Raw genomic sequence first — 144179 nt, 5'->3', positions numbered from 1 at the left:
CAATTTCTGAAGAACGGAATTCGGGTAGTGAAAGAATACGTTGGTTTACATAAAACTCACAAATTTAACACCTAAACTTGTAAATTGGTAATGAAGTTAGCCCAGGCTTCCAGTTGCCTATTTCCTCCTCTATTAGAAACCATTTCTCTCATTGAAAGGCTTTGATTATATTTGCTGTGCTTGGTTATATGTAAAATCACAGTATAATTTGTGGGTACAAAACTGACTTCAACTATTGAACAATGTATTTGAAAAGAACAAAAGATATCTAAGTGCCTTTAGCTTTTCATATAAACATTCATAGAAAAATGTTGTTCTGACTCCTGGCATGAATAGATAATCTCCCTCTCAAAAATCTACTTACAAAACTGGCCAAATGACCAAAATAAGCTATTGGGGAGCTCTGGATTTTTACCAAAGCCATACCACAAACTGAGAAGTTTTTCTTCATGAGACTACTGAACTTAAGCTAAGAACAGTGAAAAAGTGTGCCCAATAGACTGTGGCTGTTTTGCCCACGGCTGTCCCAAAGTGCCTTGGTTCTGTTGGCATAGTAGTCAACACGAGGTAGGATAGGCCATGAAAACCAGCACCTTCACGGTCACTTGGGAAACATCTCACTTGATCTGGAACATTGCCAGTTCAATTGGCAATCCCGGTGGCGACTAAAGAAAGGCCAGTGGCTCCATCAGCCAGAGAGCCAAGTCCCCCTTGGGGGCAAACAATAGACTAGAAGAGTAGCGTGGGGTTTAGCAGGGTGCTTTAGAAGTTGCAATAGCCATAGGGGTCTAGGGGACTTTATAAGCTGTCCACATATTCCTGATTGATAGGAACAGTGTGCATGCACAGCACAGGCAGAAGTATTAAGACACCCAGATATCCCTGGCAAAAGATAGTTTGTACATGTACGCAGGTGGCATGAACGAGTTCATCAGAAGTAACAGGTAGGGAAGCTTTAAAATGAGCGGACATTTAAAATCTGTCTCCAGAAGCACCTGGGTGGCTCAGTCGGTTAAGCGTCCGACTTCGGCTCAGGTCATGATCTCGCAGTTCGTGAGTTCGGCCCCCACATCGGGCTCTGTGCTGGCAGCTCAGAGCCTAGAGCCTGCTTTTGATTCTGTCTCTCTCTGCCCCTCCCCTGCTTGTGTGCGTTCGCTTGCTCTCTCTCTCTCTCTCTTTCTCTCTCAAAATTAAATAAACATTTACAAATAAATAAATAAAATAAAATCTCTCTCCAGACCACACATAGGTTCAACAGTCGGGGTTAGAAAGTTTATTGGCTATAGGTCCTGGAGTATATCCTTTTACCAATCTTAAGATGAATCTGAAACTATTCAAACACAGCAGCATGGAATAACAGGAATCCAGACTTAAAGATAAAACAACACAAATCAGAGCAGAGAGGTAACTAGGCATGCAATGCAGGCAAGACAGGCTTCCTAAGTATGTCCAGACATGTTACAAAACAAACGAAATGACACAACACTCAGTGGAAAAAGTCAGAATTCAGAGTTGCTCCAGTAAAAATCTAAATGCTCATTAATATGCCAAAAAAATTTAAACATAAAAAAATAAAACAATATACTATGATCAGTACTTAGAAGAAGAAAAAAAAAGTCTGCATATGTTTCTTCTGACCACGGAGATGTGCGACTCAGCCAAGACATCAAGGCAGCTTTTATAAATATGTTTGAAGAGTTACAGAAAATAATATCTAAAGAATTAAAGTAGAACAACAATAATTCAACAAATTGAGAGTCTCAACAAACATAGAAATGATTTAAAATTTAATTGGAAATTCTGCAGTTAAAAAGGCATAATGGTTAAGATAAAGAGTTTAACAGAAAATTTAAGAGGAGAAGAGAAAGAATCCATGAACTTGAAGATAAGGCAAAATGATTTATATGATCTGAAGAACAAGGAGAAAGAAGATTAAATAAAAATGAACGAAACTTCAGAAACCTGTGAGAAAATTGCAAACAGAGGAAAATACGTGAAGTTGAGCCACAGGAGGAAAGGAGAAAAAGGAGGAAAAATACATGAAGAAAGATTAATTCAAACTTTACAAGTATTATAGAAAACTTCAATCTACGGATTTAAGAGGCGAAATAAGTCCCAAATAAAGATATAATATACAGACACATCAATCAAACTGTTGAAAACCAAAGAAAAAGAGAAAAACTTGGTAGCGGCAGGAAATAAATGATCAATCATATACAACATGATTAATGTCGGACATTGGAAATAACAGGCAAAAACCAGTGTTTTATATTCAAATTGATGACAAAAATATTGTCAACCAAGAATTGTATAACTGCTAAAACTCATCTACAAAAATGAAGACAGAGTATATAGACATTCTCAGGGAGAAAGAATCCCAAGGAAATATGTTACTACCAGACCTGACTTATAAGAAATACTAAAATAAATCCTTTAGCCTAAAAGGAAAAAGTGAAATAGCAATTAAAGTTGACAGAAAGAGATTTTAAGATTTCTGGGATGGTAATCCAGAGTGGGTTTATCTAAACTAATCTATAAATATATATTCTCATTTCTTCTATTTACTTATTTAAAATCATAAGATGATATGAAATAAAAATTATTATAGTGTATTTTGGGATTTATTAACATAAAGATATAATATATGTTAGTTATATTATGAAATAACAAAGGAGGAGGGGAATGAGGAAATATAGCAAATTTTCTGTATTTTATCATGAGGAAGCTATTATAGTTGTGAAGTATATTTTAACAAATTAATGCACACAGTGCAATCCCTAGGAGTTAGGAGAGCGAGATTTGACCCACAGATCAGATTTGGCCCATAGTCAGTTTTATATCTAAATTTTTATTGAAAAATAGCCATGCTTTTCCTTAATATATTGGCTGTGCCTACCTTTACACTACAATGGAAGATATGATCAGTTGCAATAAAGAACATATGGTCCACAAAGTCTAAATTATATATTATGTAATCCTTTACAGAAAAAAGTCTTTCAACTCCTACCATAGATGAACACTAAGAAAATGATTCAAAATAAGGTAGTAAAAATATAAACAGATAAACATCAGACTAAAAATGCTTAGCACAAAAGGAGATATTAAAGGGGAACAGAGAAGCTGAAAAGACATGAAATCATCACAAAATAAGTAAAAAATGGTAGGCAAATAGAATATGATATTAACATTAAATATGAATGGACTAAATACCCTATTCAAGAACCAGACTTGTCAGTCCTGATTAAAAATCAAGTTGCAACTATACTTTGTCAATAAGAAACACATCTTCAATTCAAGGACATAAATAGATTGGGAAAGAAAAAATAACAAGCGATACACCATGCGAATAGTAACCATCAGAAAGCTGGACTGGTTTTATTAGCATCAGACAAAATAGGTTTTAAAACAAGAAATTATCTTGTAATCAAGAGAAAACAGTGATGCTCCATAATGATAAATTTGTCATTATACACAAAAACTTAAAAATTATACAATCATATATACTTAACAGAGTCCCAAAATAAGAGGTCTTCAACTATCCTTTCCAAACAATTAATCAAACAAGATTAAAAAAAACAAAAACAAAAACAAAAACAAAAAAAAAACAAAAAACAAAAAACCAAATCTGTAGAAAACTGGGAAACACCAATGAATTTTACCTGGTGGACACTTTAAAACACTCCATCCAACGATTAAAGATGGACATTCTAGTTTTTTGATAATTTTTTTGATAGTGACTTACTTTTGAAAGAGAGAGCGTGTGCCTGCATGTACATGCATGAGCAGGGGAGGGACAGAGAGAGAAGGAAATAGAGGATCTCAAGCAGGGTCTTGCTGACAGCAGAGAGCCCTAATTTTTTTAAAGTCCACATGGAAAATTCTAATGGTAGATTTTATCCAAGTATGCTAAAAAAGACTTATTAAATGTAATAAAGATTAACATCATGTAAAGTATATTCTCTGGCAATAAAAAAAGGAATTAGAGATCCACCACAAGAATAAAATTGGGAAACCATGAATATTTAGAAATTAAGCAAAACAGTTGTGATAATGCATACGTCAAAAGGAAATTACAAATAAAACTTGAAAAATAGTTTTTTTTTCTTGAATGAAAATGAAACAGCATATAGAGTTTACAAAATGCAGCTAAACCATATGTAGAGAAAAAATTATATTTTTAATGCTATATCAAGAAAGAAAAAAAGGTAAAAAGTTTCTAACCTAAGCTTTCATTTAAATAGCTAGGAAAGAACTCAACTAAACTCCAATCAAGCAAACAGAAGGAAATAATAAATTCTAGAGCAGAAATTAACAACAACAAACAAGATAGAAAATCAATGAAACCAATGTTCATTCATTAAAAGGATTTAAAAAAAAAAAAAGGAACGACACATGTAGACTGTCCACAAAAGTAGAAAAGAAAGAGCAAACGTCACTGCTGTTTACTGAAAGCAAAAGGTTTGTCAGGGGCAATGGAAACAAGTGAATGTCAACAAATTAGACAATTTAGATGAAGTAAATGGTATCTAGAAAGACACAAACTATGCAAACTGACTCACTAAAGAAAATCATCTAAGTAGATTATTACTTACTTTAAAATTTTTTTTAAATGTTTTACTTATTTTTGAGAGAGAGAGAGACAGAGCGTGAGCAGGGGAGGGGCAGAGAGAGAGCGAAGCACAGAATCCGAAGCAGGCTCCAGGCTCTGAGCTGTCAGCACAGAGTCCGATGCGGGACGCAAACCCACAGACTGCGAGATCATGACCCAAGCCAAAGTCGGACACTTAACCGACTGAGCCACCCAGGCGTCCCAGTAGATTATTACTTATTATGTTACTTGTTAGTAACTAAAATCTTCCCACCAAGAAAGCCTACCAAATAGCTTCACTCGGAATTCTATCACATATTAAATAATTAACCGTAGCCTTCACAGTCTTTCAGAAAACAGTGGAGAACACTTCTCAACTCTTTCTAGATTCCAGGACACTGTAATAACAAATCAGACAAAAATGTCACAAGAAAAGGATACCGTAGAAAGTCATTCCTCTTGAACACAGACACAAAAGTCCTTAACAAAATATTAAGAAACCAAATTTAACAACTTATTCAAAAACTTACATATCATAACCGAGTCAGAAATGCAAGGTTAATTTGACATCCAAAAATCAATGTATTAAGTGACAGTAACAGAATAAATGATAAAAAACATGTAATCACCTCATAGATGCAAACAAATTTTACAAAATCCAGTTCATGACAAAACAACCTCTACAAACTAGGACTAAAATAGAAATTATACAACTCATGAGGGGCATCTCTGAAAAGCCTAAGATTAATATCATACTTAATATGAAAGAGTCAATGTTTTCTCCTTAAGTTCAGAGCAAGCTAAGACTATCAATTCTCATCACTTATATTCAACATTTTACTTTAGGTCTAACCAATGCAATAAGGCAATGAATGAATGAATGAATGAATGAATGAATAATTGAATGCATGCACCCAGATTGGAAAGGAAGGAATAAAACCATCTTATTTGTAAATAACATGACACCTTATGTAAAAAATATATAATCTACAATAAAACTACAGAACTACAGTAAAACGACAGAATCCACAATAAAACTAATAGAACTAATAAACAAGTTTAGCAAGGTCATAGGTTAAAAAGATCAACATGAATATAAATTGTTTCTATATTAATAACATTAGAAACAAAAATAAAATTTAAAAATGCCATTAGCAATAGCAACCAAAATTATTAAGATATATCTAGAAATAAATTAACCAAACAATTAAAACTTATACACTGAAATCGATAAAGCTTTGCTAACAAATATTAAAGCAGATCAAAATAAACACAGGGATACTCCACAGTCATGGAATCAAACACTGAATGTTGTTAAGAAGGCAATTCTCTGCAAATGTACCTATTTTTTCATTGCAATCTCTTTCAAAAGCCCAGTAGGCATTTACAGTATCATAGAAATTGACAAACTAAGCATAAAACCTACATGGAAATGCAAAGGAGCAAATAGTGAAAATAATTTTTGTAAAAGAAGAACTATTGTGGAAGATGTACCGTACTCAATTTTGAAACTTACAATAATGCTACAAAAGCCAAGGCAGTGTGGTACCATCAAAAGATTTAATATGAATCATCGAAACTGAGAGTTCACCAGTAAATCTTTACATTTATTTTCAAACAATTTTTGACAAACCTGCTATGACAACTCAATGAATGAAAGGAAGTTCCTTCAACAATTGGTAATCTATATATGTATACATATGCATATATGCATGTACATATCCATATGCAGGCACATATATGAATATATGTAAATAGAAATATATAAACATATATAAGCCCTTACCCTCACACCATAAAGTATATTAACTCAAAATTAATAAAAGACCTAAAGGCAAAAGTGAAAATTATAAGACTGTAAGGCTTAAACACACACACACACACACACACACACACACACACACAGAGGAGAAAATCTTTATGACATTAAATTAGGCAAAAATGTATTAGACACACATCAAAACTGATGGTGTTGCAAGTAACAACTGACTCCAAAAGGACATTAGCAACCTTTTCAAGATGATGGACCTGATCTAAAAATTTATTGAAATGATTGCTGCACACCACTATAAATTTACTAAAAATGTGTGAATGGTCCATTACACAGGTGAATTTTATGCTACATAAATCATAACTTAAAGATGTTAAAAATACTAGGGAGTGAAAGTTGAAGAGATATATCTCAGAATGTTCTATGAAATATGCCTAATCATCATGATATGAGTAATCAAGTATTGGAAAATTAAATTGATTTCAATTGATTGTTGTCCTCAAAAAAGAAAAAAAAAGAATATTCATTATTACTCTGAACAAGTTAGGATACAGGGCTTCTGTTTTAGGAATATCCTGTATAATAAAATACGAATTTGTGGAGAGGTAAAATGATCTAAATAAGCTGAGTGCCAGAAAACAGATATCCTGCCCTGGATGATAACTCGAAAACATGCCAATCAGATGAGGGAGGAATAAATAGAGGATGCAACAATGATACTACCCAGAGCTGCCAAATTGAACACAGATTAATTCTTTCCACATCTTTTCTTCTTTGTAGCCAAAATATGTGTTTGGATGTCTCACCGTGCATTTGCAATCTGTCAATCAGCAAAAGCCAGCAGCACATCAGGGAATATACACAGAGGTTAAGCCAGAGGCAGAAAAGATGGTCATTTCATTCTGATAACATTTCTGTACTTCGAAACATGGCGTCAATGCTGAATTTCCAAAGTTCGTGTCACTAATAACTAAATTGCCAAATCCGTATTTTCCCCTTTAAACTGGCGTTAGCTATTGATAATTTTAATTTAAATATACTTATGTATTTGGAGGAAAGTCCAAGAAAAAATGTGGTACTGGAAATCTCCTGAGTCACTACTACTTTCAAATTGTGAATACAGACGACATTGTAAATAACAGAGCTGTATAATTTGTAGTGATTCTCCAAAATTTCTTTTTCTAAGGAACTCAAAATAGTATATCCCAGGAGTACAAGAGTTGAATTACTATAATTTACATAGGAAACCAAGGTGCCTATAATTATCGAATTAAAAATTCAGAGACAGGGGCATCTGGGTGGCTCAGTTGGTTAAGCGTCTGACTTCTGCTCAGGTCAGGATCTCGTGGTTGGTGGGTTCGAGCCCCGTATCAGGCTCTGTGCTGAAAGCTCAGAGCCTGGAACCTGCTTTAGACTTTGTACCTCCCTCTCTCTCTGCCCCTATCCTGTTCGCACTCTCTCTCTCTTTCTCAAAAATAAACATTAAAAAAATTTTCAGAGACAAAGCTGAAAGTCTCAAGTTAGTTGAAACACCCAAGAACCTTAAGGTTTTTATGATACATAATAGAATATGTAGGCCTAAGAATATGTCAACTTTTATTTCCTGATTTGTATTTACCTTTCATAGTTTTTCTTTTTTAATTTTGGTTGCATAGTAATTAATATAATTTTGTGAAGTCCTTTCATAGTCCATCCAAAGCAATTCTTCTAGGAAGGAAACAATTTTATTTCTGACTTTTCTGCTGTATTGCCAGTCATCCATTTTCATAGAATCCAATATTTAACATTAATAACACACTAATGTGTTATTAGTATATGTAACCCAAGCAACCTTCCAACTTTCAATTTAGTTGTTAAAAAGTATGTTACTTAAGAAATAGCATGGCCAAATTACACCATTAAGAAAAAGGGCTTGACTCCAGCTAAAGTCACATGTGGTTTTGCTGGCCCGTGCTCATGGTGCCAGCCTCTTGACCTGCTAGAAACTTCCTAACACTTCATGGGATTAGTGTTTATTGAAAGTAGACAGGCTTCCAGCTGGTGATTTTTATAGACTCAAGAATACCATTCTTCTTCACCAGTGTGGACAAGACAGTCTTGTTTCCTAAAATTCCACTCCAGTCACCTAACCAATATCAAACTAGAATTTAACATTGCATGGTTCTATATCTTCACTCCTTGGGATGTGATCTGATTAAGACAATGTTATGGTTTGAACTGTGTCTATCAAAAAGATATGTTTCAGTCTTAACCCCTAGTTCACATAAACATGACCTTATTTGGAAATAAGGTCTTGCAGTAATAAGTTGATATAAGGTCGTTAGCATGTACTAAATTTGTAACAGCAGCCCTGAAAACCAATATGTATTTTGGTATCAGGAAGTGGGGCGCTGCTCTAACAAACAATGAAAACCTTGGAAGTGATCTTGAAACTGGGTGAAAAGTAGACGATGGAAGAGTTTGGAGACATTTAATAGGAAAAAACCTAGCTTGCCTTGAAAAGACTGTTGGTAGAAATTTAGATGTGATTCTGGTGAGGGCTCAGGAAGAAATAAAAAAAGGAAAAGAACTGGAGAAAGCTTTCTATTTTCTTAGAGACTATATATATCATCATGAACAAGAATACTGATCAAAATCTGAACATTACAGGTGGTTCTGATGATATCTCAGACAGGGATGATGGGCATGTTTTGTAAAATAAAGAAAGACAGTCCTCATTATAAGGTGGCAAGGGCCTTGGCTGACTTACGTTCCACTGTTCTGGGGAAAGCAGAACTCATAAGTGATGAATGTGGACATATGCCTGAGAAGATTTCCAAGCAAAGTTTGAAAGGTGAAGCCTTCTTTCTCCTTGATGCTTATAGGTAATTGTGAGAGAAAAGAGATAAAGTGAGGAAGAAACTACTAAGAAAAAAATAACCAGCATTGATGACTTGGAAAATTCCCAACACAGCCAGATAGCCTCAGTGTCTCCTCGGAGATGGGTGGAAGGCTGTGGGGGCACAAGCATTTTTCTAGAGACTAGTTGTGATATTCTTGGATCCCATCAACCATCTCATCAGAAACCAGGAATAGGTATGCAATTATCTGTGGAAAACTTTCACCTGATGGCTTGACCCTTGTCATCAATTGCACAGTAGATAGACAAGGTTTATGAGAATTTTATACCATCAGAAAAATTTCCAGCCTGGTCTGAAAAAGACAGAGATGGGACAAAGCAAAAGAAGAATGGCTCTGAGGCCCAAACCTCAAAAAAGATTTGAGTCAACATGACCTCCTCAGGTCAAGAGAAAAAACACTGAAATGCAGGTGATTACTCTCAGACCCGGAAATCTAAAATAATTATTCCTGCTAAGTTTTGGACTTGCTTGGTACCCATAACACCTTTAATCCTTCTAATTTCTCTCTTTTAGAATGGAAATGTCTACCCTATGCCTCTCCCACCATTCCATTTTGGAAGCAAGTGAATTGTCTTGTTTTATAGGTTTACTGATGCTAAAATATACTGCCTGGGATAAACTATATCCCAGGCCTCTTTCAAAACTGATTTAGATGATTACAAAATGATATTTGGGAGCTTTTTAGTTGATTAGATACAGGTAAGATTTGAGACCTAGAATTGACACTAATTTGGTTAGTGCTTTTTGGGGTGTTGGGATGGGTAAATGTATTTTGCACATGGGAAAGATATAATGTTTAGAGAGCCAGAGAGTGGACTGCTATGGGTTGAATTCTCTCCCCAGCAAATGTTAAGTTGAAGTTCTAACCCCAACTACCTGTGAATGTTGACCTTATTTGGAAATAGAATCTCACAGTTGCAATCAAATTATGATGTCAATAGGTGTGCCCTAATTCAATATGATTAGTAGCTTTAGAAGATGAAAAAACACCACATGAAGACAGGGAAACTCAGTGGCACACCAAGTAATGATAGATTTAGACACTGCAGTGATGTAGCTGCAAACCGGAGAAGCCCAACGATCCCTGATCCCTGGCCACTGTCAGAAGATGGGCAAAGGCAAGAGAAAATTCTACTCAGTCTCAGCAGGATCATGACCGTGCCGACACCTTGACTTTGGACTTCTAGTCTATAACCCAGTGAGAAAATAAATTCCTGTTGTTTCAATGCACCAATCTGTTGTACTTTTTAACAGCATCCTATGAAACTATACAAGCAGTTAACACACAGAAAGGGAAGATGCCTGGGTTGCTATATTCAGTTTTCTTGTCAAAGAGACTGAGTCTGAAGAAATTATTAACTGTGTGAACCATAATTTAGAATTTTATACCTTTCCTTGGTCTCTTCCCCCATCAGTTGTAAAAATAATGTTATTTATTGAGTGTCTATATGTCTTAGCATTATGTTAAGTAATTTATATATATCCTCATTTAATAATAAAACATTTTTGATGGTAGTTACTATTATTTCCTCATTCACAATGGAAGATCATCAAGGATATATTACTTGACCAAAAGAAAGAAATCCATGTGTGTCTGAATCTACAGCTCAAGCTCTTAACCATGATACTAACCTGCCATTTTCTGTTTAATTTTCTGATATTGGACTTTCAAAAATGTACTCAAAAGTGAAATTATACACATAAAACTAGGGAGCCCACCTTGCTATACTTTTTCATAGTTTAAGTTTCTAGGAATCATATAAATATTAGCAAGGAAATAATATTTTTAAAAATATAAGTATTTTTATTATTAAAATTTTTCTAATGAAGTATTCTCAGATATGTGATAAATATACAGTACATATAGTACTTACAAGTCTCTTTTGTCTTGTAATTCCCAGTGTAGTTAACATACAGTGTTATGTTAGTTTCAAGTGTACAATATAGTAATTCAACAATTTTATACTTTACTCAGTGTTGTTCATCATGACAAGTCTACTAACCCCTTTCACCTACTTCACCCATCCTCCCACCCACCTCTCCTCTGGTAACCATCAGTTTGTCCTCTGTATTTAAGAGAAGTGTCCATTGATAGATGAATGGATAAAGAAGATGAGAAATATACAGAAATATTTTTCAGCAATGATATCATTTTTAATGGAATAGAACAAATACATCAGTTCTTACCATTTTAATATTTTATCACCGACATTTATGTCTACCGGAAGACAGAAAATTTATCAAGTGAAGCTTTACCCTATATATTTCTGAATAATTCCTCTCAGTTTAATTAGTTCCAGGATGTTCTCCTGAATTCAAAGTTAATTATCTCTTAAATGAAGTTTGTGCATATGTGGTGGATAAAAAATAGATATAGGGGCACAGGGGTGGCTCAGTCAGTTAAATATTCAACTCTTGATTTCGGTTCAGGTCATGATCTCACATTTCCTGAGACTGAGCCCCACACTGGGTTCTGTGCTGACAGCATGGAGCCTGCGTGGGATTCTCTCTCTCTCGCCCTCTCTGCACTCTCACTCCACCTTAAAATAAATAAATAAACATTAAAAAAATTTATCTCTAGATTCTTCCACATTGTTCCCTCAGGAGTTGGGATATAGATCCCATCCATCTGAAGCTGGGCAATCTCTGTGACCGCTTTGGATAGTAGAACACAGAGTTAGGTACACTGTACCCATTTCTGTGACCAGGCCTTAAAACATTGGTTGCCTCCACTTCTTAGCTCTTGGAATGCTCTCCCTTGGACTCCTGAAATTTGATGTAAGACAACTGCCCAGCTAAAGAACTATATGCAAAGTCTAGGCTTCATAAAGGGGATGCAAGGGTTTCAAAAAGAGGGTGTAGTTTCTAGCCATTCTTGCCATGGTACCAAGCAGTACCAAGAGTAAAGTCTTTTTGGACTCTGTAGCCCAGCTCAGCCACCAACTGAACACATTGTAATCACAACTGAGAACAGGTGGAGCAACAGAGTTACCCATTTAAGCTCTACCTGAATTCTTGAAGCACACTGTCATTAGATAGGAGAAAATGGTGGTTGTTTTAAAGCATTAGATTTGAAGGGTAATTTTGTTATTTGGCAAGAGACAACCTAAACAGGTTACTCAAATGTATCTTGCAGAATGGAGTCAAAGCATTTTCATTTTTTACTTCTATCCTAAATCTCTAAGATGGAGGCCTTGGTCAGTCTGCTTTAATGAAAATTTGTCTGGTGAGTCTCGCCATATGGTCTCACCAGCAATTTGCAAGTGCATGACTGTGTGTGTTACCTAACTTAATAGTTTTATTCCTAACAGGAAAAAAATACAGATTTGATTTATAGTCACATTTGCTTACAAGAAAGTAGCAACATGTTTTTCGATTTTAGTGCATGATACATTTCCAATCTAGTTTCCAAAACAGAAAAAGTTGACAAAAGAAAAGCTATTTTTCATTTTAAAATGATGGGAGCAATGGCTAAAGAACTATTTAACCTCATCTTGATTTCCAAAAAGTAAAAAGCACAAGGGTTTCCTTCACTTGGGTAACCTCTACAAAGCTCTTTCTCATATTCCTCAGTAGTATATGTTTTGTTTTGCTTGCTAGATTTTATAGAGTGAATTACTTATAATACCTTATTAACTACTGTGATGATTATACTTCTACTATGATGATATCCATTCATTATTTGTTATTTTACCACACGTGTATTGAATATTTTCTGTTTTCGGTATTTCACCGGGGGTACAAATCCCACAGTGATTCCACAAATGGTCACGAGAGAGGAGATGGACAAGTTAGGAACCAGCTGCCTCCAATCTAATGTGTTCCAAGGAGGCACCCGCCCAGGGCCGGGGTGGGAGGGCTGGGGAAGGACAGCCTTGGAGCACATGTGCTGGAGGAAACCGACCACAGATTACCTTTGAAAGGAGAATCTAAAGGAGTCAGAGCAAGGGAATGTGGAAATGACAAATGTTCTCCTCAACCAAACTTTAGTCATGTTCTTAGTAGACCTGAGCCCTCGGCTTACCTAGGCCCAGCCGTGGGCTTCTGTCTCCAACCCTGCAGAGGTCGGTTTTAGCAAGAACCCTACTAAGTCAGTGTGGAGAGGACCCTCACCCTTGAAATCTGTTCATTCTGGATACCTGACCAAATTTCTCCACCCCACCATCCTCCTGGGAGATCTGGTCACTCCAGCCGGCCTTCAACAAGAATCCCGTCAGGCTAATTTAGTAGAAATCCCCCTTTACCTCTAATGTTTCCTCTTAGCAATTTTCTGTCCCCTGGGCTCCACTGCTGCTTGACCATACATCCCACCTGTCCACACTGCATTCAGAACCAGGCCCAGTTCTACAGTGAGGTCTCTTCTCCTAGTGTAGGAGTAGAATCTGTTTTATTAACATTAGGTACTGTCCAGCTCTGGTTTACTTTGACAGTTGTGATGCCCACGGATTGTTTAGAATGAGAGTCATCATCAGACACCCGGACCTGTGGCCCAGGACCCCAAATGTGCACTTTTCAAAAAGCCTGCCTTCACTCTTGGCTGACTGATTCACTGGTGAGCCTCACTCTTGAGCCAAGACTCCGGATGGCAGCCCACTGGAACACAGCAGGATATTCTTAAAATAATCTGATCCTTAAAATTCTTAGAGTAAAATCCGAGCTGTACCGGAGGCCCAGATTAACAGAGGCTAGAATAGCCCAAAATTTCTCTGTGTGTGAGTGGTTCAGAAGTCAGGTTAGAGTCTCCTGTTTCTCTGTTCATAAGTGCAAGGGTGCCATTACTTAAGAACAGGAGCTTCTTGGCTGACACAACGCCCTTCTTAAACCTCTGCCGACTATATGCTCCACCAGCTGTGTGTTCCTTTTCTCGTAAGCACAATTTTACTAAGGATGATACAGAGTATAAGTGGACTCCTTGGGAAACTTAAGATTTCCTGAAACTGGCTTCTCTAAGGTCTCTCCCTTCCCACACATCTCCTTCTTCCTCCTTTATCCACCTCCCTCTTCCCTGCAGTGCCCTTGAATTCTTTGATATGCACCCCACCTTTAACATCCCTCCTGCATCCTTCTGTCCACACGGTCAGTCCTACAGCTGCCTCCAGCCACCTGAACCTGCTCCCCCATCAGGATCTCTCCCCCATGAGGTCTCTCCAGGGACTCGGGGACCCCAGCAGCAACCACTGCACGCTGAAAAGAGGGGAAAAGGCTAATCGGAAGTAGACTGGATATTGCGTCCACTCAGATGGGGCCTGGAGACCACTAGATGTCCTCTCCATGTCTCATGTCCTCTCCATGTCTCACGTAAAAGTGTACACACAGTCCACAGCCACCATAAGGTCACACAGCCAAAGAAAATCTTAAAAGTCTCCTCTAAAAATCTTGGTAAAAAACTTTAGCCCTCACATTGAAGAGGTAACCTCAGCTTGTACCATTTGCCATAAGTTCAGGTAAAATGTATAAAGTGGAGCAAAGATGAGGGTTTATTACTATGTTTGTCTGGCTCATGGCTCACATTCTAGAATAAAAGCTATAAGAGCTTGGTTTGCATCTATCAGTATGTCTATGGGCATCAAATGTGTATACTATGTATACATGATGTATTCTTATCTCCAGATGGTATTACCAAATTTACAAAATGAGTTACAGAGTCTATTCAAACTGGCTTAGATATAGATAGGCACTTATATAAAGTAAACATTCCTTCAATTCCAGAAGTATAGAAACTAACCTGAATGCTTTTCAAGTTCACACAACTTTGGTAAATCTTGGGTAAATAGCATTAGTTTCATAATTTAAGAAAAATAGCTTCATCTTCTGAGTTAGCAATAAGTACTATGTAATCATATATATTTATTCTATTTGGGTTTATTAGTGAGATAAATTTATTTATGATTCTAAACTAGATGTTTATGGCTATAAAAATTATAAATTCAACTTATGAACATAAGTATACTAAAGATGCAGTAAAAAAAACAGGGGCGCCTGGGTGGCGCAGTCAGTTAAGCGTCCGACTTCAGCCAGGTCACGATCTCGCGGTCCGTGAGTTCGAGCCCCGCGTCAGGCTCTGTGCTGACAGCTCAGAGCCTGGAGCCTGTTTCCGATTCTGTGTCTCCCTCTCTCTGCCCCTCCCCCATTCATGCTCTGTCTCTCTCTGTCCCAAAAATAAAAACGTTGAAAAAAAAATTAAAAAAGAAAAAAAGATGCAGTAAAAAAAGAGAATTGCTTAATATCCGTTACCTCATTCATGTCAGGCAGAGTAATAAAACAAAAACCTGTATATTTAACTTTTTAGGTTTTTTGCATTTGTGACACTTTTCTAACATGCATATACTGTAAAAAGAGTTAACTGGGAAATAGCTTGAGATGGTGGCTAAGTTTGTTTGATATTATGTTTGACCAAAAAATAAAAACACAAGCAAAATAACCAGTCTCCAAAATCTTTCCGTAACATGCACCCTTACACATAGACTGAATTACATTAAGAAATATGCATTTAGAACATAGATCATGTCAAAGTAAGATAAACTTCTGCAACACAATAACTGAGCATGGATTTAAGTTTAAGTACTTCTGGCATATCATTGTTCTATGATAAAGAGAAGCTAAACATATTTATGTCTGTTAATAAACATTGGGGTTTTTTCACTACGTTGAAAACTGTACTTGGGGCGCCTGGGTGGCGCAGTCGGTTAAGCGTCCGACTTCAGCCAGGCCATGATCTCACGGTCCGTGAGTTCGAGCCCCGCGTCAGGCTCTGGGCTGATGGCTCATGAGCCTGGAGCCTGTTTCGGATTCTGTGTCTCCCTCTCTCTCTGCCCCTCCCCCGTTCATGCTCTGTCTCTCTCTGTCCCAAAAATAAATAAACGCTGAAAAAAAAATTAAAAAAAAAAGAAAACTGTACTGTGAGGAAGAATAAACCTCTAAAAAAATGCGAGATAGTATAAAATTCACTAGTATGCTACATACAGAATGCTGATATGTCATAGACACTTCAGAATAGTCTGCCTCCTAATGTTCTGTGTCAGATTTACCAACGGTTGGAAACTATAGCCAGTATATTAAGATAAAACTACCAAAAATAATAGGGGAAAGAGTTTTGCATGAAAAGTATTCAAGGAAAGTAGGATGTATTTGAATGATATATTTGCATTAAAGGGAAAAGAGTTATTTTGTCCTAAAGTTAAAGTGACTGGGTATTTCAGAACGAGACAGAGAAAAATAAAGGAAAAAAATACCAACTAAACATAGAAAGTTATAGAAGGTTTGCAGAAAAAAAAAATGTGTGGTGGTCAAGCTCCTTAAGATTTGAATGGATTTATTTAAATTTCTTTTTATGATATTTAATATAAAAGCACACTGGTAAAAAACTAGAATTTAGGTCTTTTCTGTTAAAATGATAAAATTTTCTTGGATTATTGGTCTTCTAAGAGAGTGTAAAACATTTTTACCTTTTGAGTCACCTTCCTAGAACACGAAAATCATTTGTCTTAGCAGGATAATTTTTTTTCATGCCCTTGATTATTTAAAGAAGTGAGACTACTCACTTTTAAAGAGGTAAGGTTTGGGGCGCCTGGGTGGCGCAGTCGGTTGAGCATCCGACTTCAGCCAGGTCATGATCTCGCGGTCCGGGAGTTCAAGCCCCGCGTCAGGCTCTGGGCTGACGGCTCAGAGCCTGGAGCCTGTTTCCGGTTCTGTGTCTCCCTCTCTCTCTGCCCCTCCCCCGTTCATGCTCTGTCTCTCTCTGTCCCAAAAATAAATAAACGTTGAAAAAAAATTTTTTTTAAAATAAAAATAAAAAAATAAAGAGGTAAGGTTTTTTACCCTTTTGACAGTCTTGCCTTCCCCAAATCAAGTCCTAAATGAAATCTTCTTGTTCTCAAACTAACACTGATATCATCCAAAGGGTTTCTTGGTAATATCAGAGGATTTATTCTTTCACCTTGATATATTAAAAATATGGTTTACTTGATATGTTGAATGACATAAGATATAGAGTAAAATAAGATGACTTAACATTTCCTAGGTTGTATTTATACAGATAAATGTTACCAATGTAGGTATTCTAGAAATTGTATGACGTTCAGAGAATGTTGTCAATACCCTTGCTGCTCATGATATGTCTTGGTAAAATGTTACCAGTTATAAATCCAGTTATTATTTAAAATGTCATATGCCATAAAAATAACCACATTATCTTGTCAAATGCACTTTTATCAAATCTTTAACCACGGTAATTTTAAGCCTTTTGTCATTCACAGACAGTTATTACTTTACTTTGACACTTTCCTGAAAGTTTTTGCCATTAGCTACAGGCCAGAATGCTCTGTGGTGACGTTGCCTAAGTTACTCTGATTCTATACCACTGGACTGAGAATTCCCAGAATTCTAGCAGAGAAGCTGATGATGGTTTCATGAAACTGATAACCTAAGATCTAGCAGAACAAGAATTAATTACATAAGGACTCAATGAAGTGATAAAGGATGATTATGGTTTTAGAATATCGATGGTTCTTTCTTGATCTATTTTCTGATCTATTTTCTAAAAAATCCTCCTTCCTCTTTTCTCTTAAGCTACCAATAATTTATAGCAATTTTATAGATTATACCACTATAAACAAAAAGGAAATATTTACATTTCCTCCCTGCTTAATCCTCCAAGATTTGGAAACTCTTATAGGATATTCTTATTTTCATGACAATATACCTATTTGCATTAATTAAATAAGAATTGGTCCTCTTTGCTGCAGGACATAATTTGAAACATTGGTTATATAACCCAGGCTTTGACTAGAAAGTCTATTTGAGAACCATGTGCATAAATCAGTTTTAAGGGACCAGGTGGACTTTCTGAAGCTAATGCTTACAAAGCCCTCTTACAAAAACTAGACTGGTACCTGGTTTATAGGATTCCCAGCCTTGTAGGTTACTGAGGAAGGTCACTTCCTGGCAGGCCCAGGAACCTTGGGGGATTTGGCGGATCTAGAGGAGAGAAGAATTCACTTAAATCAATAGGTATGAAAGGTGAAGTCTGGTGGGGAGTTCTTGCTTGGCTTCCTAGACTCTAGAGACTTCTAAGTCTAGTCTGACATTTCTTTTCAAAATGAAAAATTCCAGCAAAGCAGGATAAGAAAGGCCTGTGTGATGAGTTACCATTCTTGGTACACCTATGTAAATAATCAGGCCAATTCTAAGGAGACCAGATGAGTTTTGTAAACAGAATGAAAAAGAGGGGCAACGGTGGAGGGAAGTTTTATGGAAAGTTTGAATGGAAAAACTATATCGAATCCTCATGAGGTCTCAACTCTTCTAGCTTCCTCCATTATGTGACTACAACTCTCCAAACGAATGCTTCCAATTTTTCTTTCACCTTCCTTTTGTGGTGTCACTGAGAACTAAAACCCAGCTGCTCAGGTTTTTACTGGGACTGTCTACAGATTTCTGTGAGCTGAAGCTGGATGCTTCCAAGCTCTATTCCAATAAGCATGACTAATCCTGATGTATACACCATCACCAGGATATTCAAACTGCAAACCAGGAAATCTGTCCCCTTGTCAGTGCTGTCCACACTCCACCGTCAGAACATACTTCCAACCCAACATCTGTAAGTCTTTTCAGCTGGCTGCTCTCTGGACTCAGAAACTGGGTTTCCAGCCACTAATCTTTTTTTTTTCTTTTATTGCCATAGAAATTCTCCTCTTTAAATGGCCAACTGCTCACAAATATCCTTTGCCACCAAGTCCCAACAGATGGTTCTTCTGGCCCTTACTGAATAAAAGGCAACTGAATCCAAAAATTGACATACTGCTCAAGTGAAAGAAGAACATATCTTCTTTCTTTGCACAGGAGTAACTGCCAAAGATACTCTCCTTGACCAAATTTTGTTCATGTTCTTCTGAGCTCTCTGCTCTAGGAGGTCCACAATTGGGCGTCCATCTCTGTCCTGTGGAGCCCAGTTGTAGCGAGAATTCTAAGTCAGTTGAAAGAAAATCCTCACCCTCAATATCTGATCAAAATACACCTTACCCCTTCAGGTGATGTCTGATCACCCTGGCCTGCCTTCAGCAAGAGTCTCATCAAGGCTGTTGCCGGAATCCCCCTTACCCTTGAAATTTCCTGTCAGTAATTTTCCATTCACTCTAGTCCTTGGCTATAAATCCCCACTTGTCCATGTTCGGAATTCAGCCCAGTTCTATACTGAGATCTCGTTTCCTTTATTGAAATATTCATGACTTTAATCTACTTTTACCACTTTAACTACTGTCCAGCTCTGCCTGCCTCTTTGACAGGGGATGTGCACTAAGCAGAGAAAAGAGCAAGCAGCGAGGAGGAAATAAAGCACAGGAAATCACATCAGGGATTCATTGTGAGGACCGTGGGAAGAAATCAGGTGGAAGGAGAATGCAGCAGAGCTTGCAAAGGAAAAGATTGTCCGATAATGAACTGTATATTGTCACTGGAGAGAAAGAAAAAAAGAAAACACACAGCCAGTCCCACAACCCAGACATAACCACTAATATCATAAAAAGTATTTATTTTCAGTAGAGTTACAATATACATTTTTTTAGTAATGAATAATTTTATATAGTGTTTTTACGATTTTATTTTTTTCATAGGGAAATATACTCTTTATTTCTACTACTTTCTTTTTTCTTTTTTTATATAGTATTTTTAAATTGTATTTTCCCCTGTCAAAAAATATTCTATAGAAAATAACTTTTATAATCACTACATATTATATTTTTAAATTCAGACAATTTTAAAGTTCACGGCAAAACTGAGAGGAAGATACAGAGAATTCACATGTACCCCATGTCCCTATACGTACATAGCTTCCCCTGAATATCAGTATCTCCCACTCAGGTAGCACATTTGTTATAACCAATGAACCAAAGTGACATGTCAGAATCACTCAAAGCCAACAGTCTACACCTTAGTGGATTCTTGGTTTTGTACATTCTATGGGTTTGGACAAAAGTATAATCACAGGTTTGTTTGATTATGGTACCACACATAGTATCTTTATCGTCCTAAAAATGCACCAACTTTTTTCTATCCGTGCCCTTCCCAAAACTACTCGCAACCACTGAGCTTTCTACGGTCTCCATAGTTTTGCCTTTTCCAGAATGTCCTATGGTTGGAATTACACAATGTGTAGCTGTTTCAGATTGACTTCTTTCACTTAGTCATACGCATTTAAAGTTCCTCCATATATTTTTATAGCTTCATGGCTCATTTCTTTTCAGCCGTGAATAATATTTCATCGTCTGGATGTGCAGCAGTTTGTCCGTTCACCTACTGACGGACACCCGGGTTGCTTCCAAGTTTGGGCAATTATAAATAAAGCTGCTTGAGATATTGTGGTTTGTAGGAAGAATACATATAAATACAAAATATATTTCGCATCCACGTTTCCTGGCTCACAGCTCCCAAAACCCTTGGAATTTCCTAAGTGCTGAGAGTAAAGAAGGTGTATTTTGTTATGTTAATGAGGTAACTTTGGAAAGCACCTGTGGTGAGGACTCATTGCCCTTGAAATGAATCATGTGATTAGAAGGTTAGAACTTTAAGTCCTCTCCCCACCCCAACCTCCACTGAGGGGAGAAGAGGCTGATGTTCAATCAATCCCCAGTGGCCAATGATTTAATCAACTTGACTATGCAAGGAAGCCTCCATAAAAACCCAAAAAGGATTGAGTTCCTAGTGTGTCAATGACTTTTTTTAGCTACAACACCAAATGTACATTCCATAAAGAAATTGGGTTGTTTGCTTTCTTATTACTGAAGTTTTAAGAATTCTTTGTACAGTTTGGCTTATAGTTCTTTAAGAGATGAGTCTTCTGCAAATATTTCCTCCCATTCTGTAGCTTGTCTTCTCATTTTCTTGATACTGGCTTCCATAGAATTTTTAAATTTTAATGAAGTCTACCCTATCAATTAATTCTTTCACGGAGTGTACATTTGGTGTTGTATCTAAAAAGTCACTGACTTCTAGATGTTTATCCCATGTTCTCTTCTAGAATTTTATGGTTTGGGATTTTACATTTATGTGTGTGATCCATTTTGATTTAATTTTTGTGCACTTATGCAAGGTTCTGTGACTTTTCTTTTTTAGCCTATTCCTGGGATGAATTACATTAATTAATTTTTAAATATTCAACCAGATGTATATACCAGGGATAAATTTCACTTGGTTGCAGTGTATAATTCTTCTGAGACATTGTTGGATTCTATTTGCTAATATTTAGTTAGGGTTTGGCATCTATGTTCATGAGAGATATTGATCTGCAGTTTTCTTGTTACATCTTTGCACGGTCTTGGTATTAGGATAACACTGGCCTCATAAAATGAATTAGTAAGTATTTCCTCTGTTTCTATCCACTGAAAAATATCACAGAGAATTAACATAATTCCTTTCTTAAATGTTTGGTAGAATTCACTAGTGAACTCATCAGGGCCTGGTGCTTTCTGTTTTGGAAGGTAACTAATTATTGGTTCAATCTCTTTAATAGATATAGGCCTGTTCATACTGTCTCTTTCTTTCCATGTCATTGAACTTTTACTGGTGTGCTGGTAAATACTGAGGCAAATGTTTGACTAGTAGCATTCTGAAAAAGAGAAGCTGTGATCTGTAGCATGTGAAAGTTTTTCTTATGTAAATATTCTCACGTTGACCAATTCCAAGCTACCAACACGATGTCAGTAAATGTAGCTTTAGGAAGAAATGCACAGAACACGTTCTTGTGATCTGGCATAAGTTTGCTCAAGTACATCACTGAGTTTATTTTAAATACTATAGCTAAGAGTGCCTGGGTGGCTCAGTCAGTTAAGCATCCAGGTCTTGATTTCAGCTCAGGTCATGATCTCATGGTTCAGGAGTTCAAGCCCTGCTTCGGGCTCGGTGCTGGCAGAGCAGATTCTGCTTGGGATTACCTCTTTCTCTGCCCCTCCCCTGCTCACTCTCTCTCTCTCTCTCTCTTTCTCAAAATAAATAAATAAACATCAAAAAAAAAAGTTCAATAGTATAGCTAGGCAAAACTTTATTTCATCTTTTCTGTTACTGGATATTTAGTTACGTCTTATATATTTCCCTTTGTATATAAACTATGTCACTCCAGGAAAATACTGGATAAAATTTACATAGAAAATTGATAGTTGTTGACAGTCTGGAAATAAACAGACCAATTTTAAATCATCGGTAAGATAACATTTTTGCTTCTCCTTCTATTTTGTCAAGAACTGCATTGGATAGATTATACATGGTCATTTTATAAAACCTACCATTTCCATGCACTTTTTTATCAATAATGTTTTAAGTAACAGTAATTGGGAGTGGATTTAGGAAAGACACATGGGGAGATGATGCAACAAAGCAGGAGCAAAGAGTAGCTAACATCCACTGGGCAAGAACAAAACAATCAACCAGTCATTCAACAGAAGCACACCCACGTAACCAATGTTGATTGAGCGTGTGCTATGTATTAGAGATTGTTTAAAGCAGTACTGATGCAGTAGTGAGCTAACAGAAAAAAAAAATCCTTACTATACATGAGCATCCATTCTGGTAGGGGAGATAGGTAATGAATAAGATCAATGAGTCGTGTATAGTATGTCACAAAGTGCTCAGCGTTCCTGGAAGAAATAACTAGAGGAGACTGGGAATTGTCCCATGTGGCAGAGGTCTGGCTGCCGCGTTAGATCAGGGAGTGAAGGGTAGCAAAAAGTACCACCTGAAAATATGCTTCTCTGGTACCGAGTGTTTTGAGCCAATTATGTCAAGAGAAAGTAGGCTCCGGAGAAGCTCTAAAACAGAGTAGAAGTTAGGCTTTTGGAAGGAAGTTTACATTCGAAATAGGATCTGTATTAGGAAGAAACCTATTGTCACAGAGAGCTGTTTCATCTGAGGGACTCATCTGCAAGGCATGGCAACTTTCATTTACCAGAAATTTCCTCTTCTCACCTTCCCAGGTATTGCCTTCCCCCCTTTGAAGCCCAAGACCCGTATTGGTTCCTGTAGCTCAGGATGGTATACAAGCCTCAATCCCTGGATGCCTTTTGAGTCCTGAATCTTTGAGGGAGCTCGAGTGGGTACATACGCAATTAAAATCGTTCTTCTCTTCTCCTGTTATTCCGTCTTTTAGTACAGAGAGGTTTTGGCCAAGAACCAAGAACGCTAGAGGGGAAATTACTTTTCCTTCCCTACAGAGTTCAGGCCATGCTCAGTAAGAGTTTGGAGTGCTTAAAAAATCACCACAAGTATCCCTTGGCCTTTCTCATGCCAAACATCTTGGAAACATTTGGAAGGGATTGTTTACTCACTGAAGTGACTACTGTAGTCTGACTTCACAACACTGATGTAGAGAAAAAAGTTACAAGTCAGGTGACAAGAAAATCTACAATTAGAGGTGATATGACATGTAGATAATCTGCCTGAAGATACTTGCAGATAAATGTAAGAACAAAATTTCTAGAACCCCTCCCTAACAAAGCCACTAATCCCACTGAGCTTGTAATTAGAAGTGCTTCACACCTATTACTTGGGAAGAACGGAAATATTGCTACCTAGACAATCTGTTAAGGACCAAGACTGGTAGCTCTCATCCCTTCACCTGTTTTACGTCTTTCAGCAAACTTTTGTACTTTTCTTCATGTGGATGCCTTGGATTCATTTTAGAAGTTTTTCTGTGTTTTTCATCGGATTTTGGTTGTGTCTGAGAAGTTTGGGTGTGCGTGGACATGATGTGTACGAATATGAAACTCTGGGTGGGATCTTTGGGGAACATTTAAATTTGTCTAAAAGATTCCTGCCATCATTCATGCAGCAACTACTGACTGAGAACCTGCTGGGTGACAAACCCCTTCAAGCCCTGTGCCTAAGTCCTAGAGACAGAGGACCAGGACCAGGGCCACGTACACTGCATCATCAGAGGTCTCCTGGGATAAGACTGTGAGCAAGCAAAGCATTAGGAAAGGAGCACCTCCAAATGTGCGTTCTGAAGACATCAGGACAAAGACATCAAAATCATAGTGTGCTTTCTCGATCTTTGAGAACAGGAGAAAGATTAAAAAAAGAGAGAGAGAGAAGGTTGGTGAACTGCAGATTTTCCTCCAGTGAAGATAATGCATGAATTATGATTAAGGCAATATATTTGGGAAAGTCAAAAAAAACAAATTACAAATTGTTAAAGGGAAGACCAAAAAAGTTTAATGAATTTTAACAACGGGAAGGGTAGTTCGAGAAACCGATTAATTTCACACTGAGCCAAGTAAACAAGCCCATTTGAAATAAAATTCCACATCAGAAATGGAAAGACCTGAGAGAACCATATGGCCTGCAATTGTATTTCGACTAATCTTATTTTCCTAATGGCTTAAAGGTAAATTTAAAGTTAAATTAGGTTCAGAATGCAATTGGAAGTTAAATGTTGTGTGAATTAATAGTTCAATTTTTAAAGTAATAGCATTAGTTTGGATTTTGAAATAAACTGGGGAAAAACCACATGTGTGCAAAATAAGCTTTTCAACTTTGTAAAACCTCATTAAAATTGCTTGCACCAAAACATAACAAGCAAACTAATGGAAGGGGGAAAGCAACAATACGAAGCCCTTTGACATCTTCCAGTAGGAGGCACATTTAGAACAAAATGAAAGATGAATGTGGTTAACGGCAGAATGGCTTTTTACGTCTTTTTAAAAAATAGTAAGAAATAATCAATGAAAGAGTAAGCAATGGTTAACGATATTTATCGTATATATTTACCGTTTTAACCAAATTCATTCTTCTGGTTTTTTTCCGGTGCTGTTTTCCACAGAAGAGTACATTTTCTTTACTACATTTTTCCTTTTCCATTCAAAGATTTTCCCATTAATTGGTCCATAGGGGGCTAGATACCACTAGTGACTAGATAGTTAACAGGTACACAGTACAAAGTCAACGTACAATTGGGATTATCTGTCATGATACACAAAGGCCTGATAGTAAAGCACTTTCATTGTATCCTTGACTACTTTAAGTTTTGAAGCTAGAGCCCCTTCTACTTATCCTTCACTACTGATTTAGAATATAAGGAATAGAATTATGGACTCTTAAATTCTTACTGTAAAGCCCTGTACTACTTCGTGACTGAAAATATTTTCATTGTGATAGCATACAAATGAGCTGAAAAGTGTAGGGGGACAAATGGAAAGGAATTGAATCATTATTTTCAAGTTGTCATTGTATTATTATTATAAGTATCGTTATTACCTTTGTTTCTCAAAAAATGTCTACTGACTTAAAAAATATCCAATTATACATACATACATATGTATGCATACATATAAACATATATATTTACACATATAAAAGTATACATACATATAAATATATATATTTATAATTCAATTAATATAATATATATAATAGTCCAAATGAACTCCTTCTTTTGAAAGTACTTCCCATATTGATTAAAAAACTCTCTCTCTCTCAAAAATAAATGAGCATTTTAAAAAATAAAAAATAAAATATCATGATCAAATGAAATAGTTAACCCTGCATTTTAGCACGTAATTTTCCTTTTTTTTTTCTTTTAATGCTTTTTTTAAAAAAAAAAAAAGACTTTATTTTTAAGTAATCTCTACACCCAACATGGGGCTCAAACTTATAACCCTGAGATCAGGAATCACATGCTCCACCAACTGAGGCAGCCAAGCATCCCTGGCATGTAATTTTCAAATGAACGAATTGGACTATCTTGCATATCTAATAAAATGTGATAACTTAAAATATTTTTAGATATTGTATTTTCTGTAATTAAAAAATATCTTCTTTCACTAATAATGCCAGGAGGAATTTGATGTTAAGCATCATGCTTTTAATCTTATTTTTGTTTAAGATATTAGAAGAATAAAAACAATAATGATTTTACATTAAAAAGAATCTAGAGGCAAACAAATGAGCAATTAAAAAGATTAATAAATAAACGAAAAAATAAAATGGCAATTTAGCTTGAAGTCCAATTTAATGAAACTGAGTTGCTAGTACTTTCTGTGGTTATGACTTACCAAAATAACAGGTTCTAATTACATATCATCTTTAAGAAAAATATGTGACTCAGTCATTTCTTTTTGCAGCATCTTATAGGACATTATGATATCCTTTTTAAAAGTTAGTCTTGGGAAATATAGACATATTCAAAAATCATTACGGAATGTTTGACCATAAGATAAATACATGTTGTGCATTTTGCTGCATGTAACCTGGTAGTTTAATTATACATAAGCTGGAATGGATAAATATGATTTTTTTTAAAAATGCTTTAATGTTTATTTATTTTTGGGAGAGAGACAGACAGAGCATGAGCTGGGGAGAGGCAGAGAGAGAGGGAGACACAGAATCCAAAAGCAAGCTCCAGGCTCCGAGCTGTCAGCGCAGAGCCCGATGTGGGGCTCAAACTCACGAACTGTGAGATCATGACCTGAGCCAAAGTCAGACACTTAACCAACTGAGCCACCCAGGCACCCCTGATCATGATATTTTAATAAATATTTGTAGGAGAATAACCTAAATTTTAAATCTTATGGAACTTTTGCAAATACATTTAATTACCCAAATCACTTTATATTTCTCCTTAAATCTGCCTGTTTTACAAACACTTGTTGAAGAATTACTATGTGCTAAGCACTGTCCTAGGCACTTAATATTGCAAAGAGATTCATATTGTAACATTATGGTAGAAAGGATAATAAATAACAAGTTACTGCCTCAAATTTACGATAGTTATGAAGACAACAGAACACCAATATGGACAAGCATGTGTAGAGACAGACAGTAGTTTAGATATGGTGGTCCAAGTAAGCTTCGTGAGAAGGTCATAAACTAAGTGAAATCAGAATAATTTTAAGGAAGCAGTATGTAAAGATCCAATCAGAGTCTTGCAGACAGAAGAGACAGCAATGGATGGCCCTGAAATAGGAATGAGCTGGAAGTGTTCGAGGGCCAGAGAGACATGAACCAAGGAAGAGTGGAGTGGCCACAGAGAAACACTGCAAGATAAAGCTAGAGGAGTGGGCGAGCCCAAATCGTGCGTGGCCATCCAGCCCGCAAGGGAAGTATGCAGTGAGAGGGTGTTGTGGGTGAGAGCATACTTCTGGATATGAAAAGATCACTTTTTCTCTAACTCGCAGGTGATGGACTGTGCTGTGGCAAAAGTGATAACGGCAATAAGTGCAAGCAGGAAATTCAGGGGAGGGATGCCGATGCCCATGCGGGGGACGACAGTGGTTTGAACTAGGTGGGAGACATGAGGTAAGGAGATGGGTTTACTATTTGTAGGGACAGAAGGCAGAACTTCCTGATGGGGAGAAGAACGGGAAAAAGGGAAAGGTACATGCATTTTGATGGCTAAGTTCAGGGCCTAAGGAACTAGGTTGATGCCATATCCAGGGATGGGAATCAAGGATTCTTAGTCATGTTATACTTGGTAATGCTAAGAAACCATTAAGAATAGCTGGCACTTATTGACTGTTCAATTTGTGTAAAGCACCATCTAAGTTGCTTTATACATAGTATCATATCATATCTTCATCATAACCCTATGTTTAAGTATTTTACAAATGAGAAAAGACAGACATAGAAAGGTTACCCAGAGTTATACAGCTAGTAAGCTGAACCCAAGTGGTCTGACTCAAGTTTGCCCCGTGATATAACACACAGACTCAGTGAGGGAAGTTGTTACACTTGGAGGTCGCCAGCACCCAAAACAACCTTGGCATATACTTCCAACATTTTAAAACTATAGTGAATTTCATTCTTAAAACTTGAAAGTGAGATTGCCTCTGTTAGTATTTTTTAAAGTTTTTATTTAAATTCCAGTTAGTGAACATACAGTGTAATATTAGTTTCAGGTGTACAATATGGTGATTCAACACTGCCATACATCGCCCAGTGCTCATCACAGCAAGTGTCCTCCTGAATCCCCATCACCTGTTCCACCCATCCCCCCCCCCCACCCATCCTCCTGTCATTAAGAAGTCAAAATCAAAGGAAAGGAAGCAATGCTTTCCAGAAGTAAAGGGTTATGCAATGTGATCTTATATAAACTATTTCACATACAAAGAACATGTCAACCAGAAGGGGGTCGGTCACAGATGTGGAGGGCAAGTGGAGAGACATCAGTTAGCACGGACAGTGCCTTCCAGGGGACATCAGTCAATACCTTTAGTTTCAGGGGCCACTGGCAAGACAGTTGAGCATCCTGATCCTACTGTTCCTATTTTGTGGACTGGTGCTTTTTAACACCTGAATCATCGAATTCGCTTCCCTGTTTTCTTCTCTTTATGAGTTCTCATTATTATTTGTCTGCTGATATGAGACACGTGACAGTGAATTCTCAGTGTAAACATACGAATGTATGGCTCTGCACACATGAGTATTCGGGATTCTTTGGAAATTCTCAGTATTTTTATTTTCTGCTTTAATACACCCATCTTCCAAGTTTGATCACCATGGGCAACCTCTAAAAAGGGTGAACACTTTCATTTTACTAATAAAATCGGTAGTCTGAGATTATAGGTTAGAGGCTCCAACTCCAGACTATGGCATATTTACCACACTAATGGTGCTTCACCTCGATGCTTCTTGAAAGACAACCTGGCAATCTTTTCCCTGGAGAAGGAAAAATCACCGTGATGTCGCAAGAGGCTTAATACCAGTGCATGTATCTAAAGCACCTTGTAAATTTACTTACCTTGACAAGAGAATTGAATCTAAGTCGACAGCCATTAGACCGTTACCATGTCCTTGGTTAAGAACTCTTCATACAACTTATCTCAGATTTCCTTACGTTGGACTGAATTCATCATACAATTTGTACAATGAGGGAAATATGTTACATATATTATATATTATATGCAAACAAAGTAATACACAGAATGAATAAAATGTGTAAACTTCATTCATATTTATGATTTGTAATTTATGGATGAGACCAATGTTTGTGAGCAAATCATCTTTCAAAGTTCTCAGAATTTCAAGAAAAACCAAATCTTAGTGGAGATGAATCACATTTTGCTGACGACAAGAAATTCACTTCAAATTCAAAGACACAGATAGGTTGAAAGTAAGAAACTAGAAAAAAAGATTTAACATGCAAACATTAATAAAATAAAGCAGGTGTGGCAACATTAGTATTCAGAACAAAATAAACTTATGCTAGAGGCACAAAGAGACATTATATAATGGCAAAAGGAATGATCCGATAGTAAGACATAACAATCTTAAATGTGTATGCGCAAAGCAACAGTACACAAAATGTATGAAGCAAATATTCACAAAGTTGGAAGAAAAAGTAAACACATCCACTATAGAGTCAGAGATTCTAACAATACTCTCAGCACCCGACAAAACTGTAAAACAGCAAACTAGCAAAGATACAAATGCGAACAACATAATCAACCAACCACATCTAATTAGTATCTATAACATACCCTAACCAATAATAGCAGAAAGCACTTTTTTTTTTAACTGAATTAAACATTCACCAAGAAGGACCGTGTCCAGAACCATAAAACAAACCTCAACAAATTTAAAAGAATTACAATTCTCTGATAATAAAGGAATCAAACTAAAAATCAATAATAAGAAAGAAAAAAAATTTCTAAAAACTTGAAAATTAAAGATCACAATGTAAAATAATGCATGGAGGTAAAGGAAGTTTTAAAATGACATCAATTTGAATTATATAAAAATGAATTCATGGGAAAGGTCAACATATTGAAGTATGTATGATGCAGCAAAAGCAGTCATGAGAAGCCACCAAAAGCTTACATTACAGAAGTAAAAAGATCTTTAAAAAAAAAAAGTTTATTTATTTGAGAGAGAGAGAGAGATTGAGAAAGAGAATCTGAAGCAGGCTTCAGACTCTGAGCTGTCAGCACAGAGCCCGATGTGGGACTCGAACCAACAAACCATGAGATCATGACCTGAGCTGAAGTTGGATGCTTAACTGACTGAGCTACCCAGACACCCCAGAAGTGAGAAGATCTTAACTCAATAATCATTGTTCCTTCTTTCAAAACTGGGAGGAAAACAAAACAAAACAAAACACAACAAAAAAAACACAAAATCAAGCAGAAGTAATTAAATAATGGGGATAAGAGCAGAAAAAAAGGAAATTTAAAATAAATAAACAATAAAGAGAAATTTAAAAATAATAATAGGGGGACCAGGGTAGCTTAGTCACTACATAAACTGAACTCATAATTTGAATTCCCCCTCATAAAATCTTTAGTTCCAAATGTTTTCACTTTTGATTCTACCACTTAAAGAATCAACAACAATTTTACACAGTCGCTTCCATAAAATACAAGAGAGTACTCCCTAACTCATTTTATTAAGCCAGTATTAAACAGATAGCAAAATCAGACAATGACTAAATAAAGAGAAACCCTATTTTCAAATATTTCCCTTGAACTTAGATACAAAAGGCATCAACCAAATAAGAGTCAATTGAATCAAACAATATATAAAAAGAATTGCACACTGTGATTAAGTGGGATTTATTCCTGGTATGAAAAGCGAATTTAACATACAAAATTCAGTAATTGCATCTACCATATCTATAGGACAGAAAAAAAAAAGAAAAAGAAAAAGAAAGGAAAAATCATATGACCATATTAATTGACACAAAAAACATTTGACAAATCTTAACCCACATTCATGACTCCAAGCAATCTAGAAACAGGACATACTTCAAGTAGAGAAAGAACATTACAGAAATTTCCATACAATGCTGAGTACATACAATGCTGAGAGACCTAATGTCTTCCCTCTGAGATGAACAAGCAAGAATGGCTCTTCTCACCATGTTTATTCAACACAGTGTTGAAAGTTCTAAGTTCAAACATCTGCAGTAAGGGGGAAGAGAGGGAGCATACAAAAGAAAGACCCCCTCCTTCACACCATCTAAAAATCTTTAACTCAAAATGAATCAAAAACCTAAAAATGAGTTTGGATAATAAGGAAATAGTTACTTACAAAAAACAAAAAAAAGCACACAAGCCCCAAAAGTTAAAGTAAACTGGCCGTCATCAAAATTAAAAACGTTTTACTTCAAAGGACACCATCAAGAAATTGAAAAGACAGTGCACAGGATGAGAAAACATTTTTGCATATCATGTATCTGATAAGGCACTTATACCTAGGATATATAAAGAATAATTAGTACTCAAAGACAAATGGTCCAATTTTTTTAATGTGCAAATGATCTCAATAGATATTTCTCCCAAGAATATATACAAATGGCCAGTAAGTACATGAAAAGATGTTCAGCATCATTAACCATCAGGGATATACAAATCAAAACCACAAGTTACCACATCATATTCACTAGGACGACAGCAGTCAACAAGACAGAAAACAAATTCTGATGAGGAAGTGCACAAATCGGAACACTCACACACTTCTGGTGAGAATGTAAGAAGTTACAACTGCTTTGGAAAACATCTGGCAGTTCTTCAAATGGTTAAATACCAGAGTTACCATATTATCCAACAATTCCCACTCCAAATATTTCCAAGATAAATGAAAACATATCCACATAAAAACCTGAACACAAATATTCATAACAACATTATATATAATAACCAAAAAATGCATATAATCCCAATGTCTACCAAATGATGAATGTATAAATAAAGTGTATACCCATAAGATGGAATATTATTCAACAACGTTAAAACCTGATATACTCTCCAACATGGATGAACATGGAAAATTTCAGACAAATGGGTGTGGTTTGTGAATTATATCTCAATAAAGCTATTAAAATAAAAACTAAAACTAAGCTGAACTATATAGGCAACTTTCATATAATCCAGGAACTGCAATCTTGAAATTTATCCTAGTGAAATAAAAACTTCTGTTCATACAAAAAAATTAAATGCATGTTCATAGCGGCTTTATTGGTAAAAGCCAAAAGTTAGAAACAATCTATCTGTCCTTCAACAGATGAATGGTGAATGGTCTATGGTGAATGGTTACACAAACTATGATAACTCCATACCAGGGACTACTACTCAGAAATAAAAAGGAAGAAACTACTGATATGCATTACAACTTATATGAATCTCAAGAGAATGATACTGAAAGAAGTCAATCCTAGAAGGCTGCACACCATAAATTCCATTTGTACAACATTCTTGGAATGACAAAGTTACAAAAATGGAGAACAATTTGTTGCTTGCCAGAATTAGGGGTTGGAGAGAGGTTGGGATGATTATCAAAGCACAACAACAAGAATCCTTGTAGTGATGAAACTTTGTATCGTGACTCAGGTGATATAAACAAGAATCTATACTTGTGATAAAATTGGGCAGCACAAGTCACACACACACACACACACACACACACACACACACGAACATAAGTAAAACTCCAAGTATCTGCGAAAGATCAGTTTATTGTATCATGTTGACACACTGGTTATTTTATTATACTGTCATTTGAAACGTTACCATTGGGGAAAAATGGGTAAAGGATACACAAGATCATTTATATCATTTCTTTCAACTGCAGGTCAGTCTAAAACAATCTCAAAATAAAAAGGTTAACTAAGAAATTTGAGGTAGCCAGAGAAAGGACAAGGGACTGTGTGTGAAGCCACAGGTTTTCTAGACTCTGACCTAGCCCTTATTTAGCTGTGATACCTCAAAAATTCACTTTGTCATTTTAAGCTTCAGTTTCCTTATAAGAAAAGGAAGGATTTAGATAAGGTGTATTTTTCCAGGCCATATAATTATAATTATTTTATACAGCAAAGCATTTGACAAGCCCCACTATCCCACACTGCTATGATTAACACCACCACTGATGGAGATTTTCACATAAAAAAAAAAAAACTGTGTGTCTCTGCCTTTATTAATTCCATAAATATCTACATATGCTAGAAAAAGCATAGTGTGTTCTGAAAATATCATTCATCAGGAAGAAGTTAAGCTGATGGAAGAGGAGCAGAGGACCCTAAGCTTGCTTAGTCCCTCCAACACAGCCAGATAAGTATCAAATCATTCTGAACACCCCAGAAATTGATCTCAGGGCTGAGAGAACAAAACGGCAACTCTACAAGTAGAGAAACGACCACACAACCACCTGTGGAACTTAGAAACTGCAGAGAATTGATTTGGGGGAGATAAGAAAGGTAGGTGCTGCAGAAGGGACGGGGCTCTACTAAGGAGAGAGACTATTGTTACAATTTATTATAAGCAGCAGAGCTTAAACCCTGAGGTTTTAGAAGACCACCATTGCCAGGGTCATGCCTGGCTGGCTTAGCGGTGCTCCTGTGGGCAAGGAGGGCAGAGACACAGGAGCAGACAGTGTGGTGTGAGGATACCCTGGGTCACATGGGGAAAAACTGTTCCCCTGCTTGGAGTGCATTTGGGAGTGGCAGCAAGGACTCTACAAGGACAGGAGAATGGGTGGCACCAACGTGGTGTACTGTTCCTAGGTGTACGAAGAGGGATGCTGGCTGAGAGCAGCAAAACTTGGTGCTGGCTTTCCGCCGCACTTTGCCGTAGACTCTAAACCACTGCCCGGTTGTGCATCCACTTTCCTGGGATGGACTGGCAAGTGGAAAAAGGATGGCGAGACCCTTGCCCAAAGGACCAGCATCGGCCGTGCTGCACAAGTCCATAAAATTAGAGTTCAGAAACCCAATCATGCACCTGAGATAAAACACAGGAGCACTGTGCCACCTGGCAGGCAGAAAGCTTGGACACATTTAGGGTGAAGGCAAGGATCTGATGGAAGTCAGGGACACGAGAGGGATGATCATGTGCTCTTCTGTGAGGACTTCCAAAACAGTGGCAGGCCCAAGCAATCCGCTCCCGGGACAAGAAAACAGAGCCACTCATTTTGCCCCTTACCCGTCAGCACAGGCAGACCTCAGCCAGCTCAACAGCAACACCAACTGGAGACCAGAGACACTTGCACCAAGCCCCACGCCCCCTGAGCTCTACCCGCGCAAATCTGCCTGAGAATCACCGCTCACGTGCACCACGTCCACTGATCATACGGTACTGCAAAGCTTCAGCTCTAGGGGAAATAGGATCTCGATTCATTTTTATTTTTATTTTATATTTATTTTATTTTAATTTTTTTTAGTTTTATTTATATACTTTTTTTATTTTAATTTTTTGGAAGTTACATCTTTTAACAAGCAGACCAAAACACACCTAGAAGCTAGCTTTTTTTTTTCTGGAAAAAAATATGTCAAGACAGAGGAATTAACCTCAAAAGAAAGAACAGGAAGTAGAAGTAATGGCCAGGGATTTAATCAATACAGATGTAAGTAAGATGTGTGAACTAAAATTTAAAAAAACTATTATAAGGATACTGGCTGCCCTCGATAAAAGCATAGAAGACACTAGAGAATCCCTTACTGAAGAGGTAAAAGAACTAAAATCTAGTCCAGCAAAATTTAAAAAATGCTATAACCAAAATGCAAAACCACATGGATCCCATGATAAAAATGTTGGATGAAGCAGAGAAATAAATCAGTGAGGTAGAAGATAAAATCATGGAAAATAATGAAGCTGAAAAGAAAAGGGAAAGAAAACTATTGAATCACAAATGTAGACTTAGCAACTCAGGATTCCTTAAAGTGTAATAACATTCATATCATAGGAGTCCTAGAAGAGGAAGAGAGAGAAAAGGGGGTAGAGGGTTTATTTGAGCAAATTATAGCTGAAAAGTTCTCTAGTCTGGGGAAGCACACAGACATCAAAATCCAAGAAGCACAGAGAACTCTCATTTAATTCAACAAATTCAGCCATACACAAGACATATCATAGTCAAATTCACAAAATACACAGACAAGGAAGGAATCCTGAAAGGAATAAAGGAAAAAAGTAACCTGAAAGGGAAGACAGATCAGCTTTGCAGCATATCTGTCCACACAAAGTTGGCAGACCAGAAGGGAATAGCATGATATATTCAACATACTGAAGTGGGAAAAATAGGCAGCCAAGAATATTCATCCAGCCAGGCTATCATTCAAAATAGGAGAGATAAAGAATTTCCCAGGCAAGAAAAACTAACAGAGTTTGTGACCACTAAACCAGCCCTGCAAGAAATATCAAAGGGGACTCTTTGAAGGGGTTAAAAGTCCAAATGCAACAAAGACTAGAAAGAAACAGAGAACATCCCCAGGAACACCAACTCTATCGGTAACACAATTGCACTAAATTGATATCTTTCAATAATCACTCTGAATGTAAATGGACTAAATGCTCCAATAAAAGGACATAGGGTAACAGAATAGATCGGGGGGGGGGGGGGAAGACCCATCTATATGCTGCCTACAAGAGACTCATTTTGGACTGTAGATTGAAAGTGAGGGGATGGAGAATCACCTACCATGCCAATGATGTGAAAAGAAAGACAGAGTAGCATACTTATATCAGACAAATTAGATTTTAAAAGAAAGGTTATAAAAGGATGTCATGTCCTAAAAAAAGGACATGACATCATAATTAAGGAGTTTATCCATTAAGAATATCTAACAATTGTAAATATTTATGCCCTCAATGTGGTACACCCAAATATATAAATCAATCAATAACAAACATAAAGAAGCTCGTTGATAATAATATAATAATAATAGGGGATTTTAATACCCTATTTACGACAATGGACAGATCACCAAGCAGAAAATCAATAGGGAAACAGTGGCTGGACCAGATGCACTTAAATATATTCAGAACACTGTATCCTAAAGCAGCAGAATATACATTTTTTCTGAGTACACATGGAACATTCTCCAGAATAGATCACATACTGGGTCACAAATCAGCCCTCAACAAGTACAAAAATACTGAGATCATACCATGCATATTTTCAGACCACGATGCTATAAAACTTGAAGTCAACTTCAAGCAAAAAATTTGGAAAGACCACAAATACATGAAGTCTAAAGAATGAATAGGCTAACAAGGAAATTAAAGAAGACATTTTTAAAGTTCATGAAAGTCAACAAAAATGAAAATATGACAGTCCAAAACCTTTGGGCTGCAGCAAAGGCAGTTCTAAGACAGAAGTATATTGCAATACTAGCTTACCACAAAAAGCAAAAAGTGTCTCAAAAATACAACCTTAACTTACACCTAAAAGAGTTAGAAAATGAACAGCAAATAAAGTCTAAAGCCAGTGGAAGGAAGGAATAATAACGTTAGAGCAGAAATAAATGGTAGAGGGGTGCCTGGGTGGCTCAGTTGGTCTGACTTCAGCTCAGGTCATGAGCTTACAGTTTGAGTTCGAGCCCTGCACCAGGCTCTGTGCTGATGGATTGGATCCTGGAGTCTGCTTCGGGTTCTGTCTTCCTCTCTCTCTCCTCCACTCATGCTCTATCTTTCTGCCTCTCAAAAATAAACAAACATTAAAAAAAATTTTTTTAAAGAAATAAATGATGCAAAAAAACCACCACCACCACCACACCACCACCACCACAACCACAACCACAACAACAAAACCCAGCAGACTAGATCAATGAAACTAAGAGCTGGTTCTTTTTAAGAAATAAAATTTATAAAACCCTACTCAGACTTATCAAAAAGAAAAAAGAAAAGACCCAAAGAGATAAAAGCATGAATGAAAGTGGAGAGATTACAAACAACACTACAGAAATACAAACAATTATAAAAGGATATTATGAAAAATTATATGCCAAAAAAGTGGGCAAACTGGAAAAATGGACAAATTCCTAGAAACTCACAAACTACCAAAACTGAAACAGGAAGAAATAGAAAATATTAACAGACCCCTAACCAGGAAAAAAAAACAAAAACAAAACTGAATCAGTAATCAAGTCTCCCAACAAACAAAAGTCCAGGGCCAGATGCTTCCCAGGGGAATTCTATCAGACACTTAAGTAAGTGTTAATACCTATTCTTCTCAAATTGTTCCAAAAAATAGAAATGGAAGGAAAACTTCAAAACTCCTTCTACAAGATCAGTATTACCTTGATTCCAAAACCAGACAAAGACACCATTAAAAAGGAGAATTGCAGGCCATTGAACATGGATGCAAAAATTTTCAATAAGATATGAGCAAATCTAATTCAATAGTACATTAAAAGAATTACTCACCATGATCAGGTAGGATTTATTCCTGGGATGCAGGGCTCATTAAATATTTGCAAATCGATCAACATGATACACCACGTTAATAAAATGGTAAGAGCCAAAATATCCTCTCAACAGATACAGAAAAAGCATTCGATAAAATACAGCATACATTCTTGATAAAAAACCCTCAAGAAAGTAGGGATAGATAGAACATACCTCAACATTATACAGGCCATATACAAAAGACCCACAGCTAACATTCGCAATGGGAAAAACCTGAGAGTGTTCCTGTGGTCAGGAACAAGACAGGGATGTCCACTCTCACAATTACTAATTAACATAGTACTGGAAGTCTTACCCTCAGCAATCATACAACAAAAATAAATAAGAGGCATCCAAATTGACAAGGAAGAAATCAAACTTTCACTATTCACAGATGACATGATACTCTATGTAGAAAACCCAAAAGACTCCACAAGAAAAATTGCTAGAATCAATATATGAATTCAGCAAAGTCACAGGATATAAAATCAATTTACAGAAATCTGTTGCATTTCTATACACCAATAATGAAACAGCAGAAAGAGAAATCAAGGAATTGATCCCATTTACAATTGCGCTAAAAACCATAAGATACGTAGGAAAAAAACTAACCAGAGAGGTAAAAGATCTTTATGCTGGAAACTATAGAATGCTTATAAAATAAATTGAAAAAGACACAGAGAAATGGAAAAACTTCCCACACTCATTTATTGAAAGAACAAACATTGTTAAAAGGTCTATTATACCCAAAGCAATCTACACATTTAATGCAATGTCTATCAAATACCAACAGCATTTTCACAGGGCTAGAACACACAATCTTAAAATTTGTGGAATTTATGGAACCACAAAATACCCCAAATAACCAGAGCAGTTATGAAAAAGAAACACAAAGGCAGAGCCATCACTATTCCAGTCTTCAATCTATATTATAAAGCTGTAGTGATCAAGACAGTATGGTACTAACACAAAAACAGACACACAGATCTATGGAACAGAATAGAAAACCCAGAAATGGACCCATAACTATATGGCCAACTAATCTTTGACAAAGCAGGAAAGAATACCCAATAGAAAAAAAGACAGTCTCTTCAACAAGTGGTGCTGGGAAAACTGGACAGCAATCTGCAGGAGAATGAACCCACTTTCTTACACCATTACAAAGATAAACTCAAAATGGATGAAAGACCTAAATGTGACACAGGAAACCATCAAAATTCTGGAGGAGAACACAGGCAGCAATTTATTTGACCTCAGATGTAGCAATTTCATACTAGACACATTGCTGGAGGCAAGGGAGACATAAGCAAAAATAAACCACTGTGACTACGTCAAGATAAAAGCTTCTACACAGTAATGAAAACAATCAACAAAAATCAACAAAACTAAAAGGCAGCCTATGAAATGGGAGAAAATATTTGCAAATAACATATCTGACGAAGGGTAAGTATCCAAAATCTACAAAGAACTTCTGACGCTCAACACCTAAAAAACAAACAATTCAATTTAAAAGTGGGCAGAAGAAATGAATAGATATTTTTTCTGAAAAAGACATCCAGACAGCTAACAGACACATGAAAAGATGCTCAACATCACCCATCATCAGGGATATACAAATCGAAACCATGATGAGATACCATCACCTGTCAGAAGGGCTAAAATTAAAAACACAAAAAACAACAGGTTTGGGCAAGGATGAGGAGAAAGGGAACCGTCTTGCACTATTGGTTAGGAATACAACCTGTGCAACCGTTCTGGAAAACAGTATGGAGTTTCTTCAAAAAGTTAACAGTAGAACTACCCTATGAACCAGTACTTGCACTGCTAAATAAGGATCTACCCAAAGGATATAAAAATAAAGATTTGAAGGGGTACATGCACCCCAATGTTTTTAGCAACATTACCAACAATAGCCAAAGTATGGAAAGAGCTCAAATGCCCAGTGACTGATGAACGGATAAAGAAGGTGTGGAATATCACTGAGCCATCAAAAAGAATGAAATCTTTTATTGGCAACAACGTGGATAGAACTAGAATGTATTATGTTAGGTGAAATCAATCAGTCAGAGAAAGATAAATACCATATGATTTCACTCATATGTGGAATTTAAGAAACAAAACAGGTAAACATCCAACAGTGGGAAAAAAGAGAGGAGATAAACCATTAGAGACTCTTAATGATGGAGAACTAACTGCGGGTTGGTGGAGGGAGGTGGATGGGGGATGGGCTAGATTTTCTACAAAACATGTTTAAAGCTTAGGTGGGCCCTAAGGCCCCTTGCTGTAGCTCCTCAGCCCTTTGGGGTCCACAGTTTATAGTATGCAAATTTTAAAAGAGAGAATACAAATTCTCACAAGTCTCTTCCAGACCTAGGATTCCAACGAACAGAGGTAGATTTTTCAACGGCACACATTAACACCACCAGCCTCAAAGAGTTTGCATATGGATCGTTTGTCCAATATGTGGAAGTACCCTACAAATTACATACAAATCACAGTCGGTAAGTTACAAAGCACAACTAGACCGTTATCACTACCCAAAAGCCATGTCGTCAGTCAGAATCTGTTTTTTGCATATCATTCCCTAAGTTGATCACTGATCCTGGGATCCTGAAATAGGAACTAGGGCCCTGAGATGTGACATTCTTGTCACATCCAGGCCATAAAAGGGGCATAGCCAAATGTCATTGAGCAACAAACACAGGATGGGCACAGCCTAGCTCACAGGTTCTTCACAGTTTAAAACAACAAGAGGAAGCTCGTGTTTATACCTCACCCTATGTAGATAGTGCTATAGACACCAGCATCTGCCTTATGTGTTTAATCCTTAAAGCAATCCTGGTAATTAGACATTATCTCCATTTTACAGACACTGACAGTGATGCTTTAGGAGTTTATATAACTCACCCAGATAAGTACCAGACCTTGCACTTGACCTTAGTTCTCTCTAATTTTAAAGCCCACAGACCTTCTGCTGTACTGTAGCAGTTCATATGAAATTAAAAAGATTTTTGAAAAAAAGAACTAAGTCTTCAAAATAAGAAAAAAAGAAAAAAAATGTATAGGCTCAGCCAAGGCTCACGTCCCAATAAGATATCATCACTTTAGCACATTTTATTGTCATGCATCCTGGTTTCCATCTATGGACTGAACTTATTTTGACTACTACATTTGGGCTCCGCATGTTCCTCTGACTAATGCAACAAAAGATGAATGAATGCATATGACAAAATAACCTATCTTTGGCTAGAACACCACATTATAAGTAAACAATTCCCTCCTCTAAAATAGGAAGGGGACAGAAGGGAAGGGGAGGAGAGGGGAGGGGGAGGGGACAGAAGGGGAAGGAGGGGAAGGAGGGGAGGGAAGGGGAGGGAAGGGAAGGGAAGGGAAGGAAAGGGAAGGGAAGGGAAGGGAAGGGAAGGGAAGGGAAGACAAGACAAGACAAGACAAGACAAGACAAGACAAGACAAGACAAGAGGGAGGGAGGGAGGGAGGGAGGGAAGGAAAAAAAGGAAGGGAAAGCCACCCGAATAATCAATCCCTTAATTACAAACACAGTTCTAAATATCTCCTCTAAATTATGTCTTGCTGAATCACCACAGAGAAAAGCTTTCTATATCTCCTCCCGTGACAATATACTGATGTTAGACATAACAAATTAATTAGGTTAAACCTCAAAATGCAGTGCAGCTGACATGGCCACCGTCTTGAACCTGAGCCGGCAGGCTCACTGAGAATTTATAAGCTTGCTTGTTTATCTCAAAATAAAACATGTCTGCCCTTGATCCAAATACACTTCTGTTTGGGTAATCCTGTATTGCTCCCATGGGCCCCACTCACTCATTTGTCTTATTTGACATTGTTGGAAGGAGAAACTTGATAATAATGGCTAACACTGACCGTGATATCATGCCCCACAGTGTCCTAAACATCCTACCTACAGTAGAACATACAACAACCTAAGAAAGTGCTGTTATTATTATACCTGACTAACAATGTGACGGATTACACAGAGAGGTTAAGAAACCTGCCTTATGTGATTTGTCAATAGGTTCAAACCCAAGCAGTTAGGTTCCAGGGCCTACGAATTTAACCACTTGGCTATATATTTTGAAAGCTGGTTCCCAACTCCTGACTTCACTATTTGACATAGCTTTTCTGCTGTGTCAGATACTGTCCTGGATGTTTAAAAAAATGAGAGACGAGTTTCTATAGTGATAAAGGACGTAGTCCCAAGTAAGGGGCCCGTTCATCTCTTTCCAGTAAAAGCACCTAAGGTTAGTCCTAGGTCCCAAATCTCTGTGCCTGCTCAGCTTTGTCCTTCGTGGTTGAGCTCAATGTCTTATATGTTGAATACATGGTGTTCTGCTAACCTGCTCTTACTAGGGCCTTATTCAAACCTAAGGACAGAGAATCCTTAGATTAAGCAGGAGTGCACAGAGAACCAAAAGGATCATGGGGTTGATGGAAATTCATGCTTTAGCTATTGTGACCTGAAACAATAAAAGGCTATTTTCAAATACAATTTGACAATCCAAAATGCATGTACGGGAAAGGGATGATTCATGTTTCCCTCCCTGTGGAACTGCTTCCAAGCCCTTGAAAACAGAAAGGATAGAAAAATGGGGTCAAAGAGATTGTCTGGCATGGCATATTCTCTGTTGTTTTTAATAAAGAGATGGTAAAGTTTATTTTCTAAGGAAAAGGACTATCAAATCTGTACAAAAAGGAATTTCTAAAAAGTTACAAAATATATCGATGGGCTTATCTCCCTAACTTTGGCTTAGAAATGGTACAAATGACTTCTTGTGTGAGAGAAAAAAGGATGAGTTATGAGTTATGTCAAACCTCAGAAATATCCTTTCTCAAAGCTGAGGGAAGATGACAGAGGTTCTCTGAACAAAGATGGGAAAGACAGGAACTGCCTACTACACTGACATGCCTTACTTATATTTCTTTTTTAAAAATTGTTTTTAATGATTTATATTTGAGAGAGAGAAAGAGCGTGAGTGGGGGAGGGGCAGAGAGAGAGATGGAGACAGAAGCTGAAGGAGGCTCCAAGCTCTGAGCTGTCAGGACAGAGCCCAACACGGGGCTCAAACTCACAAACTGAGAAATCATGACCTGAGCTGAAATTGGATGCTTAACAGACAAAGCCACCCAGGTGCCCCTACATACATTTCTTTTTACCCTCAATCAGTCCTCTAAGGTATTATCATTTCTGTTACGGATAAGGAAAGTGAGAGTCAGAGATGTTAATAAGTTTGCCCACACAGGAAAAAACATCTGTCTTCCTCCCTACCCCCACACTTTCCAGCACCATGGAGCCTCCTCACATGGACATCACTGTAACATGGAAGGACAGAGAAACAAGGCATTAATGTGGTTTTCAAAGTTTATTGAAAGCCTGGAAGAGTATTACATTCATTCATTCAAAAATATCCACTGGACATGAAATGTTTTTCAAAGCAAGCTATAATAAAACAGGATGAGATGAGATGAGACGAGACGAGATGAGACAAGACAAGACAAGACAAGACAAGACAAGACAAGACAAGACAAGATAAGATATGATGTGATAAAATGTTCAGATTTCTGGCTTGGGCAACTGGATAAATTTTCCTATCCTGAACATTTTATATAAATGAAATCATACAATACATGGTCTTTTGTGAGTGGCTTCTTTCATTAAACAATGTTTTTAAGGTTCATCCATGTTCTAACATGTATCAGTGGTTCATCCTTTAGTATTAACAAATATTACACTGTGTGGACAAACACATTTTTTTATCTTCTCATCAGTAAATGGATATTTGAATTGTTTCCACATTTCGACTCTTACACGTAATGCTACTATAAACCTTTTTGTGAAAGTTGTTATGTGGAAATGCTTTCATCTATCTTCATATATACATAGCAGTCAAATGGCTAGGTCATATAAGAACTCTAGGTTAACCATGTAGAAGAACTACCAAAAAGTTGTCCAAAATCGCTGCACCATGCATCTCTTGTTTTTCTTCAAGAGTTTTATAATTTCAGCTCTTATATTTAGGTCTATGTTTGAGTTATATTCTATATGGTGTAAATAAAGATCTACCTTAATTCTTTCACTCGTGGACATCCAATTGTCCCAGTACTATCTGAGGAAAATACCACTACTTCCTTATTAATTTTTTTTGGCAACTTTGACAAAAATCAATTGAATTTTATTTCTTTTAGTTTATTTATTTATTTATTTTGAGAGAGCGATCACAAGTGCGGGAGGAACAGAGAGAGGGAAAGAAAGAGAATCCCAAGCGGGATCCACACTGTCAACGCAGAGCTCAATGTGGGGCTCGAGCTCACAAACTGTGAGATCTGAACATGAGCCTAAATCAGGAGCTGGACACTTAACTGACTGAGCCACCCAGACACCCGAAAAATCAATTTAATTTTAATATAAAAGTTCATCTTGGGGCATCTGGGTGGCTCAGTCGGTTAAGCGTCCGACTTTGGCTCAGGTCATGATCTTGCAGTCCATGAGTTCGAGCCCCGCGTTGGGCCCTGTGCCGACAGCTCAGAGCCTGGAACCTGTTTCGGATTCTGTGTCTCCCTCTCTCTCTGACCCTCTCCTGTTCATGCTCTGTCTCTCTCTGTCTCAAAAGTAAATAAACGTTAAAAAAAAATTTTTTTTAAAGTTCATCTCAACTCTACTCCATTGATCTATATGTCTGTATTTCATACTACATTGTCTTAATTACTGTAGCTTTTTAGTGAGCTTTGAAATAAGAAGTATGATTGACATTGCAAAGAAAGAATTAAAAAATGGAATCATTCTGGGGCACCGGGGTGGCTCAGTCGGTTAAGCATCTGACTTCGGCTCAGGTCATGATCTCACAGTCCCTGAGTTCAAGCCCCGCATCAGGCTCTGTGCTGACAGCTCAGAGCCTGGAGCCTGCTTCAGATTCTGTGTCTCCCTCTCTCTGCCTTTCCCCCACTCATGCTCTGTCTTTCTCTGTCTCAAAAATAAAAATAAACATTAAAATTTTTTTTAAATATAATCATTCAGAGGTAATGCAATTACATTATAAGAGAATATTTTCAATTCCTTCCTCTTTTCCCTTACTTCACTCTAATTCATTTCACTTACTCATAAGCTATAATCACTGAATATATAAGAATCAGAAAAATAAAAGATTTTATTTTAGCTTCACTGTTTGTTCTCCAACACTCTTCATTCCTTCTCAATGTTACTTATGTAAATATGAAATTCTGATTTACACAGCTTTCCTTCTTTCTGAAGAACTTCTTTTAATATTTCTCACAAGACAAGTCTAGTGGCCAAAAAAAAATCCTTCCTTCCTTCTTTTTTTTTTTTTTTTGCCTGAAGAGGTCTTATTTCTCCTTCACTCTTGAAGGATAATTTCACTGAATCCAGAATTATAGGTTTGTTTTGGTTTGGCGTTTTTTCTTCCAACACTTTAAATATTTCACTCCACTCTTTTCTTGCTTAACATGGTTTCTGAAGAGAAGTCCACAGTAATTCTTACACTTGCTCCCCTACAGGGAAGACGTTCTACACACACACACACACACACACACACACACACACACACACACCTACCCAGCTTCCTTCAATATTTTTCTTTCTATTTGATTTTATGCAGCTTAGATATGATATGCGTAGATGTAGGTTTATTGGTATTTTTCCTTCTCGGTGTTCTCTGATCTTCTTGGATCTATAATTGGACATCTCTCATTAATTTTGGAACATTCTGGCACTAATGCTTCAAATATTTCTTCTATTCCTTTATCTCTTTCCTCTATTTCTTGTAACCCCTTAATCTGTATATTACATACATACATGTTATTTTTCAACAATTTGTTGGACTGTCGTTCCACAGTTCTAGGATATTATATGTTGCATTTGTCATTGTTTTGCTTGCATTTCAGCTTTGGAAGTTTCTACTGATATTTCATCAAGGACATTGTTTTTTCCTGTCCTCTTCAGTCCACTAATGAGCATCACTCATTTCTGTCATGATGGATTTTTAAAATTTATTCATAAGCATTTACTTTACATTATTTCTTAGTTTCCATCTCTCTGCTTACATTTCCAATCTGTTCTGCATATTGTTCACTTTTTTCCTTAGAGCCTTTGGTATATTATTCATTAGTGTTTTAAATTCCTGGACAGATAATGCCAACATAACTACACCTGATCTGAGTCTGAGTCTGGTTCTAATGCTTGCCATCTTTTTTTTTTTTTTTTAAGTATGCCTTGCAAATTTTTACTGAAAGCCAGATTAACCTTCAATTTGTTCTCTGTATTTATAGGTCTGATTCTGCTTTTTATTTGGTCATTTTTTTAGACCCCACGTATGAGTGAAATTATATGGTATTTGTCTTTCTCAGTCTGACTTATTTCATGTAGCATAATGCCCTGTAGGTCCGTTCATGTTGCCGCAAATGGCAAGATCTCATCCTTTTTTAGGACTGTGTTAAATATAAATATAAATAAATATAAATATAAATACATAAATATAAAACCTTGGCTACTATCTTCCATATCTTCCATATCTTGGCTATTGTCAATAACTCTGCAATAAACATAAGAGTTTATTTATCTTTCCCAATTAGTATTTTCATTTTCTTTGGGTACTCAGTACTGCAATTACTGGATCATATGATATTTCCATTTTTAGTTTTTAAAGGTACCTCCATACTACTTTCCACAGTGGCTGTACCAATTTACATTCCCACCAATAATGCATAAGAGTTCCTTTTTCTCCACATCCTTGTTACTTTCAGCTTTTTTATTTTAGCCATTCTGGAAAGTATAACGTGATACCTCACTGTTGTTTTGATTTGCATTTCTCTGATGGTTAGTGATATTGAGCTTTTCATGTGTCTTTTGGCCAAAGGTATGTATTTGTAAAATTGTCTATTCAGGTCCTCTGCCAATTTTTTTAAGCAAACTGGGTTGTTTTGGTGTTGGGTTGTATAAATTCTTTATATATTTTAGGTTTTTACCTTTTATCAGATATATTATTTGTAAATATCTTCTTGCACCCAGTCAGTGTCCTTTTTGTTTTGTTGATGGTTTGATTCGCTGTAAAAATACAGAGAACAAACTGATAGTTGCCAGAGGGAAGGAAGGTGGGGAAATAGGTAAAATAGGTGAAGGAGAGTAGGAGATACAGACTTCCAGTTATGGAATGAATACGTCTGGGAATGAAAGGAACAGCATAGGGAAGACAGTCAATGTGTATGGTGACAGATGATAGTTACACTTGTGGTGAGCTTAGCATAATGTATAAAAATGGTGAACCACAATGTTGTACCTGCAACTAATTTAATATTGTGTGTCAACCATACTCAAAAAAATAAAAAAAATAAAGTTCCTGTGGCATCCAGAGATTAATAAAATCATACAGGTTTCCATAATGGGTACCCTTATCTGGAATCTTGATTTGTATCATGCAAAGATACAAATATAAGAAATCAACAGTAACAAAACAAGTTTTTAAAATTCCACAAGCAATGGACATTACTTAATAAACATAATGATGCTTAAAGACAGAGAAGAAAGGTTTAAAAGAATGGAGATAAATTGCCCTTTTGTGTGAGATTTTATGTTTATCTGGCTAGTAATTAAGCTGTGTTTACTGTTAGAGCTGTTAGGGTCAACGGCTTAAATTTCCTGTGGTGTCCTTGTTTTTCTCTCCCCTGTAGTCTTTGCATTTCCCTAGATCTTAAATAAGATCAGACATGCAGTTCTTTCCGTTATATTCTTGCTATTATACAGGAGCCCTATTGGTGTGACGGTAAGATGTGGGGGTAGAAAAGTGTTCTATAAACCTCTGATTTGATGTCAGTCTTTCAAGAGAGCCTGCATCCCTGGGCTGTGACCTGCACAGCCTGTCTCAGTTTATTCCCCTACCTTCCAGGTAGAAAGGAAGGCTAAGGGGGACTAGAGTTGGGGATTTCCTCCCCCCCCCCAAAATCAGTTTTTGGTAAAGCCATAGTCTGTTAGGCTTTAGAATTCTTTCCCTTGAAGGCAGGTCATGTTAAGAACAGAATTCTCTGGGTGTATTTCCAAATGGCTTTTCCCTTCCTTCTCTAGAAGCACAAGAACATATTTTTCTCATCTAGTAGAGCTCCTCAAGGTAAAACTCACAAAAATATTGGGGATGTCTCACAAAACTGAACCCCTTTGGAATTTTTAACTCAACACTCCACACTGATCCCCCAGTAATCCATTAATCATAGTTTAAATTTTCCTATGCAGTACTGATTCCAACAGAAGTTTCTACTTCTGGTCTTCTGATGTGGTAGGCTGTGATTATCTGTATCTGCCAATCTGTCTCTCCAGTTTAAAAAAAATTTTTTTTAACGTTCATTTATTTTTGAGAGACAGAGAGACAGAGCACGAGCGGGGGAGGAGCAAAGAGAGAGAGAGAGAGAGGGAGACAGGAATCTGAAGCAGGCTCCAGGCTCTGAGCTTTCCAACCCAGGACCACAAGGTCATGACTTGAGCCAAAGTCAGACTCCCGACAGAGAGATTGTGCCCTGAGCTGAAGTCGGACGCCCAACCAACTGAGCCACCTAGGCACCCCTCTGTCTCTCCAGTTTAGAGGACAGTATTTTGTTTTGTGACCTGAATTATCTGGTGGGTCTAAAAATATTTGTCCATTTTCAGTTTATTCAATATATTTTTTTCTCATGAGAATAGAAGTAATGATTTCCAAGCTCCTTACTTACCAAAACAGAAACCAGAAGTCAATTGTGTTCATTTTTATTTATTCTTTTTCTTACTGTTCCTCAGATAATAATCTCAGATAATACATCTTAAAATTCACTGATTGTTTCTTCTGCCAATTCAGATTTGCTCTTGAACCTCATTAGCAAAGTTTTTTTTTTATTATTTTAGTTACTCCACTTTTCCTTTCTACAATACCTAATTGATTCTTTAAAAAATAATGTCTCTTTTTTTTTTATTCTCTGTTGGTGAGACATTATTCTCATACTTTCTTTTAATTTGTCAGATATAATATAGATTTATATTTTTAAAAATATATTTATAATTGCTTATTTAAATGCTTTATTCAATAATTCTAATATCTGCAGGCACCTGCCTGGCTTAGTTGGTGAAGCATCTGACATCGGCTCAGGTCATGGTCTCGCAGTTTGTGGGTTCGAGCCCCACATCAGGTTTTGTGCTGACAGCTCAGAGCATGGAGCCTGTTTGGGATTCTGTGTTTCCCTCTCTCTCTGTCCCTCCCCCATTTGCACTTGATCTCTCTGTCTCTCAAAAATAAACATTAAAAAAAGATTTTAAAAAATAAATTAGAAGAAATAATTCTAATATCTGGACTTCCTCCTCACAGATAGTTTCTAATGGCTGATTTGCTTCCTGTGTATTAGGCATACATTCCTATTTCTTGTATGTCTCATAATTTTTGGTGAAAATTGAATATTTAAAATAACACAAGGTGGTGGTAACTCTCTAAACTAACCCTCCATATCTTCAGGATTTGTTGTTTTTGTTTGCTGTTGTTTCTCTGTTGTTGATTCTCTAGAGACTCCTGGACTAATTGCATAATGTCTGTATTCTTTCTAGTGTGTGGCCACTTAATTCTCAGCTCAGTACGTGTATGCGTGTGTGTGTGCAAGCATGTTTGTGTTGTGGCATGCTTCCAATGCTATGGCAATTTAAAACTCTGCTGTAGCCTTCACTTTCTGCTTATAGAGAGCCTCAAGGCAACCAGGGATGAAAGAATGGAGTCTTCTCAGGTGCTTCCTAGGCATAAGCCCAGGCTTGATCATGCAGACAGAATTCTAGAACTCCAGGAATATATTTCCCAGATTTCCTATTTAAGTTCTTTGACCGTCCTGTTGTTTGCCCCACTGGTCCCGCTGACAAGCACAGCTACAATGTTAAACAAATGTCACTGATTGTTTTCAACAAACATCCTGGGAAAAGGGCTTTCCACTGTTTTGGGTCAGTAAAATAAAACGAGATCCAGTCAAAGAGAGATTTCCAGGGAACTATCAGACAAAGAAAGTGTTAACAGTTCTCTGTAGATGGGGCTTCTTTAGGAATGTTTATCTTCCCTTCAGTGGTAGCTGTGCTGTGAATTTTCACATCTACCATGTTGGCGAGGCTGCTGGTCTCCTTGCCAGCATGGAAGTGGAGATAAAAAATGAAAACAGGGCAAGTTAACATGCCAGAAAGTTCACAGCTCTTGGTGAGATTCTGTCGTTTTCCTTGAGTTGTCATAAGCCACTGACTGATTCCCAGACTTCCGGAAAAGTTAATTTTGACAATTCTTGCCACTGCTCTCCTGTCCTTTTGTGAGGAAGTGGATGTTGAGGTGTCCTTACTTTACTATTATAGAAGTGTTTTTGCATATTTTTAAATGTATATACATCTATTCTATTTACATACAGATTTTTATGTACTTTATACTTATATATTTAATATTAAATCTATTCATTTTGTAATATATTGCATACATTTAATACTTAATATAAATCAAATAGTATATTTTTATATATTTATATTTTATACCAATTACATATCTATATATATTCTATAGCTATTTATATATTCTATATATACTTATATATATTCTTTTATATTTTCTCACATGCATATATAAAGATTTAACTACTTGCAGAGATTAAACATATGCAAAAGTTATCAGGGCTGAGTAACTGTGTAACTTCTTCTGAGAAAAATGTCCTGAAATCCACAGATAAAATTATTCATTTCAGTTTTCTATGCCCCACTATGTTAGGTAAATACTTCTTTTTCAAGGCTTGGATCATTTTTATGTAACATATGTTTCTGTGCACTTATTTTTTCCCTCTCTAAACTGTAAATTCCTTGAGAACAGTGCCTTGCTTTCTCTTTGTATGTTCATTGCACAACATATAATGAAAGAAATGCATAGTCAATAAATGATGGTGACTGGACACTGATTACTCTTTGGAAAATACTGCCCACCCCTAACATAGCTTCTAGAGAACAGCTTACAATTTCATGTATCTTCAAAATTTACAATTACTTACAAGTCCACATTGTTCTGAAATGTAGGAAAAGGAATTCTTGAGACTTGGGCACACTTGGGTGATAAGAAGATGAATCAGAACACAGTTCTCACCCTCCGGAGAACTGCATGTTCTTGTAAAGGCAATAAGGTTCGTTATAAAGAATGGCAATTCCAGTTAGAAAGCAGCAGGGTGCAAGCAAAAGGAAAGTATTAGAAACACGAAAGAAATCTACACACACACAACACGGATATTAAGAGAAACTATCCATGCATTCGTTCATTTTACAATTATTAAAGCACTGTTGACCATGTGACAGAGCTCTTGCCTTCAAGAAACTTAACTAACATACTGTGAGAATCAGACATGCTACGGTGTAAAGAATAATTGGGAATGGAAGCTAGTGCTGTTACAGTAAAATTTAGTTGGAGATGTCATCATTTATAACAATGCTAGACTAATTTAAAGGCAAACATAAAATATTAAAGTCACAAGGTCAATATTAAAGTACAAAAAAAAGCAAGTTTATTATGTCACCAGTGTTTCCTAAATCATGTTGAAGAGGATGAGGCATATGCTACAAAAATAAAACTAACGAACTAACTGAAAGAAGACTATCAGCATTTTCATTTTCATTTAATATTTGCTTTTTTTAATAGGAGTCAGCACTCTTTGTATCTTATGATAAATATAACGTGGAAATTGGCTAACCTTTAAAAATATAACTAAATTAATCACTATTTTAAAAGAAGAGAAGGCCATAAACAGAATATGCTACAACAGTTGAGCACATTTGGAGGTCAGACATGATAAATCAGGTGCAGGCAATGCTGCACCCAAAGACTGTGGGTTTTCCTCACGTGTGTGATTCTCTACACAGCCAGGAACAGGCGACTCTAAGACAGAAAGCGACGATCCTCATTTCATGTGTGTAACTATTTAATTCTGAATCCTGTTCATTTCACCTGTCTGATTGTTTGTTTGTTTTGGTCTCTTAGTATAATTATCCTCAAGGCTTCAAATTTTTCTTTATCCCAATGCTTCTGGAAGGATTTTAACCTATCAGTTTCGAGGAGGATAAACTAAAATTCAAAGAAGTTTAAAAATTTGCTTGCTTGAAACGTCTTAGCTGGTCATCTAAAGGAAATCATTCTATCTGATAAATAAAATAATATACCTGCAACGCCATTACCCATGAATGCCAACATGAACACTATTTTACTTGTATTTGATTATGATTATTATGACGATTTATAGTTTCCTGTGTGCCAGGTTCTGAAATAAATCCATTACTTGGGCTTTCTCATTTAATCCTTTAATCAATTTTTTGAAATGGGTAATATTATCCCATTTTAAAGCAGAAGAAACTAAGACTCTGATCCTTAATGCTTAAATACCAAACCACAGTTACCAAATGTGCCTGATTTAATTTTAAAAATAATAATACCAGACACCGGTTAAAACACAGATTCCTTGCCCTATCTTCTTCTAGGATCTTTAAGGCCTAGAGAATGCTTATTTCAACATATGCTCCCCAATGTCATTATCACAGACAAGTGTGGGAAACACAAGATAAACTCTGATCTCACCACTTCTTTGAAGGAGAAGAGTAGGAGAAAATTTTGTGTCTAGCCTATTAGGACATATTAAAGAAATGACAGTTATTTGGTTAAAATTTTAAGACTAGAAACTTTCCTAAAATACAATTGTTTCTTCTATCAATTTGCTACAAGAAACATACTCTAAATATTCTGACCATGTGACTAAAGTAGCTTTTTATGATTTGCTAATGGGTTTTAATTTTAAATCTTTCCTAAGGTTTAAATGTTATCTCACATATTTACATGGCACATAAAGCCAGTTTTTTTTAACTATTTTTTTTTTAACTCATAATTTTAAGGTGGCTTAGTCAGTTAAGCATCTGATTCTTGATTTCGGCTCAGGTCATGATCTCACAGTTCAAGCCCTACATCAGGCTCTGTGCTGACAGCACAAAGCCAGCTTTGGATTTTTCTCTTCTTCTTTTTCTTCTCTCTCTCTCTAATTCGTTCTCCCTCTCTCTCAAAGTAAATGAATAAACTTTAAAGTGGTTCTGTGTATGTATAAATGATAATATTTACAGTTCTACACTGAACTCAGGATTATATTTCTTTGAGCCTTTTGTCAGATATTCTAGCAAAATCTAATATTCCTAAAAACTAGTATGTGAGTAAACTATCTAGAATTTAAGACACTCAGAAATAAGTCATTTATCCTCATGGAATAAATGACACTTTAAATTTGGGGGAGAAGAGTAAATTCTCATTGGAATAAAATTAATATGAAAATATAACCCCAAAATTATTATAATAAAGCTAACAATTTGACTATAAAGAAACAGCACCTCCACTAGGTAAAAGTAGAAACAGAATAAAACAGTAACACGTCAAAAGGATTAGACACGTAGAAAAATTGGAAATGATGCAAAAATTGAGCCAGCATTTGTGGCAGTAGGGTATCATTTACTTTGTTTAAATAAACGAGCATATACAAAGGCATGGAAATGCTGAGATCATTTATCTTTGATCTCTACATGGGAACAAGATTGCTTTTATTTCTATTTAATTAAAATCAGTTTAATCAATGATTGCTCTTGGCAATCAAGTCTTGGGCCAACACTTTATTCACTTTATTTTTCATTTATTCACTTTATATTCACTTTATTATTTATTTATTTATTTTTAAAAATTTTATTTATTTTTGAGAGACAGAGAGAAACAGAGCATAAGTGGGGGGAGGTGCAGAGAGAGAGAGGGAGACAGAGATTCCGAAGCAGGGTCCAGGCTCTGAGCTGTTAGCACAGAGCCTGACGCGGGGCTTGAGCTCACAAACCGTGAGATCATGACCTGATCCAAAGTTAGATGCTTACCCAGCTGAGCCACCCAGGCACCCCAGAAGGTTTAGATTCACTTTAAAAGGAAGTTGGCTATCATTACACATTTCAGAACACTGTGAAAGGAGATGAACTTACTTACATTTGATGCCCGAAGAGAAGTTAAATTATCAGAGGAAGAATGTAGTATCTTTGTGACTGCCCTTCAAAAACTGACCCTGCAGGTATAAGGTAATTTTCAAAAAGAATACCAGCTGGGTAGGCCGAAATAAGGATATGGCAGAGGAATGAGAAAACAGACTAAACACAGAGAGCAATCATAATAAAAGAATCGAGAGCTTGAGAGTATGTCTCTTGGTAATACTCTAATTTAGGGATCAGAAAACGCCAGCCCTGGCACCAAATCCAGTCTGCCACCTCTTTTTTTTCTGGCCCCTGAACTAAGAATGATTTTTGTATAGTAAAAATCGAAAGTTAAAAAAAAAAGAACACTTTGTGAAGAAAAAAAGTGAAAATGACATGAAATTCACATTTCAGTGTCCATAACCACAGTTTTCTTGGATCACAGGCGCAGGTGCACTTGTTCACGTATTGTCTATGACCGCTTCCTCGCGAAGATGGCAGGCAGTTGGGGTGTTACCACAGGTATCATACAGGCCCTCCGAGCCTAATTTTTCCCCCTCTGATGCTCCAATGAAAAGTTTGCTAACCCTTGACCTAGTTGAACTCTTATTCCCACAAGGAAAAAGTTTTTAGAAATTTTGTCACCTGTCCAAGTTTCTGCAAATTGTTCACAGCAGAACTTAGAATCCGGGCCAGCTGTCCTGACTGCCTTTGAGATCTTTCCGCTATGTGTTGCTCCTGCCCTGCATCCCTTTTGTCTTACTAGAATCACAAACCCAGAGGGACAGGAGTTTGAAAATGAGCCAATATTTATCCTACTTTATGCCATTTCGTGAGGTAAGCTATCTATCTATGTGATCATTACAACATGTAGACTTGGCCTATCAGTCTGGCTGCCTATCTATCCATCATCTATCATCTATCTATTATCGATTAACCTATCATCTATCCATCATCTATCATCTATCTATCTAATCTGTCATCTATCATCTGCCTATCATCTATCCATCTATCATCTATCTATCATCTATTATCTATCTATATATCTATCTATCATCTATTATCTATCTATCATCTATCATTATCAATTATCTTTTATTTCTCTATATATTTACCACATTTCCATATAAGCCAATAAAATGCCTCTTATATTTTAGACATTAGCCTAAATTCTTTTCAAATCTCATCTTTAATCCACTGAATAACTACTGGAAAAAAATATTTCGTAACCACATAATCAATTCTTAAGTCCTTGTATCTAGAAGTTCTTGAAATCAGTAACTCTCTCCTTGCCCAGGACAAAAGTTTCCAATGCCTAATAACACATTTTGTTAGTTCACTTAAATATTTTTTTTCAATGTTTGTAAATGTCTATTTATTTTTGAGAGAGACAGAGCAGGACAGAGGAGGGGCAGAGAGAGGGGAAGACACAGAATCTGAAGCAGGCTCCAGGCTCTGAGCTGTCAGCACAGAGCCCGACACAAGGCTTAAACCCATTAACCGCAAGATCATGACCTGAGCTGAAGTCGGCCACTTAACTGAGCCACCCAGGCACCCCTAAACATTTTAGAAACATCAGTATGTAGATATGATTTGCACAGAAGGAGCAAGAAGAAACCCAAAGCCACACCCTAGATCCCCATATAAACATATTTTCTCCACCTACAGTGCATTTCAGATGAATTTGCAGAGCTGCTAAGAAGTACAGGTGCCTGGTTATATGCCACAGAATCTCTGAATCAGAACTTCTGGATGAGGTCAGGATACAGAATGTCCAAATCAGTGGTGACATTCATAAGCCCGATAGAGAATGGCCAAACCAAATCTGTTTTTGAGCTCATTCCACTATTAAAGGACATTAATGTCATAACTGCATATTGAATTTGGTAAACAGTGGAGAATTTAAATGACACTTCAGATTTACAACTGACCTCTGTAACAAACAGAACTCATGATTCCCTCTAAAACGTATTTGGAGAAATTCCTCCTCTGCTCTTGGATAAAGACATTGGCAATTTCATGACTTACTTGGTAATTCTTGGTTCAAAATTCTATGGTCACTTTAATTTAGAAGCACATTTTCCATTTAGTGATTAAATATGTCTGACTCCATGGTATTTTAGAAGCAATGAACTTTCTTTAAACTTGTATCTCCCCCCCCCCCCAACCCCCAGTTGGATGTTCTGTGCGCTGACTTCTGGAGGCACAGGAGATATGGTCTTTCTCTTCTTTCATATGCCCCAAGGTTGCAAATTGTGATTTTTAGAAAATATTTGCAGTGTTGTGTGAGGATAACAGCATGCGAGCACATGTTGGAAGAATAGTAAAGTTTTTTTGTTAGTGGTTATCGTAAGACGACTTATCACTTCACAAATTTTGGAAATTTTTGAAGTTTATTCATTATCTGGTGGTTCTTCAGAGATCCACACTGAGATCATCACCTTGGACTTACTATGATGTGAGTGATGTATTTACCTCAGAATACTGGCTTGGCCCCTCAGCCCATCTTGTTTCTGGTGTGCGTGTGTATGTGAGTATCTCCCCAAGTTTGTAGTCTTATCTGCCTAGCAGAAGCACTCCTTGACAAGCACTGTGAGCATAGTTGATCCCAAGGCATGTTAACTCTGCCCGTGAAGCAAGAACTATCCAATGTCTCATCAATAGATTGGGCATTAGTCAAGCACCTGTCCACTATGCTCCTTTAACTGTGGGGACACATGGCACTAGGAATAGTTATTTTTTTTTCCAAGATTTTATTTAAATTCAAGTTAGTTAACATATAGTGTAGAATTGGTCATAGGAGTAGAATTTAGTGATTCATCTCTTACATATAACACCCAGTGCTCATCATAAGTGTGCTTCTTAATGTCCATCACCCTTTTAGCCCATCTCCCACCCACCTTCCCTCCAGCAACCCTCAGTTTGTTCTCTATAATGGTTCTCTTATGGTTTGCCTCCCTCTCTGTTTTTATCTTATTTTATTTTTCCTTCCCTTCCCCTATGTTCACCTGTTTTGTTTCTTAAATTCCACATGAGTAAAATCATATGGTATGTCTTTCCCTGACTGACTTATTTCATTTAGCATAATATACTTTAGCTCCTTCCATGTTGTTGTAAATGGCAAGATTTCATTTTTTTGATGGCTGAGTAATACTCCATTGTATATGTATAGCACATCTTCTTTATCCATTCATCAGTCGATGAACATTTGGACTCTTTCCATAATTTGGCTATTGTTGATAGTCCTGCTATAAAAATTGGGATGTATGTGCCACTTGGAATCAGTATTTTTGTATCCTTTGGATAAAAACCTAATAGTGTAACTACTGGGTCATAGGGTAGCTCTACCTTTACCTTTCTGAGGAACCTCCACACTGTTTTCCAGAGTGGCTGCACCAGTTTGCATTCCCACCCAACATCTGTTCTCCACATCCTCACCAACATCTGCTATTTCCTGAGTCATTGGTTTTAGCCATTCTGACAGGTGTGAAGTCATTTCACATTTGGTTTTGATTTTTATTTCCCTGATGATAAGTGATGTGGAGTATTTTTTCTTGTGTCTCTCAGCCATTTGTATGTCTTCTTTGGAGAAATATCTGTTCATGTCTTCTGCCCATTTTTTAATTGGATTATTTTTTTTAAGTGTTGACTTGGTAGGTTCTTTACGGATGTTGGATACTAGCCCTTTATCTCCTATGTCATTTGCAAATATATTCTCCCATTCTGCAGGTTGCCTTTTAATTTTGTTGGTTGTTTCCTTTGCTGTGCAGAAGATTTTCATCTTGATGAAGTTCCAGTAGTTCATTTTTGCTTTTGTTTCCCTTGCCTCTGGAGATGTGTCGAGTAAGAAGTTACTGCAGCCGAGGTAATAGTTGTTCTGATGAGACCACTCATGCTAGCTTGAGGGTGAAGGGACTCACAGTTCACTCCACTCCATCAGTGCTACCCAGAGATGTCTATTTCCAAACCATTTTGTTAACCAAACTGCTTTTATAAACTCAATAGTTTTCAGTTATTTCTTTTTAAAAATTTCATCTTGGCCATGTTTGTATACCATATATATTATACATTTGTACTTTACTCAAAAATTCTAATTTAACTTCTTGCTACATAACAAATACTTTGAGAAGCCTTTGGATTGTCTATAAATGGACCCTATCAATTAAGATCGTTCATTCATTGTACTTATGAAAATTCAAATTCCTGGCTTCACTCCAGATTTTCTAATATAAACTCTGCTGATAATGCAAAATTTATATTTTAACAAGCTCTTCCTAAATGATTATTTTGCAAGTTAATATTTCAGAAAGTCCAAAAAATTGTGATATATTTATTATTCTAGAGTAAGAGGAAGGAAAGTAATGGGGGAAGAGATGAAAGTGAGGAAAGTAAGTGAAGCTAGAACCAGTAATCTTTAAGGTAAAATTATTTTTAAAAATCAAAATATTGAGTAATGGGTTATTCTTTTACAAATCAATGGTTAATATGTGTGTGGTCATAAACTAAAGCCTTTAATTTCTAAGTAGAAAATTATTGGTGTAACAATATGAAAGCTTTACATGAAACATGAATCTCAAAAATGCGTATTTTCAAAAATTATATAATATCTGAAAGTAAAATTATTGGTTAACTTTAAAAATAGTTCAAACTCTTCTTTGCTTAGGTACCAATAAGTTAAAAGCAAAAATAACAAAAACCCTAAAGATAGAGACAATAAATCCTATGATATATTAGGACGGCAGAAGGGGAATTTCAGCCTTGAATTTTAACCACAAAACAAAGGCCAATAAATTTAAAATGCAGAAATATTTAATTTGGGTGAATTTTCAAAATAAGCACATATTAACCATCATAAGTTCATTTCTGTAAGATTTGTTTTAATTTATCCCTAAATTATTGTAATTGGGATATGAAGTAAAAAGAGACACATTTCTAATAGCAATGATAATTTTCTAATTTCTTAATCCTGATATATTGATATCTTCAGTTCTTTTAGAATATAAAGTATGCCCCCACAAAAATGACAGATAAATTATTGTTATCAGCCCACAAGTAAGCTTTAGTATGATTTTTTATTCTGTAAAACCCAGTTATTAGTTGAAATCACATGGGTCTTCAGTTAAGTGATGAAATGCCACATATCAGGAAAAGTATATTTTATCACAAGAAGCTAAGAACTGACACTAGGAAGAGCTTCTTTCAGATAAAAAGTATCATCAGGTTCTAGAATTTTCATTGCTTTCTTAAAAAAATGCAAAATGCATCTAATTAATTCAACCATTGAGTCACTATTGGGACTTTTTTCCTAAGAAAGCTTCAAATAGTGTTTCATAATTTTGTTAACTATAAATCTCTTACAAATAGCTTTCCAACATGAATCCCAGTTCTGCAGTTCTTAAATACTTGAGGAACTGATTTCATTGAGCTTTCAACTTAGAGCAGTGAAAACATCCATTAATTAAATCATCACACAGAGAACGTTATGAGTGATGTGGTGATAGGGAGGTTTAGCGTGCCATAGAAAAATCTGAACTTGTTTAGAAATGAAGGAAACTTTCCTTTTTTATGGCTTACATATAACACCCAGTGCTCATCCCAACAAGTGCCCTCCTCAATGTCATTCACCCATTTTCCCCTCTCCTCCAAGCCCCCCATCAACTCTCAGTTTCTTCTCTGTATTGAAGAGTGGTTTATGGTTTGCCTCCCTCCCTCTCTGTTTATAACTTTTTTTTTCTACCCTTTCCTTCCCCCCTGGTCTTCTGTTAAGTTTCTCAAGATCCACATATGAGTGAAAACATATGATATCTGTCTTTCTCTGACTGACTTTTTTCACTTAGCATAATACCCTCCAGTTCCATCCACATTGCTGCAAATGACCAGATTTCATTCTTTCTCATTGCCAAGTAGTATTCCATTATATATATAAACCACAACTTCTTTATCCATTCATCACTTGATGGACATTTAGGCTCTTTCCATAATTGGGCTATTGTTGAAAGTGCTGCTATAAACATTGGGGTACATGGGCCCCTATGCATCAGCACTCCTGTATCCCTTAGGTAAATTCCTAGCAGTGCTATTGCTGGGTCATAGGGTAGTTCAATTTTCAGTTTTTTGAGGAACTTCCACACTATTTTCCAGAGTGACTGCAGCAGTTTGCATTCCTACCAACTGTGCAAGAGGGTTTCCATCTGTCCACATCCTCACCATCATCTATAGTTTCCTGATTTGTTCATTTTAGCCACTGTGACCCATGTGAGGTGGTATCTCAGCATGGCTTTGATTTGTATTTCCCTGATGATGAATGATGTTGAGCATCGTTTCATGTGTCTTGTTGGCCACCGGGATGTCTTCTTTGGAAAAGTGTCTATTCATGTCTTCTCAAGGCAACTTCCCTAATGAAATGTGATTTAAGCAAAGGCCTGAAGGCTAAACAAAGAGATAATGGGAATAAAAGCTATTTAGGGCACGTGTAAACGTGCAGAGCCTAAGAAAATAGCAGCTTGAAAATACTGTCAGAATTGGAATTGAAGCATAGTAGGTAAGAAAAATAGAAACAAGAGAAGCTAGAACGACAATGGATGAAAACATGGAAAGCCACATATTATTATTAGTTTGCCAGGAATGCCATAACAAAGTATGGAATTGTTGACTTAACAGAAGTTAACTTTCTCACAGTTTTGAAAACTAGAAGTCCAAGGTCAAGGTGTGGGTAGAGTTGGTTTCTTATGAGGCCTCTCTTTGGCTTGCAAGAGGCCACTTTCTTGCTGTGTCTTCATGTGGTCTTCTGTCTGTGTGTGCACATGGCTGATGTCTCTGTGTTCTAATTCCTCTTCTTATAAAGACCTCAGTCATATTGGATTGGGGCCTACCCCCAAAGACCTCATTTTAACCTCTTTAATGGTCCCACTCCAAATGCAGTCACATCTGAGGTACTAGGAATTAGGGCTTGAACATATGAATTTTGTGGGAACACGATCCAGCCTGTAACACCATATGGGGGTGTTTGCACCATATAGGGGTGTTTGCACTGTAACAAATGGAAAATGGGCACTCTTGAAGGTTTTGAAGTCAACAGAATTATGGGTGAGGCGAGGTTTAATTTGGAAAGTTATTTCCACATGCCACGTGAAGAACAGTTTGGAAGGATTAAAATTTGTGACAGGTTAGCCATCGCCCAGGGGAAAGACATTGGGAGGGGTGTGTGTGTGTGTGTGTGTGTGTGTGTGTGGCTGCAGAGGTCACCTGGGAGTGGCAAGATGGGACAGACCACTGAGAAAGTTAGGTGGTAAATTTTATTTGTTGTTTGTGTAATTAAGACAGAGAAAATGGAAGATCAGAGAAATTATCTCATGTATAAATGCTGCTAACAAAAAACTAGGAGAAAAGAAAAAAGTGAAAATAGATGACCAGGTAAAGACTTTCAAAAATGTGACACTGATGAGGCAAGATCTGGGTTCAGCTATGAAGTTGACAGGGTCCCTTGTTAGGAGCAAAGACCCATCCCTGCAGGAAGGAGTGGTGTCTGATATCTTTACTGTGTACCTGGCCAAACTCATTAGGGGGAGAAACCAACTCACATCGTCTAAATAACAAGGATTATCAAATCCTAAATCCAGGAACTAACGCCATAGCATACAGGTATGAACCGAAAAAGGAGGCGGTAGGTTTTCAACTGGCACATAAATATGGTCCCACAGCCGTTCACATGTTTTGAGGGCTGAATAAAAGCAGGTATAAAGTACAGAAGAATTATAAAGGTTTTAAAATGCAATAATGATTTAAAAGAAAAAAAAAATACTTCCTGACATTAAAGCTTCTACTGAGCTCAATCCTTTTTAATCCCAAATCAATGTCTATTTTTTACATTGAATACAATTCTCATTCCTGTCTTATCTCTCCAGCTTCACCGTGACTTACTGATTTATTTACCTTCACCGGAAAACTTGAGTTTTGAAGGTCACTGCTTAACATCAATCTTACAATATGTTCAAAAGCCTTTAGTATTATTCTTTTGTTAATGGATTATATATGTTTTACTATGAAACTTTTCAAAAGTCTATAAAATTAGAATGGTGTAGCGACCCAGCCTATACCCACAATTCACTTCCAATACCATCAATATTCGGCTATTAATTCTACCTTCCTCTACCTTTACTTTTGGCTGAGTTTTAAAAAAAATTTTGGTACCTTTGCATTTCAACTGTCGATATTTCTTTGGGCATGTCTAACATGTAGGACATTTTAAACAACAAAACAAATCTCATAAGGAGACCTAATAAAATTAGTGACAACTACTTCATACCATCCAATGCCCAATTTATTTTGGAATTTTCCCTAAAAGTCTCATATATTTTTTTATTGTTTTGTTTAAATCAAGGTCTAACAAAGGCCCAGAAAATGCATTCATTTGCTTTGTCTCTTAAACCTCTTTTACTCATAACTATCTTCACATTGAAGATTTCTTGGCCTGCAGAAGATCTCATAATCTCAGTTTCCTCAATTGCTTCCTTATAAATATTGAATAATCCCTGGATGAGCTTAATCTTAATCAGAAGAGCAGTTCTCTCTTCTTGGATAAATTTTAAATTTTATAAGTCAAATACATTCCAAGTGACCACCAACAAATTAAGATTTACACTGCAGTTCATGAATCATAAATGCATAATATGTAAGACAATGAATGTCCAGTAACAGGACAGAAAAAATGCTGTAGTAAGTGTCATAGCAAAAAAGATGTGCATGTCCCATTTATTTCTAACGATATTTGACCAATGCCAAAGATTTAACAAAACCAAATATGTACCATTATATTTAATGTTTACTGCAAAAGATCGAGTCTATTTCTACCTGAATTGAAAGGTAAAGAGTGCTGTCCATCTCACGTGAGCCTGAGACACGAGTGTTCACAGCTCACAACCCCAGGAGAAGCACAAGCAGGCTCCTGGTGCTTGTTTAGAGCTGTGGTAAGCATACTTTCTGCCCTTAACTTTATTTTCTGATTCTTGTTTTTAGAAGCCACACAAGTCCTTGATTCAAAATGGTTCATCTTAATTCTCACTTTGGGAACTGAAGTGTGTTTTCTGACGATCAATGTGTATTGCCCCCATGGATAATCTTTGGGTACACACAGACATCTGGCCCTCCCGTGTACCGTGGCTCAATCCATGGCCATGGAAATGTCTCTGGCTTGCAGGATATGATGGGCCAAGGTCATCTCCACCATCACCATTAATCTTTCAATTAACAAAAGCAAGTTTGGCATCTTTTGAATCATGACTTATGGTTCTAGGATTTAGGTTTATGGCACCGGTATTACCAGAAAAGACAAAACATGAAAATGATAAATTTGACAAAAGCAGAGAAACTAGGAAATTCACATCTATTAAAGCACTCCAGGAAATTCAATAACAAGAGGTAACAGAACATATTCAATAGATGAAAAAAATTAAATAATTTTTTAGAGAAATGTATGGAGGAAGACGGAAGGAATAGTATGCTCATCCATATCTAGATAAAAGGGATCAGATAAAAACCCCAAATTAGAGGGCCCAACTTGTCCTAATACCCATTTGAGATAAGGAAATGGCCTGGCAATTAAACTGAGTTCTTATTCCAAGAGTTATTTATCAGATACAATAATCACACCCAGGAGGATACTTGGATAAATGCAAGGAATTGTTATGGCCATTCTAAGCAAATAGCACCCATTTCTTATTAAATTTCTATCTTATCTCACAAAAAGCAATGAGACCTCCTGTTGTAGGTACAGCACCTGTTGCAAGTACCTTCCTCAGGACCCACTGGAGCACACTGCACCACAGATGAAGAGCTTATATGCAATCTAAATGGTCAGGATTGGCCGATTTGTTAGGCAGGAGACAAACACTTGAGTAGCCAAAACTGAACCTACAGAAAGACATGCTTTCCTACAGGGTGTTGGCTAAGCAGAGTGGCCACAGAGTCTGGGGGTATCATCTTGTTACAAAGAGTGTTATAATGAGTCTTATAATGAGTGATTAGCACTACATGCATCACCATGTGGGTGGGGCCAACTCACACGTGGTAGCCGCTTCTTCCTGGGTTGTATTTACTCACTTTGGATTCTACCCTCCCCATCTGTCTTCTTATCCTTGAGTTTTTCTCAGCAGTGAGGTCTTGCCAGTCAGAAGCAAAGTTTGCAATTGAGTGTGATGGCCATAAATACCAAAACGACCATCCACACTACCAGAACATTGAGCAGAAAGATATATCAAAATTATAGGCTACACTCATAGAGTTGACACATTTTAGCCAATATTTTTTATTTATCACTACAGTCAATTTTAAGAGTTCTTCTCTTCACTGAAAGGAAAGGAAATATTGGAATGTATAGATAATTGCAAAAAAGCACCTAGAATTAATGTGCAGTCACTTCAGTCTCCTTCCAGAGAGAGCTCTTACAAAATTTGCTGATTAGATGGTCTTAAATTTAGTGTCTGTTTTCTTCAAATTTAGTGAAAGAAAAAAAAAAAAAAGCAAAACTTAACCAAGAATTAAACAGTAGGATGGAAATGAGGAAAATCAATAGACACTGGTTAACCTATAAATGAGATAATTTCTCATTAAATAAATATGCATTAATACTTCATCTTCCTGTTAACACTAAAACACCAGTCTTGGAAAAGTAGCTATAAATAAAATCTTTTATGGTAACCCTTTCCTTGATGAGTCATAAGTTTATAAAAATTTAATTCAAGGATATTCCTTAAATATCATTGGTCATTATGTTTGTTTCTTTAGAACTCTTCCTTTTAGAACTTTTATTTGGGATTTAGATGATGAGTGTCAGGCTAATACATTCATTTTTTACCTCTGACACAAATTTGGAGCAATAGCAAATTTCTTGACGGAAAAATTATCCAAGTCCATATGGCCTAGCATGAGGCTTATATAACAGGAAAGCATTTAACAGGAATCATGGTAAGTTCCTCTATGAGGCCCCTAAACCCGACCGCACAGGAGGACTGGAGAGAGGGGTAACAGGGTTGCACATGAGAGAGTTTAGGGTGTAGCCAGCTGCAACTGTAGGTCTACACTGTGATGTGGCCATAAGTGCTAATGTGATTATGGGATGTACAAAGAGAACTACTGCAGTCAGGACAGGAGATTGGAAGAACCCAATCTAGAGTACATGTCCACCCCAGGAACATGGCACTCACCTCCAGGTTGTCTATTTTAAGAATTATGGAGGGGCTATAGATGAGCTTAAGGGACTGATGGGAAGGAGGGTATAAATTGAAGAGTCTGTGATTTCATTCTGAAAAGGTGAAAGCAAGGGGGCAAGATAGTTGTAATTAACATACATTGAAGGATTGGCACATGGACAAATGATGAGGCTCCTTCTATATGAATCCACAGAAAAGAACGAGGCCCCAGGGCAGAAGTTCCAGGAGGATAGGTTGAAGCTCCAGTGTAGGGGTTTCAGTGACTAAATTAAACTCAAGTGCTATGGGTCTTCATCCTCTTGGGCGAGGGTGGGCATCTTATCAAATGGGATTCAAATATCACACGTAAGTTTAAGTTAGATGACCATAAAATCCCTTTCAACCCTAAAATTTGGTAATTCTTTTATCAGTTTCTAAAGCGCAATAATCATTATTATTATTATGACGGTATCTCATGCTTCTTGCTATTTTATGTGAATTTACCTATTTTTCTCACAACTCCCAGGTAGGGGGTCTTAAGTTTAGTACCTACTTAATGTTAACTCAACTTCATAAGATAATGACTTTTCCCAAAGACAACCAGCCACTAAAGAGTGATCCAGAAATCAAATCCAAGAAATCTGGTTTTAAAACTCATGCCACATAGGCCTTTTTAAAAATATCCAGTGGGGGGGCGCCTGGGTGGCGCAGTCGGTTAAGCGTCCGACTTCAGCCAGGTCACGATCTCGCGGTCCGGGAGTTCGAGCCCCGCGTCAGGCTCTGGGCTGATGGCTCAGAGACTGGAGCCTGTTTCTAATTCTGTGTCTCCCTCTCTCTCTGCCCCTCCCCCGTTCATGCTCTGTCTCTCTCTGTCCCAAAAATAAACGTTGAAAAAAAAAATTTTTTTTAAATTAAAAAATAAAATAAAATAAAATAAAAAAATAAAAATATCCAGTGGGTATTATGAGAAACAGAATAAGTTAATTCACATTAACAGAGTTAATATGAAGCATTGACATTTTAACTATTCATTGTGTTTTTATTACCAAACTTACGATTGATTCTATTTTTAAAATTTTTTTTTATTTACATTTATTTATTTTTGAGAAACAGATTGAGACAAAGCATGAGTAGGGGAGGAACAGAGAGAGAAGGAGACACAGAATCCGAAGCAGACTCCAGGCTCTGAGCAAGCAGTCAGCACAGAGCCTGATGCGGGGCTCAAACCCAGAAACTGTGAGATCATGACCTGAGCCCAAGTCGGAGGCTCAACAGACTGAGCCACCCATGCTCCCCCTATTGATTCTATTCTGATCATTATGAAGCTCAAGGGAAGCAGATAAGAACTCCCATTTTGAGGTCTTGGTCCACGGGCCAACACACAGGCCATCAGAGAAAGCTAGTTAAAAATGCAGAATCTCAGCCTTTCCTCCAGACCCGATGAATCTGAAACTCCATCTAACAAAATCTCAGGATGATTCATATGAAATAAAGTTGGAGAAGCCCTGGTTTATTATACACTCATCAAAAACCTTAGAAATGCCCTTCATTAAAATAATAACTTTGAAACTATCTATAGTTCACCAAAGCTGTCTAATTTAAGTGTGGAAATACACACAACACTAATGACTTCCTAAACTTAGAAAATAAATGTGCTAGCTTTGCAATTCAGTTGTCACAGAATTGGAAAAGGAATCAAGACCATATAATGCTGGAAAGCTACAGAGTTATGAAACAGTTATGTACCTACTGTTTAAAGAGGAAGCTGTGAGTATCCAGTAAATAGGTGAACTTGTATTATTGAAATTTACATAGGTATTCACTTCTCAAGATTGCAGGTTATATAATGGTAACTTTCTTATTCTTACATAACTTCCTGTATATTTCATAAGTGTGTAGTCCCAGAAGAGTCTGTCTGCTCGGGAACAATACCTATTGTTAGAATACAATTTTAGGCAGAATAAATATGATATGATACTTCTGAGGAAGAGAAAACAAGTTCTTCTAAACTTGTAGAGAATGTTTGCAATGACTGAAGAAAAGGCGCTTCATTTTTAGCGTGCTAATACACATAATAAATTATCAGCTGTGTCATCCATTCATTCTGCAAGCATCATCATCTGCCTGTGTAGACGAGGCGCACTTCTGGAAGCTGAGGATTCCTTAATGAATGAGATCTCCTCTTGCGTGACGGACAAGGAAAAAGGCCATGTCAATGGAGTATACGTGCGATGACAGGGAAAGTATTTCTGAAAATAATTCATCCCACACTGTGAACGCATCCTGGAGAAAACTAAATCTAGGAGGAAGCTTGAAGAATAAGCATGAACCCAGTGAGAGTCAAGGCGGGTAAGAGATTTTTCAAGCGGAGGAAAGAATACGCCCAGAGTTGAGGGTGACACTGGGCATCACGCACTAAAAGACCAGAAAGATTGACAAAAGTTCCACATACATATCTAAATTGTTTTCCCATCAATGCAATGTTCTTTATCTATCTTGCAGCATTTTTTGAGTGTTCAAGAGAGAGTATGTATGGGAAAACATAGTGTATCTATGGAATATGACACTCTTAATTCATATTATTGCACATTCATATGTAACAAGTCTAATTTTCATTCATATCACTACACATTTTACACCCTTTTCAATCATTTTTATACTATTCTAAGTGCATTTGTTGTGGGCAGAAAGCTAGGCAGAAAGCGACCAAATTTTCTAAATTTTGCAACTCTCATTCTTTATGACCTATCTTTTCCCTTGCTTTTTTCTCACTAGATCTTTGATAGAAAACTAAAAGTTGCCTTCACCAAATTGTCTTTAGTTTGATTGTGGCAGGTGCAGGCCATGCTTGGACATCTGTCCTAACAATTAACCCAAATCTTTTTCAAAGGAACTCCGTCTGGCCTTCCTTGCTGTCAGGTTAGCACTTGCTAGTCTCATCGCAGATGTCCTCTTTTATTCCACTGTGCCGTAAATGGCTTGTTTAGAACCTGTTGAGACTGTCTACACAGGACCGTTATCTGTAAAGACCTGTGATACTGGGTAGAGCCAAAAGTAATTTCCTTGGCCTGAATTTTGGAATCTCGACTTACAAATGACTCAAAGTTGAACTGAGCTAAATACAAGAGGACATACCAGGACTCTTCTTGGATATACAGTATGCACTTTTATAGTAAGAAGGTGAGAATTTTGACAACTCCCAAAATATTTGACTTGTATATTTGTAAAAGTTCACATTTTTACTCACCTCTAAGAAAAATGGATGCAGGGGGAAATGGCTGTGTGGGTCCAAACTCACACATCCTGAACAATAGGAAAAGAATGTTCATAGGCAGGAAAGTGAAGAGGCAAGTAGCTTCATATCTGACAGCAAACAATATAAAAGTTGGAGAAAAAGAATTAAGGGAGGCCACAGAGGTGGGAAGTTCTAGTAGAAAACTGTTCCCAGGTTTGCAAAAGGATGGAGAAAGGGCAATCCGGCTTATTTATTCAACATCTAACATCAACTCTGTGAGAGGAGTTGTATTTCCAAGAGGAATGATTGCAGAAAGCCCAACTGTCCTTAGAAGCGCCAACAAGGTGTACCCTGAGGGAGTTCTCAGTAAGACTTCTGGTACACTGAGTGCTAAGAAAGGAGACAGCCAGGAGAAAATCCCAAATCAGCAAAGTAGAAAAGAATAAAAAGTCACATCTGGTAGGGGGCTATCATGCAGCCAGAAATAGACTTGGAGTGCAGATAGTTCTATACCAGGAAGCCATGCCATTGTTGGAAATTAAGAATTAGGTTGACTAATGAATGTTGGTGTGCTGGTGGGTGACCCATCCCAACCTACATATTGGTCTCAGAAAATGACACTAGTTTCTCAAACACCAGACTATCCAGACTATCCAGGATGGCATTCCATCCCAGGCTGTGGAAAGACGCTCACAACAGGTGAGAGCTGAGATTCCCTTACTCCAACCTCACCCCATTGAAGAACCTGTGCTCTCACTGCTATAGCAATTTCAATGAAAGAACTCTTTTTGGTTTAATAATGCCAGCATCAGCCTTATACTTAAACCTCTTAAACAGGAAAACAGCACGAGTAGGAGCTTCAACAATCTTGCTTGCTTCTTAAGTAGACTAGGTAGCAAGTTTAAGAGAAGCTTCTTCCACATTTCATCACTTTCTGTTTCTTCCAATGAAATGAAGATGTAGGACTGTGATTTTTATTACTCCTCATGTTTCTTTTGAATCTTTCTTCTAATGCTTTGAAAGCCTTGGGGCAACAAGCTTGATGGTCCAATGGCTGCATTTATTTGGATCAAGAAGGGAAAACACTCTTAACTTCACCCACGGTCCAGATCCTTAAGGAAACTGCCTGACTGCTCCAAATTTTTATGCAAAGAGAAACTTTCATCCTTGCCCTCTCTTCGTCATTGACATATGACTCCCACCAGCAAAGAATGCAATTAATTAAATATCTTTTTATTGCTATCAAATAAGTGGTTGCTGAGAGTTGACTTTTCTTCGTACCGTTCACCTGTTCCCACCCATAACTTTGAACAAACAATTTCAAGAGACTAGAGAGCATCTTCTCTATTCCAAACAATATGAGGGATATCAAGCATATATCGGCTATGATTTTTAAGAAAATTAATTACTTTTACCTAGCACTGTGCAAGACAGTATTCAAAAAGCTTCACCTGCAACATCTCATTTTGTTATCTAAAACAAACCCACGACTTAAGCAGAGAGAAGAGTGTGACATTGTGTGATTTATAGTAAGAAATATATATTTGGTTTTTGTCCCCATTTCTTACAGAGTTCCTAAAATCCTTGGAATGTCCTAAGTGAAAGAGCTATAAAAGTGTTATGTTAATAAGGTGACTTTTGGACCAAAAATTTAAGGATGGGGGCTAGTTGCCTGTGAATCCAACCATGTGATTAAAGGATTGGAAATTTCACTCCCAATCCCAATCTTGGAGGAGGGAAGAAGGGCTGGAGACTGACCTGAATCACCAAATGCCAATGATTTAATCAACTGTGCCTATGCAATGGAGCTTCTGTAAAAACCCAAAAGGACAGGGTTTGAAGAACTTTGGAGTTGGTGAACATGTAAAGGTGCTGGAAGGGTGGTGCCCTGGGAGAGGACATGGAAACTGTATCCTTTCTCCACACCTTGAATAGATGCCCTATGCATCCCCCATCTGGCCATTTCTGAGTTATAGCCTTTATAATAAACTAGTGATTTATTAAGTAAAATAGTTCCTGAGTTCTATAAGAGGCTGTAGCAAATTAATCGAACCCAAAGAAAGAGAGGGGTCATGGGAACCTCCTTTCTGCCCAGAAGCACAATTACTATCCCGGGCTTGCAACTGACATCTGAAGTGCATGTGGTGGGGGAAGTGGCAGGACAAACCAAGAGAAACAAACCAAGACACATCACAGGCAGACTTCAGAAAACTGAAGATGAAGAAAAAAGCTTGAAAGCAACAGAGAAACAATGCGTTACCTACAAATCAACTGAGAACAGATTTCTTGTCAGAATCTACTGACATCAGAAAGATGTACAACATATTTCAAGTGCTGAAAGAAAAGAACTGTCAACCCAGAATTTCATATCCAGGGAAAATATCCTTTAAGAATGAAGACAAAATCAAGGCATTTTCAGATAAAGGAAAGTAGAAGACTTTGTCACAAGTGGACCTACCACCCCACTCTTTGCAGGCTGCTATAACAAAATACCACAGACTGGGTGATTTATACACAACATTTCTTTTTTCATGGTTTTGGAACCTGGAATTCTAAGATCAGAGTGCCAATATGGTCAAGTGGGAGCCCTCTTCCGGGTCACAGACTTCGTGTTGCATTATCATATGGCAGAAGCAGCAAAGGATCTCTGTGAGTCCCTTTTATAAGGGGATTAATCCCACTCGTGAGGGCTCCACCTCATGACTTAATCACCTGCCAGAGGCCCTGCTTCCTAACACTACCACACTGGGTTTTAGGATTTCAACAAGTGAATTTTGAAGGGACACAAATACTCAGACCATAACAACCTACCCTGAAAGAAAAGCTATCGGAAGTTCTCAAAACAGAAAGAATACGAAGGGGAAGAAAAAGGGATAATGGTAAAGGAAAAGAGAATATGGATAAAGCAAAATTATGTATAGATAGAATCTACTTCTCTTCTCCACTTCAGTTTTCTAGATTAAATTTGAGGTGGAAACAGTAACTATGACGCTATAGTATGGTTCTCAATATTTGTAAAGAAAATAAGACAATTATATTATAAATGGAGGATTTTAAAGAAATGTAAAGTAAATAAGGTACTAACCTTCATGTGAATTGATAAAACAACACCACCAGTAGGAGGTTCCCATGACCCCCTATTTCTTTGGGTTTGATTAATTTGCTACAGTCGACTGTAATAAGATGTGTGAATGTGTACGTATGAGCTTATGTTTGTGCACATGTGTGTGTGTATGTATATAGCAACCACTAAAAATGCTATGCAAAATGATACACTAAAAACACCATAGGTAAACTAAAATAGAGCTCTTAATATGGCTCAACTAACCAACAGAAAGGTATAAAAAAGTAAACAGAAAAAACAAAAAACAAAAAAAGCTAAAATAAATGGCAGACTTAAATTTGGGGATATCAAGAATGATATTAAATGTAAATTTCTAAATGCATCCATTAGGAGACACAAATTGACAATGTGAATTAATAAAGTTACAAAACACTATGCCGACTATAAGAAACTGAGTTTGAATGTAATAGTATACACAGGTAAACAATGAAAAAAAGATACATCATATAAACATGAATCCAAAAAAGCAGGAATAGTTATGTTAATATTAGATAAAGCAGACTTCAGAGCAAAGACAGTTTCTAGTGACAGGGGAATTAAGTGTGTATATAACAAATAACAGAGCTCCACAATATGTGAAGCAAAAACTGACAAAACTTACATAGCCACAGTTATGTTTGGAGCCTACAACATACCTCTTCACCGATTAATAGAACAAAAGACAAAAAAAGAACTCATCAACAACATCAGACAAAAGTAATCACCATATATAGAACATTGCACTCAATGACATTATTTTTAAGTGCCTATAGAACATATATCAAGATAGACCATATATTCACTTTAAAAAAAATAACAAAGTTTAAAATAATTGAAATCATATAGGCTATATTATTTGACCAGAATAGAATAAAAATATGTCAATAACAGAAAGATAATAAGAAAATCTCCAATACTTAGAAACTAAAGATGTACGTCTAAATAATTCACAGGTCAGGGGCACCTGAGTGACTCAGTCGGTTAAGTGTCCAACTCTTGATTTCGGCTCAGGTCATGGTCTCATGATTTGTGAGTTCGAGCCCCACATGAGGCTTCATCCTAACAGTGGGGAGCCTGCTTGGGATTCTCTCTCCTCCCCTTCTCAGCTTGTACACGTATGCACAAACACTCTCTCTCTCAAAATAAACAAACAGGGGTGCTTGCGTGGCTCAGTCGTTTAAGTATCCTACTCTTAATTTCAGCTCAGGCCATAAATTCATGGTTCGTGAGTTCAAACCCCACACGGGGCTCTGCGCTGACAGTGCAGAGTCTGCTTGGGATTCTTCTTCTCTCTCTCTCTGCCCCTCCGCGCCCCCCCCCCTTACACTCTCTGTCTCTCAAAATAAATAAATAAGTAAGTAAATAAATAAATAAATATAAATAAATAACTTTTAAAAAGACAAAAAATATATACTTCTAAAAATAAATAAAAATTAAAATAAAACATAAATAAATAATTCACAGGTCAAATTGAATAAAAATGAAAAAAAAAAACAGAAAAAAATATGAGGTACAGCTAAAGAAGTGCTGAGAGGGAAATTTTTTGACACTAAATGTTTATAGTAGGAAAAAGAAAAAGTCTCAAATCAATCATCTAAACTCCTCTCTTAAGCAGTTAGCAAAAGACCAAAATGAGCTATAAGCAAGCAAAAGAAAATAATAAAGAGCATAAAGCAATTTAATTAAAAACAGAAAATCAATGAAATAAAAATTGGTTCTTTGGAAAAAATAATAAAATTGACAAACCTCTAGCAAGACTGATCAAGAAAAAACAAAGGAAGGAGATACAAGTTACTAACCACAGGAATGAGGCAAGGGGCATCATTACAGACACCGTAGAAATCAAAAGGGTAAAACACGATTATTATGCTCTACACACATAAATTTGACAAATTAGACAAAATAGACAAATTTCTGGAAAAGTACACTACCAAAATTCAACTAAGATGAAATGGATTATTTCAACAATCCTATAACTATTAAGGAAATTAAACTTACAATTAAATACTTCCAAAAAAAGAAACATACAGCGTTAGTGGTTTCATGAACATTTCTACCAAATATCCAAGGATGACTAATATAAATACTCTACATTCTTTTTCAGAAAATAGAGAAGCCAACACTTCCCAACTCATTCTGCGAATCTATTATTATTCTCATACCAAACCAGATGAAGAAAATGCAAGCAAATTATAGACCAACATCATTCATGGATTAGATACAAAAATTATTAAGAAAATATTAACAAATAATATTTATCAACATACAAAAGAATCACACAGCATAAACAAGTGTGGTTTATTCTAGGGATGCAAAACTGGTTTAGCATTCGAAAATCAATCCATATACTCTACTATTTCACCAACTAAAGAAGAAATATCAAATGATCATATCAATTGATGCAGAAAAAACATTTGTCAAAATTTAATACCCATTCATAATAAAAACTCTCAGTAAACTAGAAATAAAAGGATAAGTTTCTAAACTTGATAAAGTGTACCTAGAAAACTTATAGCCAGTCTGCTAAAATACTCTTTTCCCCTTAAGATTGGGAAGAAGAAAAGGATATCCACTGTTACTATTCAATATAGTACTGGAAGGTAAGCCAGAGTAATAAGGCAAGCAATAGAAATAAAAGGCACGCAAATCTTAAAACGAGATATGAAATTGTTCTTATTTACAAATGACATCATGGTCTATGTAGAAAATGCCAAGTGATCTACTCGAAAAGGCCTAAAACTCATCAATAAGCTCTGCAAGGTCACAGGATACAAGAGCATCTTAGAAAAATCAAGTGTATTTCTTTACATTAATGACAATCACATGGAGACAGAAATTTTAAATTTTTTTAATGTTTATTTATATTTGAGACAGAGGGAGACAGAGCCTGAGCAGGGCAGGGGCAGAGAGAGAGGGAGACACAGAATCTGAAGCTGGCTCCAGGCTCCGAGCTGTCAGCACAGAGCCCAACGTGGGGTTTGAACCCACGGACTGTGAGATCAGGACCTGAGCCAAAGTCGGACGCTTAACCGACTGAGCCACCCAGGTGCCCCATGGAGACAGAAAATTTAAACACAATACCATTTACAGTCACTGAAAGAATATTTAAATCTAAATCTAGCAAATATTGTATCAGATGTGAAATTATAAAAGACTGCTGGAAAAAAAATCTAAAAAAATAAATGCAATGTCCATGAATCAACATATTTAACACAGTAATGATGTCAATTTGCTACTAATTTACATACAAGTTTAACACAACTTTCACCAAGATCCTACCATATTTTTTAGAAGATTTAAGCAAAATTACTCTAAAATGTATATGGAAAGACAAGGAAAAATAGCTGAAATCATTTTAAAAACAGAATAAAATGAGTGAACTACTCTACCCAATCTCAAGAATTATTATATTCTAATCACGACTATGTAATGTTGGTGGAAGGACTGATGTAAGATCAATGGAACAAAATAGAAATCCAGAAACAGACCCATGCAAAAGAACAAAAGTAATTCGATGGGGAAGTGTAGTCTATTTAATAAATCGTGCTGGAGCAAACAAGTATGCATGGGCAAAAATATGGACTTCTAACTAAATTTTATACCATATATAAAAAACAACGAAAAATGAATCACAGATTACAATGTAAAATTAACAACTGTAAAACTTTCAAAATAAAATTTAAGAGAAAACAGTTTGGACCTAAGGCTAGGGAAAGAGTTCTTAGACATAAAACCAAACCACAAACAGAAAAGAAAGATACTGATGAACTGGACTACGTCAAAATTTTAAAAACTGTGTTCTACAAAAGATCCCGTTAAAAGGATGAAAATACAAGCTGCGTATGTAGAGAAAATAATTGCAAATCACATATCTGATGAACGCTTGTAACTACAACATACAAAGGTCTCTCAAATTTCAACATTAAAAAAATGAACAATATACTTATAAAATTGGCAAACAAGATGAACAGATACTTGACTAATGAGCATATACACATGTAAAATAACCACATATTCAACCTCTAAGCTTTAAGGATATGCAAATTAAGACCACAATGAAATATCACAACATCTATTAGAATAACTAAATTTTTTTAAACGTTTCTTTTTATTATTTATCTATTTATTTATTTATTTGAGAAAGAGAGAACAAATGAGCAATGGAGAGAAAGAGAGAGAGAGAGAGAGAGAATCCCACCAGGAGCAGAGAGAGAGGGAGAGAGTGTGGAGAGGGTCTCAAACTCACCAACTGTGATATCATGACCTGAACTGAAGTCAGATGCTTAACCGACTGCTAGAATAACTTTTTTTTAATAGCAAAAATATCAAATCTGGCAAGAGCCTGATACTGGAGAAACTGAATCTCTCAAACATTCCCAATGGCAAATTACAATGCACAGTCACTCTGGAAAATATTATGTCTCTTAACAATAAATTTAAACTGCCATATGACCCAACAATTTCGCTCCTGAGCTTTCATCCTTCAGAAATGAAAACTCGTGTCCGCCCAAAGATTTGTACACAACCGATCAATAGTTTTATTTGTAATAACGAAGAACTGGAAATGGTGTAGTATCTCTCACAAACCGAAAGATTAGCCAAACTTACTAAAGGAAACTTTATAAGCCATACCAAATTCTAATTTAGTATAATTATAATTTAAGTTCTATTAAATATGCGAGTTAACCTTTATAAATTGAAAAAAAATCCGTATCATGGAATGTTACTCAGCAATACAAACAACGTATTAATTCACTATCAGGTCATTATGCTGAAAAAGAAAGCCAATCTCTAAGGTAACATTACCATTTATATCATATTTTGAAATTACAGAATTATAGGGGAGGAGCCAAGATGGCGGAACAGCATAGGGTTTTTTTTGTCTCGCGTCCATGCAATCCAGCCAGACCAACACTAAAGCATCCTATGCACCTAGAAAACTGACTTGAGGATTAACACAACGATCTGCACAACCTGAACCACAGAACTCAGCAGGTAGGCGGTGCCAGGAGGTGAACTGGGGGAGAGAAGCAGCGGAGGGCAGCGAGCTGTTTGCCTGGGGAGGCAGGATGGAGACGGGGTGGTGAGGAGAGTTCAGGAAAAGCACGCCCCCCACCCCTCCAAAAGCCGCTGGAGAGAAAGTGGAAAAGTAGACACAGCCACAGGGACTGAACTAAAAAGGGAGAAAGGAGAGAGTTTAAATTCCATTAAGAATCTATAAACGGGGGAGCACAGAGTCTGAGGCTCCGCAGCGCCATACCTGGCGCGGTGCTCTGGCGGGAAGGGCGAATCCCCAGGAGCAGAGTGGGGTCCGGGGGTCTTCAGGCCACACGGGGAGAGGCGCTTCCCCTGCTGGGAGGGCATGTGGTAGAGGCTGCGTGGCCCCCCATTCAGGCAAAGGTGCCAGCACAAACACATTTGCTGGTGCTGGAACAAGGTCGCTGGGGGTGAAGCCTGGCGCCAGATGCGTGTTGTGATTTTCCATCATCCCTGAAATGCCGCTGCTACACTATCGCATAAACTTTTTCTGGGGCGGGCTGGCACCAGGCCACAGTCTCTGGGCTTCGGCAGCAGCAGGGTCCCACGAATGCTCCTGGGTGCCCCTGGCACCCGGCCACGGCTCGGAGAGACCCTCTGCAGGGGGACGGAACGGTCAGAGCCACGGTCCCTCAGAAATAAGGGGTCGGGAAACACAGTCGCATCTGAGATAAAACTCAGGAGGGAGGTGCTGCCTGGGGCTTGCTCACGGACTGTGTGAAAGCGGGGAGGGGACAGAAGCTGAAGACAAAGGATAGGTGCGCGATTGCTGATCAGGGAGAACAGAGTTTTGAGACTAGAGAGCAGATAGCTGGGTGACGCCATTTTTACCCCTCCCGCACATGCGCAGAGGCACCTACACATGCCACAGCAATCTACCCCAGTAAACTAAGCAGCGCCATCTAGTGGCGAATGGAGCCATTACACTAAGCCCCGCCCAACTGGGCCAACCTCGATCTTCAAGAACACAGGTCTCGCTGCCTGCTTAGTTTATGGACTATAAACCGCATAATAGTTGATGTCTAGCGGAAAATGAAGTAATTTCAATCATATTTCAGTCTGTTCACCAGTCCATCTATTCAATTTTTTTTCTTTTTTTTTCTTTTTCATTTTTCTTTTTCTTGAATACAGAGAGAAAAAATTTTTCATTTTCAATTTTTATTGGAAATACTGTTCTTTAATTTTGTCTACTGTATTTTTTATTTTCTGTAAATTTTTTCAAATTCTATTTTACTTCCTTCAGTTTATTCTACTTCAGTGTATTCATTTTTTCAAATTTTCTTTTTTTTCATTATATGAAATTTATTGTCAAATTGGTTTCCATACAATAGCCAGTGCTCATCCCAAAAGTTGCCCTCCTCAATACCTATCACCCACCCTCCCTTCCTCCCACCCCCCTCATGTTTTCAAATTTTCAAACGATTTCCTTTTTTTTTCTTTCCCCTTTTTTCTCTAATCTATCAAGCCCCTTTCAACCCCAGATCAAACCACACCTAGGATCTAGCATCATTTATTTGATTTGTGTGTGTGTGCATGTGTGTGTGTTGTTTTTAATTTTTTAATGTTAATTTTTTTACTTTAATTTTTTTTTATTTTTTTTTTACCTCATTAATTCCTTTTCTCCCTTCAAAATGACAAAACGAAGGAAATCACCCCAAAAGAAAGAGCAGGAAGAAACGACAGCCAGAGACTTAACCAACACAGATACTCAGGATGTCTGAACCTTGAATTTAGAAACACAATAATAAGAATATTAGCTGGAGTCAAAAATACATTAGAATCCCTTTCTGTGGAAACAAAAGAAGTTAAAGCTAATCACTATGAAATAAAAAGTGCTATAACTGAGCTCCAAGGATGCCACAGTGGCAAGGATGGATGAGGAGAGCAGAGAATCAGCAATATAGAGGACAAACTTATGGAGAGCAATGAAACAGAAAAAAAGAGGGAGATTAAGGCAAAAGAGCACTATTTAAGAATTAGAGGACTCAGTGATTCATTAAAAAGGAACAACATCAGAATCATAGGGGCCCCAGAAAATGAAGAGACAGAAAAAGGGGTAGAAGGGTTTTGTGAGCAAATCATAGTGGAAAACTTTCCTAACCTGGGGAAAGACACAGACCTCAAAATCCAGGAAACACAGAGGACCCCCTTTAGATTCAACAAAAACCGACCATCAACAAGGCATATCATAGTCAAATTCACAAAATACTCAGGCAAGGAGAGAATCATGAAAGCAGCAAGGGAAAAAAAGTCCCTAACCTACAAGGGAAGACAAGATCTGGTTTGACACAGACCTATTCACAGACACTCTCCAAAAGGGAGTGGCAGGATATATTCAATGTGCTGAATCAGAAAAATATGCAACCAAGAATTCTTTATCCAGCAAGCTGTCATTCAAAATAGAAGGAGAGATTAAAAGTTTCCCAGACAAACAAAAATTAAAGGAGTTTGTGACCACTAAACCAGCCCTGCAAGAAATTGTAAGGGGGACTCTCTGAGGGGATAAAAGAAAAAAAACAAAAACAAAAACAAAAATACCAAAAGCAACAAAGACTAGAAAGGACGAGAGAACACCACCAGAAACTCCAACTCTACAAGCAACATAATGGCAATAAATTCATATCTTTCAGTACTCAATCTAAACGTCAATGGACTCAATGCTCCAATCAAAAGACACAGAGTAACATAATGGATAAGAAAACAAGATCCATCTGTATGCTGTTTATAAGAGACCCACTTTAGACCTAAAGATGCCTACAGATTGAAAATAAGGGGATGGAGAACCATCTATCATGCTAATGGTCAACAAAAGAAAGCCGGAATAGCCATACTTATATCAGACAATCTAGACTTTAAAATAAAGACTGTATCGGGGGATGCAGAAGGGCATTATATCATAATCGAGGGGTCTATAGACCAAAAAGACCTAACAATTGTAAACATTTATGTGCCAAATGTGGAAGCACCCAAATATATAAATCAATTAATCACAAACATAAAGAAACTAATCAGTAAGAATACCTTAATAGTGGGAGACTTCAACACCCCACTCGCAGCAATGGACAGATCATCTAATCAGAAAATCAACAAGGAAACAATGGCTTTGAATGACACCCTGGACTCAACAGATATATTTAGAACATGTCATCCTAAAGCAGCAGAATATACATTCTTCTCCAGTGCACACAGAACATTCTCCAGAATAGACCACATGCTGGGACACAAATCAGCCCTCAACAAGTACAAAACGATCGAGATCATACCGTGCATATTTTCAAACCACAATGCTATGAAACTCGAAATCAACCACAAGAAAAGATTTGGCAAGGTAACAAATAACTTGGAAACTAAAGAACACCTTACTAAAGAATGAGTGGGCTAACCAAGAAGTAAAAGAGGAAATTAAAAAGTACATGGAAGCCAATGAAAATGATAACACCACAACCCAAAACCTCTGGGGCGCAGCCAAGGCAGTCATAAGAGGAAAATATATAGCAATTCAGGCCTTCCTAAAAAAGGGAGAAAAGTTTCAGATACACAACCTAACCTTAGACCTTAAAGAGCTGAAATTACAGAATTATAAAGATAGAATACAGGCTGGTTTCTAGAGGTTAAGGGAAGGGTGTGACTATATATAATCTTTGTACTGATTGAATAGTTTTGTATCTTGGTTATTTGCAGTAGCAGTTACAGAAACCTACCTATGTCATAAAATGACATAAAACAAAATACACACAATGTACCCATGTCAGTTTCTTATCTTCAATATTGTACTCTAAATATATAAGATACAACCATTGGAGAAAACCGGGGGAAGGCTAAACTGGACATCCTTGTACTCTCTTTGCAACTTCCTATTAGTTTATATGTATTCCAAGATAAAACTATGAAAAAATGAGTAATCCATTAGGCGATAGGATTAATTGAGAGAGTCGGATAAGGGGACAATAATCAAAGTCTGAGCAGATGCTGTATGCAATGAATTGTGTTGGATGGTGTTTATTAGCTTCCTTGAGCTGCTGTAAGAAAGCACCACAAGCCATGTGGCTTCAAAGGACAGAAAGTTATCATCTCACAGTCACGGAGGCTAAGGATCTGAAGTCAAGGTAACAGCATGACCATGCTCCCACTGAAGGCTCTTGGAAGAATTCTTCCTTGTTTTTTCCAGCTTCTAGTGGTGGCTGCAATCCTTGTCACTCCTTGGTTTCCAGATGCATCACTCCAATCTCTGCTTCTCTTGTCACATAGCCTTTTCCCCTTTATGTGTGTCTTTGTTTTCACATGTCACATGTCTTCACGTTGGGCCTACCCTATCCATTTACCCTCATCTTAACTAATTACATCTGCAAAGAATATTTCCAAACAAGGTCACATTCTGAGGTTCTGGATGGACAGGAATTTGTGAAGAGACACTATTAAGCCCAGTACAGACAGACAACAAAATAACATGTGAGGTCTCTGGATGGGGTTAGGGCCATCTGAAGAGAAAATCATGACGCCACGGGTAGAGGACAAGGACAACAAAACCTTGGCACAAAGAGAAGTATATAGAGCAGGCAGCCCTGAGAGAGAAGGCTACAGTTTTGCTATAAATAATGCCTGCTTTTTCGCTTCACCAAAGCACCCTCTTTATCCCCATTTGTGCTTGTTAGAAACACAGAAATATGATTAGTAATTTGTAGAAAGATCAACCTCATAGTGGTATATAGGATGTCTCCAGAGAGAAAGCCAGAAGTGAGCGATCAGTTAAGAGGACCCAGCAATGCTGTAGATGAGTGACAATGGGATTCTGAACAGTACAGACAGAGACAGGAAGCAAAAGCTATTGTCACACACATTCAATGCTTGTTCCTTTAACTCTGATCTATATACTTATTTTAATGTTTCACCATTGACACTCCAAACACACATTTCTTAACTGGGAAAAAAAAAAAAAAACAGAGGTTTTCAACAATACAGAATCTATAAATTAAAAATCTGTAAACCCATCTCTTTGGGATGTTTTGCAAAGAACTTATTCCTTTCAATGGAGGCAAGTTAATTTCCTAGGTAATATATATACATATATATGTGTGTAATTTTTGAATGAACATGTAAATCCCCTCCTGTTTGGGGTTTCTTAACTTGGGCTATTTTTCTATTTGTGCTTTTGTGTTACTGTCCAACTATCCTTAGGCCCATAAGTTTCACTCATGTGCAACATTTTGCATTTGTCAGGTGGCAGTCTACTAGCACAAGAGTATGGACACTGGGTTCTTCTCTTTATGAAAATAATTGGTCAACAGGGGGTTTGAACTTTCAACCTTTATCTCATTATCAATTCCCTTTGACCAGGTTAACTAGCCAGAAAAGTGTGCTCTAATTAGAGCATTAAAAATGCATACGTTGTTATTCACTACATACATACCAAATAGCCCAAGACAATGTAGAATTCAGATAGCAAACATTCTCCAGAATAAGAGGCCTAAGATAAATATAGAACCATTACCCTCTGCATAGGCCCAAAGACATTTTTTTAATCCTACAAATAGAGCAAAACTATTATATATAAGATATACATGGACTGAAAAGTAATCCAAAAACTGGACTAAATAACAATATAAGACAACTTTTATATTGTATCAGAAACAGACTGTACATTGATGGAGAATAGCATACAAGTGATCAAAGAAAATCTTAACGAATAAACATCTGAACTTTTTTTTGCAGTAGGGAACAATTTTAGATAATTTATGTTCCTCTGAAACTCATTTGTATTCTACTCTAAATATACAGCAGCCTAAAAGGTTGAGAAAATCTGGGCCAGAGACCTAAATACAGAGCTCCAAGGAGGATTGCTGGCTGGATGCAAGCTCATTTATGTAACCACTGGTCTAGCATTTTATCAATGTGAGGAATAGAGTTATTTACTTCACTATAGCCAGTGGGATGCACTCTGTATACCAACATGTAGCAATGAGAGAAAAAAGAATTGCAGTGTATCGATTAGGAAGTTATTTCCTAAAGCACGAGCAAAGTGAAAGTATAGTTTTTGGGTGTTTCTAACGTTTTTAGCATGCTGAGATTTCTACACATTTCTCCAAAAAAGGAAAGTTTTATAAGCACATGGGAATTTCCTCAATATATGAAATCTTAAATTGGTGTCAAAAGGCTTCAAAAAAATAGCAACATTGCTTTTTCAGACTGAAGGAGTCACCAAAAAAAACCTATTTCTCTTCCCACCTATCTTCCTTAAATGTTCTCATTTAATAGGTCTTCTCTTTGATTTATTGTATGTCTCTGAGTATCATTACAAAAAGAAAATACATTTCTTAGACTGTGGATATCACATCATCTCATAGAACCAGACTTCTCACCTTCCATGAATTTTTGGAAGGGCAAATTTATCACTCTAAACTAATTAACAGTTTGACAGACATGGTTGAATGCATGGTAAAGTTAGGAGAGAAAAAAATACCTAGTAATTAAAATTTTAGATAAATTGGGATTCAGATTACTGATAAAATGGCCTATTATAAATGACTGAAATTAATGAATATATCCCGTTTTTAAATCTGAAATAGTATTCTACTTTGTGCCAGGGAAGCACCAGAGGAAATGTATTATACTTTAAAAAGCTCATGAAAAAGATGTCTTTTTCTTAGTTTGCTATATTTTTTCAGAGTGGTGGCTGTAAAAAAAAAAATTATTCTCAAGAATTAACATGCAAAAGATTACATCTCACAGAGCTGACTGGTGTTACTAAAGTAACATAGCGCAGTGTTGGCTTTTGGATAGAAAGCATGGTGGAGGGTAACGGTATGATAACTAAAAGGGAGCAAGTTATTTTCATGTATTTAAAAATAAGCTTTCCTGGGGGTGCCTGGGTGGCTCAGTCGGCTGAGCCTCAGACTTTGGCTCAGGTCATGATCTCACGGTGCTTGAGTTCGAGCCCCGCGTCGGGCTCTGTGCTGACAGCTCAGAGCCTGGAGCCTGCTTCAGATTCTGTGTCTCCCTCTCTCTGACCCTCCCCCGTTCATGCTCTGTCTCTCTCTGTCTCAAAAATAAATAAAAATTAAAACAAATTTTTTAAAATGTAAGCTTTCCTAACACAAATCTAGTGTGTAGGATTTTGCGTTTCTTTTCATGTCTAAGGCCATCTTGTTTCTACAGTCCATACTCATTTCTCTTCCTGTATTCTGATTCTACTTGTCTACGATAGTAAATCTCAAACCTTATTTGCCAAAAAATCACCAGGACAGTTCATTAAAATACAGATTGCTGGGCTATACTGCTAGAGTTTCCAATTCCGTAGTTCTAGGGTAGGGCCCAAATTTTAATTTCTAGCAAGTTTCTAGGTGATGCAGATAAAGCTGATCCGGGGATCACATATGGAGAACACATGGGTAGAAATGAGATACCCTCCTTTTTACCACTGCAGAAACTATATCCAGAATGACAAAAGACACAACCTTAATATAGAACCAAGTTTAGAACTGAAGTGCATTCCCTCACCATCTACATAAGCACATGCCCATGGCTTAATATAACTCAGTGATGTCCTAGTTGAGCTGAGGCCTGAAGCCTGAAAGCCTATGGACCCAATCAGAGTTTGCACTGGTGGTTACAAAGGAGCCTAGACACCTGCTGTGGTCTCTAGTTCATCTCAGTGACTATCTGGGTGCCATGGACATGTACGGTTAAAATCTTTTATTGCTATTATTATTGCCATCCATTCTTTCAGTTTAGGAAAGACTAACTCACTGAATGTACTGGACATTAGTGAAACTGCATTTTCTTTGCTGTGACGCAGCAGGAGTCTTTAGAGAAGCCATGGAAGATGTTGAAAAGGGAATGGAATGAGACTGTTAGATAAGTTTAATGGTCAAAATACTTAGGAAGTCTCTGGAAGCCTGTTACAACTCCATGGATGAAATAACATTTTCTGAAACCCATAGTGGCATATATGAGTAAGGCTATTGCAACAAATATAAAAGGGTCTTTAATCTTTACCCTCTGAGCCTCATACTGGTGGCCTACTGTATTTAGAAAACCATCATCAACAAAATAGTGCCATCTTATGTGTTATTTGACTTCTTTAAAAAAAATTATAAATGTGCCATTCGTGATGAGGATACAGAAAATGATTATGGAATGCTGGTTCATTCCAATTCTTATTAACATGATCCCTCTCCTGAGATTCACCCCCTTACCCCTGCCCATCCTATCTTTACTCTGTTCTTCTGCACAGGCTCTTTCCTAATGGATATCAAACAAGTTCAATTCTTGTCCAAGCCTAAAAAGACTTTCCTTTACTATCCTCCTACCTTTAACCATGTTGATCTTCCATAAATGGTCAGACTTTCCTACTGTCTATTTACAGAAAACATTAACAGCATTAACAGAGGTTGTTTGTTTGTTTGTTTTTGTTGTTGTTTTGCTGCTGATCACCTTATCTACTTACTCTTGTTAAGACAATTCTAAGTGTTCTCTTAACCTGGAGATACTGGAGTTCTGCTCCTCACCAACAGATGTATTGTGTGAGAATGACTACAAGATCAAGATCCACCCTACCCCCCAAACATCCCTTTGTTACAATCTGGATTTTGCCCGATGGGTATGTGGGTGACGTAGCCACTGTTTCTGAACTCTAGATATACTTTGCTACCATAGCTTTTCCTGAAAACACTGGCAGTAAGTGCTCCTAAACAGGTTTTAAAGACAACAAGACTACTCATACTTTCAGGCAGTGTAGAGATAATCTAATCTGCTTAATGGAATCCAGTTCCTTCCAATTTAATTCACTATGTATTTAGGACACTGACCAAGTTGCAGGGCTCCTTAGAGGAGTCGCATCATTGCCAGAGGAGACCTGCCGCTCTCATGGGTTTGTCTGAGACTCTGCCTTGACTGAAGATTTCTGTGGCTTTCCAGAAGTTGGTAATAATTGCTCTTGTCCTATGCTGCTGCATGCTTCCTATGGGAGCCCTGGACTCTGGCCCAGCTACGGCGCTAAGGCCTGCCCTGGGCTCTCGTCTACCACATCTCAAGACATCATTAGATACTTTATTCCCTGAAACCTCAAGGATTTTGTACAGAATTCTACTATTGCACTTATCGGCACCGTTATCTCATTAATCGGCAGAGCAGCCTCAAGAGGCTGTTACTATCTCCGTCGAAGGGATTCACTATCCCCATTAGTGCATTCCACAGAGATTCTCTACCTCGCTAATTGTGACAGGACAAGAGAGAGGTGGAGCCTGGTCCCTTGCATGACATTGCCACGCTTCCTTACGTGTACTGTGAATTTCCCATCACTGCTTTGTTCGTTACAATGAAGGTTCCTTCAAGTTAACTGTGCAATATTCCTTCTTGTAACCCAGCACACATGTCGCATCCGGCATTCAGAAAGTGCTAGGACAGTTATTGATGGTTGTGGGACCGTGTCATGTCCCAGCACTGTGACCGCAGCATGACTCTCCAGGCCCACTGTGACTGCCAGAGTTCCCGGATTAACTGTACCTGCAGAAAGTGTCTTTAGTTTCATTATCAAATTAAATGTTCACGTCTAACAAGGGCTTGAAGAAATATACGTGATACTAGCGGGAGAAATCAAGAGACGTCTAGAATCTGAGAAGGATAACAGACTGCATCCGTTTTGACAAAGGGATAGCCAAAAAAGGATAAATGCGCCAGAATTCATATAACAGTGCTGAGAAATGGTGACGGTGTAAACAGAACTAAGGAAGCCAATCGGAAAGGCATAGTAAGATTGGTAGATTTCAGATGGACTTTCCAGCTCTTTCCCTGAAAATCAGCTCTGGAGTCATGGGGGTTTATCACAGCCAGCTTTCTGAGTGTGGTCAGATCTGATGGAAACCTACACAAGGCCCTTTGTAGTTCCCAGGCTTTTGTACCTGGAACTGTAGTTAAAATGCAGCCTCTTCTGTCCCTACCAGAGAGATGTTATTACAGCAGATGAGGGGTGGCCCTTAATCATATCCATTGCTAACAGGCATTTGGGGTGATTCTGAGATAGCAGGCCTTACACCACAGTTGGAGAAACGCTGGATTGTGCCTGTATCTAAGATTTTAGAACAGGATAAATAATCCAGTTATAATTGAGTTTCTCTCTACCAAATAGCTTAATCCCTGTCAAATAGAGATTTTCCCCACCAAATTTCTTAGAAACTGAAAAACTAAATACCTTTATGTGCTACACAAAGAAGAGCCAAAACCCCAGGTGCATTGTATATTACATTTATCTCCTAAGAAAGAAAAGCATTCGTAGTCTCCTCCCCATTATAGTTTACCAGAATACAAATCATCAGTCCACACGGGAACATCATTTGTGTATTTTCACACCATCTTCACTCCAATAAAAAGTACCTTTATAAAAAGATATGTGGACCAAAACAAAAACAAAAACAAACAAAAACAAAAACAAAAAAAAACCTCCACACTAATTAGTAGTGTGCCTAAATAAATTAGCCAATATTTACAAAAATACTTTACAGATAAAATATATTTTAATTTTTTTAATGTTTATTCATTTTTGAAAGACAGAGAGAGACAGAGCACAAGTAGGGGTGGGGTGGAGGTGGGGGGGGGGGGACACAAAATCTGAAACAGGCTCCAGGCTCTGAGCTGTCAGCACAGAGCCCCACGCGTGGCTGGAACTCACGAACCAGGAGATCATGACCTGAGCAGAAGTCGGACGCTCAACCGACTGAGCCACCCAGGCGCCCCTGATAAAATATATTTTAAAGGAAATATAATTGAAAGTTTATTACCCCCAAATGATTACATTGCACATAAAAGTTATTCTCCAAGGTAATTAATACACTTGGCCAAGCTTTGTTTGCATTAAACCCAATGATTTAAAGTGAACTGAGGGGTGGCTGGGTGGCTCAGTGGGTTAAGTGTATGACTTCTGACTTTGGCTCAGGTCATGATCTCGCAGTTTGTGAGTTCAAGCCCCGTGTCTGGCTCTGTGCTGACAGCTCAGAGCCTGGAGCCTGCTTCAGATTCTGTGTCTCCCTCTGTCTCTGCCCCTCCCCTGCTTATACTCTCTCTCTCTCTCTCTCTCTCTCTCTCTCTCTCAAAAATAAACATTAAAAAAATTAAAATAAGTCAAATAGGAGTGAAATGGATAGCAGGCTGGCAGCTGTGTAGGAAGCCTTGTGTCTGCCCCCTGCCTAGGAAGGCCTAGTATAAAGATGTCAAAACCCACCCAAAGAAAGTGTAAGTATTTTACTCACCCTGTATTACAGAAAACTTTACCTTCTCTGATAAAATGAAAAATTAAGCAGAAGAAGGCAGAGAAAGGAGAAGAGCTTTCCTTCAAATCGAAGTATTTTCCTTTGGGATTTCAGATATGTCCATGAGCAAGAGATCACCCTGTTAAGTGCTGTTTAAGAAGAGGAATGCCATATCGGATGGTGAAATCCTTTTGAACGGATGAAAGATATAAGTGGTCATGCATCGGTGCTTCCAAACTGCCACCTGTTTTATTTTTTAATCATGTTACTTTCAGAGGGTCTCACTTTGATCGGTAGGGGAAACAGCATCCATGTTTAGACAACACATTTATCTCCCTGGGAATACATGGCAGCCTGTGCATGATACATTAGACACAACGGGGCCTCAACATGGAGAACAGTCCGTCAAATATCGGTGCAGTTGTACCCCACATTCCCACGCCTCACCTTGCAATCGTTCCCTTGTGATCGTATTGCTATCTACTCCGAATATATCCTTGTGTATTTGGACAGAGTTTGTGTTGCTATTTATCTTTTTGCCAAATGTATAAGCCACATTTTCATCAGGACTCTCTTTCTTTGATCTAAGAGGTTCATAAAGCATTCCAGAGGCTTCCATGGATGAAGGCTGAACCAACAGATGTATAAATAAATATATGATGAGGGGATAAATGAACGGTCCAGATAAAATTTTCCAGATATGGAAAGCAAGGTGAACTAAGATTTTGCTGAGAATAACCAGCAATGTAAAGAGGGGGGACTTTTGGATTCCGCCCAACAAATTAAAGTGGACAACACATTACACACACCTCTGCACATGCATTTGTATTTGTTGTGTTTATAAGCTTAGTCTCTCTATAACCACTCTTTCTGAAGACTGGGAATGTTACCAAATAAGAGAACTACATAATTTTCCTCAAATCTATCAGAGAGACAATAGGAACTTTTTCTACAACTTTATTGGGAAAGATTTCACATACTATAAAATTCACCCATTTAAATTACAGACCTCAGCCTTTTCAGTATATTCACAAGGTTGTGCAACCACTACCCCAGACTGATTTTAGGACTTTTGCAGTACCCCAAGAAAAAAACCGCATACTCGCAGACATTGTTCTTTCCTGCTTTTCTCCCACCTTTTCCCCAGCCCCAACCTTATCAGTTATGAACCTAACACTAGCTCTAAGTTTTTGCCTACTTTGGATACGAACATAAATAGCGAGAGCCCCGGAGGGGCTCAGTTGGTGAAGCGACCGACTTCAGCTCAGGTCGTGATCTCATGGCTTGTGAGTTCCAGCCCCGTGTGGGGCTCTGCGCTGACAGTTTGGAGCTGGAAGCTGGGAGCCTGCTGTGGATACTGTCTCCCTCTCTCTCTGCCACTCCCCCATTCATGCTCGTGCTCTCTCTCTCTCTCTCAAATAAATAAACATTTAAAAAATACATTCTCCCATTCTATGCATTGTTTTTTACTTTCTTGGTCATGCCCTTTGACATGCAAGTTTTTAATTTTGATGATATCCAGCTTGTCTATTTTTTTCCTTTGTGGTTTTTGCTTCCGGTGTCATATGTAAAAACACATTCCTTAATACACAGTCATAGAGATTTACCCCTATGTTTCCTTCTAGCTTTATTGTTTTAGCTCTTATTTTTTTTTTAATGTTTATTTATTTTTGAGACAGAGAGAGACAGAGCATGAGTGGGGGAGGGTCAGAGAGAGAGGGAGACACAGAATCGGAAACAGGCTCCAGGCTCTGAGCCATCAGCCCAGAGCCTGATGCGGGGCTCGAACTCACAGACCGCGAGATCATGACCTGAGCCGAAGTCGGCCGCTTAACCGACTGCGCCACCCAGGTGCCCCTAACTTTTTTTATTTATTTTTGAGACAGGGAGAGACAGAGCATGAACAGGGGAGGGTCAGAGAGAGGGAGACACAGAATCCAAAACAGGCTCCAGGCTCTGAGCTGTCCGCACAGAGCCTGACGCGGGGCTCGAACTCACGGACCGCGAGATCATGACCTGAGCCCAAGTCGGCCGCTTAACCTACTGAGCCACCCAGGCGCCCCTGTTTTAGCTCTTAAATGTAGGTCAACAGTCTCCTTTGAGTCGACTTTGAGCATTTTAAAAGCTGGGGGTCCAAACTCATTCTTTGCATGTAGATATCCATTTGTTAACAAGACTATTCTCTCCTCATTGAGTGATCTTAGCACCGTTGCCATAAATCAACTGAGCATAAATGTGAAGGTCTCGTTCTGGACTCTCAATTATATTCCAGTGATATATATGTCTATCCCTTCGCCAATATGTCAATGTCTTTATTACTGTAGCTTTCCAACAGGTTTTGAAATCAGCAAGAATGAATCCTCCAACAATATTCTTTCTTAAAATTATTTTGACTACTCTGAGTCATTGCCTTTTCAAAAAATTTTATGAGCAGCTTGCCATACAAAAACTCTGCTAGCATTTTTTATGAGCATTAAAGTGAACTTCAGATTAATATAAGGAACATTGCCATCTTAACATTAAGTCTTCTGATTGATGAAAATGGGTTGTCTACTTATTTAGACATACTTTAATTTCTTTCAAAGAATTGTGTATTTTTCAGGGTCTCATATTTACTTGAGAAAAATATATCTTCTGCTGTTAAGTGCTGTCCTGTATATAGTGTTAAGCCTACTTGTTTCATAGTGTTGTTCAAGTCTTCTATTTTCTTGTTGATCTTCTGTCTAGTGCTACTCATTATTGAAAATTACTGGTGGGGGCGCCTGGGTGGCTCACTGGGTTAAGCGTCCAACTTTGGCTCAGGTCATGATCTCACCGTCTGTGAGTTCGAGCCCCATGTCGGGCTCTGTGCCCGATAGCTCGGAGCCTGGAACCTGCTTCGGATTCTGTGTCTCCTTCTCTCTCTGCCCCTCCCCAACTTGTGCTCTGTCTCTCTATGTCTCTCAAAAAATAAATAAATGTAAAAAAATAAAAATAAAAAAAATTACTGGTGAATCTCCAACTGAACTCACCTATCTCTCTCACCAGTTCTGTCAGTTTTGTTTCATTTATTTTGAGGATCTATTTTTACATGCATCTATGTGGATGATCATATATATTCCTGATTATTTAACCCTTTTGTCATTATAAAATGCTCCTTATAAAAGGAGCTCCTTTGTCTCTAGTAAAAACTTTTGTTTTAAAGTACGTTTTGCTTGGGGCGCCTGGGTGGCACAGTCGGTTAAGCGGCCGACTTCAGCCAGGTCACGATCTCGCGGTCCGGGAGTTCGAGCCCCGCGTCGGGCCCTGGGCTGATGGCTCAGAGCCTGGAGCCTGCTTCGGATTCTGTGTCTCCCTCTCTCTGCCCCTCCCCCGTTCATGCTCTGTCTCTCTCTGTCCCCAAAATAAATAAACGTTGAAAAAAAAAAAAAGTTTTAAAGTACGTTTTGCTTGGGGCGCCTGGGTGGCACAGTCGGTTAAGCGGCCGACTTCAGCCAGGTCACGATCTCGCGGTCCGGGAGTTCGAGCCCCGCGTCGGGCTCTGGGCTGACGGCTCAGAGCCTGGAGCCTGTTTCCGATTCTGTGTCTCCCTCTCTCTCTGCCCCTCCCCCGTTCATGCTCTGTCTCTCTCTGTCCCAAAAATAAATAAACGTTGAAAAAAAAAAAATTTAAAGTACGTTTTGCTTGATATTACCATTGCTATTCCAGTACTACAACTTTACATTGTGTGTTTTTTCTATCCTTTTATTTTCTAACTTCATGTCTTTCCACCAAGTCCCAAATTCGAGCTCCTTTAGGACCTTATTCTGCTGGCTCCATTCTTTCCCTTGTGCATATGGAACACTCTTCTGTCATTTTTGTTTCCTTCTGCATGTCTCATAATTTTTTTTGTTGAAAATTGGACCTTTTATATATTACAATTTCTCTGCTGTCAGAGTCTTCCACTCCCCACCTCCCCCCAGGGTCTCTTGTTGCTTTTATTCCTTATTTGTTTGCTAATCTTCCTGGACTAAATCTATAGAGTCTGCATTTGCTAACGTTTGCGACCATTGAGATCTCCTCTGACGTTGTTCTTTAAAGTCTTGTTTTTATTTCTGAGCTTGGATTCCTAAGAGTCATACCTCAGTCATTGCGATTCAGCAGTCAACCAATGATTGGGTAGATTTCCGTAGGTGCCTTGCCTATATTTTTCCATCCTTTGCCCTGAGGATCTGTGTGTGAGAGCATACGTTTCAATGTCAGATAATTTCTAAGGCAGCCATAGCTATCACTTCCTGCTTGTACAGGGGCTCAAGGTCGGCCAACGCAGAGTGACCGGTGTCTTCTTTCTCAGATCTCTCTTGTACATGATGTCCCTACCATGGTGTAGTTCTTGTGTAATTCATAGCCACGCTCTTCTTTGCCCAAGACGAATGGCCCTCAGTACCTACACTGTTGCCTACAATGTTGCCAGAAGTTTTCTGTTGTTTCTGTAATAAGGTAGGGATAGATTTCTTTATTTGCTGCCTCTGCCCTTGCCTTTATTGACTGGGTTCTGGGATGGTGCTTTAATGGAGCTCTAAAAATGGTCACATCTCTCCATTGTCTGCAATGATGCTGGCTTTTGGTTACTATGTCACTGAACTGGTGTTGGGGGTGGGGGGAGGAGGATGGGAACAGCCCCAAGTGAAAACGTCACAGAACCTGTTGTCACACTGTGGTTCAATATTTTCTCTTGGATAGATGATCTTTGGTTCATTCTGTGTCCTTGGTTAATTTCCCAAGTTCTGACATGATTGATTTTAGTTGTTTTGTCATATTTTTGTTACATTAGAGGAATACTGAGTTAATTGAGGTCCTCGCCCTGCAATTCTGGAATTCATTCTCCAGAGTAAACTTTTCAGATTCCAGGGCTGTCCTCCCTCAGCATGGGTACCTATGAAAACCCTGGGCCTGTGTTTATTTATCCTCTTTCTGATTTCCCTGGGGAAACAGGTTGAATGCATTTAAAGTTGTTTCTCATTAAAAAGAAACAATATTTTTACCTGATTTTTGTCCTCACAGTTCCCATCAGAGGGAGCCCCTACTGATACAATCTGAATATATTCACCCCATTTTGAAGCTTATAGATTTAGTAAAGAGAAATTTTTACAACACAAAGAAGTAATTAATAAGTTAAAGAGAGGTGACAGGCAAACCCACAGAGAAATGTGGAAGCAAACAAAAATCTATGACATAATTCTATTTTAAGAAAAAGCGCTTCCTAATCTCCCCTGTCATTTCCCGCGGAAACCACAATAAACCGTTGCTCACAGTTGCCCCTCTTCCGCTGTGTCTGCATCTGGTGCTACCCTGCATGAACTGCCAGGAGATGTTGTGCACTTCTCGTGGAAACTGTGCCGCCAAGTATCGTTTCAGTGGTAGTCGTCTCCTGATGTACTGACCTCACCATATCTGCATAATATTACAACCTACTAAGTCTAATCGTCTGACTTCCCAACCTCAGAGTCACTGCAATGAGGCATTAATTGATATATAGCCTGTCTGAAATGTTTAAGTCTGTACACATGTAAAGAATTAATATCAAGGCCCTGCACTTTGCGGCATTTTTGTGGTTCACCTACTTTGCAGTCCCGTCCCCAGAGTCCCGACCCTGGATGCATACAAGGTAGTGAAAGGAATTTCTACGTATGCAGCAAGACTCCGTTTCCATCTAGAACATACAATATTGTCCTTCCTCCATGCCGCTGCTCTATTAACACACAAACACTCCAAATAACAGGCTCAGTTGCATTTTCCTACATGAGGATAAGCAAACAGAAGATGAAAGGCAGGCAACATCCCCAGAAGAAGGCCAAGGCGGTCGTAACATGTAAGCAGTTGTTTTTTTTTTTAACCAAAGCCCCCTTTTTAGGTAAAATTATATTAACTTTGTAATACGTGTGTGGAAATAATTCATCTTTTGCCAAGTCCTACCTTGGGAAGGTTGTGTGGGCTTATAATGGTCCTAAGAAAGAGGCAATGACAATGGGTGTCACTGGTCTTTGGTCCTAACAAGAAGCCCTACATTCTTTTGATGTTCGAGGACTTGTCATCTCCATCAGAACACAGCTCCAACAGGACCGGGTCTGCTATCTCGGCCTTCACTTCTGTATTCTCAGCACCGGGCCTTAAGTCGGCAACCTGTCCATTTCCCAGTGTCAGAAAACAGGGTGCTTTCATAAATATACTCCTCCGCCGGTGGCGTTAAGGAATTGGCAATCTCTGTCCAAAATTTCAATCATAACACAATTCATAGAAGAAACACAGAAGGACCAGGAATGCTCAAAAGAGCTCTTGCCTGGGGAGATTGGCCTGGAATCACACACACACATGAAAATAGTAAAACCTGCAAAAACTAGATTTAGCATTTTGCTCACAGTAAAGGAATACTTAAAGGTAAAAAAAAAAAAAAAAGTTTAAATTTAAATAACTCCACCAAAGCCCTCAAAATTCTGAGTTATTACACATCTTTAGAGAAGGTTAAAAATATCTGCACTTAAGGGACAGTTCGGGGTGCCTGGGTGGCTCAGTCGGTTGAGCGTCTGACTTCGGCTCAGGTCACGATCTAGCAGTCCGTGAGTTTGAGCCCCGCCTTGGGCTCTCTGTGCTGACAGTTGAGAGCCTGGAGCCTGTTTCGGATTCTGTGTCTCCCTCTCTCTCTGACCCTCCCCTGTTCATGCTCTGTCTCTGTCTCAAAAACAAATAAACATTGAAAAAATAAAAAAAATAAATAAGTAAGGGACAGTTCATGGGGCATTCCTGCATAAGTCTAATGGTGAGTAGCATGTACAAATGCCTGCCTGGTTCTTGAAAGCATTATTTTTTATCTCTCACCACTCTTTAACATGGGTGTTTTAATCTCATTTAGTAGCTGTGATTTAGAAAGCTTTCCTAATTTATTTAATGGAAAAAAAAGTTTTAAATGTCCTGGCTAGAATTCACACTTGTATGCCAGATTAAAAACCCTTTACTCTCTTTGGTTCTCCGGTCCGTCAATAAGATGATCAGATGGATTCAATGAGCCACATGTAAGGAGTGCACTCCTTTAATGTAGAGCTTATCCCATTTCAAAGCAATGTCATAGGCAGTCATATGAATATACCTAGTCCTGCATTTAAAAGGGCAAACCAGACATATGACAGAAATCATTTAAGTTTGTCTCTGTTTTATTCATATTCAGCATGGCAAGTGGCATATATATTATTGATTTAGGGTAATACTTCACTATTATTAAAATGAATGAGCAGCCGTGTGACAACATGAAGAAATAAAATACAAAGAAAATGACCCAACTCTATTTCCACTGAAGGGAGCAGTGGAATTTGAAACAACAGCAGCTGGTTCCTGTCTTGCCTTCTGCCTGCCAAAAACTGGGATTGTCTGAAAGACACCTGTGCCCTTGGATGTCGCAGTAAACTAGTCTCTGAGTTCACAGACACCGTCATCTTCCCTGCACTCCCAACTAGGAAACATAAGCAAGCATCATAAATGATTTCATAGCTAAAAGATGCTACCTTGTCTACTGAAAGCTGGGGTTGACAGAACAGGAGTTAAGGTTTCCTAAGCAACCAAAATATTGAATCTGTGCACGCAAGTTTTTATCAAGTGTCTGTACATATAGATACAAATTTCATGTCTATACATAAATTTGTATATATATGTATATATATATATACACATATATATAGATCTACTGCTTAAGAGAGCGTCTCAGAATTTAAGATATATATTTATCATGTTCACTTAGTAAATTTCTTATTCTTAAAAAAAGAAAAAAAATGTCTACATTGGTGATTCACTAGGAGAAATGATTTTTTATCTATACGTATTAGTAATCGTAGGATGCATTTGGATGTTGTTTTTCCAAGTTAGGAATTTGATTAACATATCATTCTAAACATTCGTGAAACATACACGGATTGGTAAAATTACCAAGCTGACAAGGTCCCATTACTGTGATCATAGGTAAACTCCTAAAACTCTCTGTGTTTCAGTTTCCTCGTCTATAAAATGTGGACAAAGTCTCACGAGACTTTGTGAGGATTAAATGAGTTAGTCTAAGTATTACCCTTAGAAGAGTGCCTGACTTAAGTGAACACAATATTTTTTATATGTAGATAGTGACTAGACATAACTCCAGACTAGTATATAGTAAGTATTAAATCTTTACTTTTATCCATGTTAATAACTGTCTTTAAAAATCAACACAATGAAAAAATTCATCAATAAAGTAAGCTTAATTAAGAGTCTTGAAAGAAAAGAAAAAAAAAGAACTCAAGAGATAAGTAATAGGATATAATGCCAGTATTGTATGTAATCTTATTTGAGTAAATGATAATTAACACTATGCAATACTTTTCTATAAGAGCTCAGAAGAAACTATTGTTGATCTTGGAAGACTGACAACCAACAAAAACAAAAACAAAAACAAAAACAAAACAAAACATTATTCCAGACAAATATAGAGACAATGGTTATGACAAGACTGGTTCTCAAAACACAGAACATAATAAGATAAAATGGCACCACAAAACTCCTAAGCAAAAATGCTTAGGCTAATTCTTAGATTATAGACCTCTTTCCTTTAGCATATGTTTCTGACAAAGGTAAACAAACTTATGCCAAATTGCATTCCGATGTCCTAGAACCAAAGGAAAGGTAGTCCAAGGGTATTCAATAATTCCTTCAGCTAGGCTAGTATTCATAGTAAAATTCGTATCCCTGGGGCACCTGGATGACTGAGTCAGTTGAGCGTCCAACTCTTGATTTTGGCTCAGGTTGTGACCCCAGGGTCGTGGGATGGGCCCCGTGTTGGGCTCTGCACAGAGCATGGAGCCTACTTAAGATTCTCTCGCACGTGCACTCTCTCTCCCTCTGTCTCTCTCACTGGGGCACACATGCGTGCTCTATCTCAAATAAATGAATATAAATAAATAAATAATAGAATTCCTATCCCGTGCACAATAAGAACGTAAAGCTCCACATATTCCAAATATTAAAACTAAAATTTTTAAAAGCACATTGAAATTAAATCATACATTTTAAGTGGGAGCTAGGTGTTATATAAAAATCAGTTCCCAGTCAACTAGCATGCAAATCATACAAAATTAGGGTGCAGAGGAGTCCAGAAATGACAGTCTGGCAGCTTAGCAACTTCTCAAATAGGCATCTATAATATCCAAAGAAATAATCATGGAAAATCTAAGATTGTATAAAAATGAATTAAATTGTAACAAATCGGGGCACCTGGGTGGCTTAGTCAGTTAATGGGCCGACTTAGGCTCAGGTCACGATTTCATGGTTGGTGAGTTCCAGCCCCACATCGGGTTCCGTGCTGACAGCTGGGAGCCTGGAACCTGCTTCAGATTCTGTTGTCTCCCTCTCTTTCTGCCCCTCCCCCGCTTGTGCTCTGTGTCTCAAAAATAAATAAATATGTTTAAAAAATTAAAAACATATAACAAATTAATAATTAATCGAAGCACCTACTGAGCAAGTTAACTAAGGAAATTTGGGATTTAGGATTGAAAATTAAAATTACGCAAAACTGAGGTGCCTGGGTGGCTCAGTCGGTTAAGCGTCCAACTTCGGCTCAGGTCATGATCTCAGGGCTCATGAGTTTGAGCCCCGCATTGGGCTGACAGCTCAAAGCCTGGAGCCCTCTTTGGATTCTTTGTCACCCTTTCTCTCTGCCCCTCCCCTGCTCACGCTCTCTCTCAAAAATAAATAAACGTCAAAATTTTTTTTAAAAAATTACTCAAAATTACTTGAAATAACTACTTACATGGAAGGAAATGCAGTAATGCCTCTTCAATTTAGTAATTTAACTTTGCAACTACAGACAGGTACCTAAGTAACAGGAGCCACACGCAGCAGGCAGTAAGCATAATCATTTAAAAACTTTATGAGGAACCTAATTCACTTGTTCCACCAAATCAGCAATATGACACAACAAGTGGTTGACAAGTCATTTGATTTACTGAGATAAGCTGTAGACAGAATTAAATCAGCAAAGCATTCTCTAGCATTAGCCACTGTAAGGTTGAGGAAAATTTTCTGTTTCTCCATCCATCCATCCATCCATCCATGGAGCCACAAACCACATCCGGGATGACTGAAAAACAAAAAAAAAAAAAGAAAAGGAAAGGAAAGGAAAGGAAAACGGCCCACAATAACGAAGTTTCATGTAAGAAGAAAAACTGAAAAAAAAAACAAAAACAAAAAAGGAAAGGAAAACGGCCCACAATAACGAACTTTCACATAAGAAGAAAAACTGAAAAACTGGACCTGACTGGTAAGGAAAGCAATAGTTCCCACAGGGTATGTCTAATAATAGAAGAGGACGAGCATTAAGCACTTGTCCAGACATTGCATTAGGAAATGTGCACATATTTGCTCACTTAATCCTTCCAAAGTCTCTTTGAGGCAGGCTCTACAATGACCTCATTTTCCTATGAGGAACCGGCCGCATAAAGAGGGTTTGGTCACTTTCTTGATGTCACTCAGTTGCTGGGAGAAGAGTTCATGCTCCAAGCCAGAAATGTGACTGTAGAACTCCTGCTCTAAAACGCCAAGCATTACATTCCACATAGAAATATTGTTTGGGTGTATCATCTTTGAAATTCTTCTCTGTCCCTCTAAGTTTCTTCCGGAGGATATCTGGAAACCCCTCCCCCCAGTAAAAGGTTCCCACCCTCTAGCTCACTGAGATGTTTCTCTTCTCTGAAATCCTACAGAACTGACCATCCTTTGGAAACCAGTCATGGCCTGCCAGATGGCAGATCTGAAACCAATTCACAGAAATGTCGATGTACATTACATGGTTTTCACCTTTCCACCTTTAAAATTTGGTCTAGCCAACTCTCAGTTTATTCAGTCCATAAATCTCAATAATTTATTTTCCTCTCTAGGGAATGCAGTGTCACTGAAAGGGTAAGGAAAACAGTTATGCTTTAAAGTAAATTAGAAATTTCCAGTCCAGACAATATGGCGAAGACTATCTCTCCCTGTTCCTCCCTAATGACACAACTATAGACCCTGGGAGACAACCTAAGGAGAAGTCTGAAACGTAGAAAGTGGAAGAGGAACTGATTAGGGGCCCCAGGACTGGAGGAGCAGCATAGAAGTGAGGTGTCATTTAAGCCCCCACCCATCTGAGGAAGGATATTCGGGCCAACGTCTCCTGACCGCACCCCCCCCCCCCAACAGAATGACAAAGGCAGACCAAGTAGGCTCACAAGTACCTCTGGATCAAAAGGGAGTCCCACAAGACATGGTGAGAAAAACTGGTAAAAGACACTGATAAGAAACCACGTGCCAGTAAGTGGCCAGTGGGGGTGGCCTCCTTCCGTGGCCTGACTCCTCTCGCCCCTAGAGGCATCATCCAGCCTGGGTCACCAGCATGCTGCTACAAAACATGCCCAGCCAGGGAAACCAGGTTGTTTCCTGGGGCCTGAGACTACTCTCTCCCACTCAGAGACACTCCCCTGTGGGGCAGCAAGGGTTACCCTGCCCCCACAAGCAGCCTCTTGAGAAGTGACCCCCATCCACCCTACTTCCTCTGTAAGTGAAGGATGTCTTTACACAACAGGCGTCGGCCTGGCAGTGCCCATAGTCACCACTGGAAAGGGATTTCTTTCTCTATTTAGTGGCACTCAGGGGCTCGGCCTGGCCAGCCTCTTCTGTCCCTTCAAGGAGTACCAGCAGGGACCAGAGACACAAGAAAAACCATTCAGACCAAAATAGAACCATATGGGGTCAAAAAATCAGCTGCCAATAAAGCCAGATAATTAGTCTAAAAAACTAGGGCAGGACCTATATCCTAAATAAAATAAAATAAAATAAAACAAAAATAAATTTAAAAACCTCAAATAAGACTCAGAGTCTCGTAACATAATCAGCAAAAGACAGGATACAATAAAAAATTATGTGTCATACCAAGAACCAGAAAGATCACAATTTGAAAGTTAAAAGACTATTATCTAACACTGACAGTGAGATGAATCACACATATTATAACCAGACAAGAATTTTAAAGCAGTCATCACAGAAACGTTTCAGCAAGCAAATTCAAATTCTCTTGAAACAAATGAAGAAAAAAAAAAAAACAGAAAATTTCGACAAAGAAAAGGAAGTTTAAAAAATCGAAGTTATGGAAATGAAAAATAGAATAACAAAAATAAGAACCTCTGAATGAGCTCAATTTTTGAGTAAAGATGAGAGAGGACAGAACAGTGAGCTGGAGGACAGATCGAAAGACTTCACCAAAAACAAAGAATGTAGCCTCAGGGACCCGTGAAACAATAACCAAATATCCAACAGACACGCCGTCAAATCTAATTATATCGCATGGAGTGTTTTATATCTGTTTTAAATATTCACCATATATACCTTAACTAGAGATATATAAATCCCCATTTTTGTCCTACTTCAACAATGATGTAATAGATAGACATTTTATATTTATATGTATATACCACAATCCTTTTGGCACATTTTCAGTTTATTTTAGATCAAAAGCTACTTGAATTCCATTTTTTAAATGTGTACTGTTTTTCGGGGCTCCTGGGTGGCTCAGTCAGTTCGTAAAGCATTGGACTCTTGATTTTGCTCAAAATCTCTTGATTTCTTGGTTCTTGAGATAAAGCCCTACATCAGACTCCGTGTACTGACAGTGGGGAGGGAGCCTGCTTGGGATTCTCTTTCTCCCTCTCTCTCTGCCCCTCCCCTGCTCATAGTGCACACACACTCTCTCGCTCTCAAAAATAAACAAACGGGGGTGCCTGGGTGGCTCAGTCAGTTAAGCGTCCGACTTTGGCTCAGGTCATGATCTCACGGTCCGTGAGTTAGAGCCCCGTGTCAGGCTCTGTGCTGACAGCTCAGAGCCTGGGGCCTGCTTCAGATTCTGTGTCTCCCTCTCTCTCTGACCCTCCCCCATGCATGTTCTGTCTCTCTCTGTCTCAAAAATAAATAAACATTAAAAAAAATTTTTTTTAATAAACAAACGTTAAAAAAAGTTCTTAAATGTCCACTGTTTTAAATCTACAATCAAATAGTCATTTTCACTTTTTACCGCAACAGCTAGAAGACTACTCCATTATATTCAAATAATCTTGACTCTTATTTTTTCAAAGGTGAGAAACATTAGCAGGAAATCTTAACAATTTCTTTATGATGCATACATTCAATTAAAGGTGATACATATGGCAAGTCACCATGACATAATATATAATTTCTTACTAAAGACTGATAATTCTTATCATCCTTAAAATGATTCACTGCATTTTGCAAAATAAAGTAAGATTTTCATTTTACTTCTTTAATAATGATAAGGACGCCATGCTCTATGTTTTTTGTTTCCCAGTTCAGATGTATTTTTTTCTTTTTGTTCTAATGTATGCTTTAATTATTATGAGTAACAGTTTGAAGGAATAGATTTTAGACATTTACTAGTCTATATCTTTCTAGATATTAGTATCAGAAACAGAAAAAATATATATGACTCTATCTGGCATTTCAGTATGTCTTCTGTTGCAAGAAACAAAACCAATAAATAAATTATAATTCTATCTGCCTCATGCAATAAAGCGAATTTATTGGCTCAAATAATGGAAAGTGAATGGGCAGGGAGCCTTCATGCGTGACTTAGTTCAACAGTGCAATAATGTCATAAAGATTCCAATTTCATTCATTTTTCTGCTCTGCATCATGTGATATCAGGCTCTTTCCAATGCCGGTTCCCATTTCAGTTCTAAGTAGCAATAGGGATATTTGTTCCTTCACCTACTTCCAAGGAGGACAGATGATTTCTTCTATAAGGTATTTTAGGAGAAAAAGGAAGTTTATTTGTTTCTCTAATAGCTCTAGAAACTCTACATAGACATTATTGGACCATGGGGTCACATGCCAATAGCAAATATTGCCACTGGATGGGATGTCAGGACTGAGCAATGTGTCTTTGGTACAGTCAAGATGGAGTCTGCTTCGCCAATCGCTGGCTGTACCGGGCAGGTGTGAAAGCATTAGAAAGGGAAGGGGAGGAGAAGGGGAAGGAGGTGTTGGGTGGGCAAACACAATATCCGTGGCAGAATTACATTAAGAGTATGTCCTCCAGATCCTGACAAAAACTTTAATTCCCAGTAAACATGACTTGCCATTGTCTTTCTCCTGCTGGCTTTTGGGAAACCACTAGCCTTTGTTACAAATACTTAAAGTGACAAATATTTAATGTTTCCCAAATTCACTAGGAATTCCAGAATAAACAGCTGTTCAAAGTTGGTAATTCCCAATTTATGTGATGTGAGTTGGCCTACTATAGATAAAATCCTTGGAACAAAAGGGAGGATAGAATTTAAGCAGTTGTATGACCACTCTTACCACCATTTATTACTCTAAAGCTTTGTGTACATTATCACATTTAATCCTTGCAAAAATCATTAATAAAAGACCACAAATTGAGGTTCAAGGGCATTTAATAATGTCCCTTGGACCACAGGGTCCTGATACATATGCTGTTAACCACTACCATAATGTGTACCCTTTTGCAAATTTTGCAAAGCCAACAAGAAAAAAAAAAAGAGTCCTAGCATAATTTTGGATCTTTGGCAAAGTCTTTTAACTGCAGCAATAACCCAGTGAATAATAACCCGGTGAAATTCACCTCCCTTGGATTGTTCTGGATCAGGACCAGACTCTGGGGAACAGGATGGTGACACGTGTAAGCATGACTTAATTCTAACCGATAATGCCAAGTGAGCAAGCAATTTTCATTTGGGCACCTTCCAGAAAGAAAATGGCCAAATCACTTTTATCCCCCCTGAAGGCATTAGTACAATGTTCATATATATATATATATATATATATATATACATATATAAGATACACATTGATAGCTGCACTTGCAGGGGAAAAAAACGTAAAATATCAAGTAATTCCAGTAATACAAACATCTATCTTCTAAACAGATTTTTTCTTTAAGAGGAGAAAGTAAATTTCACACAATAATCCTGCTTTTTAATTAAGCAAGACAACAAATCTTGCCATGATAATTACATCAGAATTTTGAAATGTATTGTTTCATCCTTGAATTTAGGTTTGTCTTTTAAATTAAAGAAAATAGATTTTTTTTTTTAGTTCAAGTCCTTAGCAAAAAAATGGTAATTTTTGCTAGATTCCATGAAGGTTTTCCTAAAACATCTGTTTTTCCCGTAAAAGCACTGCAGCTGTTTGGGAGAGAAAAGCGCTAATATTTAATCATTGGTAGTTAACTTATATTTTAAATAGTAAATAATTTCCTGGCTCTTTATTTTAAACAAATATAAAACGCATTACATTTTTTACATGCAGCTTTATTGAGATATAATTCACGTATCTTTAAATTCATGTTTTAAGAGTGTGCAATTCGATGGTTTTTAGTATATTCGAAGGCTTGTGCAACCATTACCTCGATCGAAATTTTGTCATTTTTGTCACCCCGAAAGAGAATTTAGTACCTAGGAGCAGTCATTCCTCACTTCCCCATCCTACCAGACCCTGGCAACCACTAACTGATCTAAATTCTGTTTTGACAGATTTGCCTGTTCTTGGCGTTTCACGTAAGTGGAATTACAACGAGATGCGGACTTTTGCAGCAGCTTCTTTCACACAGCATAACACTGTCAAGGTTCGCCCGTGTTGTAGCTTGGGTCAGTGCCTCCCTCCTTTAAACGGCTGTGTAATGTTCCATCATGGAGGATATACCACACTTTGTTTGCCCATTAGTCTGTTGATGGACGTTTGGTTTATTTCCACCTCTATTGCTATAAACATTTTTTTTAATAAGTTTTTGTGTAGATAGGATTTCATTTCTTTTGGGCAGATACTCGGTAGTGCAATTGCTGGGTCATATGCTACCTTCCATTTTATCATACAATGTTCAAATGTGCCAAATTTGGAGGAGGCACATTATCTCTTAAACAATTTTAAGAATTGAAACCCAAACACGGCTCACAGAAAACAAACAGAAGAACTGAGCAGTCCTCCCAAGAGTCTTGCATTTCTTTCTGAAACATCGGGGCAATTGTACTAAGATACTAAAATGACGTTGATGATTGTTTTTACTGTTGAACTTAATGCCTGTTGCATTTGTATTTAAAATGATCCAACACCCCAAAGAAAAAGGGTCAATACTAAATTTTCCAAATCATTTCTCTTTTTTTCATCTGTTTCTTTAACCATTCAGAGAGTTTTTAGTGTTTTCATTTTCCTTGGGTACATACCCAGAAGTGGAATTACTGGGTTATATTTTACTTCTATTTTTAATTTTTTGAGAAATTTCCATCTATTGTTTTCCACAGTAGTCGAAACAATGCACGCTTCTACCAACAGGGCATCTCCACATTCTCACAAAAACTGGTTATTTTTTATCTTTTTGAAGCTAGACATTCTTTTTTTTTTTTTTTTTAAATTTTTTTTTTTCAACGTTTATTTATTTTTGGGACAGAGAGAGACAGAGCATGAACGGGGGAGGGGCAGAGAGAGAGGGAGACACAGAATCGGAAACAGGCTCCAGGCTCTGAGCCATCAGCCCAGAGCCCGACGCGGGGCTCGAACTCACGGACCGCGAGATCGTGACCTGGCTGAAGTCGGACGCTTAACCGACTGCGCCACCCAGGCGCCCCTGAAGCTAGACATTCTAACAGGTGTGAGGTCATAGCTCATTGCGGTTTTGGCTTGTATTTCCGTGATGATTAGTGACGTTGAGTATCTTTTCACGTGTCTGTTGGCATCTGGATGTCTTCTTTGGCAAATTCAGGTCCCATTTTTAATGGGATTATTTGAAAACATTCATTCAAAAAGGTATATGCACCTGTATGCTTATTGCAGCATTATTAACAACAGCCAAAATACGGAAGAAACCTGTGTCCATCAACAGATGATCAGATAAAGAAGATGTGGTCTGTATACACGATGGAAAACAATTTGGCCATAAAAAAAAGAATGAAATCTTGGCATTTGCGACAACACGAATGGACCTAGAGGGTTTTATGCTGAGCGATATAAGAAAAAGACAAAATATGATGTCACGTATGTGAATTCTAAAAAACAAGACAAATGGACAAACACACAAACAGGAACAACAAAAGAGAAAGAGACCCATCAAGACAGAAAACAAACTAGTACTTGCCAAAGGAGAGGGGTGTGAAGGGATGGGTAAAATTAGTAAAGAGGATTAAGAGGTACAAAGTTCCAGTTATAAGATAAGTAAGTCCCGGGGAAGTTAAATACAGCCTGGGGGATACAATCGATAATTACTGTAATAACTTTGTGTGGAGACACATAGTAACTATGCTTATTGGGGTGAGCATATGCCACGTATATAATTGTGGAATCACTATGTCACACACTTGAAACTGATATAGCAACATATGTCTACTATATTGCAATTTCTTAAAAGAGTTTTTAGTAGGATGTACTCTTTTCATATTTACTAAAATTTCTGACCATCTTTATTCCACCTCACTACCCCCCATAAATGAATCTTCTCACCGAACCATATTCCAAAGTAACAAACATTTATAGATTTGGAGGGGGAAGGCATGTAGAACCTTAAAAATGAAAATACATGTCATCGTCAATAATTGATTCTGTAGTCACACCATACACCAAGCAGAAACCATCGGCAATGCATCCAAATAAGAGCTATCCCCCGTATCTCCCAGAACATCACATTATACGTAGGGAGACAATGCAGGCAAAGGAGAAAAAATTGGGGGGAAATGCCAGAGACTGCCCTGAGAGCTAAAGAGTGATGACACTGTGTTTCTGTATTTAGAGGAGAGAGAAAACATCCTTTCAAAAAAGTCTATTTAGTGATACATCGCTTTCCTAAATGATTTCCTCTTATCAGTTCAATTCATACCTACGCTTCTCCATAGTTTCCAGAGATATTATTCATAACGGAACTTTTTAATATAATAAAACGTCTAGTGGTACAGGTGCCAAACATATGAGAAGCATGATAAGAAACGCCTAGAAAAAACTCTGGTCCTGGAGCCTCCAAACGTTAGCTCTTGGCCTGATTCGAAGGCTCCGTTGCCACTGTGACCTTCAGGAAGCACCTCGTTTCTCTGAGCCTCGAGTTCTTATCTCCGAAATGGAGCTCAGTTCTCTGCCGTCTCACACAAAGGTTGTATAAATCACATAAACTGATACTTATAAAATTACTTTTCATAACCGCTAAGTTTTGCTGCAAACTAAGTGTTTAACCTTGAATGAGCCGCATGATTCGGGACACGCTGGCGGAGGGCTGTCTGCTGACATTGAGAGGGAAGCCGTTGGTGCGCTTCGACAAACAGTCGTCAGTTCCCACAAGTTTGGCCAGAAGGAGAACCGGACCCTGGTTTTGCAGCCATCCCGCTCATGTTCTGTTTCGAGCCTGCGATAGGAGGCCTGTCTGTGGGTCCAGAGGAGCCGAAAATCCAGGAAACCCTGAGGGCTGTGGGGACCTCGCAGTCACGGGGAGCCAGAGCTGTCAGCGAGGTTAGATAATAAGGTGTCCGGAAAGAAGATGAAGGGCAAACACACACACACACACACACACACACACACAGACACACACACACACACACAGAACAGAACAAAACAAAAAACACAAGAACGAAAAACAAGCGTATCAGCGTATCACTTAGTGGCTAAGCTCTGATGCAGTCAAGGGCCAAAAGTTTAGCCACGGTGGATTAGCTCCATCAACCGAAATACACAAAATCGTCTGCCGGGGACACAGAGGGTGACCTCTTGTCCCGGTGCCCCGTAGACCAGCCAGAATGGAACGACAGGCATGAAATAGCCAGGATGAAGCTGCTGTTTCTGGCCGTATTTTTAAAGCCCCATCTCTGGTCGTCACACACTGATGTGACATAAGGTGGAGGACCGAGTAAAAGCTTGGCTCATCGGACGTGACGCTGCTAATGACAAGTAGCACAGGCCTGCGGTACCCGCTTTAAGGGCTACTCTCCTAGGGTCAGGCTGCCCCCGAAGTTCCCTGTCTTTGCACAACAGTGGAAAGCCCCTCGAGCTGTCCCAGCGTAGATGAAAGAGGCCTACATGGGGATAAAGATGTGCGGAGCTACAACCCAACGGGACAAGAAGAGAAGCCGTTCAGAGATGACGGGCAGGAGCGGGCGCGTGCAGAGGGCGCACAGCTCTGGCCGCCTTTCTGTGATTTAGAAACTTGGAGGAATCGGAGTTGATAGATTTTTAGGAACAGAGCCGATGACACTCGGGCTTGAAATCTGAACTAGAAATAAGGGCAGCGAGAGAAAGACTGAAAACTCTGTGCTGTAGATATTAAAAGCCTGGCTCTCAGCAATCAATCATTTCTACACAGATGGCAAGAGGCAAGCGCAGAGGCAGGTTGCGGAGGCTGAAATATGAAGACGTTAACACCTGGCCTAGTTATTACGGTCAGCACGGAATGAATGAACAGACTCCGTCCTGGCCGTTGCAGACCCGGGTTATCCTTTTCCTGTGCCGAGGAATGATCAGATGTTAACACCAGCTACAGTTAGCTGATTAACTTGACAAAGTCGATTAGGCCAGGAACTGATCTAGGTTCCGGGGATGTGACAAGGAACAGAACCGCTAAGATCATCCTAGCTCTTCTGATACATACAGTCTAGTGGGGGAGGCAAATGAATCTAAGCCAATTACTTAGCGTCTTTAGTATGCCAATGGATGGCAAGCGCCGTGGAGAAAAATAAAGCAGAAATCGGAATGGGAAGCAGGGGCAGGGTGCCAGGGTGAGGCATTCATCTCAAGGAAAGTGGTGGAGAAGAGACACCGTGATGGAGGCACTTGAGCCAGTCAGGAAGGAAGGGAAGGAGCGACATGTATAAACAACCGAGGTGACCATGCTCAGACCCAGTGGGGCAGAAAGGCAAAGCCCCGGGTGAAGAGACCGTGTGGTTCTAGAAGCCAGCGAAGGACTGGGCAGCTTCTGTGTTGGAAAGAGAAGGGCCCGAGTGGCCAGATTCATCACAGGCCAGTGAGAGAATCTTGGCTTTCATGAGGGTGATGTGGAGCGTCACTGAGAAGTACTGATCAGAGTTGACCTTAGTAAGATCACTGGTTTTTGTGTTGAGAATAGACTGGAAGGGCTTGGGCAAAGAAAGAGACAAAGAAAAAAGTACTAATCGCCGGTCAGGAGGCTATCATTATAATCCAGGCACCAGAGAGTGTTGACGTGGATGAAAATATTAATAGCAGAAGTGGTGAGATGGTTGAATTCTGATATATTTTGAGAAAAGAGATACTGTCTTAGTGGAGTGAATGTACAGTAAAAAAGAAAAGGAAAGATTCTGGCTTCAACTGGAAAAATGAAAACAATTTTTTTTATGCAAAAGACAAGGTTTGACAGGGAAAAAATCAGGAATGAAGTTTAGACATCTTAATTTTCATATGGTTTTTGGACATCCGAAGAGCTATGTTGAGCTGCTTATGTATGAGGCTGGACTTCAGGGGAGAAATCTTGATCGAAGATACAAATTTCAGAATTAGCATAGCTTTTAGAGGCAGGAAACTGGATGAAATAGCAGATATCCAAGGCCGAACCCTGGGATACTCCAATATCTCAAGATCGAGGAGCTAAAGGCTTAGCCTCAAGATCGAGGCTCAGAAGAGCCTCCCCTACTCCTCCCTCACCCCCAAAATAACTAAGAAAGAGTAACTAGTGAGAGTGGAGGGAAACCAGGACATTGTGTTTTTCTGGAAGTCAAGTGATAAAATATTCCCAGGGTAAGGGTACGATCGACTATGACAAATGTGCTAATAGTTAACTCACTGGCATTCACTAAGATGAGTACTAAGAATTGGTTATTGTTTTGACAACATAAATCTCAATGGTGACGGGGAAAGTTTCAGTAATGGGGTGAGGGAGAAATATAACATGAGTGTATTTATAATGAAACGGACATGGAAAGGAATTGGAGACAGGTCATAGACAACTCCACTGAGGAGTAATAGAAAGCAGAGAAATAAGGTGGTAGTTTATGAAAACCAGGAAAGTTCATTTTTACCTTTTTTTTTTTTCTGATGGACAATTAACAATATGTCTGCATGCTGATTGGGATAATCCACGAAGCATAGGGGTTAAAGATACCATAGAGAGAGAGAAGAATTTCTAGAGTGAGGCCCTTCAACAGGCTAGAGGCAGGAATAAGGCAATGGAGCGAAATATGCAGATGCTTTGGCTTTAGTTAGACCCATGGCTTAAATTTAATTTAAGCTTAATTTAAGTTTAAATTAAAACAAGACACGTAGAGTTCTCATTCCACAGTGTCAGTTTATACAGAGAGCAGCTCTGTGGATTCACAGAATTGCCTAGCTCAGGTGAATCCAAAATACATTTATATTCTCAAGTGATAAACTACGTAAGTACCTCACAGAAGTCTACCATTAAAAAGACTAATTATTTTCTAGATGTGCCATTCCTTACATATACACTGTATAAAATAAGTACATTAAATAAAATTATCCCAGTGCTGCTGGCAATTTAAAAAGTATACAATACTGGCTTCCACCTTCAAATTTAGATCAGAAAGCAAGAAACTCTCCTAGGTCCCTGCTAATATCAAGGTCCTGGATGTTAAAACGTCAAGGCTTATGAAAAACGGTAGTTATTAAAACGATAATCCTTCTAATAGTATTAAGTAGTGAAAAGCAACGACAGTAGATCTAGATCATTTCCAGGGAACACATTTTAATAAACATCTTGATTATCATTAGGTCATTTCATCAAACAACATTGCATTGTTTAATGGTTGGTGTTTTAAGAAGGGCTGCAACTTATTTACTTACAGAAGCTTTACTGTTTTAGAAAGTGTATTCTCTGTAGTTTAATTTTGTCCTTATTTCCAAGCTTTATTGTGTCAAAATAATTCTCTCTGACATGCAATGTGAGGCTCTTAGATAAAATTAGAAATAAGGAAGAAGTACAAGGACGTGAAGAATGAAGTGCTCTCTCCGAAAAGAATGTTTCATCCAACATTGCGGAGGGGAAAAAAAAATATTGCTTCTGCTTTCACTTTTCACCTTGATACATTTATCCAAGAATAATGAGCAGTGAAGTCCTTATTTCTGAGACATTTAATACTGGAGATAACTTGGCATGTGCTTATTCCTTTGAAAAATCATATCACCCTAGAATAAATACGACAGTTGTGAAATATTAACTACATCTTCTTATTTCATTTAGTTGTACATATAAATTTGGGGAAATAGGATAAAAGAAATGAAAAGAGCTAAGAGGCTTGTTTTCTAAAATATATGGCAAAAACTAGACAAACAAAAAAAATGCTAATTTAAACATTAAACTGAATAGTATATATCTCCTAGTGTTCAGTTACTGTTTTGAATCTCTTGGTTCCTTTTTTTTTTGCTTTAATATTTACAGTTGACATATTTGCCCTATAGTCATATTCCCTGATTGTCAGTGTGCATTTGTAAGTTTAGTGAGGCTCAGAAAATATTTTATTTTTTTCAATGTTTATTTATTTTTGACAGACAGGAGACACAGAGCGTGAGCAGGGGAGGGGCAGAGAGAGAGACGGAGACACAGAATCTGAAGCAGGCTCCAGGCTCTGAGCTGTCAGCACAGAGCCGGACGTGGGGCTCGAACTCACGAGCTGTGAGATCATGACCTGAGCCAAAGTTGGACGCCCAACCGACTGAGCCACCCAGAGGCCCCAGAAAATATTTATTTTTAAAGAAACGGGCATGGGGGCCTAGAAAACTTTAAAACTTTAGGGTGGAAGAGAATCTTGATGGTCAACTATTAGGAAGCCAAATAAATGGTATCCAATGAACAGAGGAAAATGGCGATCTATTGAAAAAGTCATGAGTAATGTCTATGAGCACAGGTGCAGCTGGGGAGCTGTGAACATACTACAGACAGTGTTCTAGAGTCTCTTTTCATTCTTTGTTGAACATAGATGCCAATATCTATTTTGTTAGTATCCTAAACATTTCTACTACCGTATTCTTTTACACTGACCAGGTCGGGCAGATTAGGGTAGTGATGGTGTGTTTGTGCACGTGTGTATGGTCAAGGGGGAACCTCACCTGGATACGTGTGCCTGCCAGCTCAGCAAAATCCCTGAAATGCTGAATGCCATTGGAGAAAGGTCACATGATTTCATAGATTGGTTCTGCCATTATTTTATAGGTTCCAAACTCAAACTGGGTTCTCAGTTATGCCCCCCAATCCTTCTTCTGTCAGTATTTTCTCCCATTTTTCTCAGCACATTTATTTTCCAATTTCTCCATTCTTCTCAATCTTATAAACCTGCGGCCACCTGATTTATTTTCAGAAAATAATCTTATTTCCACTTTTTCCTATAAAAAGGCAATCTAACAAGAGCATACCCCAACATTTACTCAAAATCCAGCAACTTTACCAAAAGACACATCCATCCTCTCTTTTTTATTTATTGTTTCACACCATACTGAGTGGCCCTGGTCAATTTTAAGTTGAACTCTTTATCAGACTTGGCATTTCCTCCACTCTGGAAGTTCGGAAATCTTGTCATGTGAGTATGTCCTTGTCTCTGATTTCATTAATATCTCCTTTTCAATTGGTATTTTTCTATCTCTGGATTCTCCCAACTTAAAGCAGAAACCAAGTTCAAATCACCTTACTGGTGGATTTTAATATTCTGATTTAAATTACGAGGTGATATGTCTAAGCAATTACTACATTTTTTCTAGCACTTACATTCTATTAATTAAAAGACCCATGAGCTTTGAGATAATAAAGTGTTCTTTACTATATCTTAACATCTGAAATCATTCTAAATGAAAGCAAGAAGTAGCCATTATTATCTTTAATACCCATCTTTGATGTCTCCTCTAACCCATTCAATGTCTTGAGCTTCTGACTTTTCTACCATAAACATTGTCACCTTTCATCTCATTTCATCAGGGTGTTCTCTAGATTCAGAGAAAAGAAAAGGAGTATTGTTATTAAAAAATTAGGGGATTATATTAGATAACGTTAACAGTTCTCTCAGCCTTGAAATAACATTATTTCGTTGGATTAACCCAATTCAATACAGAGCTCTTTATGATGTTCCTTAGTGAGAAAAATGAACTGGAGAATTTGACCCAATACTGGGTGGATAGTAGAAAAGAATTTATTTTTTCACGTCTCATTCATACCATCTAAGATGAAGTGAATTTATACTATAAAAACAATTTACATGTGCTTTCACAGATACACACACACACACACACACACACACACACACACACACATTCATTACTATTTAAAACACCAATAAAAGGGACACCTGGGTGGCTCAGTTGGTTAAGCATCTGAGTCCTGATTTCAGCTCAGGTCATAATCTCATGGTTTGTGAGATCAAGACTTGCATCAGGCTCTACACTGAGCATGCAACCTGCTTGGAATTCTCTCTCCCTCTCCCTCTGCCCCTCCCCTGCTGGCATGTGCACGTTCGCTTGCTCTCTCTTTTTCTATCTCTCAAAATAAATAAATAAACCTAAAACAATAAAAGAAAATAAAACACCAAAAAATGTACATAATAAAATTCAATAAACTACAGAGCAAACAGTGGATATCCTAGGGGGCTAGAATCCTATGTTGTAATAGGTAGAGAGTAGAAAAGGACATAGAAGGAAAAGAAATGTTCCCACATGTTTACATGTCTAAGAATTCAAAGGTTTCAATAGGGGTATGATGGTTCATCTGGTATTCCATTCAGTAATCAACACCACCCTCTCTTCAACACAGAGCCCATAGAAAACTACTGTTCTTACCGTAGGATCAAAAGACCTTCCCATACCATTCTCCTTGATCTTCTTAACAGTGCAGTTATTTAAAATGCATACGTATATACACGCAAGCATAAATACAATGACTAGGTTTTCCTTCACGAAGGAAGAGATTTAGAACATGTAAACCGAAAAATGAACGCTGCATTCCTGCAAAAACAATACTCTGCTTTCAAATTTCCAATGTCTACATGTTTAAAGACTAGCCAAGAAAGTGACAGAGCATAAAAATACAATATAAATTCTATTGGCTGCATTCACAAAAAGCTGATTTTAGTATTTCTATGGGCATTTTATTTACTATGAATGAATTTTTAGCATGACACCTTGAATTATGTCTGTGAATTAATGGTTAAAGCAATACATAAAACCTAATTGTTCTCAAGAGGCCCATTATTACACGAAACCCACATTTACCCTACAGGGATAGTTAAGTATTTTAATCAGGAGAAAGCTACTACTTAGAATTCCACCTTTCTGCTGATGTTAGGTACAATCGTGAAAAGCCAACTTAAAGTTTCTTCCAACACTAGCCATTTGTCAGTGGACCCATTTGGGAGGTTTGTTTCCAGTTAAGTAGGCTTCTGAGGCTGTGTTCCCTTATTACTTGTACCCATCAAGATTACCTTTACTAGTAAGTATCTCAAATAATATAAAAGTTAAGATACTTCAAGCTAAATATTGTGCAAATCTGTGTCAAAAATACTATGCAATAAAATGATCATTTTAAAACTATATTTAAAATGAAAAGAAAGCTTTCCCTCATAAAAAAAAACAACAATTACAATGTGATACTGTGATTTATAAGAAGTACATACTTGGTCTCCATCCCAATTTCTGGCAGAGAGCTCCTAAAATCTTTGGAATTTCCTAGGTGATAAGAACAATAAAGGTGTCCTGATATTCATAACAAGCCCCTCTCGACCACATCTATGTATATGCCATTGGGATGACCTTTGGAAGCACCTGAGGATGCTGGCGGGCTGCCCGGGGGAACCAACCACAGGATTAGATGGTTGGGACCATCCACCTGATACCCAAAGAGGAGTGAAGGGCTGGGAGCTGAATCAATCACCAAGGGTCAGCGACTTAACCAGTCATGCCTGTGTAATGAAGTCTCCCTAAAAATCCTCAAGGACAGGGTTTGGACAACTTCAAGGTTGGTGAATGTGGGGGTGCTGACAGTGGCTTGCCCAAAGAGCATGGTAGCTCCTTGCTCCTTCCCACTTCTTTGCTGTGTGTGTCTCTGCCATCTGGCTGTTCCTGAGCTATATTCTTTTAAAACAAACTGCTAATCTGGGATTTAAACTGGTTTTTGAGCCACTCTAGCCAATCAATCAAACCGGAGAGGGGAGATGTGGGAACCTCCAGATTATAGAGCGTTGGTCAGAGCACAGGTGAACACCTGAACTTGTGACCGGCATCTAAAGCGGGGCCGTCTTGTGGAATTAAGCCCTTACTCTGTAGAGTCTTACACTCTTCAAGTATATAGTATCAGAATTGAGTTAAATTTCGGGCACCTGGGTGGCTGAGTCGGTTAGTGTCCAACTTTGGTTCAGGTCACGATCTCACAGTTCGTGGGTTCGAGCCCTGCATCGGGTTCTGTGCTGACAGCTCAGAGCCTGTGAGCCTGCTTTGGACTCTCTCTCTCTCTCTCTCTCTCTCTCTCTCTCTCTGCCTCTCTCATTCTCTGTCTCTGTCTCTCTCTCTTAAAAAAATAAACATTAAAAATTTTTTTTTCGAAAGTGCTCTTCCTTGACTATGTGGAAATCTACATTATGCAGCTCCAAGAATACAGATAATATATGTGTAATGAATTCCAGGGTTGTTCAATTCCTGCTCCTGCATAGGAATACATGCTGTAAGGGAGGCATAGAGAGGTAGTGTAATCTTAGACAAGTATGGCAGGAGAAAAAGTGGGAAAATTCTCCTTTAAGGCATTCTTGGTGTGCGTGTGTGTGTGTGCGTGTGTGTTTGTAAAGAGAGAGAGAGTGGGGGAGGGGCAAAGAGAGAGGGAGAGAGAGAGAGAACCCCCAGCAGGCTCCACACTGTCAACACAAAGCTCAATGCAGGGCTCGATCTCACAACCATGACATCATGACCTGAGCCGAAATCGAGAGTCCAACGCTTAACAGACTGAGCCACCCAGGTACGCCTGTTACCTGGGGAGTGTGTGTGTGTGTGTGTGTTTAATAAAGGCATTCTTCATTTTTTAATAGTTTTAATGAGCTATAGTCCCCATGCCATAATATCCCCCCATTAAAAACTTAACAATTCATCCATTTACGGCGTTTATAGGGTAGTGCAAACATCACAATCTAATTTTAGATCATTTTATAAAGCCAAAAAGAAACACCATGCCCATTAGCAGTCATACCTGTTCTCCCCTCCTCCAGCTTCTGGGAGCCCTCCTCTACCCTCTGACTCTATGGATTTGCCTATTCTGGACATTATATAGACATGGAATGATAAACTATGTGCTCTTCTGTTGAATGCATTGTTTCACTTACTGTAATGTTTTCAAAGTTCATCCGTGTTGTAGTATATATCACTACTTGAATCTTTTTTTATTGTAAACAGTCTTCCATTCTATAGATATACCACATTTTGTTTATCCCTCCATCAACTGATGGTTTATTTGTGTTGTTTCCACCTTTTGACTACAATGAATAACGATGCTGCTGGAAGCATCTGCATACAAGTTTTTAGACGGACATATGTTTCCATTTCTCTTGGGTATATCCCCTGAGAGTAGAGTTGGTGGCTCCTATGGGAAGCCCGTTTAACGTTTAAGGAACTGCCAGACTGTTTTCAAAGGTGACTGCACCATTTTACCATCCCACCAGCAGTATAGGAGGTCTCCAATTTTTTCCACATCCTCACCAATACCAATACCTTTCTTTCTGATCATAGCCACCCTACAGTACTGTAAATGAATTTTATCTTCCTTATTGTCTTAATAACATTTTCTTTTTCCAGCTAATGTTACTGGAAGAATAATGTATACGATACACATACCATACAAAGTATGTAATTGACTGTTGTGATCTGTAAGGCTTCCGGTCAACAGTAGGCTACAAGTAGTTAAGTTCTGGGGAAGTCAAAACTTATCCATGGATTTCAGCGGTGAGGGGGCTGTCCAAGGGTCAACTGAACATGGTCATTCTAGCAAAAAGGTCTGTCAGTCTTTTGGTATTTTCAGAGAACCCACTTTGGAGCCCACTGATTTTCCCTGCTGTTTCCTTTTCTACTTTGTTATTTTTGCTTTCATCTTTCTTGTTCCTTCTTTTACGTTGTGTTTACTTTGCTCTTTTGGTGAGTGTGTTGTATCCTCAATTTCTTTCATCTCGAATACTTTCTAATTGCCATTGTGATTTACTCTTTGACCAATTGGTTATTTATGAGGATTTCATTCAATTTCCACCTATTTGTGAACTTTCCAGTTTCTCTTCTGATACTGATTTTTAGTTATGTGATCTAAGAACATACTTTGTATCATCTCAATGTCTTTAATTTATTGATACTTGTTTTATTGCCTAACATGTGGTCTATCCTGAAGAACGTTCCAAGGGCGCTTGAGAAGAATGTGTCCTCTGCTGATGCTCAGTGGAATGTTCTACATGTGTTTGTGAAGTCTAGATGATTCGTGGTGTTGGTCATCGTTTCTCCCCCCCCCCCTTACTGATTTTCTTTCTAGATGTCCTATCCATTATTAAATGTATTTTCTGATGAGAAGTTAAAATCTCCAACTTTTATTTTTGAACTGTCTCTTCATTCCCTCCTGGTAGTTTTTGCTTCCTGTATTTAAAGCTCTGTTATAAGGCAATGTGTATGTGATTGTTATAGATTTCTAACTGATCAACCATTTATCATTATAAACTATCTCTATCTCTAGCACATGTATCAGTTTTAAAATGCACGTTTTCTGGTAGTAGCAACAGCCATTCCATTTGTTAAGAGATTGCATGTAGCTCTTTCCAATTTTACTTTCAATCTCTGTGTTTCTTTAAACCTAAAGTGTGTCTCCTACAGACAGTACGTAGCTGGATTTTTTCTGACCAATCTGGCAATATCTGCCTTTTGATTAGATTTGAGTGGATTCATTCGTTGATATTTCATGTTATTATTGATACATCTGGGTTTTTACTTTCCGTCATACTTTGGTTTTTTAGCCACCTATCATTTTATTTCTCTTCCTTTCCTTGTTTTATGTTTCGTTGAGTGGATATTTTTATGGTATTATTTTGATTCTTGAAGTATTTTTTCACCATTTTGGGGGTCATTTTCTTTGGTTGCTCTGAGGCTAACGGCGTAAATGATCACAAAACCTATTTCAGATATATACAGATTTAATCCAGTCGTATATATAAATGTGACTCCCAAATGGGTGTGTTCCCTCTTTACTTTTTGTCTCATTATTGTTATACAACATAACCTCTAACTGTTACAAACCCAACAATAGCTTGTTGTAATTATCGCTTTATATAATTTTATGTCTTTTAAACAAGTTAAGAATGTGGAGGAAAGCAAATACATATTTGTAAATTTTGTAACATTAACTTCCTTATGTAACATTTCTGATTCTCCTGATTGTTTCCTGTGGACTCATATTATCTTCCAGTGTTACATGCTGACTCTAATAAGCTTTCCTACCACCCACAACCTGGTGGTGTTATAGTCAAACTGTTACATTTGTACACGTTATAGCCCCAATAATACAATTACATACATCAGGCGAAAGAGTATAGGAGAATAAGTCTACAACTATACTCTCTTTTAATTACCAAAATTTCTTTAGCATAAGTCTTTTATAGCTGCTGTTTAGATTCAAATTAGTTCATGGAGTCACTTGTTTTCAGTCTAAGAAACTTCAACATTTTTTCATAGGCAAATCTAGAAGCAACAATTTCATTCAATTGTTGTTTTGGACATGTTTTCATTTTCTCTTAGCTTTTTAAATATACTTCTGCTGAATATAAGCTTCTTGTTTTACAGGGTTTTTTTCTTTTTTTCCTTTTAGCACCTTTAGTGTGTCATTTCACTGACATGTGGTCTAAATTGTTTCTGACAAGAGGTTTGCAATTAATTTCATTGGCATTCTTTTGTGCATGGTGAGTTATTTTTCTTCTGTTTCTGCATTCAAGATTGTATCTTTATCTTTGTCTCTCAGTATATTTCTATGATGTGTCAGGGTTTGAGAATCGTCTTTGTTCTAATTAAAGTATGTTGGGGTTTTCCAAAGTCGCAATTCACTTTTTTTCATCCCATTTAGGGAATTTTCCACCATTATGTCTTCAAATATTTTTTCTACTCCCTTCTTTTTCTCCACGAATTCTGCTACCCCCATGATGCATGTGTTGGTTAATCCCTGAAGCTCTGTTGACTTTTCTTCATTTCTTTTCCTCTGTTTGGGTTACATAGTCTCTACTGAAATTTTTAAATTTGCGAAGTTCAGCTCTACTGATGGGCCCATCTACTGAATTTTTATTTCAATTTACTTTCATTTCAATTTACTGATTACTGATTTCAATTAATGTTCAATTCTACAGTTTTCATTTTGTTCTTTTTTATAATTTTATCACTGCATTCATATTGTCTGTTGGATGAGTCACTTCATCATAGCTTCCTTTACTTCTTCTGTATCGCTGGTATTACTTCTCTGAACATATTTGCTGGTTTCAAGTCTTTTTCTGCTAAATCTGATTTCTGGACCCTCTCCAGGCAGTTTCTATTTTTCTCACTCCCCATGTATAGGTCACTTGTTCCTGTTTTTGTTTTAATGTCCTGATTGTTTGTTGAAAATTGGACATGTTTGATAATGTTGTAACAATTCTGCGTGCTGATATTTAACCGTATTTCCCCACGTCTTGTTGCTTTTGCTTTCTTGTCTCATTAGTTGGCTAGACTATTTCACGGACGTCTCGCCCTTTCATGTGCCATCTCTTGTCACTTCTCAGAAGTCACTGCCTTGAGCCTATGTGCAGAGACCCTGGAATGACAGCGGTTTTCGAGAGCTCTTTGATGGTCTCTTCCCTTGATCTCTCTGCTAAACCACCTATATCTGTTTATATCCCACTTAGGTATAAGGTTCCATTCATTTCAGGCTGATTACTTTATTACATTCAAAAGTGCCCTGAGCTGAAACTGTTCCACAATATGATCCAATCAAACTTAGGACCCTTTGCGGACTTTGGGGATAGAATTCAAGGTCCGTTCTGGCTCCAGGAAGGTTCTTCTTAAATGTGTCTGTTCTTGTTTCTCTCTGTTAAACTTTTCGATAGGCCAGGGTTTGCCTTGTTGCTCTCAAGGAGCTACCAGTTTCCTCTTAATCGCTTATAGACAAAATTTCCATTTTTTTTAAGACAATGTAAGTAGGGAAGGTCCAGAGAGAGAGAGGGAGAGAGGACTTTTTTTTTTCCACGTTTATTCATTTTTGAGAGAAAACTCAAACAGAGGAGGAACAGAAAGAGGGGAACAGAGGATCTGAAGCTGGCTCTGCACTGACAGCAGAGAGTCTGATGCGAGGCTTGAACTCCCATGAGATCATGACCTGAGCCAAAGTCGGGGGCTTAACCAACTGAGCCACCCAGGTGCCCTGAGAATCTTAAGCAGGCTTAAGCAGGCATGGAGCCCAATGCAGGGCTCAGTCTCAGGAACTATAAGATCATGAGCTGAGCCGAAACCTAGAGTTAGACACTTAACTGACTGAGCCACTCAGGCACCCCTCCATTGTTTCAATAGCACTTTCAGGCTTAAAGTTTCCACACCTGTTTCCAAATAAAATCATTTCCTTTTGGGAAATCGTAGGAGCACTCTGTCTGAAAGTCTGCCTCTCCTCTTGGGAAAAACCTTCTGTGTCACTGTTCCAGAATTCAAGTCAAAGACTGCAGCCCCCTTCTAGAATTACAGCTGTTTTACATCTGGGATCTGGGCAGAGCAGGAGGCTCTAATCTCTGCTTGCCTCTCCCTACAGGGAACCTCTCCTCTATGACTGAGCCAGGACTAAGGAAACTGGAATCCCAGGATTTTGGACCAGCAGTATCTTGAGTATAGTTTCTTTCTGCCTTACAAGTGGGAGATGGGTAGATGAAATGAGCTCCAGACCTCCTAGTTTTCTTGCTTGGAGTAGAGCTTGTGGAACATGGAACTGGGTATGATGAGAAATGTTAATTGTTTGCCACGCCAGAGGAGACGATATAACCCTCCCTTGAGAACTGCACGGGGACTGTGCCCTGTATCTTGGCTGACCTGATTAGGGAAAAGCATTTGTCAGGTTGAGCCAAGTGGGGAAGATTTGGTTGTGACTTAAACACAGACTGTCAGTATTCTGAGATTTAATACATTTCTTGAGTAAAAGTTTCTTCAGTTGCTGTAGGCCATTGAATTTCCACAGATTTTAAATCATTGCTTGCTGGTTGGTTGGTTTTATAATTTTAACCACTGTGATTGCTTCTCTGAGGGCTATGGAGTTCCTTACACTGCCATTCTGGAAGTCATTCTCCTAATCCATTCTTATTCTCATATTTTTTTATACACCTCCTTAAATTTCATGTTTTCCATGAACTACCCTCATCTATTTTCTTTTCCCTCTATATATGCATCATCTGCATAGGGACAACTCCCAGCTTGTCTCCTGGGATCCAATAGGGCACTTAACTTGAGTGGTCCTCAACCACCAATACCAATATATTATTCAAACTCAACATTCCCCAAACGGAATTTATCATATTGTCCCATTTGTTTCCCCAATATCAACTAAAGTCAACCGAAATTCCTTACTTTGGGTAGACATTTTTGGCTAGCCTTGAATTTGAATCACCAATATCCATTACAGAAGACTTCTTCTCCATAAGCAATGTCTAAGTGTTTATTATTATTATTATTATTTAATTTTTTAAATGTTTTATTCATTTATGGGGGGAGGCAGAGTGGGAGCAGGGGAAGGGCAGAGAGAAAGAGGGAGACACATAATCTGAAGCAGGCTCCAGGCTCCAGGCTCTGAGCTGTCAGCACAGAGTCAGACACAGGGCTCGAACTCACAAACCACAAGACCCTGACCTGGGCGGAAGTCAGGAGCTTAACCGACTGAGCTACCCAGGCACCCCTAAGTGTTTATAATCTAGGCTATACTGAGTATGTACCATACTGAAAACCCTGTCCTGATGAAAGCTGCTATGCATAAAATTGTTAGAAGTTATTAATTATGCACAGTGCCCGTGATTGGATCCATGCGATACATCCAGCTTACCCACAACTGATTTAATCAAGGATAGCATCTTACCCAAATTTAGGCCAGACCAGAGAGTATCTGCTATGTTCTGAATGCATTTCCCAAAAATTCAGGTTGAAATCCTAATGCTTAATGTGATGTTATTAGAAGGTGGGAAGTGATTCGATCATGAGGGAGGAGTCTTCATAACGAGATTAGTGTCCCTACGAATGAGGCATAAGAGGAATCTCTCACCCCTTCCTCAGTGTGAGCACACAGTGAGAAGACAGCCCTCTGTAATGCAGGAGTGAGCCTTCGCCAGAACCTGACCACGCTGGCCCCCTGATCTTGGACTTTTAGCCTCCAGAACTACGAAGAATAAATTTCTATTATCTGTTAGTCACCAAGACTATAACCATTGACCCCATCAATCTATAAGGCTAAAACTGCAACTTTTGTAACTTTTATGGAGTGGTCCTCAATATTTCAGCAACAATCGTGTGCTACATTTGTTTGAAGAAACAAACCAACTCTGCACACGTCAAAACTTTGCAAGATTTAAGAAATCCTGTACTGTTAAGCCAGTTAATAGAATGCAAAAAAATATTTTTTTGGAAAGATGTAAAAACCAAGGCCTGTCGTATAATAATCTTACATTTTTCCTTAACTTAAAAAAAGTTAAATGAACTATTTTCCTTATAAAGCTATATTTCCCATTCTATCTAACATATCTGAATATGTTTTAAAATTTTTTAATGTTTATTTATTTTTAAGAAAGAGAGAGCACGCGAGAGCCAGTGGGGGAGGAGCAGAGAGAAAGGGAGACACAGAATCGGAAGCAGGCTCCAGGCTTTGAGCTGTCAGCACAGAGCTCAACGCGGGGCTTGAACCCACGAACCATGAGATCATGACCTGAGCTGAAGTTGCCCAGGCGCCCCAAAAATATGTTCTAAAAAACTTGAATGGAGGGATGCCTGGGTGGCTCAGTAGGTTACGTGTCCCACTCTGGATTTCAGCTCAGGTCATGATCTCACAGTTTGTAGGATCGAACCCAGGTCAGGCCCTGTGCCAGCACAGAGCCTGCTTGGGATTCTCTCTCTCTCTCTCTCTCTCTCTCTCTCTCTCTCTCTCTTTCTCTGTCCCTCCACAGCTAGCTCTCTCTCTAAATAAATAAATACATAAACATTTTTAAAAATAACAAAATAAAAGACATGAATGGAAACATATAAATGCTTTGAAGGAGTAAATGAAATATTAAAACAGGGTCAAGCCATTTAAAGGAGTACCTTCCACAGGGAAGGAGAGGGTAAGGAGGTGTTTAAAAAAATATTAGCATCTACACTACTTACATTGTCATTAAAATATTTACATAGGTTTGCTCAGTTATGAACATTTGGTGTTTTACTAAGATTATTTTTATTTTATACGAATATATTATTCTCCTTATTTATTTTTGTTACATTACTTATTATTTTGTTATGTATTTGCAACAACATTTTTAAATAAAGTGTTTCTGGAACTTGAATTTTTCCTTTTTTATTTTGCTGTAACAGCCCCAACAGATTGAAACAAGGTCCTGTGTGAGCATTTCACCTACACTCTAGAACATTTCATGATCCAAAGAGCAGCTAAATAAGGGGCGCCTGGGTGGCGCAGTCGGTTAAGCGTCCGACTTCAGCCAGGTCACGATCTCGCGGTCCGGGAGTTCGAGCCCCGCGTCGGGCTCTGGGCTGATGGCTCGGAGCCTGGAGCCTGTTTCCGATTCTGTGTCTCCCTCTCTCTCTGCCCCTCCCCTGCTCATGCTCTGTCTCTCTCTGTCCCAAAAATAAAAATAAACGTTGAAAAAAAAAAATTTAAAAAAAAAAAAAACAAAGAGCAGCTAAATCAATTAGATCCTTTCTTAGGAAGATGGAAGCAGAATATGTAAGGTGCTGAGTGGCACAAAAGACACAGATTATGGCAATCTCCCTGTTGATCTGACTGTCTTCTGTTCAATTCCACTCTCCATTTTATGTACAATACCAATGTTAGAAAAGGTAATCTCTTCCTATTACAAAGTGTCAATACTTCAACTATATAGTAATGTTAAAATAGTTATTGTAGAACTGAGATCAACATATCACTCACTTCACTAAATGTAAATGATCCTAAATCACTCATTTTTAAAAAATCTAAAATTTCTCAGGGCACCTGGGTGGCTCATTCAGTTAAGCATCTGACTTCGGCTCAGGTCACGATCTCTCAGTCTGTGGTTCGATCCCCGCATTGGGCTCTGTGCTGACAGCTCAGAGTCTGGACCCTGCTTCAGATTCTGTGTCTCCCTCTCTCTCTGCCCCTCCTCTGCTCACGATCCATCTCTCTCTCTCTCTCTCTCTCTTTCTCTCTCTCATTCTCAAAAATAAATAAAAATTTTTAAAAAATCTAAGACTTCTCTACAAAGCCCATCTCCCATAGAAGTTTGTTATTACAATGAATTATTTGACTATTTTCAACAAATAGAATTTTATGAGGTCTCTTGCAAAATTTCTACTTAAAATGGGAAGGTCATGTCTGATGTACTAGTAAAAATATAAACCATTGTCATCTGGAAAAAGATGAGAAATAAAAATATTTATAAAATCAAAGGTTTAAAAAACAATCAACTGAAATTGTGACCACCCATGGGGAGAAACTGACACCACCAAGAGCTGAAGAAAAGTATGCCACCTGCTGAGTTATTTGAAAACAGCCAATTTGATTGCCAAAAAGTGTTTTGCTAGAGACTGAATATGGGTCTTCTTTTAACTATATTTACAGTATGTTATATAATTTATATGAAATATTTTGTCATTAATTCCCTCAATTTACTAGTCTAAGAAAACTTAGTTCACATTGATATTCTCCAGGAAGATAATACGAAGCATGACTTCAACATTTACTTCAATAAAATAAAAACATTATGTTTGCTTCCACTTTTATAACATTTGCAGTATTTTTCAACCTTCAATTTGAGCCTCTGTACCCTTCATTCCCAAGTTCTGATTCTGACGTCTTAACTTCCTTAGAAATCTAATCCAGGACACCAGAAGGAAAGTCGATTAATTAGAATTCAATAAAAAATGCCTTTGAGTTAATTTTCCTTCTGGAAATTGATAAGGCAGAGGTTAGAAAATGTTCTCCAAAGGAGGAACCGATCGCTATGCTGCAGATGCTTAAGAACTTAACATTGAAGCAACTTACCTTTCACGATATTCCTCCAGACCAAATTTTTAATGGTATTATGTGGGAAGTTTGCCATTCCATTAATGAAATCAGCAAGGCAGACATTCTTAAAGCTGTACAATACTTAGCATGGTAATCTCTTCCTATTACAAAGCGTCAATGCTTCAATTTACTTCCCATTTGGGAAAAAAAAAGGAACAAAGCCCAGTAATTTAGCAATGTGCCTTATACTTTTAGGCCTAAGATGTTAGAGAAATTTTCATCCCTCATCATTCATTCGATGTTACTGGAAAGAATTGATACTTGATCTCGCTCCATTTCAAGAGAAAGATACTGTTTACAAATAAAAACAAAAGCTGGTCACAGCATGAAGTATCGTTTTAAATATCTGGCTTTGGTGCCTGGGTGGCTCAGTCGGTTAAATATTTCCAACTTCGGCTGAGGTCACCATCTCATGGTCTGTGGGTTCCAGCCCCGCGTCGGGCTCTATGCTGACAGCTGGGAGCCTGGAGCCTGCTTCAGATTCTGTGTCTCCCTCTCTCTGTCTCTGGTCCTCCCCTTCTCGTGTTCTCTCTCTCTTTCTCTCTCTCTCTCTCAAAATAAATAAAATAAAATAAAATAAACATTAAAAAAATAAAAGATAGAGCATCTGTGCTTTATTGCAGATCATTTTGTTTCTAAATCTACAACTTAGAAGCTGAAATTGCCCTCAACGGAAACTAGAAGAGAGCAAGACAGAATGGTGCATCCCCTGACTAGACTGAATGGACATGCCCCAAAGTGAAACCCTAGCAGGGTCTCAGGGCAAGCTTCCCCACTCATCTTGCCATGATGGAATGTTCTCATGAACACATCTAAATGTAGATTTTGAAACCTTCAGTATTCTCTGCATATCGTAGGGAGGACACAAGGAAATGGGAATATACTAGCAGTGTTTTTTTTTTTTTCTACATCTCTCTCCTGCAAACCTTTCAACAACACCAGGATGGGGGCAACAGCCTAATCCTCCTGCCCTCTGTGGCCACTGCTGACTGCTGGGCTGAGATGTCGGCCCTTCTCCATGACAAGGCTTAGTGTGGGGCTAAAGAGATAAGGAGGGGACAGAAAAGTAGAAACAGTAAGTTGTTGGCCGCCTGGACAATACAGTTGCTTGTTACCTTATTATATGTTAAGTCAAGTGGTTATTTCTGTTCTCATACTTCAGAAACTTCTCAATAATAAAAGGCAAATGAGATTATTTATAAAGCATTGAGAGATTAAAAAAAAAGAAAAGCAAGTGTTCCTTAAATGTATAGTTCATATTCTTTGTATTAAATGACTGAATGTGGCCTTTTTATTGAACAAAGAATAAACAATACCATGCATATGGAGTCACATTAAATGTGTAATTTGAAAAGAGGTTACTTGAATTTGGAATTCTAAACCACCTGACCTGTACACTTGAAGTGCAGACAACTCTCTATTAACAAAGATTAATCAGAAAGTTTCTGCATGAAATTTCTTCCCGAGTCAGTTAGAGTTGAGGTTCCATCAAATATAATTACCCATCAAAAACCAGTTGCCAAGACTCAAAGTAATTGCCTAACTGTGGAACTGTTCTTGAAATTTTATGGCCCATGAAACCACTCGGTAAAAATCCCCCTATTTCTGCATCACCTCCTTGGTTAAATATGACAAGAACTTGTATTTATGAAGGGTCACGAGGCTTACTTTAGATAGGTTTTTACCCTTTAAAAATTTTTCACTCAAAGCACACAACGTGCATACTTTTTAATGCTTTTGAAAGAGTAATAACTTTCCAACTGAATTGAATGGAATTATATAGACTGAACTGGATCTTCTACCTCTCATGATTTACCATTAACTCTAAAGTATTCTAGCACCAACTGAACAATTGTAGGAAATATGTGGACATAAATATTACTAGGTAGCCATTTGATTATTTTTCAAAAATGAAATTAAATATGATCTAAACTAGACTGGATTAAGCCATCCTTTTCTTTTCTTTTTTTTTTTTTTAAATTACGTAGAATCCACATCCAACTTGCGGCTTGAACTCATAACCCCAAGATCAAGAATCACATACTCTACCAACTGAGCCAGTCAGGCACACCTAACCATCCTTTTTTTTTTCTTTTCTTTTGAGAGAGAGAGAGAGAGAGAGAGAGAGAATGGGCACACACACAAGCCGGGGGGTGGGGTGGGCAGAGAGACAAAGGATCCGAAGTGGGCTCTGCACTGATCTGCACTGAGAGTGGAGGCCCCCATGTGGGCCTTGAACTCACAAGATCATGACCTGAGCCGAAGTCAGACATTTAGCCAGCTGAGCCACCCAGGCGCCCCATCCTTCTTTTTTTTATTTAAGGTAAAGAAAAGGTGAAGTAAAATCCTTAGACTTTTGTCAAGTGTATAAAATTTTACATTTAGAAACACACATACTATTAAACATATATATATATATATATACACACACACACAGATTTTTTTGCTATATATAGTATGTGTATATCCATATATTTGCACATTCACATTTTTCAGCTATCAGAATGTCTTGTATATTTGCCTATTCACAGAACTTAAAACAGCACCTAGCAAAAAGGAAGTGTGCAAAAACATTTAAAGAATGAAACAAAATCACTTGACCCATGTTAAAAACGAAGACAGCAGGCCCAAGATGGAGTCAGTTGTGCCAAACCCCTCCTCAGCCAACTAAGACTTAACGCCTAACCTTCCAACCTCCCAGGAATGTACCATTTAACCCATCAACATGGAATGACCTGGTCAGTGCTAGTGAGACAATATTCCAAACAGACCCTCCCACTCCCTTACGGACGGTGACCTTGCCTGACACAATGTATTCTTTGCTAAAGATTTCCTTTTTCTCCCCCTTTTCTGAAAACTCTTTCCTTTTCTACAGCTCCCCAGAGCTCCTTTCTGTTGCTATATGAGACGCTGCTGCGTTCATGAATCATTGAATAAAGCCAATTTGATGTTTAAATGTACACAGATGAATTTTTGTTATTTAACAGAGTTGGTGGCTGAAGGACACTTCTAGTGGCTTCGGGGACGATAAGAAACACAGGCCTCGCGCAAACCCGTTAAAACTCTCTGTGGTTCTGAGGGCAGTTCCTCTCTGTTCCGAGTTCTACTCTCTTTGCCTGGAGCGCCCGATCGAACTGCTTTTCCACGGTTTTCCCCTTTGATTCGGATCCCTCCCGAAATCTTGCTAGAAACGACATAGAATTACAATGGCCGTTATAGGGAACGTACCAATTAGACAGGATCATTCATTTAAGAAGCACACCTCTAAGTAAGGGTTTCCAAATTAAACAAACAGGATGTGATGCCTATTTTAATTGGTATGCAGAAGCTTCCAGAAGGCTTCAATATTCCAAAATAACCTAATTAAAGACTCGTTACAAAAGGCTAATTAAAAATCGAAGACACAGAATTACCTAAAACAAAAGACGGTAGGACTGAGGTAGCTCCAGATCCTCTCCCTCCTTCCTTACCTGAGTAACTCACATTTTACTAATTCTGTCTGAACTGCCTGCCCACTTGGAAGAGAATACTGAACAGTGACCTTTTAAAATAAAGCCACCCCACGGGACGCCTGGCTGGCTCAGTTGGTGGAGCATGCAATTCTTGATCTCCAAGTCATGAGTTCAAGCCCTACCTAGGTCAGAAAGCTTTCATTAAAAACAATTTTTGAAATAAAAAAAAAAAGCCACCTTTTTTTTTTTTTTTTTTTTTTTTTGCAGGCAACCCTCCCAGATATCTTTTAGTCCTTGGTCAAAGACTGAACGAAAGGCCATCGTTAAAGGATTTTTTAAGCCCAGGGGTGATCCCTAAACATTTTTTGAAGTGTTTAGAGTCCTAATTGGGACGTATGACCCAGATTTTTTATCCGCTTGTGCATACATGGTGGTAAGACGTGGTAAAGCCCGAAACTAGATTTGAGAAGCAGAATAGCATAACCCTAAGAATGGGATGCAAGATCTTTGATTGGACCAGAAATAATTCATAACATAGCAACTCATCTTTTGAAAAGCCATTCCTAGAGTCTTCCCTGCCACACTGGTCTATTATTCAAATACGCAAACAAAAGGAAGGTGAATCTGTGGCTGACTTTACAGCCCATTTGGAAGCTCTCTTCCTACAGCATCCTGGATTTCGTATGATAAATGAGGTCACCCAAGCTGCTCTCGCTGCTCTATTTGTAAATGAACTATCTCCTGAGATTCGTGGGTTAATAAAAAGGCAGAAAGTAGGATGGGGGCCACCAGCCCAACAGAACTCGTGACCATACCTAAACACTTTGAAAAGACCTTGGAGCGAGACTGTAAACAAAAATCTCCCAAGCTATTAGCTTTACAGCTATAACAATGGGAAACCTTGCCAAATTCTAGTGGATACCAGAGCTATGTTTTCTACTTTAAATCCACCCTCATAGGACAACAAATCCCTCAGAGTAAAAAAAAAAAAAAAAAAAAGCTTTCTGTAGTAGAGGTATGTAATAAAATTCAGAGCAAGTTTCTACCTCAACCCTGGGACCTTTTACTGAAAAGCATCTTTTTTGGCTGTGTGATATACCCTCCGTTAATCTATTAGCTAGAGATCCCCTTTCTAAATTAAAAGGGCTAATACCTTTTGCTTGCGATGAAGACCTCACCTTAGCATTTCCTGGCCAACCTAAACCTGACCTTTCATGTTCTTTGCAATCTGTCCTTCATACAGAAGAGGAGGAAGTTAAACAAAAGTTCCCTAATTTAATCTAGATGCCGGAAAATCTGTGGGCTACTTCTAATACTGACGTTGGGAGAATAAAAAGGGCAGAACCTATAAAAGTTCAGATGGATGTGACTACACGTCTCGCTAAATTGCTTCAATATCCATTAAAGCCCGAGTCCACAAAGACCTCACACCAATAATAGAAGACCTAATCGCCCAGGGGCTAATCATTCCCAGTACCAGCCTCCATAACACAGGGACCTTACCAGTCCAGAAACCTATAGGGAGAAGATGGTAATTCATCCGGGACTTACAGGTTATTAACAAGATAATTACTCCCATTTCCAGTTGTTCGAAAGCCAAACACCCTTTTGTGACAAGTTCCATCAGACTCAAAATAATTCACTATGGTGGACCTTTGCTCAGCCTTGTCCAGCATTCCTATTGACCCCAACCACCAATATCGATTTGTCTTTACCTGGAACAATCAACAAGGTACCTGGACGGTCATGCCTCAAGCCTTCACTGAGATCCCTTCTTCTTTCTCCCAAGTACTTCACCAAATTTAAGCACCCTCCGGGCCCCAGGGAAAGTGACCCTTCGACAATATGTAGATGACTTCTTGTTGTGCTGGGTTATCAAAGAGGTGTTCGTAAAAGATTCCATTTATTTGCTGCAACAGTTAGCTGGAAAAGGCCATGAGGTCTGTAAGAAGTTTCAATAATTTCTAGACACTGTTGATGATCTAAGTCATAACACAACTGCTCAAGGAACACAGCTATCTCCAAAAAGAATTAAGCTAATCCAAAGATTTCCTAAGCTCAAGAACTAAGTGATAGCTTTGTGGATTTCTGGCTGACTATCGTAGACTATGAGTTCCTAATTTTTCTCTATTTGCTTCCCCAAACTATGAATTTACTAAAACCTCCGTCCCTGAACGCCTTCCTTGGGAAAAGAAACATAAGCAGGCTTTCATAAGACTAAAACTATGGAACCGCTGCCTTAGAACTACCTAACTCTTCAAAACTATTTCATTTTATTTGTGCATGAAAGAGATAGCCAGGCCCTGGAAAGGCTCACCCAAAATCATGATGATAAATATAGGCCTATTGTCCATCAGAACATACACCTTGACTCAATTTCTCATGTCTACCCTAACTACCCATATCAATTTCACATGTCTACCCTAACTACCCAAAGGTTATATGCTGCAACCAACAAGGTGGTAGAATCTTCAGCAAACCCCACACTCTATCCAAAGTCTTCTTAACCCTCGAATGACTCAACATTTCTCTGCAAGCTATAGCTCCTCTGATGTCCTTCTCATGTCCCCATCCCATCTACATCTTCAATGACCCAACATTCTCAATCCTGCTATGTCAGCACCCACTCATGACAAAGATGAGCCCCGTGAGTGCGAGGTAATAACGTCCCATTTTGTGACACCCTGTCTTGATTCATAAGACACTCTTTTGATTAATGCTGATCCAATCTTGTTTGTTGATGGGGGAAAAGGGAACTTCCAAGCTGGTAGTGCTATTACTGCCCAGTATGAATGACTTGAAAGGGGAAACCTCCCTCCCACAAGCTCAATCTGCCCGACAAGCAGAGCTCCAAACTCCTACCAGAGCATGACAGTTATCAGGATGGCAAACTGTTAGTATTTACACTGTTTGCCAGTATACCTTTAGAGTACTTTGTGAGTTGGGAATGTTATGGAAACAAAGAGATTTTCTTTTACCTACTTTGGGACCCCCCAAAAAAATGGGCAACAGGTAAATGGCCGTCTTAGTGCTATTCTCTTACCTTCTAAAATTGCTGTCATCAAAACTGAGGCTCACATTAAAAGGACCTGAACCTGAACATCAGGGAAATGTCCCGTCTGACCTTCATGCCAAGGGACCACCAAAAGAATCTGCAAAGATTGTGGCACATGTGTATGAAGTCCCTTCTGCCTCTGCAAAATATGACCCCTCACTGCCAGATTTTTGCCATCCTGATGTCCTGGTAACATGGCAACAGTCTGCACCTGATTCAGAGAAATTAAGATGAGCAAACAAATGTTTGCAAACTCAATGAACAGTCAGGGCTGTGGGAAACCCAAGAGGGCCACTTGGTTCTTTCCAGCTCCATGGCAAACCCCATTTTTCAGTTTTATGTATTCCTCATCCACCATGGCATATGCAAGATGACTTGAAATATGAACAGACGTTGGTGAAAGTATTGTAAAAAAAAAAAAAAAAAAAAACAACACAAAAAAGTCTACCAGTAATGTCCGACATGTAAGGTCCATAATCCTGGAAAAACTACCTTTGACCCCAGAGGCCTCAGACCTCCTCACTCTTGACCCTTTGAAAGCCTGTAGCTGGATTTCATTCAACTACCAGGTAGTGTGGGCTATCAATGTGTTCTTGTTACTGCCTGTATGTTTTCTGGATGGATTGAAGCCTTCCCTTGCCACAAGGGATGCCCTCACAGTGGCAAAGAGATTATTGGAGAACAAGTTTTCCACCTGGACTGTACCTTCTATAATCTGCAATGATTCAGACACCCACTTCACTGGGAAAATCACACAAACCTTAAGGAAAGCCTTGAAAACCTCTGGGAATCATTACTGTGTCCCCGTCACCCCCGGTCACCAGACAAGGTTGACAGAACAAATGAGATCCTCCAACTTAAAATCTCTAAACTTTCTGAAACTAGACTCCCTTGGCCTAAGACGCTGCCGGTGCCTTTCTGGCTATTCGTTCAGAGCTGCTACTTTGGGAAAACAGAAACTCCACATTAGATAGTCACTGATATACCAGTGTCCATTGGTATACAACTTTCTGCTGATCCCTCGTTATCCCGTGTTCGCGTGACCAGCTATTGTTAAGTCTTTAATGTTTTATGTTAAAGGTTAAAAAAGCTTCCCCAGATCCAAATTCAAAGGATCGTATTGGTCAAAGTGTGGAGCCTGGCGATTGGGTATTCTGGAAACGTCATCAGAGGAAAACAATCACCGAACCCCGCTGGTAAAGACCTTACCAAGTTCTCCCGGCCAGTGACTGTGCTGCAAAACTGGAAGGTATTGAGCGTTGGCTACACTTCCCACAGCTAAAGAAGAAGCCTCTTTCTGACACCTGGCCATGTGCAGACAATGAAGACTTCCCACCAAACTGACAAGAAAGAGAAGCAGCTGGACAAAGGTAGATTGCTTCCACTCACGACCTGGGGATCAAGACCTACACTCTAACTAAACATAAAACCTTTTTCCTTCTCTTTCTTTCCTTTACTCTGGCATCAGCCTGGAAAGGTAACGCCCTCATCTGAATCTTTGAGGCCATTGCTAAGGAGAGGTTCAGGGGGGTGGGTAAATTTGCAGACGGCTGGATTGTCATCAAAGATTCCCATCTATCTGTGATGCCAGAGACCCCTGGTCCTCCCTGTGACCAATTTCCCTTTTAGTCCCAATGCCACCACAAACCACGGTCAACCCCCTTAGGAGTCTCTTATCAAGTTCAGTGCATCAAGTGTTGTTGTTTGTTTGTTTTTTATCCCTTCTCTGATTATAACCGTACTTATCCAATTAAACATGGATACGTACATAAATCTTAGCACGCTTGCACCATCACGTGCTCATGATTACCTAGATCAGACACGGCCCTTTTCACTCAAAATTCTTACCAGCAGCACATCTCTTTGCAAGGTATTTAAAACAACTTTGTCTTTCAGGCTGGGAGATTTTCTTCTTCCCCTTATGCACTGAAAACCTCACTGGCCCCTGGTGCTCCTAAACTCCCATAAATAAACTAAGCCCATCACTGAGTTAGAAAGGAATTATCAGGAGGCATTCATGACTCAGGGTTCACCTCTTTTGGCAGGGGCTGGCTTCCCTGATTATGAGTAAACGTAAATGAAAATATGATCCAAAATTTCTCCTTCACTCTTGACCATATTGTAGAATCCATTGCTAAGACGACAGCTGCCCAACTAAGTTTGTTAGACACTCTGGCCAAAGTCGTTTCTGATAATAGAATAGTAGCCGTCGATTATCTTTTAGTTAAGCAAGGAGGTGTCTGTGCTGTGGCCAACACCACCTGTTGCCCTTGGATTAATACTTCTGGGAAAGTTGAAACTCGGTAAATTAAGATGACTGAGCTAGCCAGTTGGCTGAAAGAGAGGACTCCTCCAGGAGGATCTCTCTTTGACATATTTGACTTTGATTGGTTTGGGTCTTAGGGATCATTGCTCCAAAATGAACTCCAAACATTAAGACTCATCCTGCTTACAATAATCATAATATCTCCTTGGTGCACTGTAGTCTCTCAAAAAACTTTAAATGCGTATGGTCACAGCCACCAACCAGCATGCAAATAATCTCCCTAAGACTGGAACCTTGGAAAAAGAATGGAAACCATGGTCAACTTAAAAAAGGTGACTCTGAAGTCATCATGATCTGTCAATACCACAGATCAACAAAATCTATACGAACTAGAAAGAAGTCATTGAGAGTGGTGCCAATGTCTTAAACTTTGATCGCATTTCTTACTTATGCTGAGAGTGATCAAAGGGGAAGAACTGTCACAGAGGAGACAGCAGGCCCAAAATAGAGTCACTTGTGCTAAACGCTACCTCAGTAAACCACAGCTTAATATTGAATCTAATCGCAGCTTCAACCTCTTCCAGTAACGTAACCTTTAACTAGACAACATGCAGTTACCTGGTCAGCACTGGTAACGTCATCTGTCCCCACAGACTCCCTCTGTGCCCTTTAGGAGGGCAGAAACCATGCTTTGCCTGAAACAAGGCATTCTTGGCTAATTTCCTTTCCCACACTCTTTCCGTATTCAAAAACCTTTCCTTTCCTGCAGCTCTGCGAAACTCCTTTCTACTGCTAGGTGGGATGCTGACAGACTCATGAATTATGGAATAAGGCCAATTTGATCTTTAAGATAACATGTTTGAATTTTTGTTATTTAACGCCCCACAAAATATTTCAAACTCTCAAAATGAAGGATGCAAATGCTGACTTCTTGAGCAGTTGAATACCACTGAGGGACCCATTCATATTACTGTTGACAGATCTCACACGCTTCCCATGGAACTCTCCCAAACACAGACACACATTTGCTTTTATAAGTGACCTCATATGGAAATGGAAGGACAGTATCCTTTAACTTGAAAGGAGACACGAAACTTTGGACCAGGTTACTTTGAGAACTGTACTCAGCTTTTTCAATGACTTTTATGTTTAAAGCAGTTATTTTCTCCACAGATTATATTTAGTTATTTTGCTTAAAAAAGGTCTGTAGTAAAATATTAGTAATATCCTCAATGCAACCATTAAAGGTAAACTTAAGGCAAAAATATCCTAAAAGTAGTATTTCATTTCTTATTACTCTTATTTCACTACAAAGATTTTTTTTTTTGAAAGTTCATATACTCTGAAAGCCCAACAAAGACAGGGTTAGGTCATTTTATAGATATTAAAAAATACACACACACACACACACACACACACACGACATGTTTACTTAACTGAAAGGAAAACATTTTCACGCAGCTTTCAGGAACAGGAAAACATTTCATAAGACACATAAGTAAAAAATGCACATAAGGATGAACTTATTATATTATTCCAGCTCTCACTAGTCACCTTAAAAAGATAGAGCTACCCAAACGGATTCACGCACCGTACCGGGATGTAGCGGGAGGGTGGCCATCTTCCTTTTCTAAAATTGCATTTAACATAGTTGCCGGCAGACAAGTAAACAACTAACCATAATGCAGGACAGACTAAAACAAATGATATCGGTCCATCTTTTTGACTTATTCTAATCAATAATGCCCTTAAAAGTAATAGTGGAACATTGGCAACCTAAATGTCATAGAGCCCGGACTCTTTATCATTCCAGTCTAGCCTGCCTTCAAGACAAACAAAACAATGACTTTCATGGTCGAGCAAAACAACTTTCTGAGCCTGAAGCCAGTCAGAGGCCAGTGTTCCCTTTTTGCATCTGTATTATCGGCTCCTCTAAGTATAAGACTTACACAGGGATCTGGGCCCAGTTTATGTGTTTCTTTCTGCCTTTCTCCCTTTCCTTCCTTTGCTATTATTGCTAAGATTCCTTCAAATACTGTTGTTTGCTCTTGTTCTGTCATATTTCCTCTTCTAACTCAAATGCCTTTCCTTCTGTCCACATTAACACCTGAGCCTTCCAGGGAACTCCATTCGGTGCTTACCAGGAACCCAGCCTTGACAGAGGTTAGACACTTGGAAGCATCTTTTATTTAGTTCCCTAAAGACAAACCCATTGCTTTTCACTGTCTTGTGTGTCCACTGGCTCTAGACTGACAGTTATAGAAATGAGGCTGCTATAGTGGGAAACAGCGACATTTTGGTTGGAAATACAAGTCTTCTCTAAGAAAAAAAGAAAAAAAAACCTTTTTTTTTTTTTCCAAACAAGATTGGGAAAAACATGATAGAAACCCTACGATTGTACAGTGAGTGAGCCAACTTTCCCCAAAAGTTAGGTTTCATGTTTCTCATCTTTTTTTAATATTTATTTATGTTTGAGAGCGAGACAGAGACAGGGCATGAGCAGGGGAGGGGCAGAGAGAGAGAGGGAGACACAGAATCCAAAGCTGGCTCCAGGCTCCGAGCTGTCAACACAGAGCCCAACACGGGGCTCGAACTCATAAGCCATGAGATCGTGACCTGAGCTGAAGTCGGACGCCCAACTGACTGAGCCACCCAGGCTCCCCGGTTTAACGTTTCTAAAGTCTTAGGAACACACTTCCCTAAAGACTGTTTTATATTGAATTTAATTTGTCAGTCCAAACCACGGAACCACTTGATGAAAATGTACCTGAAATTAAATTTTATTTCGACCACACGCAAGTATAATTTATAGCATAATTTTTATAGGAAAAATACTTGAGAGCCCACACGGCACTTCACAAGGTGACTCTCTGGGCAACACTGAAGCCCCCCAACTGGGGCCCAAGAGATCAGAGGCAAAGGCTCCTCAGCTGGCGAATTCGGGGCCCTGGGAGCTGTATAGGCAGGAATTAGTGAAGACAGACATTGGGGCAGGGCATTTTGCATGAGACAAAACCCAGGCATAAGTCAGAAGAGCAAAAGGCAATGGTGAGAATTTCAGGGTGACTGGAGCCAGAGGGTGTAAACGAGAATGATCTGATCGCTGGTCCAAACACTTAATTTCTTTACAGTGTCAAGTAGGCGTTAATTAAAATACAAAGGGGTATCTAGAGAATCAAATTCAAACAGAATGCAGGATAGCCATTGCCAGGGGCTGTTGGGTGGAGAAATGGGGCGGTGTTTGATGGGCATAGAGTTCTGCTTTCGCAAGATGAAAAGGTTCTGGAAATTGGTTGCCCAACAGTATGCATATTCTTAACACTAGTAAATGTCTTAGGAATGGTTAAGATGGTAAATTCTGTCAAGTGTAATTTACCACAGCTAAATTTTTTACAAGCGCATGATTTACGATCTAACACAATGTTCACGTGAAAACAGCAAAGAAAAATGAAAATGTAAGGTGATTATCCAGAAAAGGTAGACGCAAAACGCATTTGTCCAAACAACTGTACAAAAGGACAAAAAAAATTCCGGGTTTGGTTTTTTTTCCCTTCACTTGCTTTATCCCTGCATGGCAAGAGGCTCAATGCCTCCTTGTACCCTAACAGTATGAAGTGTGTCTGTCAAGCAACATTCAGCAAATTTTGTGCCTTCTATCTGGGTACAATGATTGCTTTCTAACAGCAAGCTCTTTTACTAGGATAGAATTTTCCCCAATGAAATAATCTGCAGATATAAATAACCATGTGCATCTGCCTGGCTGTCTTCTACACACATACACACACACACACACATACACATGCGCGCGCGCGCACACACACACACACAGCTGTAAATAATATGCACAGGCTGCTTGCACACTCATGAGGTATGAGTATGGACGCCACACACGTCTCTTATTAGACGTTGAGCCAATATGCGTTGAACAGCCTCCATGCCTGGGCCATGAACAAACGGAACAAACGTGGCCCCTGCCCACACAGAGCCTATAATCTGAAGACACTTCCTGAGGTTACAGCCATGGGGTGTCACACAATCTAAGAACAGGGCGCCTACCCAGCCCAAGCTAAGAACCCAGGAATGAGTAAGTCCCAAGGATGTATGTATGTAGACAAATGGAGAAAGAGACAGAGTCCAGAAGAAAGAGCAAAGGTTAAGTAGAAGGAGCAGCATATGAAAATGACTTGGACAAGAAGAATACTATCATCAAAATCACAGAATCTTGGTTACGAGCAACTTACACACTATGAGAATGAGCAGTCACTAGGGCGATCCGTGCCATCATGCACATGTTACCACAAACCACTGTCCCTCCCATCTTGGTAACATGATCAATCATTACTTCCCGCTAGGAAGATATGGAAACTAAGGCTGAAACAAGTTCACCTGCCCACGGTTGCAAAGCTTATAGGCTGCTTTCCTAGGAAGGAAACGTAGGACCTTCTAGACTCGAAAGCGGTGCTCTCGCCTCTGTGTCTCTACCTCAGAAGCTGCGTGTGCTTGCTCGTCTTCTAGTCTTGACTGAGTAATCTTTGCTGTGGATTCCTCCCTTTCCACCTTCTCCCTATGACACGATCCACAGTAGGAAAGTGCAATGGAAGTCAGGACTCACACCTTGAAGCCTGTGGGTAGGGGAGCGGTGTTATACCCTGGGCAGGGTCTCTTTCTCACTGTGCCTCACATCTCCTTACCTGCAGCACTCTTGCGAGTTTGTCCTAACATAGCTCCTGCCTTCAAGCAATTTGCCATCTCGCGCGGGAGACAAGGTGAGACCACAAGTGCACACACAGAGCAGCACCCCCAGCTACATTCCCAGGGAGGCCCTGCCCCTCAGCCCCCGGGGTTGGAAGAGAGGATGCGTGGTACTGGAGGCCCGGGGTCACCAGGTGACAGAGACCACAGTGACTGCCAAGAGAAACGGTGTCTACGTTCTGTCTTCCTTTGAGGAAACGGAAGTGATCCATTGTAATAGCTTGGTGAGCAGCTGTACCCTTAGGGCGCCCTGGCCAGAGCAGACCCCCAGACTGGATGCCCTGCCCTTTAACGTCCAAGTTCCTGTCCACGCCCACTATTCTTCTGCTCCTTTTTCCGACCTCAGTTTTCTTTTGAAACATTCCCTTCCAGCTATTCACTCAGCATAAAACTGAGATATAATTAATATCGCACCAGGCGGCAGAAGGATGAAGGCTGTAGGTCCAGCCGGCCCACTGTTGGGCAAGTGGCCTTGCGTGGGGTGGTCTGACCTGCCTGGATGTTAGAACCCTCATTTGCCAAATGCAAGGCTGAGGTTTAAACCGGCCCCAAGATCCTTTCTGGCTTCAAAAGTACGGATTCTACATTCAAAGTGAGAATGATGAAAAGTGCCGTCTGTACATTTTTTTTTAATTTTTCTTAACGTTTATTCATTTTTGAGACAGAGAGAGACAGAGCATGAACGGGGGAGGGGCAGAGAGAGAGGGAGACACAGAATCCGAAACAGGCTTCAGGCTCTGAGCCGTCAGCACAGAGCCCGACGTGGGGCTCGAACTCACGGACCGTGAGATCATGACCTGAGCCCAAGTCGGACGCCCAACCGACGGAGCCACCCAGGCGCCCCTACATTTTTTAATTGTGTGTTTTATGAGACGAGTTTCTCTTCGTGAAGAAAATCCTCGAAAACACGGGTATAGCACAAGGCGTTTCATGAAGACATTTTACGGTTGTATGCTTGCTTTTACGCATTGAGTCTGATTAGGGATGCTGAGAGGATGTGAAATCCATTCTTCATCTTCTAGAACTCTCTCTCTCCACTCTCCACTTCCCACTGACTTTCTCTTTCAGTGTGGTCTTCCTTCTCTTTGAATGGGGTGGGTTGGAATGACTGTGCTTTTCTACACCTTGTAATTAAATCATGAGCTCAGAGCCCAAAATACAACCATTTTTCCTCACCAGCACGTCCTCTGTGCAAAGCATGAGCATCTGTCCTGTGGGTCACTGGAACAGAGCCCACCTCCTGGTCTCTAAGCTGCCTTCTTGACTCTGCAATTCTTTTTTACACATAATGTAGACAGCGATCTCTTCAAAACAAATGGAACGGTGCCATTTAATCTTGCTTAAAACCTGCTGGTGGCTTCCTCTTGTACTTAGAATTAAGTTGAAATGCCTCTCCTTGGCTTTAAAATTCTCCACATGACCAGGACCCAGGACACCCTTCCTTGTCTCCTTTGGTTCCTCGAACAGACACCTTGGCACCTGCCCCCAGCTGCTTCATGACCTCTTCCCCACTCTTCACGTACTTGACTTTGTTCCGTCGATTACAGCTCAGTTCAAATCTTGTCTCCTTAGAAAAGGTTTCCCTGAACAGGTTTAAGTCACTTTTTTTTTTTTTTTGGTCATGACATCATAAAATTCTTTGCTGAACATTCACCAGTGTCATGTTTCATTTCTTTTTCCCCCGTCCCTCCAAACACACACACACACACACACACACACACACACACTTGCACATAAGTGTCATGACAAGAGGACACTGCCTCATGGTCTGGGAGAAACCAGGTAATGTTTTGGAAATAAATATAAAAATGCAAAAATGTAGAAAAGAAGGGAGAGGTTTGCTCTGTCTGTATCAAAGGCACTTAATTAATATTATATACAACCTCACTTTAAAAAACAAAGAAGGCTTCTTTTCCCATTCTTCATTTTCCACATAAATATTTACACTTGATGCTTTCAAAAAGGCCTTGCTTGCCCCCCCAAAAAAAGATAGAAAATCTAATTAAATTTGCCACTGATTGAAAGCTATCTCTGGATGAATCATTGCTGTATAGTAAATTGGGTTGTGAATCTTGAAAATTAATAATAGTTGTCAAAAAAGGTAGTGGATCTTTTTTCCAATTCTCTCTCCATCCCAATTTTTGAAATAAAAATGAGAAGAATAAATGACTCAGGGAGCAAATATAGTTTGTGAAAGAAGCTGTTAACTGAAAAATAAACAAAAGTATATTCCATGCACCTACCACCAACAGAAACACAAAAACTGCCCCCCCCAAAAAAGAAAAGAAAAAAATGCCAAAAGAAGTCAGGTTAACAAATGCTCAACCTTGTTAATTTGTCAGAAACAAAGACAAAAATTATTCAAATTATATAGCAAACAAATGAAGCCTTCTAATGTGTAAGTATGTTTTTGTAAGTATTGCAGTCACACAATGATACTGTTGTAACACAGGATAAATCTCTCCCCAAACAGAAAGTCACAGCTCCCTTCTTGTGGGCCACCTGTGATTTATGTGTATGAAGAAACTGTCTGTTATGGTTGTTGGAGAGCTATCTTGCAAGGCCCGGGAAAGATCAAAGGATTCAGCTCAGCTTCATAGTGTTCCTATCTTAAATACAATAAAACAAAACAAAACAAAACAAAACACAACAAAACAAAACATTTTCAGGAGTTGTGGAGACCCTATGCCCACTCTACGACCCAAAACAAGTTATAACGATCTTGAAGGCCAATGTGGCTGTGTATTTCGTGGCAATTCACTGGAATCTTAACCTTGGGAAACTTGGTTGAGTGGCACTGTCTCATAAAGCCAACATTGAAGAGCATATGAAGTAAACGAAGTCAAGGATTCTTCATGTGAAATTCCAAGGAATTTCAAAAATCCTTTTATCCAACACCACCATACCTAAATGAAGGACAAAAATCTCTCTGGAATGCTGAATGATCTCAGCAGCTGAGATCACTATGAATTAAGACGTTCTAACTTTTATGTTGCAGTTGTATTTAGTAAGAACCTTCTTTAAATTTTAATTCACCAAACATGTCTTGAAATACACAGCCCTTAGCAACCCCAAAACCATTTTGGAAGAAACAAAGTAAAGCTAGACACAGTGATGATTTGCTGACTGAGAACAGGCTCTGGAGGCCTGGGCTATGATGGGTTTCCCAGGGATCATTCTCTGGACAACCCATCCCACCTGAGAAGTGCACCTGCAAAGCACGCCTGGGCATTTCCATTCCACATGCCCTTCTTCTAGTTTCCCCTTGCACTCAGTCTGCTAAAGTTACCAAGAAGTCCTACCATAAATAGACGTCTAATTTTGTCTTACCCTGTATTTCCAAAACCCATTGCCCATAAAAACCTTTCATGATATAATATATATTAACATATACGAGATGAATGTTTTCAGGACACGTTCTGGGAAGCTTTCAGTAATAAAGTACATTATTGTAGATATAATTTTTTTCTGAAGCATTTTACATTACTTTAAATAGAATCACCAAATTTTATAGCTGAAAGTACTTAAAATTATCTAGTTCAAAACCCTCATTTTACAGTTAATGAAAGGAACCACAAGGTCACGCAGCAAGTAAATCGCTGATCTGGCGTGTGGGGGATGTGTTCTCCAAATTTCCGGGCCAGGGCTCTCTCTTACCGAAGCCAAAAAGAAAAAAGAAAAAAGATCCCTTATGCATCATCCTGAGAATGGTTGAAAGAACAAGAAATTTAAAATCAAAGGGCCCGAGAATAACTTTACCACCTTTTAACTATATATTCTTGGGCATATAAACTCCCCTTGTAGAAAAGTTATTTTAATCATGATTTATCTACCTATCTCATAGAACCGTTAAGGCCAAAAGCTAATAAAACATATCAAAGCACTCTGTATAATACGGAGGACTAAGCAAGTATGAGTCCTCTTTAACTAATATTGGTGGTCGTTTTACTTCATCGACCTCCATGTGGAAATCTAAGGTGATTTTTTGTAATTAAATATTATCTGTCTACGGTTTTTATGGCTTGCTAATGGAGTTATGGCCTGTGCTTCTGGATAGGAACAAAAAGACAGCTGGATGATTTGAAATTTTGGAAGCTACACGCATTCACTTTGGAAAACAGCATGTTTCCTGGTATAACAATAAAAACTTGAACTAACGGTTAATTTTAGTGTATTCAAAAAGGAAGCAATCTAACAGTCTAACACCAGGAAAACTGGGATTTCTAGCAAAACACTGATATCCTTTCCTCTCCTCTAAGATGATAAGGTGCATAACACCAAGAACACTCTCTAATTCGAATACAAATATAGAATCTAAGGCATTTGCTGGATTGATCGTAGAATTGGCATCTTGTTGAAATGAGATGTTATAGACGTTATCAAATAGGATCAGAATTATCATTGTTGTTTTCATGTTTTATTTCCCCAAATATTCCTTTCTCAATATCTGCGTCCCTAATTTTATTCTAAAGTCCTAAATCCAACTGATTTGACCTATGTATTGAAATATCTTGAAAGAACACTAACCATATTAACAGAATACTCTTTCTTTCCCACCTATACTTCTTTTTATACATGTTCGTATCTCGCTTGAATTATTTTTGATTTTTTAAAACACATGGGTGTGTATTTTATGAAAGCCAGGACTCAGCAAATGAGAGCAGCGAATTTCATCTCATCTGAAACAGTCTCTTTTTTACCTGAAGCCAGGTTGGAGCCGAGTTTCTGGCACATTCACAAGGCCCCTAGTTCCCCCACACGCCCTACACCTTTAAGTCAACTTTGGCATCACTGTGTGAGGTAAGAGGAAAGGGGTCTCTAGTTTAAAAAAAATAAATAATTAAGCCGTCTGCCAGTCTCACGAGCTGTAGAATCTAGGACAGCAGAACTGTTTTTCTCTAGAGACACGGTGGTTAGCACTGCATAAGTTATCCCCTTCTCTGACCCTCAACTCAGGCAGGGATCTTACAGAATAAATGAAAAGAAAAAACAAAGAGATACATGACTATAGTTCGGATGCGAGTAGTAAACGTTCGTGTCTCCAATGAAATGGATGATTTGCTGTTAATTACTTTGGAGATTCTAGAGCAGAAAGAATCATCTAAAACAACCGCAGGTGTCCTGAGGAGACAAGTCACTACTCTAATCTGGCAAGGCCACCAAGTACTGGATGTTGAACAATTTATTTGTTTTTATTTATTTTTTTTTAACAGTTATTCATGGTTGAGAGACAGAGAGAGACAGAGCGTGAGCAGGGGAGGGGCAGAGAGAGAGGGAGACACGGAATCTGAACCAGGCTCCAGGCTCTGAGCTGTCAGCACAGAGCCTGACGTGGGGTTCGAACCCACGAGCCGGAGATCATGACCTGAGCCGAAGCCGGACGCTTCACGGACTCGGCCACCCGGGCGCCCCAAAATGTTGAATAATTTAAAAGCAGTACAATAGGGGGGCCCCTGGGGGGCTCAATCAGTTAAGCCTCCGACTTCGGCTCAGGTCGATTTCACAGTTCCTGGGTTCTGGCCCTGGGGCAGGCTCCATGCTAGCAGTGCAGAGCCACTCTCCCTCTCTCTCTACTCTTCCCCCATGCTCCGCCCCCCCCCCCAGTCAAAATAAATACAGAAAAGCAGTAGAGTAGGGCATACATGTACTACTAGCAGAATGCAATGTATTCCACTGCATGTCTCTGCAGCACTACCCACAGCTGTTGAAACTTTGTCGATCCTACTCACCATACACACACTGAGAATTTTTGCCAGAAGGTAAGGCACAGATACATTCTTGGAGTTTCAAGTCATTGAAAAACCCTTCAACAGACCACACCAGATTTTGCATTCTTCAACCAACCCTTGCCAGTCACCCCCAGACTGGTCCAAATGTTCCTTTCCGTGAGTATGCATCATGGCAAGTTGATTAAAATAAGTAATCAGATAATACAAAAACAAAGAGGGAGACAACCCAGAAGAGACCATTAGGTAGACAGAACAAACGGAGGGTTGCTGGAGGGGTGGGGGGTGAGGGGAAGGGCTAAATGCGTGAGGGACCTTAAGGAGGGCACTTGTGGGGATGAGCCCTGGGTGTTACAAGTCAGTGATGAATCGCTACATCCTATCCCTGAAATCACTTTTTGTCCTCATTGTAACAAGTCCCTATGTGTTAACTAACTTGGATTTACATTTTTAAAAGACTGTACAAAAATAAATAAGATAAAATAAACGATAAAAGCAAGAGATCGTCTTGCTAGCATTCAGGAGTAGGCCAGCGGAAAAAAATACACATAATCCTTAATCTCACCATCAAAAGCTGCAAATCATCATCAACATGCATCCTTAACAGTATTTGGGGTGCAGCTGAGGAGGACAGAGGGGGAAGAGGCCACTCCTTTTCAAGTTCCGTCAACTTGGAATTGACACTATTGTGTCATTGTTTGATAGCGCAGCTACCTCTATTCTCTAAGGGTCCAATGCCAAGTACCACTGTCACAAATGTAGTCTGAAAAATTAAAGGAATTAAAATGAAGTAAGTTTGCTCTTAGGAGTTTGTCCAAATCATACAATTCTCCGCGAAGTGACATATGGATCCTGGGGTGAAAGAAATCCAAGGTTTCGTTGTATGAAAGCCTCTCTCTGAGCTCTTGAAGATTCACAATCAACCAAAAGAGGGAACTTAAAAAGTGGGCTACTCAGTCTCCTAAAAATTTAGTTCAAACACCTCATTGAATTAAGCAGTGCATACGCAAGCCACCAAGAGCTCAGCTACCTTGATCAGGATACGCCATCATTCAATTTTTCTCTCATCCTGCCTCTGATAAATGTTTACTTCCCATCCCATTCCTCCAGACTTTATCCAAGCCCCTTTAGTTGGCACTCAAGCCCCTCAAGTTTCAGATGCAGACTAGATTTTGCTCTTCCCTTTCAACATTGGCCTTTGCCTCAAGTCAACATCAAACCAATGGAAAGATCCAGTATTATCCTCAGTTGAATCCTGAACGGCCCCTCTTCTGGTTTTCTGAAACGTCAGAGCATAGTACATATAAATTTATAACTGTGACTGAACTGAGAAAAATAAATGCTCTCTTGTCAGCCTGGGAGAGAGAAAGTCTTCATTATTCTTGAAACTCTAGCTTAAAAATTACCTTCATCATGAAGCTGCCTCTG

The sequence above is a fragment of the Prionailurus viverrinus genome, chromosome F2 (genome assembly GCF_022837055.1).
Source record: "Prionailurus viverrinus isolate Anna chromosome F2, UM_Priviv_1.0, whole genome shotgun sequence".
NCBI lineage: Eukaryota > Metazoa > Chordata > Mammalia > Carnivora > Felidae > Prionailurus > Prionailurus viverrinus.
The sequence above is the reverse complement of the archived record's forward strand: the minus strand, read 5'-3'. Positions refer to the sequence as shown.